This window comes from Rhinopithecus roxellana, chromosome 1, assembly GCF_007565055.1.
Source record: "Rhinopithecus roxellana isolate Shanxi Qingling chromosome 1, ASM756505v1, whole genome shotgun sequence".
NCBI lineage: Eukaryota > Metazoa > Chordata > Mammalia > Primates > Cercopithecidae > Rhinopithecus > Rhinopithecus roxellana.
Window position 1 is genome coordinate 187,620,631 of NC_044549.1, and position 144,179 is coordinate 187,764,809.

Below are 144,179 nucleotides of genomic sequence, written 5' to 3' on the forward strand. Positions count from 1 at the left end.
ATCTCTGTTTATCAAGTGTAAAATGGTCAGTCTTCCCAAAGGCAATTGAGCAACAGAGACCAAACACCCTAAAAATGTTCCTATACTTTACTCAGTAATGCCACTTCTAGGACTGTATCCCAAAGAAATATTTTGAAATGCAAGCAAAGTTTTTCATATCATTACTTTTGCAATGCCACAAAACAGACAAATAAACAAAGCCTACACTAGAGGAATGCTTAGATTAACCCTGGCTCAGCCCAGTGAAGGAAGACTATGCAGCCTTTAAAAATGGGGTTTACAAACAGAATTTAATGAAATGAGAAAAAGCTTACTGAAAATGTCAAGCCATAGGTGGGATGGGAGGAGTTGAACATAGAACCACAAAACGATAAATACTTTAGGATCTCAATTATGTAAAGAAAGTGAACCAGGTTGGGGAGGGGCAGGGGGAGACTGAAATAAAAAATATCATCATTTTAATTGTCTCTCTCTGCAATTTTTGATGTTTGTAAAATTGTCTACAGATTTAGCTCTACTTGTGTAGTTGGAGAAGACAACCAACCAACCAGTCATAACAATAAATAGAAGGGAAATGTTCCTGGTTGGTGTCTCTCCAGACTGTGAGGGCAGGGGCGGCTCTCACAGGGCACCAGGGTGGGGAGGGCCCGGGGAATGTCAGGGGCACCCATGCACTGAACTGACCTAGAAAACTCCCTGCCTCAGAGTGATGGCATGGGGGCAGCTTTCCAGCTTGCCCTTACTCCGGGGAGCTGTTTGCACATGGAGTTGCTGTGGACAACTTTTCTGGCTGGGGTGCTTCTCCACACAGCCAGCTGAGCTACTTTGCCTGTTGGTCCGGGAGAGCCTAGCCTCTCAAAGCCTCATTGTTGACCCTTGGAGGAAGAAGCAACTTCACCGATAGGGTGACCCAGCTGGCCAAAAATTGATACTTACCCCAGCTTCCCTTCATTCCCAGTGTAAAGCAGAACAGACTTGTTGCCTTGGGAAGGTACTCATGTTTTGAGTACAGAAGAAAAAGCAGAGCCTCCAGGCCAGAAGAGATCTGAGTTCGGGTCCAGGTTTGAGGTCCAGAGGGGTGACTGGAGGGTCAGGAGAAACCTTGACATCCAGGATACTCTGCAGTGTCCAGACTGCTGGGCTTTAGTGGGCCCACCAAGTCCAGGCCACACCTCTCTTGGACACCCATCCACGTGGAGCTGAGCATCCAAATGGCTTGCATCCCAGGCAGGCCTTACCTGGCTTCTGGCATGCCTGGGATGCAAGTGGACGGAGCCTGCACTCAGGATGTTGTGGCCCCAGCTGCATCAGCACTAACAGTACCTCCTACTTATTAGTGCTTGTCCTGCGTGGTGGGCCCTGCCACAGAGCTACTCAGATCCACACAGAAGTCAGTAGTGTGAACAGTTAGAACAGCTTGGGACCTGCCCCAACCCTAGGCCTGCTGCCTTGGGGAATCGACAGTGAATGCATTGTGGGTCAGTGTCAGGGAAAGAGGAGTTGGCCTCCATGAATAGCCATAGAATGTTGAGGAAGATTCCTGCTTAAGCAAGCAAAGCAACTACTTCCACGTGGCGTGGTTGACAATGAGGCTCCACCATGTGGAAGCCTGAGCTCACCATAGCCTCCCTCTGTTCCTTTGATTGCCTGTGCTTTGGTTCACTCCTGAAGCCCCTCAGACTCAGGGGCCGAGTTGTGTCTCCAGCCCCGGAGCTGTGCACGTTGCATGCATACGGCCACCACCCTGGATGCCAATTCTTGACCGTAGCTGGTGACACACAGCACTTCTGCTCATTCTGGCAGTCCTTGTCTCTACTCTGGAGTCTGACTCACCCCGCAGGAGCATTCTCGGGCTCACTTTGCTGGATATCATCAGGGCATCACACCCTCTCTCTCTGGTGGCTGGACTGGCTCAGCTAAACTATGCTTGGCATCTGTGTTGTGGTCATGGGGAACAGTTATGAGGTTACTGTTGCTGGTTGTTTTGGTTTTGTGTTTTGTTTGTTACTGTTTCTTAATAATGCTTAGATCAGATAGAGATGTGGTTATGCAAAAGAAGAAGAAGAAGAGGAAGAGGAAGAAGAAGAAGAAGGAGGAGGAGGAGGAAGAGGAGGAGGAGGAGGAGAAGAAATAATAATAATAATTTTGGCTGTGAACGGCAAGAAATGTCACAGTGGTCTTTCAGTCTTTCCACTGTTTTGAGCTACTGTTTGCTGAGTGCTTGCTGTGTATTCTGCTCCTTTCTCATTACATTTCCATGAATCCTCAAAATAACCCTATGAATTAGGTACCGTTTGATCATTCATGCATTTCAAAGCTCTTTACTGAGTTGTTTCTAAATGCCAGGCATTAGCATCACCCCCGTTCTAAGTTGCAGTGACTGAGGCTCAGGGAGCTTAGGTAACTTGCCAGGGATTCAAGGCAAGAGGTGGTGAGAGGTGAGGTTGGCCTGGTGGAGGTAGGTCCAGATCTGGGGAGGGGATCAGTGTATCAGGCCAAGGAGTTTGGGGATTTCGGCTGAGAATGAGACCCTCCGGAACATGACCTAGAACAAGTGGGGTGTGTGCATGTGTGTGTTGGGATTTGTTGGGAAAGGATCTGAGGCAGACAGAGGGCTCAGGTCTTCTGGAGATGAGCCTGGTTTGTTTTAAGGCTCCCCATACTTTCACTCAACAGAACAAACACAAAAGGAAGAGCTGAGAGCATAGGCGCCATTGAGGCTCTGAATTTGGAATCATCAGATTTGTTTTATTGGATTTGACTTTCTGAAGAAAACTACCTACAAAACTCAGTGTCTTAGTCATTTGGGCTGCTATAGCAAAGTTCCAAGGACTGGGTGGCTTACAAAAAATAGGAATTTCTCACAGCTCTGGAGGCTGAAAGCTCAAGATCAGGGTGCCAGCATAGTTAGTTTCTGGCGAGGGCCCTCTTCCAGGTTGCAGAATGCTGAGCTCTCATTGTGTCCACACATGGGGGAAAGAGAGTGAGCCAGCTCTCTGGCCTCTTATTATAAAGGCACTAATCCCATTCATGAGGGCTCTACCCTCATGGCTTAATTATCTCCCAAGGCCCTACCTCCAAATACTATCACAGTGGGATTAGACTTCAGTATAGGAATTTGGGGGAGACAAATATTCAGTCTATAATACTCAGATTACTTTTTCTTCCCCCTAGAGCGGTCCAGAATGTTCTAAGTGGACACTTACCGTGTGCTTGGGCCTTAGCTAGCTGCTCCAGGGAGGAGAGAAGGGGGCAGAGGGGAGAGAGAGAGAGAGAGAGAGAGAGAGAGAGAGAGAGAGAGAGAGAGAGAGAGAGAGAGAGAAGGAACAGGAACAGTTGTCTTCTCTGCATACAGGTAGTTATAGTTCACATGAGGTGATGAGAGCCACACCCATTTCCATGCTCTGTGGCTGGGGTGCTCACAGGTAACTCCATGGAGGAGGTGGCATCTTAAAAGAAGGGCAAGAACTGGATTGGTGGTGAGATGGAGGAAAGGACGCCACAGATAGAAGGCCCAACATGGCTAATGGAGGAGAGAGCAGTAAGTATGATTGTCGGGGGCTAGGCCTAGCTCCAATGAAGCAGAGGAGGGAATGTGTTCTTGAAAGCTTTAACAAATCTGAGATGTTCCTGCTCAGGGGGAGAAGCAGAGCACCAGGCCTCATCTGGAGAGTGAAAACCACCTGTCTTGGATTTCTTTCCCTCCCCACTCCCACCTGGGGAATAATTCCTGACATCCTTTTCTAGTAAAATGCCCATGCTCCTCTCTCCCAGTTATCTACGGAGTTTAAGACAAGAGGTGACATAGTGGGTAGGAGATTCGTCTCCAGATCAGAGACATCTGGGCTTTAGTCCTGGACTAGCCACTTGTCAGCACTGTGGTCTTGTGCACATTTTTAGACTCTCTAAATCTCATTTTTCTCAGCTGTTTAAAGGAAATAATGGGAGTTTCTCTTTCATCACACTGTTGTAAAAATCAGGTGAGATGTAACCCTTATCGCTTCCAGTGTCTCAGTGGCTCAGACTTTGTATAAAGTCTCATTCAAAGAAGCTCAGTCCAAGCACCAAAAATAACTTAAAAAGTACCTCTTCAATCTTTGTTACTTCTCTTGCATAACCACCACAATGATTCTGAAAGATGCTGTCCTCCTCACCTCAGTTCTCCCATACCCTGTACCCACTCCAAAAAACCCTCACTCACTGAAGGGTTTTTCTGTTCTCTCCCCACTGATGAGCTGATTTGCATTAGAATATGGCAAGTGGAGGAAGCCTCTGAATGCTCATACATTAGTAGTTTTTGACCCGTTACAGAAATAGCATCTCTAAAACACTTAGCACAGAGTCTGGCTCTTTGTAAAGTCTCAATTCTGTTATTAATTTAAAAAACTGTGAAAGCAAATAATGGTTACTCAAAAATTAGAGCTCGGGGCCGGGTGCGGTGGCTCATGCCTGTGATCCTAGCACTTTGGGATGCCGAGATGGGTGGATCACGAGGTCAGGAGATCGAGACCATCCTGGCTAACATGGTGAAACCCCGTCTCTACTAAAAATACAAAAAATTAGCCGGGCATGGTGGCGGGCACCTGTGGTCCCAGCTACTCGGGAGGCTGAGGCAGGAGAATGGCGTGAACCTGGGAGGCAGAGCTTGAAGTGAGCCGAGATGGCGCCACTGCACTCCAGCCTGGGTGACAGAGTGAGACTCTGTGTAAAAAAAGATATACATATATAATTAGGGCTTGAAAAATATTATCATATTATCAGATAGTACAAGTAGTTCTTTTTCTCCTAAAAATATTAAATAGCTGAAGACAGTTATTTAAATCTTGAAAACCTTTAAAAGAAGCTTTCCCCTAGTATTTAATTTCTTAGATCTTCCTAGAACTGTGTCTGTGGATCAGCAAGGAAACTGCCTCCCGGTTCTGCTGTGGTGGCCTCTCTAATTCTCGACATTATTGCCCTGTTTCTGAAAACCACAGTGAACACCCTGAAACTCTGGGGACAGTTCTGACAACTCTGAAACTAGGAGGGAGTTCATGGCCCCTTGGCTTCCAAAACAGAAAGAGGGGCTGTGACCTGGCGCTTGCGGTTATCAGAGTTCGTTGGATTCTGAACTGAGAAGAACTGGCTGAGGACAGAGGGGAGATGGATAGTGCAGAAAAAGGATCATTCATTCATTCATTCATTCACTCAACAGCCTTTGTTGAGCATCTATTGGTAACAGATTGTGACAGATTATGTTTTCCAAAGATAGCCATGCCCTATATTTATCTCACCCCATTTGCCTTTCTTGCAGTGTGACAGACACTCCTTCCACCTAGGGAGACCTGCATTTACTCCCCTTGAATCTGAATGGGTGTGTATGACTGCTTTGGCTTTGGCCAATAGAATATGGTAGAAGTGTTGTTATGTGACTTCTGATTTTAGGTCATAAAAAGGATACAGATTCCAGTTGTTTCCCTCTCTCTCCCTTTCTCCCCACAACCCCACACTCTCTTTTGGGATGCTTGCTCTTGGAACCCAGACGCCATGTTGGGAGGAAGCTCAGGCCACATGGAGAGGCCCAGGTAGTCCTGCAGTCAATAGGCAGGATCAGCCACCACACATTGTGAATGATCCTTCAGATGGTTCCGGACCCTAGCTCAGGCCCAGACATTGTGGACAAAGTGTCCCAGCTGTGCTAAATTCCTGACCTCTGGAAACCTTGGAGGTAAAATATAACTATTGTTGATTTGAGTCACTAGGTTCTGGGATAATTTGCCAGGCAGCAATAAATAGCTGGCGCATAGGCTGTGTTGGGAGGCTGGGCCACAGGAAGAGCTGTCAGGATCTCTGGGGAGATCACTAAGTAAACAGACAGTGACTGTGTTGCTTGATAAGGGCCGTAGAGGGAAGCACAGAGAAAGTGTGTCTGATTTCCCTGGGGTAATGGGGATGGGGGCTTAGAAGGTCTTCTGGGAGAGGTGACACGTCAGCTTGGTCTGGAAGGGCCAGAGTTAGCCAGCTGAAAGGAAGGATGAAAAATGGGGAAGAGTGAAGGGAGGGGGCACTCCAGGGAGAAAACCTGGGCCAGGGGCCACGTCCCCGGGAAATGGCTGCTCAGAGAGTTACCTGGCTTTTCTAGGCGACAAATCTAAGAACTGACCATTTTATAGGGTCTCACAACTGGCCAAGCCCCTGCGTCTACCCAGGACAAATGAAATCAAGATTGTGGCCTCAGAAATCCTGTTCCAGGCCAGGGCCTGGGTACTGGCAGGGTGTGAGGCGGTGGCCCACAGACAGCAGTGAGGAGTTAGCCCAGAGCACATCTGTCTCTCGGGCGGTAGCAGCCTCTGAAAGAAATGGAAACCAGCAGGGGAGGGGGCCGGGGTGAGATGGGGGTCAGTAGCATGGCCAGTGCATTTGGCCAGCATGGGAAAATCCTGAAACAGCTTCCTATTCCAGGGGAAAGGTGTTTTTAATACAAATTACAACAGTGTTGTTACCTGTAAGTTGGTGCTGACTTGCTAGGGCAGCAAGGCTGGCATTTGACTCCTTTAGATGTTCCCTGTGGCTGAGTCCCACTCTATGAACTTCCCTTCTCTAAGCATAGCTTCTCCCTGGTGGCCTTGGGTTTTTGCCTGAGCCCCTTCTCACACCTGGAGTGCCCATCCTGCTATTTTTATCTAGTCCCTCACCTCCTCCAGGAAGCCCTCCAAGAACCCTCAGGCTCCTCAGGACTCCACAGCCTCCTCTGTAACAGCCCTGGCATATGGTGGTCACATGGCCTGTTTACCTGTGTGCCTCCCCAGCTGAATGGGGGCTTCTAGAAGGTGCAGGCAGTATCTTCCAGGGCCCAGCCTAAAGGAGGCCTTCTTTAAAACCTTGCTTTTGGGTGATGACCAGGATGGATGTTCCTTTGTCTCTGTCATGAGATCTGTGAGCACAGGAGGGACTCGTGTGCCCTCCACTCCCTCTTCAGGGCCTTCCACCCTGGAGCATTTGCTAAGCACTGGCTGAATGAATTAATGTGTCTCTGTGATCTTCAGTCCTAGGCCATGAATATTTCTGGGTCTGCTCACTGAGTACTTGCATGCAGATAGCACTCCAAAAGTGGTTGTTGGATTGAGTTGAATCAGATTCCAGGCTAAGGACAGTGGGATATTGGGGTGGGTGAGCTTGGTGTATCTGGGGGTATGTGTGTGTCTTACAGTACCTCTGTGTGTGGGTTGTAGCTAGATGTGTGTGTTTGTGTGCGTCTGTGACTGAGTGTCCATGTGCATCTCATCTTGGATGAGTCCATATGTGTCTTTTGTGATTGTGCATGACTGTGTGTGTTGCATGTCTGTGTGGGGATGCTCCCTCTGAGCTAAGAGCAGGGGATGGAGACAGCCACCACCCAGTCAGGAGCCAGCCAGCTGTGTCTCCATGGAGTCTCTTGCCTGCCAGGTCCCAGGACAGCCAGCCTAGCCCAGCAAGACTCTGAGGCCTTTTTTGCAAGTTCCAAGCAGTGGCACAGACACAGTCCACAGTGCTGCCTGCCCACCAGCCCCCCTGCCTGGGTGGTGTGCATGTAGATGGGGCCAGCATCTCCCTGGCCTCCTTGCTGCTCAGTAAGGAATGGATTATAATTCCCAGGCAGGCTGCATCTGCAACCAACTTGAGGGAAATAATTGTTGAGCAAGTTGAAAGAAAAAAATTGTGGCAAGGAACTTCAATCCCGCCAGTCAACCGTGTCATTAAATTAGGTTAATCTAAATCCTCAGAGTCTAATTTAGCAGCCTCTAAAGCAAACCCTACATGGCTCTTTGGAGTTCCCATTGCAAAGTTCCCAATAGGGGTGCTATTCAAGGGACACAGTAGGCAGTAGCCTTGCCACCTGAGGACACACAGAGCTTGTGACAGATACCAGCTGCTCCTCAGGGACCTGGCTCTGCAGGAAAAGACATGAACTGAGAGGCAGGCCCCATCCTTGTGCTGCCCCTTCCTCTGTGTAAGTCCCCCAACCACTCCAGGCCTCATCTGCTCTTGCCCAGCTCGCAGGGCCTATTACAAATGCCAGGTGGGCCAAAAAGAAAGGAAGAAAGTTCCCTTGGATGGAGAAGCTGGAATGGAGGTGAAGCCTGAATTCCTTCAAAGTTGCCTTAGTGTTGCTCCTCCAAGCTGGGTGTGTTTAACACCAACCAATGGCTGAATTGAAGAAAGAATGAGAGATGAGTCTGTGCAAAAAGTCCCACTTTTGTAAGGACTGCTGTAAATCATTAATTTATGATTGCATTCCGACATTTACTGACTCATTAATTCAATCATTTCCCCCCTCCTTTATTCATTCTTTTATAGATCCCTCAGTCCCTCATTCTCTCTTTGGTTTAGTCATCCAATGGCCTGCCTCCCTCCCTCCTTCCCTCCTTCCCTCCCTCCCTCCCTCCTTCCTTCCTTCCCATGCTTCGGGGGAATTGCCTGGTATGTGTTCATCCCAGTGGCTGTGCTGAATGAAAAGCACTTCAAGTACCCTGCCCCGAGGACCCGTGCCCATGCTGTGGCCCCCCAGCTTGCTCCCCTCCCTCTCTCCTTGAGTCTTGCTCCCCACTGTCCCCTTACTGGAACACCATTTCCTCTCTGCTCCTCTCCCACAGGGAGCACAGGAGCTGATGGTCGGCTGGTGAGGAGGCCTTTGTCAGGGCACTTGGGAGGAAAGGTGCTGAACCGACCTGATAAATGAACCAGTAGAGATGTGTGGCCCGGCTCCCCCTCCCCCTTTGATCAAAAGCCTCTGAACCCCTGATGACATCCCATGGCATATTCCTCTATTAATCAAAAAAGCCTTGACAGATGTAAGCAATTTGTCTTTGGAGAGGACCGGAGCGGGGCAGCGGGGGGCGGAGAGGGGGTGAAGCGAGGAAGCCCAGCTCAGCCCATCAGGGTGGGGAAGATACTGAGGGTAAGTCTTGAAATGGGGCTGAATACATGCATACTAAGAAGGCAGGGAGCACGGTGGAGCCAGTCAGATCAGAAAGGGAAGTGCTTTCATTTCAAAGCATATTTCCTCCTTGATTGAGTAACCCCTCCCAATACCACCACCAAACCACGATGCAGGAATGAGGCTGGGATCCAGGGGTTAATCCCACTCAGACTCCTTCAGGGCTCAGATGCTTAAAGCAACAGGGGCCTGGTGGGTATGGTTCAGGTGTGGCTCTCATAACGCCACATGGCTGCTTCAGCTCTTGCCTGCCGATGACGGGGATACTCAGCTTAAAAACAACACCAAACACCTAATGAACCTGCCATACAGCAGATTGGGAGCTGGGCACGGAAGATGCAGGAGAGAAGAAATGTCAGTTCTCCAAAACCCCTAGTCTAGACTATCTGGCAGATAAATTAACCAGGAAATGGGTTCTGATGTGAGGATGGTCATGGGAGGGAGCATCAATATACAGTGTGGAGTGGCCAGCCCAGCAAGAGGAGTCCTTTCCCAGAGGAGAAGACACAAGCTGCATCTTGAAGAATGAGTAGATGTGCTCACATGAGAAAGGCCCCTCTTTATTTGTCCATTTGGAGAACTGCTACTCATCTGTCAAGCTTCAGCTTGGGTCTTCTCCTGTTAGCCTGTCTTCCTCACTAATTCTGGAGGTCTGGGACTGTGACTCATCTCTCTGTCTCAGCCCAGGGCCTAACACAGAGTAGACACAAATGTTTCCTAAAGAGAGTGAAATGGACTTGCAGGCAGTGGGAGTAGCATGGGCAAAGGCATGGAGGCATAATCGGCACGGGGCTTTGCAGACAACTACAGTCTGTGTGTGTCTGTGGGGCTGTGTCTAAATGATGTTTTGTATCAACAGGAAAACTGAAAACTGAATTAAATTTCTTCATTGTCATGGAAATATCTGGCCCCATACGAAGGCAGCCCACAGATCTGACTGCCTCTGATTGCCCAGCTCCATGTGCATCTCATGGAGACTCAGGGAGGAGTATTATACAATCTTATTCTCATTATGCTTTTTTTTTTTTTTTAAAAGAGTGCTCCATGAATCTGATTAGATGCTTCCAACATAAATTTTAAAACTTGCTCTTGCAAGTTTCAGAGACTAAAGCCACGGCCAACGTTTTGATCGTATGCCTCCTTCCCTTTCCAATAAACACCTAACACACTTTGCCAGGCTTTCTGTGGTCAGGATTTACAGATCTGTGACTCACCCAAGTGAGCCAGGGAACATGAAAAGATGTCACTGGGGAGAAATATGCAAGGAAGGATGGGAGAGGTCAGCGCCTCCACCACGCAGGACAGACTCCCACAGCTTTTCCTAATAAACAAGTTTCCAGGGCCCTTTGAATTCTTCCGGAGAGAAGAGGAACGTTAGCAGTCACATTGAGGGGAGGAACATCACGGACAGTGACCACGTGGGCCCAGATCCTCAGAAAGGGGAGTTAAAAGCTCAGGCAGGAAACAGAACTGGGAGGCGGGCTGGCACCGGTGTTAGGGTTGCTGACAACTATCATCATTGAGTACCTGCTGTTTGCCAGACACTGTGCTAGGCCCATCCCATAAGGCAGGCTCATAGAAGTGAATTGCTTTGTCTGAGGTCACATGGCCAGTATTGGGAAGCAGGGTTCAAAGCTGGGTTTGTCGGTTCCAAGCTCCTGTTCTAGATTCCACTGTGATTTGGGGCCATACTGGGTCCTTCATCAGGGCTCTGACCTGGGGTCTGGGCCTGAGCTTCCTTCTGGATTGATGCTTATTGTAACATACCTAAGATGCTCATAGATGCTGAGGACCTCCAGCCAGGTCCAAGTGAGTTTGGGGTAGGAGGATTTTTAATAGGATTGCTAGACTTAGCATTTTGCTCCAAATGCCTTCCTCCTGCAGGATAAAACCTCTGCATGGGTCACTGCAGCCTTGACCTCCCAGGTTCAAGCGATCCTCCCACCTCAGCCTCCCGAGTAGCTGAGACTACAGATGTGTGCCACCATGCCTGGCTAATTTATGTATTTTTTATAGAGACAGGGTTTTGCCACATTGCCCAGGCTGGTCTTGAACTCCTGAGCTCAAGTCATCAACCCACCTCGGCCTCCCAAAATGCTGAGATTACAAGCATGAGCCACTGTGCCTGACCAAACATCACAGTCTTATACATCTGTAGTCAAATCAGGCTCATGTATCTCTTTTTTGGAAGGGAAATTTCTCCCAGAAGCTTAATGATGGCTGGTTCTTGTGCCCACTTTGCAGACCACCCTCTGGGCCCACCTTCTCTGAAATGAAGACATCTGTAATCATATTAGCAGGTTTCTATTAGCAGGGAGAAAGGTTGGGATGACATTGATCTGGAAACCAACAATGCCAATGGTTCAAGTGAGACCAAGCAATGAAAGGGAGTCAGGGCAGGAAGCTTCATGTGACAAAAGCTGAGGAGACAACAAGGAATGTTCAGAATGGGTCATTGCTGCGCTGCAGTGTAGAGGATGGTGGTGGTGGTAGTGGTGGTGATAAGGGTGATGATGCTCGTGTGATGATGGTAGTGGGGATGAAGCCACACATTCTGAAGCACTTACTGTGTCTCACCCTTTATCATCACCAGGGATCCTACACTTAATCCTCCCAACAATTCTATTATTTTACTTACAAGGGAACTAAGGCTTGGTTCCCTACTCTGGCAGGTGCTGGGGCTGCAGTCTTTATTGCAACCCTGGCTGTTGGTGTGGGCTGCCAGGAACATTTCAAAGCAGCTGCTGTGCATAGAGTCTTCCTTTTATTTTTTATCACATATTTAACAAATATTTCATGAGACTACTCTGTGAAGCTATTCTATATCCTAGCATTCTGGGATACCATGGAGGACAAGATAGACAAGGTCCCTGCTCCCATGGAGCTACATTCTAATGGGAAGCATGAGGGATAATCAAGTAAGCAATTAATCAATGAATCAATACACAGGAAAAATATCAGCTCATGGTAAGGGTGAAGAAGGACACTGTGACAAGTTGGTGCCATCAGGAGTACTTGAGGAAACAGCTTCATTTTTACTGAACGGTCCAGGAAGGGCTGTCTGAAAAGGTGTCATTTGAGCTGCAACTTCTACAGTGAGATGGAGCAGCCATGTGAAGACCTGGGGGAAGGGAACTCCAGGCCCACAAACAGCAAGGAAGCAACCTCTGGGTGGTGGACAGCATTTGAAGAACAACAAAACAAAAAACCCCACCCTGACTGGAGCCCAGTTGGGCAGGGACTGAAGTACACTGGAGAGGAGTCTGGAATTTTTTCTCAAGTGATATAAGACGCAGTGGAGCATCTTCAGCAAGGAATGCATAATCTGAATTGTGCTTTTTAGAAGTGTATCCTGGTGCAGGGAACTGTCCCTTTCCATGGGGTTCACTGGCACACCTTGTTCCATGGGCATCGGTCCTGCCTCCCCAGAACTGCAAGTTCTTGGAGATGAGAACTGAACTGAGCTTGCCTCCCCTCGCATGTAAAGGGTGAAGGCCTGAAGCCATTGGCAGTGAGCCTGTAATGGAGATGACGAGTGTCATAAGTAAATATTGAAAGTTCCTGCTTCACCTGAGGGTCTTGAAAACAACCATCCCAGGTAGAAGGTGGTACATGAAGGCATCTGCTTCTCAGAAGTTCCTGGAGTCCACCATTTCACACAGCAAAGCAGACTCAGAAGAAGACATATTTTTTCCCTTGGAGATGTTTCTCCAGGTTTGTGGGGGGTTCCTCTCCATCCAGCCTCTCACACAAGCTTGGGAGCAGCCCTGGGTCTCATTAGGAGGAGGCTGTCAGATGAGCTCAGCCTCTGGCAGGTCATTCCTCCAATGAGATCTGATAGGTAGCAGACGGGTGTGCTGGGGGTGACCTGGTGAGCAGTCACCCTTCTGCCCCCGTCTGCCAGCCAGGGGGCTTCCCTGCCTTTGCAAGGTGCTCCGCAGAACTTGGCGCTGAATATATGAAACACGAGGCCATTCCCCATAATCAGAGCTGACTTATGGGAAAATTAAACACAGAAGGACTTGCCGGCTTCAAGGAAGCTTCCTTCTCTGACTTCCTGGAGGCGTAGTCTGGCTGTGAGCACCTTCAGGGAGAACGGCTGACCCTGCTGTCAACCAGAGAGCTGTGACCCCAGGGTGGGAGTTGCATCTCGATGGTATGTTTGTATCAATCGGAACAGGGGGACTAATAACAAAAGAAGAAAAAAAAAGGTGGAATCTTTTTGTTTGGAATGTTCCATCTACTCTGTAAGTCCTTGTGTCTGGATATCATTTATTTTTCAGAAGTACTGAGTTGAAATCTCATTAAGTTTTTCCAGGTGAGTCAGTTATAAATTATCTAACTCCTTCTGAAGCCATTAGAAAGAATGCAAGGTCTGCTTAAGGCAGTTTACAATAAAGAGCCAAGGTGGACCAGTTCAGAGGAGATATCAGAGTCAGAGCACAAGGAAACCTGGGAAAAGGTCTCCTTTCAACTAGGAGGTTGAACCTGGTGAAGGTGAGGCTGAGTCAGGCCGTGACTCAACTCCGCTGTCACCCATTTGGATTGAAGAACAAGCCAGAGGTCCTCTCTTGCACTGCATTTGCACACTAGGCTGCAGGATGGTACAGAGCCAGAGTTCTTCATACTCCCTAGTTTGTCCAGAGAGCCCTTTGAAGGCTGCTGTGGGCTCTCTTTACTTAAAAAGACCCTTTCTCATTAGGATTTAAAGCATATGCTTGGCCAAGGCTGTCAAAATGCATCACAGAGATGGTCCCAAACTAACGGCTGAGCACCCCCCTGCCCTGATCAAAGTGGAGAAGGCAGGCATCCTGCCACCCACGGATGCTGGAGCACAATGTGAGGAGAGCCAGCTGGGACTACAGGCCAACAGGCCCACAAGCCACAGGCCAGGGGGCCTGTCCACGAGCTGCTGAGCAGTGAGGCCCCTGGATGAACCCAGTGCCCAAGATGTCCATGATAGGATCAGCGACTGCTCTTGTCCAAAGCCAGATCATAACAGCTTGAGCCCTGCCAGGGAATGGGAGGCCGAGGCCGTAGCTGCAGGGCTAGATGGGGAGGGGCCATAGAGGAGGGGATGCAATTCCCTGCAGGGCTAGTGTGGGAAATTAAAAAGCACAGGCGATGTTTATGCCCTAGAGGTGAGTGGAGGACCAAAGGAGACCCTAGAAGCCCCAGATCTGAAGCTGACTCTAATTGAAGCAGCTCTGTTGCTTGAGTACCAGCCATACACCTGGCACCGTGCCAGGGCTGTCATGCCTGGACTCATCCAAGCCTCCTAACAAAGTGCCCGGGGTGGGCGTACTAATGTTAGCCTATAGGTTTGACAAATAATAAAATGAAACACAGAAAGAGTGAGTACTTTGCCCAGTGTCCCACAGCTAGCTCACAGCAAAGTTAGGGTCTGAACCTACAGCTGTTTGGATACAAAGACATTGCCCCTAATCCCTGGGTGTACCACCGCTCAGAGATCAGACCAGGTGCAGCCCCATCATAGGAGAGATAGTCACTATGGGACCTGAAAGCTTGGGGTACAGGGCTCCCCAGTGGAAGGCTGGCTCAGAGGAGTTCCACGTGTGGATGTGGACCTGGGAATGCCGTTCAGCAGCTGCATATCCAGGGAAAGACTGAAAGGGGAGGAACAAGGCACACAGGTGGGAGTCTCCTGCTGCTGACCACCCAGGCTGGACCTGCCTGGGGAAGGCTGGAGGGTTTGGCAGGGGCCAGGGAAAAGCAACTCACACTTCAATGCAAGAGCTCCTCCCAACACCTTTTGAGACTGGGGTGTGGTCTCATTCTCTAGGAATCTGCGACTCAAGGAGGGACTGACTTTCCACTCAATGGACTCACATTCCATTGAGGTGGAATGGTGGCCGGCTCGTGGTCACCACAGTAGAGAAGCTAGTTGCAGAAGAAAACTGCAAATAAATCTTGGAATGTTCCATCTGGGACCTCAATGACTTTGTCCTGGGAAGGCTTTGGCGAAAAAAGAGGATGCTGTGTCTGAGATGAGGAGAGAAGTGTGAATGTCCAGCTCCTTGGGCTCTGCTCTTCTTGTCCCCTGGCTGGAGCTCCTGACTCAGGCAGGCAGGGACATCACAAGACCCATGGATGCAGAGCCCAGAGCCAGAATCTCAGTTCACTCTGGTTGTCTTCCTGCCTTATCTGGGCTGAGGGGGACCCAGCTCGGCAGTATGTACAGTGTCCCCCACATACCCCAGTGTCATAACTGCTCCAGCTCGACTTCCTCAGCAGCCCTGGCTCCGTGCTTAGGATCCGTAGTGGATCCCTGGTATTCACTGTGATGCTGTCTGCCCAGCCCTCTGCCCCTACTCCAGTGCCCAACACACCAAACTTGTCAGCCTTCCCTCTGGGACTGGCACCTGTCTAGTGTTTCCTTCTGACCCCCAGCTGGGCACTGGCCTGAGAGCCATATGCTCCTGGGTTAAAAACTCTGCCACTTACTAGCTATACTCCTTGGGCAAATGACTTTATCTGTGGTGCTGGTTATTAAGCCATTGTCTCTCAGCTCCAAACCAGCGTCCCTCTGTGATGTTCTGGGATCCCATGAATCACCGGTATGCCTTGCCAGAACTCCTCGTTAGGCTCTGCCAAGAGGGGGCAGCAGAGGGAGCTTGCAACACCGGCTGATGGAGAAGGAGTCTGCCCCTTCGCGTCTGTTTCCTGTTCTGTTGGCAACACCCCAGCAGTGGCCCTGTACCCCAGCAGCAGCCGCTGGTTCCAGCTGTCAGTTTCCTCCCCATTCCCAGAGCCTGTCCCATGGGGTCCTCTCAGAGACACCTCCTCAGAAATCTGGGCCTCAACCTTGCAGGCCCCTCCCAAGTGTCCACGTCTTTATAAGCCCATACTCTCACTCTTGTTCCCTCAGCCCTAGGGGTTATTACTGACCCTGAGGATCTTTTCATGTGCTTATTTGCCATCCCTAGATTTTCTTTGAGGTGTCTGCTCGAATCACTTGCCTATTTTAAACAATTAGATTGCGTCCTTATTATCAACTTGTAAGCGGGCTTCATATATTCCTGCTGTTACTACCTCTGCGATGTCAGCATTCCCCTTTGCCTTTCTGCTCTGCAAGCCCTGGTTAACAGTGCCGTATGTGAAATTCACTTTGTCGAAAAGACATTTTCTGTCTCCTGACAGACATACTAGTCTGTGCTTCATCCATCAAATGGGAACAGTGACTCCACCTCACAGGTGGCAGTAAGGACTCAGCCAGGAGATGCCTGTGAAGGGCATCATGGCCCAAGGCCTGGCACCGAGGTAGGACCTGGTCTGAGTGGCTGAAGACTCAGCAGCTTACAGGGTCCCTATCGTGAGCCCCCAGAGCTGCACCTTCGTGTTTGCTTTAGGCCGGGGGAAGAAGCAGAGCGCCTCTGTGGGCTCCTCTCAGCTGACACAGAGGCGGTTTTTCCAGCCAGCGTCTCTCCTTTGAGAACTCGTGCAATAAAAGAGAACGTGGGCAACCCTGGAGCGAGGCAGGGTGAGGAGAACTGGCCCTTCACACACGGCCTAGTAGTCACATTTAAGAAGGGCCCTAATGAGAGTTTTTTTAAAAAAGTCTGGTTTTCAAGTTTCACTGTTAAGAAACAAAAGGGCAGGCCACAAACTGGAAGGAATTAACTCCATACTAAGTATACAGACAGCTTAAAAAGGCAGAAGATTTGAACAAACACTTCACAAAAGAAGATATCTGAATGGGCAGCAGGCATATGAAAAGATGCCGAATGTCATTTGTCACAGAGAAATTCAAAGTGAACTACAAGGAGATATCACCACCTCCTCTCCCACTAGAATGGCTAACATTAAAAAGATAGAAGATTCTGTGTTGATGAGGATGTGGAGCAATCAGAACATACTTTGCTGGTAGGTTTCAAAAAATAAGACCATTTTAGAAAACAGATTGGCAGTTTCTTATCTAGTTAAACAGACACTTATCATATGACCCAGCAATCTCCTTTCTGGATATTTACCTGAGAGAAATGAAAACATTTGTCTATATAAAGTCTCCTGTGCAAATATTCATAGAAGCTTTATTCATAACAGCAAAAACCTAAAAATAGCCCAAATGTCCATCAGTAGGTGAAGGAATAAATAAATGGTGGCATATTGGCACAATGGAATATTAACTCAGTGGTGAAATCAATAAACAACCTGTATACACAATAAATCTCAAAATCATGCAGAGTGAAAGAAATCAGACACAAGAGAGTACGTGCTGGTTTATTCCATGTATACAAATCTCCAGAAAAGACAAATCGGATCTGTAATGACAAATCGGATCTGTAATGAAGTAGCTCTGTGGCTGCTCAGAGGTAAGGCTGGGGTAGAGCACTGATGGGGAAGGGGATCAGGGTATCCAGAGTGCTGGGAGTGTTCTGTACATTGACTGTAGTGAGGGCTGTATGGCTGTATACATTCCCCAAGGCTTATCAAAGTGTACATCTAACATGGATGTGTTTTACTGTGTGTCAGTTGCACCTCAATAAAGTTGATTTTTAAAATGTCACTCAGACATAAAACAGTCATGTTCATAAGACTGACATACAAGGAAGGCACCCATCACCACAGAGAGCCTCCAAATGGAGCCTCCTTTGAAGGAAACCCCTTTCAAACACGCCTGTGCTGAGCATTTTCTGTTTACACCCACTCTCCTGCCATCCTGTTCTATGTCCAGGAGTTTGACCAGAATGGACTGCATAAAGACCCTCTTGTCCACTGTGTTCCTGTTAGATTAGATCAATGCAAGGTACCAGCAGGAGATCTAAGGGCAGGGGAAAAATGACTGGGAGTATTTATTCCTCTAGCAGATCCTGCAGGGTTGTGGCAGGCTGCTCATGTCCCTGGACTGAAGGTCACAGCTCCCTCCAGGCACCCCTGCCTGGACCACGCTCCCCTTCCAGGTTCTGGTAACCCTTTCACCCTCCCACCCTTTCAGAATCTGTACGGTCCCTGAGGTGTCCCTAGATCTCACTCACGAGGTCCGAGGTCATGCTATTTGAATAGTTGATTAAATTCCCTTCAAATTGATCCTAAATCAAATATGCCATCTCTTGCCTGCTTGGCACCTGACTGATATGGGCACATGGTCTTTTTTTTTGTGAAACAAAACAGAGCTGAGACCCTGGCGAGAGTATCAGGGTGCCTGTGGAGGTGGTGGAAGCAGAGCCGAGGGGCCCTGCCTTTCCTGTCGATGTGCAGGCTCTCACGCCAGTGCCTGGTCCCAGGAAGCACGCTCCTCTTTCAAAGCCTTGGCCCAGGCCTGGACCCAAATTCCTTCCCTCGTTTCCCCAAAGGAGCTAATAATTTTTAAATCAGTTGGTACCAAGGGCTATTAGCAGGGATACAGGTAGAGGACACAAGAGGTCTGAACCATCACGAGTGACACTGAGCGAGGTGGAGAGCCCATGGTAGCGGCTGCCAACCACACTCCTCAGCATCCCACAGTGGCTGTGCTGCCTGTGACGGTGGCCAGTCATGGCTGCCACTTAGTAGCCACTACTGTGCCCTGGATGCTTGTCTGGCCATTATACCAACATCATTTTATCTCTTCCTCATGCCAACGCTATGCCATAGACACCAGTTTTTACACACGACGAAGCTGAGGTTCAGCAAAATCAAGTAACTTGTCCAACATCACGCTGCTTCTAAGTGGCAAGCCAAGATTCAAACACAAGTTTGAGTTTGAATTCCAGTATATGTTGCTGCTGTCTTCCTTACTAATCTTGGAGTGAAAAAGCTCAGAGTTTGTTTGGGTGGTTCCCCCATAAGTGGATGTGAAAGGATGTAGTTCTTGGTACCACCAAAAATGCCTCACCGAAGCCCTGGACCCCCAGACCCTCCTGAGAGTGGTGGAAGGAGCGGCCAGCCAAGCCTTCTCTCTACCTGGCCCCCTGTGGCCTCTGCAGCACCCCACAGTAGAGCAGAACCCAGAGGACTCACCTCACTGGGCAGGGCACTCGTCCTTAGCCTTGGGAGCCCCTCTGTCTGCCAGTTTCTTGGGTGATTGTTGTGGGCCAGTGTCAGGCTGCTCAGGCATCTGAAGTGCTTTGTGAGGGTGTCCCAGCAATAGCCCTGGTCCTGGGCTCCCCCATGCGGCCAGATGCTAAGACCCAGAAATCCCATTCCTAGGTATGTGCCCTAGGGAAACATCCACATGTGCACTGGGAGATCCGTACTTCATCTCATGGGGCTCCCTGCTGATCTTCCCAAACACCCAACTGCATTCTCTGTAATTATTCTAGGGTGCATGAAATCTTTATGTAGAACTTGAAGGATGCATTTTAAATGACCCCCCCTCCCCATGTACATTGCCAGGATCTTAGAAACCCCATGTGAGCATCTTCGTTTTTCTCCTAGACCAGGATGTCTCAAGGTCAGCACTATGGCATGGTGGGAAGAATAATTCCTTAGCGTTGGGGGTGTGGGGTGGGGAGGGATGTCCTGTGCATTGTAGGATATTTAGCAGCATCCCTGGCCAATAGCATCCAGTACATGCCAGTAGCATGTTTACCCTGCTTCCCATCCCTCCTCAGGGTTGTCACAATCAAATACACCCCTCCAGACATTGACAGATATCCTACAGACATTGACAAATCATCCCCAGTTGAGAACCTCTGTCCTAGAGAAACCATGAGATGGAAGTAAACCACCTTTCTGACTTGGTGCTAGTCCTAGTTTTCATTTCAAGATTTGTCACCTCCATGTGCACATCCCAAAGCAATATAGTTTTGCATGTTCTAAAACTTCATTAAAATGGAACCATGCAATATGTACCTTTTTGCATCTGGCCTCTTTTGCCAAAATTGTGCATGTGAGATTCATGCTTATTATTGCATGCAGCCACCTTGTGTTCATTTTCATTGCTGTATAGCATTCTATTGTGTGAATGTGCCACTGTTTAATCATTCACATTCTATCCCTGCTGGCCCTTGGGGAGCTGTTTCCAGTTGGGGCTTCTGTGAGCGTTGCTGCTGGGAGTGTTCCAGTACAGATCTCCTGGTGCACATGTGGATGTTTCTTTAGGGCACATACCTGGGGTGGGATTTCTGGGTCTTACGGAATGGATGTCTCCAGTGTTTTTTGGAGAAGTTGAACTAAATGGGCTTCCCACTGGCAGAATGTGATGTTCCTACTGTACCACATCTGTACTACATTGTTGCCAACATTTGAGATGGCTGACTTTTACATTTTTGTCAATGATGCACGTTGCATCATTGTTTCCTTTTGTCTGCTCATGTTGGGAGCCGGTCCCCCATCCCATCCTGTGTGTCCCAAGCCTGCCTCTGTCCAGGCTCTTTCCACTGCACTGTGGTGGCATCATCTCCATCCCTCCCTCCAGCCGGGAGCCCCCACAATGGCAAGGATGTGTCCTTCCCCTGTGTGTGTCCCCTGTGTCCTCCTCCAATCCTGGAAGAAGGCTGTGTGTTGGATGAATGAATGAATTATTTTGAGAGGTGGCCTGTGCATGGGTTGGTCTCTCTTTCTGACAAAAGGAAAACTGCAGGCCAGCAAGGCTAAGGGATGGACCCAGGGCTTTGGGGGAGGCAGGGCAGGGTCTCCTGCTTCTTAACCCCTGTCCTTCCCATTGGGTCACTCGGCCCTGACTGCTCCTTGGGCTCAGAGAACGAAAGCAAAAGACCCCAGAGTCCTCATCCATCTCTTGATTCTCCACCAGCCTCCATCCCCAGATATACTTTGTCTTGAAAGCCACTTGGGGCCTCCAAATTGGGGCAGCAGAGAGCCAGCCCCATCTTGGACACTAGCTATGCTTCCATGAGGGGGCTGGATTTCTAGAAGGCCTCAGTTGGGTTGGGGAGGGAATGGGCTGATGGTGTGAGCTTGTCTATTTCTCTGCTACATTTTGGGACCAATTACATTGATAAATTCTGGTCATCAGAGAGCATATCCAGCAAGGTTTGAGGAGAGGAAGGTAGACGGGCACTGTATTACTCCATTTTCACCCTGCTGATAAAGACATACCCAAGACTGGGTAATTTATAAGGAAAAAGAGGTTTGATGGAGACTCACACTTCCACGTGGTTGGGGAGGCCTCACAATTATGGCGGAAGGCAAAAGGCACATCTTGCCATGGTGGCAGACAAGACAGAAAATGAGAGCCACGCTAAAGGGGAAGCCCCTTATAAAACCATCAGATTTTGGGAGACTTATTCTCTACCATGAGAACAGTATGGGGGAAACCGCCCCTATGATTCAATGATCTCCTACAATATGTGGGAATTATGGGAGCTACAATTCAAAATGATATTTGGGTGGGGACAGAGCCAAACCATGTCAGGCACTGAGGAGGCAGCAGCTGGCCAGACCAGCAGCCTGGAATGGTGAGACAAGTGGAAACAGGTGCAAGGAGGCCACGGTGAGGGAGAGGTTTTCCCTCCCAGGGAACATGGGTGCCTGCCAGCAGGCTGCCTGGCATGGTGGGGGTGGGTGAGCAGGTCGCGTGGTAGCTAGCAGGTGCACTCGGGGCCACTGTGTGCATGGCCATATTAGGTGCTTTACCAGCATCATTTCATTTTCCTCTCAAGAAACCCTTTTGAGACAGGGCCAACATCATTCCATTGCACAGAGGAGGCCTCTGAGCTCAGGGATGAGAAGCAGAGCACCCAGTCTGCCATGGAAGCTGGGAACCTCAGGAAGACTGTTAAATGGGCCCCTGGGCCTCCCACTGCACCACACTGCCCCTTGACAGCCACAGTCACAAGTCTAAGCCACATTGACAACAGTGGGGGGGGGTGCTCTGGACTGAATTGTGTCCCCCCGAAACTTGTATGTTGAAGCCCTTACACCCAATGTAGCTGTTTCTGGAGATAGAGTCTTTAAGAGGTAATTAAGGTTAAGTGAGGTCATAAGGGATGGCTCTAACCTTATAGGACTGTGGCCTTGTAAGAACAGGAGGCGAGGGAGATCTCTGTTCCCTCCATGGGCACACACGGAGGAAAGGCCATGTGAGGACATAGCAAGAAGGCAGCCCCTACAGGGAGGAAGAGGGCCCGCGCCGGGACCTGACCATGCTGGCACCCTGATCTCAGAATTCCAGCCTCCGGAACTAGAAGAAAATTAATTACTTTTGTTTAAGCCAAGCAGTCTATGGTATTTTGTTAGCGTAGCCTAAGCTAAGACCAGAGAGAAGGCAGAGCAGAGAATGACCAGCATCCTCCAAGAACCCAGGTGGGTCTGTTGAGGACCCTGGGGATGGACAGTGGGACGGGGGAATGAGAGCCAGTGAGGATCAGAGGTTGGAAGAGCTGGGGAGGCCTTTAGAAATGAAGAGATTCCACTGAAGTGGAGGAAGAGATGGAAGGGCAGGAGGTGTCAGAGGGCTCAAAGTGAAAGGCCATTTTGTTTGCTGTGGTTACTGTTCACAATCTTTACGTAATGCATCCCAACCTGTACCTTGAAAATGTTTACATTCTTGAAGCCCCTTCACCCAGTGGACTCCTTGTAGAGTCTCATGAAGGAGTAGGGTTGCCAGATAAAATACAGGATGCCCAGTTCAATTTGAATTTTAGATAAATATTGAATAATAGTTTTAATATAAGTATGTTCCAAATATTGCATGGGATATACTGGTACTAAACGATTATTTGTTGATTATATGAAGTTCAAATATATCTGGGTGTCCTGTATTTTTATTTGGTAAATCTAGCAACCCGAAGGAGTTCCTAGATCTATTTGATGGGGGAAGTTCCCCAATCTATTTGATTGGGGAAGTTGAGCAGCTCCCCCAAGTGTTCTGAGCTCGTGTAGGGCCTGGCTGGCACTGGGACACAGGCACCCTGGTTCCAAGCCCTGGCCCTTTCCACACAGCTGCCACCTCTGAGAGCTAATTGCTGAACAGAGTTGCAACCTGACATCGGGGGCATGTGTCAAACCACAACAGAGCCTGTCTTCTCTTTCATCAGGCAGGGCCGGGGGAGCTGCTGGAGCCATCAGAGGGAGGGAAAACCCTCAACTCAGTCCTCACTGAGAATTCCAGCTCCTGCCCTCTAGGTTTGCTCTTGGCTTTGTTTCTCAGACTCACTTGGCTTTGGGGACTGAGGTTGTACTTGTATGTAGTATGAATATACTGTTTATTTTTTCCACTGGGGGGAAAATACCACCTCCATTAAATGGTGCATTGCCCTTTTCTAAATCGTTTACATCTATCATTAATCCTCATGGCAACTCTGTGAGATGCCTGTGTGTACTGTTATCCCCATATTGCATATGGAAAAACTGAAGCACAAAGCACTCCTGACACACATGGGAGTTGGCTTCTCAGCCTCTTTTCTGGCTCAAGGGTCTTGCCAGGCTAAAACGGGGAGGGGGGAAAAATCACATAACATGAAATTGCTCTCAGATCTCAGAACATACATCTTGCCAAGCCAGAATCCAACAAACCGAGCCTCCCATTGCCCCAGATTCTGCCTTCTTCCTCTGCCTTCTCCCTGTAGGAATAAGGATCGTAATGCACAGAAATAAACTTTCCTCCAGAGAGGTAGTCCCCATGAGTATCTTTAGGCCAACTCAACTTCTCCAATTCTTGCCTTTCTCCTCCTACTGCAGGCTTTCTGTTGCTGGGGTTCAGAGTTGATGTTCAAGGGATGTTTCAACCAAAGCTATCAAAAATGATGGGCACTGTGAAGTCTGGCTTTTAGGAAAGATTGTCAGCCACAGGCAGAGAATGGAAAGTGATTTCAGGTGCTTCCTTTACTTCCCAACAGAAGAGCCCACTGGCCAAGACCTCTGACCCACAACTAAGGCCTCCTGGCCAACAGTTCCAAGGACTGGTGATGAGGCTGCCGTGGAGGGAAAGCCAGCCCTGCCACTCTGTACAGGAGGAGCCCAGGCTGGCTGCAGCACATCTTCCTTCTTGTGTGTGTCTGGCGTGAGCACACCACATGGTCCTGTGGTTTTGCGTGGCTTTCCCTGGCCACCATGCATTTCATTTCGTGTGTGTGTGTGTGTGTGTGTGTGTGTGTGTGCTGGGGGTGGGGAGCCGCTGTGGTTCCATAACCCAGCTTCTTTCTGAGACAGCTCAGACAGGCCTGGGGCTGGGCTTCCTGCCTCGTGGGGAGGTGGGAGGCGAAGCTTGGAGACACTCTTCCTGTGTCAGGGCAGGTGGAGCATATGTGTGAACAGCACTGGATCAGCTGTCAAGGCAGTCTGCTGCGGCCAGCTGGGCCTGTTCTCCAGAGACAGAAAGAACTAGCGGACCTCAACCCTCAAGCCCATTTCAACCATCAGGAGAAGTTGGAGGAGGAGCAGTGTTTTGAATCAAGTGTTTCACAATTAAGAGCAGGGTGAAGTGCACAGTGATTACAAGAGCCTCCTGGCTGGCTGCCCCTCTCCCATTCCCACTGCTGCTGGAGGGACCTGTCCAGGGGCTGCCCTTCTTTGATGGAGATTGAGAATCCATAAATATTCCCTGATGGCTGCAGAACTGGGTTCAGATTCAGTGTCCAGGCACTGAAGGCCCCCTTAGTGTGGCCCTGTCTTCACCTTCCGGCCACTTGGGCCAGATCCCACTCACTGACACTTTGCAGTCACTATGCTTGTGTGAGTCCCACTTGCTCTCACACACTTAACCCTGACTACCTGGCTCAAGGCCCGTGTCTCCCTCCCACCCTGCTGTCATTTTCCTGGCACTTTCTGCCCACAACAGCCACTTTGTACATGTCCCAAGGCTGTGCAAAGGTGTTATCTTTTTGTGATAACCACATCTCACAGGTGCCTAGAGATTTCCAACAGACAAAGCACATCCACAAGACACATCATTTATTTCTCACTGCAACCCTATGAAGTAGGGATTATTGTCCCTACTCTGCAGATGAGCCTCAGAGAAGTTACCGCAGTGACTCTGACTTTAAATTACTAGTTTGTGGAGGCTGAACTTGCCTTACAGATTTGATGGGCTCCTGATGCAGGCTCTCTCCTCTACCACACCCTGAAAGATTCATGGCAAAGGTCTGTGGGCACAGGTGGGGCTACCAAGTGCCAGACTAGATGGGAGGGAAATGTGGCTCCCGCCCCGTTAGAAAAGTAAGTCTCCCCAAAGACATGGTTGTGGAGATTTATCACTAAATTTACAGCATTAGAAAGAGGGGTTTGCATGCCCAGATGTAGCCTTTGGCATTTAGAAACTAGACAGGGTCCTTGCAGCAAAGTCACCCTCTCTCCTAGAACGGGTGCTGTGGGCTCCCACATCCTCCTGTCCTGAGAGATCCCATGCCTCTGTGGCAGGAAGGAGAGAGGGTGGAGGGTCTGTCTGCAGTGTCAGTGGAGAAGGTAGCATGAGGCTGCATGAGAAGGAGAATGCATTCTGTCTCTGTGTGAGTCCGAGAGATGCCCAACACGGTGCGGGGCTGCCGCAGCTCCACTGAGGGCCTGGCCTGGAAAGGCACCCTAAGGTTTAACCGCCTGGGTGGACGCCCTGCTCCAGCGTCTGGCTCCCCACGACGGTCCCACAGCGCCACCTAGCGTCCCCCGCCAGGAGAACACGCGTCCCTCACTACGCGGAGGAGGGCGCTGTCCAGGAAGCCGCAGCACCTCCGAACTGGCCAGGTGTTTGCATGCCACCTCCAGTGCCTGCCGCTTGGCCCACACATGCCTTGTCCACGCTGTCCCTGCTCCTCACCTGCACCCAGGTGACCATCCCTGCCCTTCCTCTCTCAAGTGATTTTGGGGAACAAATGAAAAGGCCATAATGTAAAATGGTAAAGTGCTCTGCAAAGGCAGGACTGGGTACCACTCACTGAGAACCTTCTCTGCACCCCACGCTGCCAGACATTTCGTGAGGATTATCACTAAACCCCACGGCAACACCGAAAGGTGGGGATTATCAAGCCCATTTTACAGAAGAGAAACTGAGTTTCAGAGAAGTGGAGTAAAACATACAAATTCCCCCCGCTAGTACAAGACAGAGCCGGGATTCACATTACTTCCAAAGCCTGTGGGTTCCTGGCTCCCTTGGGAAGAACCATTGCTATTATCGTCATTGTATTCTTAGAACTGCTGCTGGTGCTGCTGCAGTGGAAGAACACAGGCTCTTCCAACACACCGATATGGGTTCAAACCACTTGCCGCTCAGCAGCTGTTTGGGCTTGGACAGGCCACCTACCACCCCACAGCCCCACCTCGCTCCTCCTTCCCAGAAGTGTCCTCCCCTCTTGCCATACCTCAATTATCTCTTCCTCTAGGGAGGCCTCCCCCACTGAGCACCCAGCTCTCAGGGTGAGGGGGCTCGTTGTCCCCTGGTCTCCTGCCACCCTGCTAGGAGCTCCAGACTATCTGATGCCAGGCTGTCATGTTGTCCCCATCATCACCCACTCCTATGTCAGCATCACCTCCCCTCAGCTGTGCTGGGGCCTCCTCACAGTACACAGGCCCAACATGCGGCAGCACTCCACAGGCACTCTGCAGGGCGGTCTAGAAACATGCCCACACGTTCTTTCACACTTGTTCCTTCAAAAAGTGGAGTCTAATTCATCTCTCCTTGAATACTGGTCAGCCTTAGCAACTTGCTTCTACAGGATAAAGTGAGATGGGAGTGATGGTGTGTGATTTCCAAGATCAGGTAAGAACAGGTGAGAACAGCTTTGGACTGGCTCTCTATCTCCTAAGATGCTGACTCCTGGAATCCAGCCACCAGGATGTGAAGAAGTGCAGACCACACAGAGAAGCCATGTGTGGGTATTCTGCCTGACAGCCCCCACTCAGCTGATGAGATCTCAGCTGACAGCCAGCATCAACTGGCAGACATATGACAAATGAGCCTCTGGATAATCACAGGCACAGCCTTTGAGCTACTCCAGTTGGTACACGAGAGGGCAGAGATGAGCTGTCCCCACCAAGCCCTACCCAAATTTCAGATTCATGAGCAAACTAAATGCTGCCAAGTTTTGGAGAGTTGGTTACAGTGCAGTGGACAACCAGAACATTCTTCTAACTTGCACGATTGTGAGCAGCCACTAAGTACTGAGCACACACGAGGGTGAACTGTGGGCTCTGTCCGCCCCCCAGGTCCTTATCATTGCTGCTCTCCAATTCTTAGAAGGGCTGGTTCTTCTCATCCTTGCCTGGAGGCCTGGGCCCTGCTCTCCTAATTCTACTCATCATTATTAATTTATTTGTTCATTTATTCAGTGGGAATTTTTTTTTTTTTTTTTTTTTTTTTTTTTTGAGACGGAGTCTTGCTGTGTCACCCAGGCTGGAGTGCAGTGGCATGATCTTGGCTCACTGCAACCTCTGCCTCCCAATTTCAAGCAATCCTCCTGCCTCAGCCTCTCGAGTAGCTGGGATTACAGGCGCGTGCCACCTTGCCCAGCTAATTTTTGTAGTTTTAGTAGAAACAGGGTTTCACCATGTTGGCCAGGCTGGTCTCACACTCTTGACCTCAGGTGATCTGTCTGCCTTGACCTCCCAAAGTGCTGGGATGACAGGCATGAGCCACTGCACCTGGCCCATTTATTCAGTGGCTGTTTATTGAGCTTCTACTATGTGTCAAACACACCGATGTCTGCTGAAGGTATAGTGCTAAAGGCTCTGCCCTCATGGAGCCTTTAGTCAGGAAGGTAAAATAGATAATAACCAAGTAAACTAACAATTACTTAACTAAACCCTTCATAAGCACTCTAAATGCAGGGCTAGGATACTATGACAGCATGTAACAGGGGAACCTGCCTTAGTCTTGCTACTCACCTCTCTGCAGCCTGCCTCATCCTTTAGCTCACCCCAACCATTCATTAGGAAATTCTCTACCATGGAGACCCTCCATCCTAGATATTCAGTGGCAGTTCCAACTTCTTGGAATTTCATGCTTTTTATAATTGCTTCATGATTTGTATTACTTTGTGAGTCCTCATCAACTATAATTTTTAAACCAGAAGAAAAATATCCTTTGAAAATTCTAGGTCTAGAAAATGCATGGCCTGCAATCTTAAATTACTCCCTAATGGTATCATTGAGGTGTTTTTGTCCTGCCAACTTCATTCAGAAGGACTTCCACTTCCAACCAAGATAGAGGAACAGGGACCAGACTTACCTGAAATAAGGAAACAAAATAGCAAAATATATAAAACTGGTTTTTAAGATACTGGACAGTGGCTTGAAATGAAGGTCAGTGATTCCTGAGAGGATACAAAGAAGAGGATCCCTACTATTTTCACAACTTACTGCCCTGAGGGACTTTCCAGGCGACGGCACAGAGAGGGGAATCTAGCCAGAGCCTAGAAAACTCCCTGCATTCAGGAGATAATGCTGATTGCTCAGGGAGACCAGGGTGGCTAGGGTTTGCTAATCAGAGTACCAAACAGACAGAGAGCTACACACAGAGAGAACTCAGGATCTGTAAAGGGTCCTCATCAATTACTCAGCAGAGTACTGATCAGAGCATGTGTATAAAGAAACTACCTGAGAGCTGTGGGTCAGGGAAGGCATCGAGGAGGATTAGGAACAGTGGACAGTACACACACACAGAGTGCTGAAAATAGTGCCTGATTCCACCAACAAGAATGGAATGACTCCTATAGTATGGGGATTGGGTAGAATCTTTGTAAAGGTCTTGCCTCAGTAAAGGGAAATAAATAGCTCTAGACAGAGCACTACTCCAGACCCACTCAACAAATTGTAAAGGAATATCCAAAAAAACCCAAATGTTTCCAATTTGCTCAACTACACTCTGGACAGGAATATCTATAAGAATATCAAAAAACGCAGCACCCAACAAAGTAAAATTCGTAATGTGTGACATCCAAACAAAGATTAACAGGCACATAAAAGCAGAAAAAACATAATGCATCATGAGAATTAGTTAATGTAAACTAACCCAGAACTGACACACACATAGAATTAGCAGAGAAGGACATGAAAAGTGATTATAACTGTATTCCATCTCTTTTAAAAGTTAAACATAAACATAGAACTTACAAAAAAATGCCTAAATCAAAACTTGTAGAGATGGACACTACAATCTCTGAGATAAAAACACACTGAGTGGGATTAATATCAGATGAGACATAGAAGGAAAGATTAATGAATTTGAAACCACAGCAATAGAAACCATTTAGAATGAAACACGCATAGACACAGAAGAAGAAAAGATTAATGAATTTGAAACCACACAAATAGAAATGGTTCAGAATGAAACATGCATAGAGAAAATAATTTTTATTTTATTTTATTTTATTTTTTTTGAGACGGAGTCTTGCTCTGCCACCCAGGCTGGAGTGCAGTGGCCGGATCTCAGCTCACTGCAAGCTCCGCCTCCCGGGTTTACGCCATTCTCCTGCCTCAGCCTCCCGAGTAGCTGGGACTACAGGCGCCCGCCTCGTCGCCCGGCTAGTTTTTTGTATTTTTAAGTAGAGACAGGGTTTCACCGTATTAGCCAGGATGGTCTCGAACTCCTGACCTCGTGATCCACCCGTCTTGGCCTCCCAAAGTGCTGGGATTACAGGCTTGAGCCACCGCGCCCGGCCAACTTTTTTAACAAAATGGAAAGAGCATCAGTAAGCTGTGGGACAACTTCAGGTAGCCTAATATGTATGTAATTGAGTCCCCGAAGGACATCAGGAGATGGGAAAGTGAACACAAAATATTTGAAGAAATAGTGGACAAAAATTTTACAAATTTGATGAAAACAATACATCTACTGATTCAAGAAGTTCAATAAATCTCAAGCACAAGAAACATGAAGAAAACTGCAGAAAGGCACATCATAATCAAATTATTCAAAGCCAATTATAATAAGAAAAATCTTAAAATCTGACAGAGGGAAAATAATAGACACATCACGTATAGAGAAACAAAAGGATGACGACAGATTTCTCATCAGAAATCATGCAAGAAAGAAGACGTTGGAGCCACATATGATTCAGCAACTGCACTCCTAAGTATTTACCTGAATAAGTTGAAAATGTATGTCTGCACAGAAACCTGCATATGAATGTTTATAGCAGATTTATTCATAATTGCTAAAAATCAAAAGCAACCAAGATTTTTTTTAGTAGGTGAATGAACAAACTGTGATACATCTAGATAATGGAATACGATTCAGCAATTTATAAAATGAGCTATCTAGTCACAAAAAATATGGAGAAACCTTAAATGCATATTTACTAAGTGAAAAAGGGCAGTCTGAAAAGGCTACTACTATATGATTTCATCTATAGGACATTCTGGAAAAAGCAAAACTTTAGAGACAGTGATAAGATCAGTGGTTGTGAGAGGTTGAAGGGGAGGAAAAACAGGATGAAGAGGTGAAGCATGGGGGATTTTTGGCCAGTAGAGCTATTCTGAGTGATACTTCAGTAGTGGATATTTAACATCATGCATTTATCAAAGCTCTAGAACTGTACAACACAAAGAGTGAACACTAATGCAAACTATGGACATTGGCTTAAAATACTGTACTAATATTGGTTTATCGATGCTAATAAATGCACCACACTAATGCAAGATGTTAATAATAGGGGAAACTGTGTGTGTCTGTTGGGGGAAGAGGTTGTATGTGGGAACTCTCTGTACTTTTTCTCAATTTTTCTGTAAATCTAAGTCTTCTCTAAAAGAATATACTAAAATAAAAAATTGGCTTTTTAAACACGATATAATAAAAAGATAATTGTTTAAACAAGAATAGTAACTGCATTACAGGCTTTATAATATATATAAAAGTAAAATATATGATAAATAGAATGAAGGCTAGGAGGGAAAAAAACAGAAGTATACTGTTGTAAGTTCTTACCTGTGAAATGTTATACTATCACATGAAAGCAGACTGTGTTAGAAATACTTATTATAAATCCTAAAACAATGTCGAGAATGAAAATATGATAACACAATAAAGGATATAAAATAGAATTTTAAAAATTCAACTAATTTGGAAGAAAACAGAAAAAGAGGAAAAATAAAGCAATAAGAGTTTGGGCAAATAAAAACCAAATAATAAGATGATAGTGAAAAGCCTTTGCACAAAGTAAACTTTAGACTTAAATGGCTTCACTGGTGAATTCTACCAAATATTTAAGAAAGAAATAATATTAATTCTACACAACTGTTCCCCCAAATTAAAGAGGATGAAAGACTTTCTGATGTAGCCTGTGGCTAATATTACTCCAATATCAAAGCCAGACAAAAATACTGAAGAAAAGATAACTGCCGACTAATATCTTTTATGAATATAGAGTAAAAATTCTAAAAATATTTTATCAAATTAATCCAATAATATATAAAGAAGTATTATATGTCCTTCTCAAGTGGGGTTCATCCCAGGAATATAGTTGTATTAACCTACAGAAACCCCACAAAGGATAAAAGTAACACCCCATGCGTATCTTAAAAGATGCTGAAAAGGCATTTGATAAAACCCAACATCATTCCTGATTAAAAAAAAAAAAAACTCTCAACAAACTAGAAGTAAAAGGGAATTTCTGCAACCTGACAAAGGACAAAAACCTACAGATGAAAAACCCACAGATGACATACTTAACCTAAAAACCAAATGTTCTTACTCTAAGATCAGGAACAAGACAAGGATGTCTGCTCTCATCACTGCTATTTAACATTCTCCCAGAGGTTCTAGTCAGTGTAACCAGGTCCTGCACCAGCCCTCCCAAGAAAAGAAAAAGAAAAAGAGGAAAACCTTTCCAGATTGAAAAGAAGAATTAAAGTTGTCTTTATTCACAGACAACATGTAAAACATCTGATATAATCTACTCACAATGAACCATAGATTTAAATGTAAAATATGAAACTATGAACTATGAAGATTCTACAGGCCTCTAGAAAAAAAACATAGGAACCACTCTTTGTGACTTTAGGTTAAGCAAAGGATGATCCATAAAAGAGCATGTTGATAAATTGGACTTCATCAAAATAAAAGACTTACCTTTAAAAGATATCGTTAAGAAAATACAAAGGTAAGCCACCAAATGGGAGAAAAATGTTTGAAAACATATTTTAATATTGGACTTGTATCCAGAATATACATATGTATATTCTGATATTTAAGAATTCATGAAATTAAAAAATAGAAAATCAAACAACTAGATTTCTAAAGTAGGCAAAAGATTTGAATAGATGAATCGATAAATGAATGGAAAATTAGCACATGAAAAGATGCTCCACATCAATAGTCATTAGACCAATGAAATTAAAAACCACGGTGAGATACCACAACACATTTATTAGAAGGCTAACATTAAGAAGAATGACTATTTTAAGTGTTGATGAAGATGCTGAGGAAACAATACTCTCATATAATATGTTGATGGAGATGTAAAATGGTACAACTACTTTAGAAAAATGTGGGAGTTTCTTAAAAAGTTAAACACAGTCAACTATTCATTCCCAGATATTTACCCAAGAGAAATGAAAACATATGTGCAAAGACGTGTACACAAGTGTTTATAGGAGTTTTATTTGTCATAACCAAAGACTGGGAAAAACCCAAAAGCCCCTCAACAGATGAAAGGATCACAAGTTGTGGTCCATAAACCACAATAGATATTACTCAGCAGTAGAAAGGAACAAACTACTGATACACATGACACCATGAGTGAATCTTAAAATAATTACGTTAGCTGGAAAAAGTCAGACAAAAGAGAATACAAACTTGTGGTGCCTTTATATGAAACTCTAGAAAATGCAAACTATCCATAGTGAAAGAAAGCAGTGGCCTCCAGGGGAGAGAGTTATTTGGGAAGAGCAGGAGGAAGGGATTACCTACCAAGTAGTACGAGGAAACTTTTGGGGTGATGGATATTCTCATTATCTTGACTGGGGTTACGGTTATATGGCAGACACATATGTCAAAACTTATCAAATCATATGCTTTCAGTGTGTGAAGTTTGTTGTAGGCCAATTATACCTGAATAAACCTATTTATTTATGTATTTATTTATATAAAAAAACAAAACTCCACTGGGAAATTGTTGAGGTTAGGGCTATGTGTGTTCTCTTTCCGTATTTTCCACAGGGTGTGTCTCAGGTCTGAGTGTGCGGAAGGTGGCCAGCAAATGTTTGATGACTTTCATCCCTACAGGAATTACCAGCATAGAAGGAAACTCACTGAGCAAGGATGTTTACTGGTACAATTCAGCTGATGGGGAAATTGTGATTTGCTGAAGTAGCAAAAGTCACAAGGGGTGAGGGGACTTTGTTTGATCGTTCATGTCTCTGGACTGCTAGATCAAGTCAGTTCATTTCAACCTGGAACATTTGCATCCCTGGACAGTTTCTAAAGGAGAGTGAATGCCACCCAGCATTCCTAAGGAATAAGATGAGATGGAACAAGAATGATCATGGGGAGGATGAGGATGAGAATGATGAAGATGATGATGATAGTAATAGTGATAATACTGTTTACCACTTGATGGCCACTGACTGTGTGCCAGAGCACCATCTGCTTCCTGTCTGTTCACCCTCACCCCAGGCCTATGTGGAAGTTGTTATCATCCCATCTTAAAGAGGAGGAACTAGTAGGTGGTGAGTAAAATGGGCTCATATAGCTAATAAGTTGCAGAGCTAGTATTTGAACCTATATCTGTCTGATTCCAAAGCCTGTGCTCCTCTACCATTAAGTGTATCCCATTCCCAAGCCAATATACACATGTGAACACATGTATTTCCACCTAAACACCCATGTAAGGCCACACACACACAGACACACACATGCTCAACCACACGTATACAAATGTACCTGCACACACATGGGTACACATACACATATGCACATATTTGAACACACACATTTGCATGCATACAAAAGTGGCCACACACATACACAAATGCATACACATGTGTCCCTTGAACACACACACCTATGCACATACACACTTGCATGACACATACAGCTGAGCACCCACATATGTGGTTGCTCATGTACACAGGCACACAATTAGGGCATCCTAAGAACATACATTTTCCCTTTCTGGCTCTGACTTTCTGCAAACAGCCACTACTGCATCCCTCTGCCAGCCTCTCCCAGCCCAGGCCCCAGGAATCGTCAACACACTGAAGTCCTAAGTCTCAAGTGAAATTATGCCCGGGCCCCTGATCTGGGGGCTGCATGCAAGTCAGGGCAATCAGATACATCACATTTTCCCATGAAAGGAATTTCTGATGGGTTTATTAACCTTTGAAAACACCAATTCTTAGTCTGAGGGACTTCCCGAGTCCAGATAAAATTGAAAAATAACCTAGTGACAGACCACCCGGTTCTGAGCTGATGGGAATTACTTTCAACCCAGGCCAGCATGTCCTTTAGACGAAATGTTCCACATACGCAGCCTGACAGCAGCCAGCTCTTGGGAGCAGGGGAGCCAAGTGCCATCTATTACAGAACATATCCACGATCACTGTGTCATGGGGCCATTGCTCTGGGCCCAAGTCCTTGTGGGGGCAGCTGGGGTGGCAGGAAGCAGCCAGCGTCAGTGCCTTTGACATTTAGATCCCTGTGCTATAGGACAGAGGGTCTGCCTGTCATCACAGAGTGATGTAGCCTTGGCCCCGGCAATCATTTCCTGTTTCAAGTGTTCAGTTTGGTGTAGGATTGTAGCTCAATGGATGCTATCAGAAGAAAAAGGACAGAGTGTCACGTGGAAAATCGTTGATAAACTGATAACTCCAGGGTTAGAGGAACTGACTCATCCGCCCCCACTGTCTCGTGGTGGAGGACAGTCTCCCTCCTTCTCTCTTTTGGGCCACATTCTGGCTCAGAAGTCAGTCTATGTAATTTCTGGAAGTGTCGGTGTTTTTCTTCACCCCACAGAACACATGTGGAACAGAGCTTTTCCATCATAAGAGCTGCCAGGTACCTCAGAGTTCAGCCTTGTCACTGTGTGGAATAAATTGGGTGGTCATGCACAGGACCCTTAACTTCGGAGCCTCCGTTTATGCATATAAAAGATGGGAATATCAGTGCCTACCCTGTCTGTCTTACCCATTTGCCATGAAGACCAACAGGGCTGATGAGAAGACAGTGCACTCTGAGTAAGAGGGAAGGGGCTTGGGCCATCATATCTTCAACCATTCCCACCATCGTTCAAGGATTTTTTGCTCAGACACACCCTCACACAGGCTTCCAGGAATGTCTTCAAATGTTTCCCCTCTTTCTCTGGAATTATCTCCTCTTCTGCACTGCCACTGACTGTCCCACTGCTCAGTGGGCTGCATCCCAGCCATATGCCCAGCCCCGGCAGATACTTCAAACTGCTCATTCTTGTGGTTCCCAACACAACTGTACCTCTTCTCAACGAATGATTTTGCTTTCCAATGCTCAGAAAAAGAGGGACAGAGAGGCAGGAAGTCTCTCTGATTCTCTCCCCCAAACATATCCACTCTAACCATCCTTAACTCCTGGCCTCCTGGTGCAAAGGCTCCTTGCATCTACTACCAATGCCTCCACTTAGAATCTTCCTCCCCTGAAGCTTCCTCAGGGATCCACAACATCACTCGTCCCTTCTCAGCACACAAAGGGGAATTTCGGCCATGGAATTTGTGTCTCTGTGGGAACATGTAAGAGGTTTGGACTTGGAATAGGGGGCAGAAGAATAAAAACTCTGGGTGAAGACAAAAGTGGGGTGGATGTGGACCTTTCAGGAGGCCTCAAGGATAGAGAATTGAAGACTATATAGAAGTCACATGAGTGTGGTTGCCGGAGACTGCAGGGGTTCTTGCATTGTCCAGACTGTCACCTTTCTTCCTTGGGCTCTGTTCTTCCTCTCTCCATTCCTCTCCCTGACTTTTATGCCCAAATCCCATCTTGAATTCTAAAAGCTCGGGATAAAATCAATGTCTTTTAAAAAACACAAGTCCAGACCCTGTTAAATCACTGAGAGTGGGATAAGGCACTCCCCACTGAGGCATCACTATGCTTTTGTTTTACAAATAATAGAAAACCATCCTTGCTCCACAGAGCTGTTGAAGATATGACCTAATGAATCCTAACAGTAGCTGCAGCCAGATAGCCTTGGGACTGTCAATCAGATGGTCAACGCTCCCCAACCCCCAGTGGTGAACAGGATCCCACCCAGGCCAATCAGCCTCTCTCACCAGGAACTTAGATTAGATGGAAGGCAGGGAGTTGGAACCAAGCCATTAGGACAGCAACCTCCTGGAGAGATCTCTTGAGTTCCTGCCTCTGGGGTTCTTGGAGCTGCCATCTTTGAAGTCCTTCTTGAGGCTTGGCTGTTGAGCTTTTTCTTAAATTCTGTGAGATATTCAGTATCCTTCCAATTATTTCCATTTCAGTTTTACTCAGGAAAGATTTGTTCCTTGCAACCAAAGTACCTCTGAATACCATCCTCAGAAAGTAACTAACTTGGGCACTGTGGCTCATGCCTGTAATTCCAGCACTTTGGCAGGTTGAGGTGGGCAGATTGCTTGAGCCCAGGAGTTCAAGACCAGCCTGGACAACACAAAAATTAGCTGGGCATGGTGGTGTGCACCTGTAGTCTTAGCTACTTGGGAGGCTAAGGAGGGAGGATTGCTTGAGTCCTGGAGGCAGAGGTTGCAGTTAGCTGAGATCATGCTAATGCACTCCAGCCATGGTGACAAAGTAAGAAAGACTCTGTCTCAAAAGAAAAAAAAAAAAAAAAAGAAAAGAAAAAAACAAAGTAACTGACTTGCCACCACACAACCTTCTCACACTATCTTTATGAAACACGGGACATCAGATCCTGAAAGTACTTTATTCTCAAAGTCTGCAAGATAAGTATTGTCATTATGCCCATTTTGCAGGTGAGGTACTGAGGCTCTGAAAAATGTGGGCATCTGTCCAAGGTTATAGCTTAAACCAGGAATCTTGGTTCCTCCATGTCAGTAAAACTCACTGTACCCCAAGTAAAAGACGTCATTGAAAGGAAAGTGGGAGGCTCTCTGGCCAAGACAGCACCTTTCTCCATCTCTCTCCACACATATTCTCCCATCTCTGCTTCTGAGGATCTGCTCCATTTTCCTGCCTTTCTCTGAAGAGTGGCTTTTCCCTGCTCATTCATCAGTAGGCACATTGCTGAAAAAGGCTGCTTCAGCCCAAACCCTAAATACTTAGTTACTCACTTCAAGCTTCCACCATCAACTAGTCTATGTCTCGTAGCTTGAATTACTGAGAAAAAAACTGCTTGGTGCCTGGTCATCTGGGGTAGGCTGAAGAATGTCCTCCTACTTCCTCCCAAGTATAACTGCACTCTAATCCATGGACTTGTGGATGTTACCTTATATGGAAACATGGTCTTTGCAGATGTGATTAAGTTAAAGATTTTAAAATGGGGATTATCTTGGATTATCAGGGTGGGCCTTAAATGCAATCACATACAGCCTTATAAGAAGAAAACAAAGGATGATTTGGCACGAATAGAAGAAGAGAAGCTGATGTGAAGATGGAGGCAGAGATTGAAATGATGATGGAGGCAGAGATTGAAATGATGCAGCCACAGGCAAAGGAATGCTTACAGTCATCAGAAATTGGAAGAGACAAGGGGCAGATTCTTCCCCAGAGATAGACTCTAAAGGGAGCAGAGCTCCCTTGATCTCAGCCCAGTAATACTGATTTCAGATTTCTCATGCAGAATTGTGAGAGAATACATTTCTGTTATTTTAAACCATAATATTTATGGTAGTTTGTTACAGCAGTCACAGGAAACTAATGCTAATACAGCAGCCAATGGATTCATTCATACTGCACTAAGTGTCCAATCAGCTGTGTCCAAGAGGATGTTTACAGGAAAAAACATAGCCACTGAGGCCTGCTTTCTCAGCTATGGGAAGAAAGTAGAGGGTTGATTTTCAGAGGAAAGGTATGGGCTGGGAGACACCTGCATTCATCCTACCACTAGTCTCTGACACCTGCTATCATGTAGGTGTAAGCATTGGGATGTGCAGGGCAGCAGACTTGCCTAAATAGGCACCAAGCCTAGTGCTCTCCCTTCCCCTCCCAAATAGGGAATGAGTTCATAAACAGCATGGTTAATGTTAATGCTGACTTGCGGGAAAATAGGTGAGGCTGGAAGGTGAGTCCATGCATTCAGCTAATTCAAACAAGAGTTTACTAATACCCTGTTTTGCCAGGCCTTGGGATAAGTGCTTAGCACAGGCACCAATCTATAGTCTAGAGAAAGATAAGACCTGCACATCCTGGATAGTTGGAAAAAATATGAAGAATCATTTAATCATTCATTTATTCAACAAAAGTTTGCTGTGCACGTAGATGTACTAGGCTAGGTGATATTGCAATAAAATATGTAGAGTCACTGTCTTCATGGGGTGAGAAAAAGAAATAAGCAGATAAATAACAAAATAACAGATTGTAAAACGGGCTATAAAGGAAAGGAGTAAGTAATGAGACAGAGAATCAGGTGTTATGAATTGGCAGTGGCAAGTGGTGGTGGTGGTAATCGGGGCTTGGAATCAGAAGTTAGATTTAGGGTGCGTGTGAGCAGTGTGGATGGAGAAATTTAAAAAGTAGTTGGATTTAAACCTGAGGATGGGGGAGAAGTTTTGGGCAGGAAGTGGAATACATAAATTATTTATTTATTTGAGACACAGCCTCACTCTGTCACCCAGGCTAGAGTGTTTGTTTGTTTGTTTATTTGAGATAGAGTCTTTCTTTGTCACCTGGGCTGGAGTGCACTGGCATGATCTTGGCTCACTGCAACCTTTGTCTCCTGGGTTCAAGCGATTCTCCTGCCTCAGACTCCCGCGTAGCTGGGATTATAGGCACCCACCAGCATGCCTGGCTAATTTTTGTATTTTTAATAAAGACGCGGTTTCACCACGTTGGCCAGGCTGATCTCGAACTCCTGACCTCAGGTGATCTGCCCGCCTTGGCCTCCCAAACTGCTGGGATTACAGGCATGAGCCACTGTGCCTGGCCGGAAATTTGTTATTTAGAACGGTGGAAACGGGTAGGAAAAAGAGCATATAGGGAAAAAGGTGTAAGTTTTAACTTTATGCATAGGGAAGGACATAAACACCGTCTACTTGTGAATAAGTGGTTTAGAAGAAACAATCTACAAGGCCCCGGAAGACTTCCAGCCCTTTCCGCCTTTAACTAGACTACATTTCCCAGAATGCTGCAAGAACCGGGCGTGACTCGGAAATCCCTCCCAGCCACTTCCGGCGCAAGTGGCCTCTGATAATCATGGCGCCCCTCAGAACCACTGTGTCGCTGTGGAACCTCCTGAGGGGTTCTCCAGGCGTGGAAAGGGTCTGTTTCCGGGCTGGAATGCAGCCCTGGCTTTGTGGCCTGCTCCAACCGCTACCTTGCTGTTTCGAGGTGGGGCTGCCACGCTGCCGGTTCAGCTCCGAGGCCGGTAAGTGACCTTCCGGACTTTCGCTGGGGCGTTCTTCTGGGAGACGTAGATCCTGTTTCTGGCAGGCTAAAACCACGCGTTAGCCCCTGCGACACGTATCGTAGCGCTTCCTCAGATTCAGCTGTCTTCCTTCTGTACCTGTGGAGTTTGTCATTACCTGCATATCTGTTCATTCGTTCACTCACTCAGCTACAGTGCCTCAGTTCTCCTTGCAGAGTACTGTGCTAAGCCCTGTGGGATATGGCAAACTAAGACTGACACAGACCTTTCCCTATGGGAACTCATGTCCATGGGGAATTGGCAGTGCAGTGTGACCCAAGCTGTGATAGGGGACGCACACAGGAGAGGCACTCAAACTAGGTTGGAAAGTCAGGGAAGGGTTCCTGGCAAATATGACCAAAGCGAGTGCTGGTTAGCCATGCTAAGGAGAAAGCAAGAAGCTTCTCAAGCATAAGAGACAATAGCAGATGTCCAGAAATGAGACTGAGCACAGATATTTGGGAACCCATTTTGGAGGTAGGATTGATAAGGCTTGATTAAGGCTTTGGATATGAGTTTAAAGGGACAAATTAAGATTGTTTCTTAAGTTTTTGACTGGAATAGAGGTTTGTCCCATTTACACCAAGATGGAGAAGATTAATTGTTGGAACCGTTATTTTGGGGCGGGGGGTAGTGCAGGAGTAGATGAGATCAGGAGATGAGAAAGGAGGCAGAATTAAACCTATTTGGGACACATTAAATTTGAGGTGACTTTGAGAGTCAACTGTTCAGTATGGAGTTAGATAATAAAGTGAGGAACATAGGAGTAAAAATGGTAACTAAAGCTGAGCGAATCGGTGAGACTGAGGAGAGAGTAGTGTTGAGCACCTGCTGTGTGCTGGATACCCTAAGGAACCCTGGGTGCCAGAGATGAGTATTACACAAGGTTCTGGTCTTCATAGAGCACATCACTTAGTGAGAGACATAGTGTAAGTAAGCAGACCACCTTAACATTTTTTCTAAATGATGTTGGAAGCCATTCGTGAATTTTAAGCTTGGGAGTAATCTTGATTACATTTCAAAGAGATTACTCTGGTTGCTCTGTGGAGAATGATCTGTAGTGGGGCCAGAATGGAGAAAGGGAGGCTGATGCAAGAGATGAGGATGGCCTTGACTAGAGTAGTGGCAGTGGGAAATGGAGGATTAAAATGAGATTTATGAAGGCAAACAATCAGTATATTCTCTGCCGGTGTTTTTGTTTTGTTTTGTTTTTTGTAAAATGGGGATAATCATAGTGTTTACCTCATGGGTTGTTGTATTAAATGGGCTGAATGTGTAAAGTACTTAGTTCAGTCAGTATTGGCATGTAGTAAATAGCTAATAAATGGTAGCTCTTATAATTACTGTTATTATTACTACAGCTATTTGATTACTATTGTTATTACTATTGCTATTGGCTAGATCTGGAGGATCAGGGAGAATTTAGGAATGACTAAGATTTCTGGCCTGTGTGATCTACTGGATGATGCTGAAATAGGGAACAGTAGAAAATGCAGGTTTGAGACAAGGGAAAGTTGATGGGTTCTGACTTGGCAGTATTCAAGTACATGAGAGAGCTTGGGTAATTGGATGGAAGGTGATCTTCACTAGAGATTCAGATTTTAGAGTTTCTGGCATATAAAGGTAATTGAAGTCACAGGAGGAGATTCAGATTTTAGAGTTTCTGGCATATAAAGGTAATTGAAGTCATGGGAGGATAGGAGAAATCATCGAGTAGGAATCTGAGAAGGGAGAAAAGGACATCGTTCAGCATCTGTAGGGATACCAACATTTGTAGGACTGGGAGAGGAAGAGGTGACTAGGAACAAATGACTTTTTCTTTCTTTTTTGCTAATGGAAATGGAAGTAGAAGTTAGGCAAAGCAGTAGGCAAACTGCATGAGGAAGAGCTAAGATTTGATTCTCTGCTTATGTCAAAGGCTCTTCCATGATACCACATGGCCTCTTCAGTATCATGTCCAGTGAACCAAGTCTCTCTTTCCTAGCTGCAATCTCTTAGCCTAGACTTTCCCTCCCTTTTTTCTCTGCCATGATTAGGCTCTTTGGACGCTTTCTTTGACCCTGTCATGCCCATCCCTAGTTCAGGCTATGCTGAGTTTCTTCCTCTGCAATCACCCAAGCCCCATACCTCTCCTGTATACCATACCTCTCACATTATGTCTCCCCACACCTCCCACTTATACCGAGGAGCACTATGATAAATTGGAAACTATCTAGGATCCAGAACCAGACAAACCTTGGTTTAAATTTTGACTCTATCACTTAATAGATAGTTGTCTTTCAGTAGGCTTCAGCATCCTCATTTATGAAATTGGGTTTATCAGTACCTATTTTGTGAGTGGTTATAAGCATTCCTGAAAATGTGTGTTATATCTGCCATATAGGAGACAACTCTGTAAGTGGCAGCAACCATTACAGTTATTACATTAATTACTTTATTCCTGTTACTTCCTCTAATAGCCTGTCGTTTTGGCAGAGACTGAGTCTATCTCCTCATCATAATGAAAGATCAGTAAATCTTAAATGAAGAAATGAATGAATGCATCTCATAGGTATTAGCATTTTGCAGTGCCAAGATAGACATTGTGCTAATGCTTTTTATTGTTAACTTACTTTTCTATTTAGAGGTCTTGTTAGCTTGTCGTTTTTGTCAGCTTCTTATTTACTAAAGTCCATTTTAGCAGAATCTGGTAGCCCAGAGACCAAGAAACCTACATTTATGGATGAGGAAGTTCAAAGCATACTCACGAAAATGACAGGCTTGAACTTGCAGAAGACTTTTAAACCAGCTGTACAAGAACTGAAGCCACCAACCTATAAGCTAATGACTCAGGCACAGTTGGAAGAGGTACGTGAATGCAGGAATATTGTTAGAATACCTTTCTTTAAGGGGTTAAACAACATTAGTTCTAGAGGCCCCTCCAGATGCTTATAGCTATTCTTCCATAGGCACTAGTGAAAGGTAGTACCAGGCATAGGACTGAGAAAAGAAATGTGAGTCGTCAGCCAGAGAGGGGCAGGGAGCATGGCTGGAATTGAGCAGACTAGGGCGTATGGATCAGGTCTGGGTATTCAGAGAGTATCCTCTCTCCTCTCAAGCCAGCCTGAGCACCCTTCCTTTGTCCTGCTTGCTCCAGCTTCCCTCCTGGAGAAACATCTACTGTGATCTGCCTTGGAGCTGAAGCTTTGGGGATATTGTGAGATCCTGCATGGAAACAGGATGTTTTCCAGGCACCAGTGTCCTCCTCAGTACCATGGGTACTGAGTGCTTTGTGGAAAACACTTTGTTGTGTGAATACGTAAAGCATTAATACTCATCTTTCTGATTCAAAAGTAATTTATAGTCAGCAAAATATATATCTCTCTCTCCAGTAGTAGATTACATGAAGAGTAAAAGTCCCCCTTTTCACCTCCTAGAGGTAACCGCTGTTAACAGTATGGCATGAAGCAGTGTAGTCAGTGGTTAAGAGAATAGGCTTTGAAGTTGGGTTGTCTAGGTTCAAATACCTGTACTGCAATTTCCCAGCAATTTACTTAACATCTGTGTGCCTCTGGTTTTTCTTATGTAAAATGTAGATGATAACAATTGCACCTAACTCATAAGGTAATTGAGGCCATTAAATGAGCCAAATACATTGAGACTATTTGAACAATATCTGGCACATAGTAAGTACCCAAAAACTGCATTCCTTTTTTCTGTTTCGAGCAGCTCTTGTAGCCTGGCTTTGCTCAAAGCATTCCTTTGTGGTTTTGATAATGGTTGAGCCTATAGCTGGTGGTCTCAGCCACATCGCAGAGGCAAAGGCCAGGGCTCACAAGTCCAGGTTTGGTGTTTTACTCACTGATTTGTGGCTACAGCTTCTTTTCTTTGAAGTTTTTTGCATTTTTTATTAGTATCTGCTTTTGTCAGATGATCCTTCTGTTATGTAACCTTGTGGCTTTCCTTAATATTTTCTTTCATTAGGCTATAAGACAGGCAGTTGAGGCAGCTAAAGTACGATTAAAAATGCCACCGGTTCTGGAAGAGCGAGTACCAATAAATGATGTGTTAGCTGAAGATACGATTTTGGAAGGAACAGAAACAACCAAATATGTGTTTACTGATATATCATATAGCATACTACACCGGGTGAGTATATGTCTACTTGCAAAATGATCTTTGTTTGAAATACCATGTGGAGAAGGGCTTGAGAGATGATGTGACCTGGCTGTCTCTGATGCGTCCAAACCAGATTTCCTCTGACTGGGTGAGACCCTTCTGGAAGATACACTATAAGAGGAATGAGAAATGCAGACTAGCCCCATGTCATGATGCTACCATTTCTCAGCAGATAATAGGCACAATATTTTCCAGATTCCAGATGTGCTGAGGCAGAACAAGGGGTACAAAGATACAGACAGAAACCCATCCCAAACCACAAATGGATAAAAATCTATAAGGCAATGGAATCTGGAGACTCTTTTTGCCTAAGTTAGACGGATTTCTTTAGCTGAAGCTTTTTGAGAAGATAGAATGTTTCTGTCCTATAAATTCCTTGATGATGCCAAGAAACTCAGACATCCTAAAGGATTTTCACTTTCCAGAATTTTCAGTAAGAATGACAGATGTTTCTCAGATAATTTTCAGGCATCACCACTTCTTCTGTTGTGATTGTTATTCTCTGGCTCCTCTTTCCTTGATTGCAAATTTAAAAGAACACTCTGGCATTTTAGAAATATATCAGTTTTGTATTTGAGCCTTTGCAAGTAAAGAATAAAAAGAGAGTAGTTTACAGTTCAGCCCACAGAATACATTAGAACACTATAGAAGGCTGAGTTTGGGACAAGGTCCACTCCATATTAATCTTTTATTATACGTGATTATGGTTAGAAAATGATTTGAGCTATGTTCAACACCAGCCATCTGTATACTTGACATAATGAACATGAGTCACAGCGTTTCAATTTTAATTACAGTTTTTGTTTTGTGATGCTTTAATATATGTTTGCAGTGCTATGAAGGCTGGTTGGGAAGCATTTTGTAACTTGAAAGGGAGAAAGGAACTTGGAATTCAGGTTTCTCAAATTACCAAAATCCTTCTGAGGAAAAATTGTATTACGTTGGCATGTGCTTTTTTTTTCCGATTGACTTGATGAAAGTTTTAATTATGTTATCTTGAGAACATATTTAGAGACTCCTACACCTCTGAAAAGTTGAGAGTCAGTACCGTTTGGTTAATTTATACATTAATCAGGTGTGTATCAATTATCAGCAGTGTGCGAAGCTCCATATATGCCACTCTGGGTATTGCAAAAAATTATAATACACATTTCCTGCCCCTTTCCAGTTATACAGTAATATCTAAGGGGTGCCAAAAATCTTGCCCAGCATAAATTTCCAGTTGAATGGTATAAAAAGTAGGTAGAATTTAGAGGAGGAAGTGATCCCATGGCCTGGGACTTGGCAGTTGGAAGAGCGAAGTGACCAGACAGGTGGACCAGACAGCCTCTCAGACATGTTTATGTCTCATGCCAATATGAGAAATCATAGAAGTGTAGAAGTAAGACTCCCCATTCTTGGGTTTTTTCCTTTTATCCCAAGGACTTTAAACATAGATCATAAAGTAGTAAAATCTGTTTAGATGAGACTTTGGGGTAGAGAAATGAAAGTTTGGAAAGGTCATAGCACTTCTTTCCTCTAAAATGCATATAGATGAATCTCAGCTTAGCTTTTTTTGTATCGAACTCACGTTAGCACCATAGTTGGTACTTACTGAATACTTTCATTTTAGATTTCTGATTGTCAGATGCACAGCAGTGATTAGTGAAGGAAGTATCAAACCTTGCCAAGTCTTTGAGGTTTAAAATTATCATTGAACTCATATGCATGATTGCATTTTATATTGTTGATTGCAAATTATTCTTATAATGGCCTTAGTGGGACACAGGAAATAAAAATAAGTCCTCACAAACGCATCCTTGATTATGTTTTTCTATTTTAGGAGCGTTTTATTGTCGTTAGAGAACCAAGTGGCACACTACGCAAAGCCTCTTGGGAAGAACGGGACCGGATGATACAAATTTATTTCCCAAAAGAAGGTCGTAAAGTTTTGACACCAATAATTTTCAAGGAAGAAAATCTTAGGGTAAGGTGACTTAGGTTTTATATTTTAGAGCCAGTGGCGGCGATTTATTTGTAGAACCAGTTGGCTTTGTGCTTTGATCCAGATAAACATTTCTAATGGTAACTTTACTTCTTTCTTTTTTTTTTTTTTGAGACGGAGTTTCGCTCCTTTCGCCCAGGCTGGAGTGCAGTGGCGGGATCTCAGCTCACTGCAACCTCTGCCTTCCAGTCTCAAGCGATTCCCCTGCCTCAGCCTCCCGTGTAGCTGGGATTGCAGGTGCCCGCCACCACATCTGGCTAATTTTTCTATTTTTAGTAGAGACGGGGTTTCACCATGTTGGCCAGGCTGGTCTTGAGCTCCTGACCTCATGATTCACCCCCTTCCGCCTCCCAAAGTGCTGGGATTACAGGTGTGGGCCACCACACCCAGCTGACTTCTTTCTTAATAGAATCCTCCTTCCCACCTAAGATGGGTTGTACCAGGGTTCTCTCCTAATTGGCTTAGCTGGAATTTGAATCTAGGTGTGACAATTACAAAGCCTGTGTTATTTCTTTATGCTTCTTCATGAGCACAGAGTGGCCAGTATGTGGGTGGGCAGGTCTGTCATGGCATTAGGACAGGTGCTGAACTTCAGTGTTCTCATGTGATGCTAACTCTGCTGTGTGGTTTTTAGACTATGTATAGTCAGGACAGGCATGTTGATGTCCTCAATCTCTGCTTTGCCCAGTTTGAGCCAGATTCCGCTGAGTATATCAAGGTGAGTGTATTTTAGTTTCTAAAATGTAGGCTTATGTATGGTTATGAGTCTGATTTTTAATCTAGCTCAACACATTTGGTTCTAAGTTTTGATACAGGGGAAAGGGAAGAGAAATACCTGAAAATCTGTTGAGTACAGATGTGTGCCAGATATATATTTTATCATCACAACCACCTTTGATTAAAGATGAGGGAATTTAAGCTTGTAGAGTTAAGTAGCTTGCTGAAAGTTGCATAGCTACTAAGTGGTAGGGTAGTTTGATAACCCAAGTTTGATGACAAAGTCTATTCTCTTTGAAAAAGTTTACCATATAGGAATCAAATTATTTACTAAACTTTTCCCAAAGTACAGTGTGTTTGTCTTACAGCTCAGTAAGTATTCATTAGTACCTTCTATATGTAAGGTATTGTTTTGGGTGTATAGGTGATGCCACGAACTAGGATAGGGTATGCTGTGCCAAAGCCAGCAGTCCAGATATGGCTGTGGGGAAAGGTGCTAGTACGTATACAGATAATTATCTCTTCAGGCCTAAAATGCTAGATATTAAGAGAAGATTACAAATTCTTTGAAGAAAGCCTTCATAGGGGTGTTAAGGAGGGCTCTAGAAGTGCAGGAAATGTTGTGGCAGGTGGAGTTGGGTGAGGTGTTTCAGGTAGAGAGAACAGTATAAGCAACAGGCAGGAAAAAAGGAGGCTTGAGAAACAGCTAGTGATCTGGTTTGCTTGTATATGCCATGTATATGTAGGGGAGTGATTCAAGATTAAGCTAGGAAGGTGGATGCAGCCACATCATAGGTGACCTCAGATGCTAGGCTGAGGAATCTGGAATTCAGTCAGCAGACCTTTGAAAGCCTTTTGAACAGAGGAATGCCCCCATCAGAACCTTCACTTAAGAAGATCAATCTGGAAGGAGGACTGAAGGACTTTTAGTAAGATGGAATGGGCTAGCTGGTACAATAGGGTAGTTGATGGGAGGGATAGGGGAAAGGGAGAGTAGCAAAAAGATATTCTTGATTTATTTTCTCCAATAGTGACCAAGAAGTGGGCCCTACATTATTTCCAGTGGTCTCTATATGCATAATTGGTGCTTAATAAATTATAGTTGGCCTGCCAAAAAGTAATTAATACGGCTATAAATGTTTGGTATCTGGCTCCAGGCTGCCACATACTTCTACAGTAGAGAAGGCACAGACTTGCTGTCATTTAGACAAATTCTTCTCTTTTTTATTTTTTTAAAGACAGGGTCTTATTCCGTGGCCTACCATGCCCAACTAATTTTTTAAAAAATTTTCCTCGAGATGAGGACTGCTCAAGCAGTCCTCCCACCTCAGCCTCCCAAAGTGTTGGGATTACAGGCATGAGACACCATGCCTGGCCAAAATTCTTTCTCAGTAGAATCCTCCTTCCCCTCTAAGGTGGGTTGTACTAGGAATGGTTTAAATTATACCTATTGGTTAATGATATGGAGGCAACTGTAAGTAGACGTGGTTTTACTTGCTTGGGCAGCACTCATGTTAATCAGTGTACATTGAATAATGCTGCATACTTCTTTTTATGTTCATGTTTCTTAAAAGTTGCATTTTATGTGGATAGGTTCATCACAAGACCTATGAAGATATAGATAAACACAGAAAATATGACCTTTTACGTTCAACAAGATACTTTGGTGGAATGGTGTGGTATTTTGTAAATAATAAAAAGATTGATGGTTTGCTGATTGACCAGATTCAGAGAGATTTGTAAGTATGATCTTAGTAAGTGAAAGAATCATTCCTATTGCTCTAACAGTTCATCTGTATTTAAGCTATGGTATTTTTCCAATGATAACAGTGTACTGTCTAGTGCTTGCTTACCTCAGCTTATGGATTTTTTCTTTTAGTATAACCTAGCTCTCCTAGTTTTTGCTTTCATAAAAACAGTGCTAGACTCTTGAAAGAGTAAGTGGCTTTGGATCTGTACTGTAAACCCTCAATAATAACTTATCCTGAGGTCACCAATGCTCCTAGGTTGGTGAACTTTCCGGATTCTGAAAGGAGGATTAAATAGGAAATGTAAAGAAGTAGAAATAAGCTCTGTGGTTATTTTCTGGTAGAACTATTTCTAGGGCTTTTCAGTAAACACCATCCTTTAACTTATGAAAATACTTTTGATACCCTTGCTTTTACAAGATTTTTAAGGCATCAAAAAAGCTGCTTTTCCGAGTAGTGTGAAACAAAAAAATATCTGTTGTATTTTAGCATGAAGCTGTTGTGCTCCCAGGCTTCTAGCTGGAAATAATAATACAACTTGTAATAAAACTGAAGAGAAAATAGTTTTTGAGCATCTTTCTATCAGTTGAATTAGGAAGGCCAAAATGACAAGGAAGTAGCATGGCTGTAGTAAGAAAATCAACTTTCTACCAAAAGCCCTTGCTGGACTCAAAAGTCTGAACTACAAGACAGTTTTGAGATTATTGCCACCTTCAGACTGTTAGTTTTTGACTCCCAGAGTATCCTAACATGTAATACAAACCATATACACAAAGGTAAGGCATGTAGAACTGAAAGTTCCACAGAACTTATCTTCAGAATAAAATACAGCCCATACTTGGAAAAAGGGCATCATGTCTCATAGAAACAAATTCCTATTGCCCATTTCACCAGCATATGTAGTACAATAAAATCAGAGGGCAGAAATACACCTTCATACCCCATAATTGAGGCTGTGGTGATGGGGATGCTCAAGTGACTTGCCTTCATGTGCATTATCTCCTGTGAATGAATTTTCCACTTATAAAGAAAAGTTTAATCATTCTGAAGTTGTTTTATTATTAAAACAGTATGTTCTTATAAAAAAATTAGAGCAATACAGAAATGTTTGAAAATTAAAGTTCTTATTGGGGTGTATTAATAAGTGATATTATAGTGATATAACTCATCACATGTAAGCTTTACATCTGAAGCAATTCATGCTTACTGGGAGGGAAGTTTGGGTACTTAGCTTTTCCTGCTGTTCCTAGGTAAAGGCCCTCTTGTGGTCATTCTGAACAGATCAGTGAGCTTACTGCAAATCCCAGGCTGGACAGTAGAGGGTGCATATCCTCACTGAATGAAGCTCAGGCAAGAATTAGGATTCTGCACACATTTCTTCAGACTCAAGTCCCACTGTTAGATTTTATATTGAGATTCTTTTAAAATCTTTTTGAAATATAATTTATTTGCTCTTGAAGTATGGGTGGGGTGTTAAGCTAAATTTAAATTGTTCTGTGAGGCACAGGCATTATACTTCAGCATGAACCTAATGAAGCCCTGAACATACCAACAGGTAGCAATCCAGTTAAGCTGTTTATAAGGCCACATGCCTAAGCTCCAAAGGGAATTTTAATTTTTTATTGGGGAGACATTTCATTGCTACATTTAGTAGACTTTGTTAGATTATAACAAGCACAATAGATTTGTAATGAACATTTTTTTTTCCCCCCTGAAAAGCTTTACCAACAGCTCTGTTTTCCCAAGAGATGGCCTTTAGGGTACATGAGCCTCAGGATAAGCCCAGAGCATTTCTCTAAGGCTTCCAAGGCTTGAAGAATTCTATACTTACTCCCACTGTCACCCTGCCCTTCATCCCCCAGCTCAGGTAAGGGGAACACAGGGAAGGCAGCAGAGTGCTAGCTGCGGAAGCACTGAATTAGGGTGTCCTCAGCCCTCCATTCCCAACTGGAAGCCAGTAGTTCACTTAGTGTATATAGCAGAGCCTCAAGAGCACAAGCATTTTGCATGTTATTTTTATATGCCCTCCAGTGATGAGATGGCAAATGGTGGGAAAGTGTCAGCTGTGTGAGAAGTGATTGTTTGGTTTTGCTAGGAAAGTTTTAATGTTGATAAAAATTGTTTACACATTTCTGAGAAGTATAAACCAGAATAACTGAATTCTTGTTCTGGCTTTTTCATAGGTAGTTGTGTCACTGCTGAAGTTAGACAGATTACTGATGTAGAACCCAATTTTCCTTTTTGTCTGATGTGTGTGTATGATTTCAAATTTGCTTCACTAGGATGCTAGTTATTTTACTAATCCGTTCCTGTGAATAGTCGGGTGGCCTGAAAGTCTTTCCTTGGAACCTTAGGGGGGGCTCTTGTAGAGGCATTTGTCTCTGTTAGCAGATGTCACTTAGAGGCAAGTGACTGAGCTCCCTGTGACCATCACCCTCCTGCTTATGTGGGATGAAGCTGTATTTCTGTCCTCTGAGTTGGGTTAGACTATTACATGCTGGTGAAGTGAGCTGGCGTGGAAATAATCTACCATTACGAATGTTGTTTCTGTGAGAAATGATGCTGTTTTTCCAAAAAGAATATAGCCACATTTGGAATATATTCACTTTCATAAATTGGACACTTCCTGCAGTGACTCCTGCCCTACCTGCCTCACGGAGTTGGTGTGAGGCCTAAATTAGTCAATTTCCCTGAAAATGCTTTTGAAACTGTAAAAGTGAAGGTCCTTCCCCAATACCCCCAGCCTGAGGAAAGTCTGAAATGTAGTTTGAAGTTGGCACACACTTTTACAGGACTGTGAATCAAATGAAGAAAACCCCTAGATAACATTAAACCCTTTCGTTCTCAGAATCGATGATGCAACCAGCTTGGTCCAGCTGTATCACATACTCCATCCAGACGGCCAGTCGGCTCAAGAGGCCAAGGATCAGGCTGCTGAGGGAATAAATTTAATCAAGGTAAAGTTTTTTTTATTCCATATTGGTTGTTTTGTGGTAGTAATGGAGTTGGGAAAAATTCAGAATTGGGTCATAATTAATGGTAACTAAACAGATTTGTGAATATGGGACATCTGTGGTCTTTGAAAACATCAGTATGATTTGTCCCCCTATTTCTTCAGCCTGGACAACAGAAACAGGGGAGGGGGTTGGTTAGAGTGCAGTAAAGTAGGTTGAGTGATGTGGTGCTAGCAGCTGGAGTCCAGAGAAGTTCCGACAGTGCAGGGAGCAGCCCCCTTGTTCTTTGGAGCACTGGAAGGACTGAGCTGCATCTGAGGTGTTCAAGTCACCAGCAGGACAAGGTAGAGGACTAAGTAGCACATGTCCCCCAGAGCAGCTTCCTGTCTTTGTGTGGTCACATCACATCGGGGGAAATGGGCACGTGTCAAGAAGTGGAGAGTGTGATGCTTGTATATCACCAAGCCTTAGTTGTACTGTCCGTCATTTTGGAGCTGCACACCTCTCAAAACCATGGGCTTATATACATTTATCTGTAAATGCTGAGTTGAGATGATTTTTTCAGGAAGGGAAGGGGAGGAGATTGTATAATTTCATCTCTTCTAATACTCACAATATACGTGGTTTTGTGGAACTGGCTTCTATCCTGGTAATACTGTTTGCATGCTGCAAAACAGTTGTAAGTTTTACTAAGGAAACAATGACCTGTGATGACATCCTAGGAAGAGTAGAGAGAAACCACAGTACTGATTTTCTTTATGAACCTGATAAAGTACAATGTTTTTGGAGAAAATATTCTTTAAAGTGAAAAATCAGTTTGGTAACTCTTAGCCTCCAGATTTCTCTCTAACCTAATGGTTTTTGTTTTGATCTAGCAGGAAGTATTAATATTAATACAATGTCAGGGTCTTAATTGGATCCTTCTGGTGTTTAGAATTAGTATTGCTTGAAATGTGTTGGATATTGTTTTTCTGTCCATGTGTGTTTATTAGTGTATGATCAGGGGAAAAATTGTGAAATTTGAAAGACCTTTTTAAGTAGGACTCTTTGCTACTACAGAAATGCTAATGATGTCTTAAAACTGAAAAATTTTATAAATAGCATATGTCCTATTGTTTTAAAACTTTACTTTTTAATTTAAACAGGTCTTTGCAAAAACAGAAGCACATAACGGAGCCTATATAGAACTAACACTGCAAACTTATCAAGAAGCACTCAGTCGCCATTCTGCAGCTTCCTAAAAATATTTTAAAAATACATTTATTTTACTAAATACTGACTACATTTCTCTGTTAATATTGAGCTAAACGTTAAAAAATGGCCAGATTAAAAGGTATCAATTTGTAGTTCTCCCTAGAAAGCAAAAATTGTTACCCTACTCACTTTTCTAGGCTACAAGGATATTTGAGTGCCTGGTTATGAATTTTTTGAATCATGTTAGATGAGTACACAGTTAAAAAGTATGGTTTTTTTTTTTGTGTGTTACCAAATAGGGTAGACGGTAATTTAGACAGACCCCAGCTTAATGAGGTCAGAGGAACAGAGGTTTCACATCCTGACTCCAGAAATGGGTAGCTGCTAGATAAAATTGGGGCAAGACCTGTGGAATGATGCAATGAGGTCAAGAAAAAGGGTTTAGAGAATTACAGCATGGATATTCAGCTCTAAGAAAAATGTGATTGACAGCATTTGAAAATGCAGATTTAGTTATGCAAAGAAAAGAGAGTGGGGCTGATCCCTAGGCAAGTTGTAGTTTCAGCTCAGCCTTCTAAAACTAGAAGTCTATTTTCATTACTGAGAAAGGAAACAAAAGTATCTTCCATTAATTCAAAAGGTTTTATGAGATACGGTCTCATAGTATGAAAAAAAATCAAAGCCCATGTCTGTTTTAGTTAACAAGGAAAACACAGTGATTTAAATGCTGCACATAAACTCTTCTTAAGATGATGTGGGCATTATGCTCCCAGTGGTCCACAGTATTTACATATAAAAATGTAAGAAATGTCTCATAGTCCGAAGCACTGTGGTCAGGGTAGCAATCAATACCTATATATAATAATAATCTTTTTAGTCAGGTAAATGGAAAGCATTACAGTCAATCATCCAAAATATCTTCATCCAGATTGATATCTGTTGTGTCAATATCTTCTAATTCCAAATTATCCAAATCTACTTCTAGTTCGAGTAAACTCTGCAAACAAAAGAGGGTAATTAAGTTTTACAGTACTGTTAAAGGGAAGTTATCCGTGGGTTCATGATCCAAAGTGGGAACTAAAATTTTCTTAATAGTCAAGAAAAGCATCTTCCCATTTCAAAGCCCCTGCTCTGAAACTTGATTCTGTCACTTAAACCACAGAGGGCTATGTATTCTCCAAATATTGATGGGGAGGAGGATGGGGTAGAGGGAGGTTTGAGTATGATGTCTGACCTACCTTTTCTTCTTTGTTGGCTGTGTGGGAGGCCACAATAACTGGAGTAGGAGAAGGAGGTTTCCCATCAAGTTCCTGAAACCCCAAGTGAAGATATATGTGAAGACAAGGGAATTTACTCAGGAATTTAAAGTTTTCCCCCAAGAGAAGGATGATCAGAATTAGGAAGTGGGAGATGATGTTTAAAAGTGAACCATCTCACCAAATTTATCACATGAAGTACTCTGCTGACCTGTTGAGCTGTAGATCTTGAGGGCTGAAAGCCTTTTGCCTCTTCCATGACATTTCTCTCTTCATTTGGCTATCGGAGAATAAAGCAATGATAAAATGAGATATTTTTAAATCATAATTTACCTATGAACTTGGCCTAAATCCCAGATATCAGCTCTTAATTTTAAAAAAAGTATTTACTGCAGTTCAAAATCTGAAGTCATGAATGTACTTCCACCCTGTAGTTACAATAAATGAAGCTTGACATCCTGGCCACTCACCGTGACAAGTGGGTACTGTTTGGCTGGCCACAGATCAGCATGTGTTTCCTTCACCCATTCTTCCACAATAAAGGCTTCTTTTAATCCAGGGAATAGGTTTTCATACTCTGTTGGATCAGCAAGGGATTCTGCTGCTTTCTGATTGACTTTTGAGAGATTCTCTCTCCAGAGTTTCACTACCCTATTATAGACATCAAGGAACCGAACAGAGACTAAGTAAGTCTGCTCTCTTTTTATTGGAAACATTTCTTCCTAAAATTAAAAGTCTGTACCTTGAAACCTGACTGGGTAAGTAAGTTCGGGCCAGGAACGCAGCTTCTGGCAGCCGTCCAGTTCTAATCAAGAGCTCTAGGCAGGCATCAACCCTAAACATTAAAAAGGAAAGTTACTGTTACCAAGAATAAACACTATAATAATGGTACTTAACATAAAGGAAATTTAGTGTTGCAAAGCCAAAAATCTCCCCAATTTTCACGCATACATCTCATTTCTGTCACTTGTCTTTTAATGGTTGTTACATAACACACTCCAAGGGTATGAGGGATAAGACAGGTTTCCTGACTACTTTGAATCTACTTAATTTTAATAATTCCTAAGAACCTAAGGGGCCTTTCAAGAGGAGTTAAGGCAGGTTAGATTAGCAAATATTAAAGCCGTAAGGATATATGTCAGCAGAAATTCAGTTCCACAAGACAAATATGTAGGGCAGTGTCTCCAACATGGGAAGGGCCAGACAAGCCAGTTGTGCCCAGCAGAATACCAAAGTTATTTTTTCTTCTATTTTAATTTCATTTTTTTTCTATGCAAGTTCTATGAAGTGGACAATGTGTTTCAGAATTCAGAACTTCTTGGATTTTCGAAAGGTGATACCATATGTATACTATGTATTACCTCACATCCTCAGCATGAAAAAGCCACAAACAGTACTTACGCAGGAATGTTAAATGCAATAAAAATGTACCAAGTTGGTATAAAAGCAACTAAAAATAGGAAAACAGAGTTCAGCTCAGGTCTTGCAATCAAAACAGTTATAAAATGTTTTCAGAATATTTTTGGATTTTTGAATTATGGATAAGGAATAGTGGGGTCTATTCTTACAGGCATATAAATTCATAAATACATTCACATACATACAATGGGGTGCACATTCAAAGTTCCATGGCGAAGTATGGGATTGTAAACAAACAATCAGTATGTAGGGGAAGGTTAAAGAATACTTTCAGGCCAGGTGCGGTGGCTCACACCTATAATCCCAGCACTTTGGGAGGACTAGGCAGGCAGATCACTTGAGGTCAGGAGTTTGAGACCAGCCTGGTCAACATGGTGAGACCCCGTCTCTATTAAAAATCCAAGCCGGGTGTGGTGGCACATGCTTGTAATCCCAGCTACTTGGGAGGCTGAAGCAGGAGAAGGGCTTGAACCAGGGAGACAAAGGCTGCAATTAGCCGAGATCATGCCACTGGACTCCAGCCTGGGCAACAGAGTGAGACTCCATCTCAAACAAAAAAAAAATACTTGTGTTTTTTATTTCATAATACTGCCAACTAATGTCCAAATAATTTGGTTTATGCTAACTCAGACTTAAAAATACAAGACATCTTTATGCTTTATAGTGTGCTCAAATCTAAAAGTAGCTGGCATACTTATCCCCTTTTGTTCTTGCCATAAATGGATCAAAATTATCCAATTTGGGTAAAATCACCTGCCCTTCAGGTACCTACTACAGCAGCTCAATAGCCTGCTGCAATCATAAAATAAAATGCTTCCACCATTAACTGGCAGGACTGTTGAGAAAGGTGTTTAACGTTTCTCCCACTTGAGCCTCCCTGAACAGCTCATTTAGCTCAAACATTTAGATCAGATGTGCTAAAGGCATCTCTTGCTGAAGGTGAGTGCCACCAAGGCAGCACTGTCCTGCTCTGACTGCCTGGTCTATTCAACACCATTTAGCCATTCATCAGTTCTCTCTAGGGCTCATTCTTCACATCCCTCTCCAAAAACCATCCTCAGTGTAGAATTAATCAATCTTTTAAATTAATACTCACTTGCCCTGTAAAAAGTAGCTCATGAATGCCACATTATTTTTGCCATCTCTCTCCGCACCCTCTGCTAGCTTGTTCACCATATTAGCATTTCCAGAGGCAGTGGCCAAAAGCAGCAGGCCCCCATAATCCTGTGCATGGTGCAGGCACTCCTGGGCTAGGCCAAACTGACATTTACTAATGGCAAGTTCAGCAAGTTGTTTCCACTTCTGTTCTGACTGTAAGAAAAGAGTTTCCAAGTTAAAATATCTTTAGAAATAAGCATTTACATTTCCAACATTATTCTGTTAACTGTGCGGACAATGGAAGATACTTATATATAGAGAGAGCTGTGCTTAAGTTGGCTCTATCAAAATAAGAATGGCTAAAATGTACAATCAGGAAACGGAAATTATTCACATATACAAAATGAATTTAAACAAATCAATTTTAATGATGTGTGAATAATTATAATCAACCCATTATATTTTACCTTATAATTACACAGGAAAAGTAAAACCATCTCACTGGAGTTTTAAGGTAATTAGACTGCAATTATTTTAACAAGTGATTTAATACCGCTTTTTTGAAAGCATACAGAACTGTTTATGTCTTTAAATATTTCATAATAATATTATGTCTCACTTGTAGCTTTTCAAAACTCAAAATGCTGCATGTTTAGATGATCTTAACATAACTAAAATTTATTTTGCACATCCGAAATTAATTTACCAATAAATGCTAGTTTTAAACCACAATTGGGAGCCTCAATATACAAAGATCTATAAAAATATCATTACAAAAATGGTATTAACATTTCTCCCACTTGAGTCTCCCTGAACAGCTCATTTAGCTCAAACATTTAGACCAGATGTGCTAAGAGCATCTGTTGCTCAAGGTGAGTGCCACCAAGGTAGCACTGTCCTCCTCTGACTGCCTGCTCTATTCAATACCAAAAGACAAAGGGGTTGGGCTGTCTTTCAAAACCCCTTTTCAAAACCAATGTATTTTTAGCTAGTTTCAGACTCTGGCAAATGACTGCTATGTCTGTACTCTTAGGCTTTCCAGACTAGTTTACATACTGTTTTACATCTTATCTTGCAAAATATATCTCACTTAAGATATGAAAATAATTTTTCTTAGAGTGCTAAGAATATCTCCAATGTAATCAATTTATGCAAAGTTTAACATAATACATCTTTTAAAAATACCAGAGACAATAACTTCACCAAAATGAGCCACTAATTTGCATTTGGGAAAACTTTAATAATAAAACATTATACCAAACACATAGAAGTACCTACTGACTTTTCCATCAGTTATGATAAATCATGAATTAGTACATACCTCTGCTTCTACTGCTAACTGGTATGCAATTTGTAACTCTCCAAGTTGAAGAGCAAGCTCAAAACGATGCTCAGGATCTGTGGATACTGTAAGAGCTTGCTGCTTGAAGCCCTAAACAGATTTTTAAAAATTACATACGTCATTTATGCATAAAAAATGTATGTATGTTTTATACACACACACACACACACACACACACACACACACACACACAGAGTGTACACACATTCACAGAGAAAATCATTTCTCTCTCAAACTAGAAACCCCACTATTTAATGAGAAGATGGAATTATTAAGGAGCCATTAAAGTAACTGGTAAGAACAAACCTGGCAGATAAAATATTCAGTGACAGAATTCTTCCTGTTTATTAGGATAATGGAAGCTTGCTAATGCTAAACTCAAGTAACTAGTAAAACTGAAAATGTAAATATAAACAGATATGTCAAAAAGAAAGGAATTTTGCAAAGTTGGGACTGAACAAGAATCATTTCAAAAGAAGAAAACTAGGCACAGCAGTGTAAACTTAGCTGTTGGTAATCTACTCAACTAGGCTGGGAAGTAGAGATCATCTAGTCCAATCCCTCATTTTGCACATAAGACTATTAGCAGTAAATGGGCAAAGAAAAGGGAGTCAAATTAAAACCTTCCAACTTTCTATCATCTGTAGGTCATAGCAAACATCGTGTATTCAGGTCCAGTCACCAATCAGTTGTCATTACCTATTCCTTTATTGTTGGTCTCAAGTCCAGCTTATCAGCAAGTATCCAAAGACAGGAAGTCTAAAATTTCCTCCCCATGCTCCATTAAGGCATTAAGAACAAGCTTTTAAACCAGGGGTCTCCCAACCAACCGGTCTGTGGCCTGTTAGGAATCGGACCGCACAGCAGGGGGTAAGCAGTGGGTGGGTGAGTGAGCAAGCATTACCACCTAAACTCTGCCTCCTGTCAGATCTGTGATGGTATTAGATTCTCACAGGAGCGTAAACCCTGTTGTGAACTGTGCATGTGGTAGGTCTAGGTTCCGTGCTCCTTATGAGACTCTAATGCCTGGTGATCTGAGATGGAACAGTTTGATCCTGAAATGCAGCCCCTCCCGTCTATGGAAAATTTGTCTGTCTGCCACGAAACCGGTCCCTGGTGCCAAAAAAGTTGGGGACCACTGTTGTAAATCAACTATTGTAATTATTAAATTAGCCTCTCCATGACAAACAGTACTGATGGGGTCATTTTTCGCTCTAGGGACGTCATGTGTTAGACTGAAAGCTCAGGGATAGTTTGCCTCTTCACCAGACTGAGAGGGAATGCTCAGTTACGGGATAGTCAAGATTGAGAAGCTGGACAGCTTTAGGGTTCTGTCTGGCTGTATCTTCAGGGTGGCTTTATCATCAAGTTTGAAATGTTTTAACTTAGCTTATACAGGCTGCCACCCCGCCCCCATCCATCCATGAATACGATGTAAATAAGGCATTCTAAATAACCGGAGTTACTTTTCTTCACTAGCATTGATATAGATAACATAAAACCCAAAAGTGGAGGATGGAAGATCTCTGGAACTAGTCAGATACAGCCAAGGGCAAAACAGATGAAATAAGGCAGACTAAATATATATGCTTTTGTTTTCTGCTAATTCCCTACTACTAATAAAATCACACTAAAAGGATTTTTTTTTTTAAAGACACGAACTCCCAACACACAGAAAGGGAGAGGAAACTAACAAAAGTTTGGAAGCTGGAAAGCTGGTGGAGGAATATAAACATTCTGTTAAAACAGCAGAGAAAACAAATCCTAAATCAGGAGTGAGAACAGCATAGAAACAATGTGATTTACACCCAGTGTGTCTCATGAGTGGTAGTGCTGAAAACAAATTGCCCTAAAAGCATTTAGAAACTCTAGATCTGCTCCCCTCTCCCATCTCTTGACAAAGAAGACGGGTTTATTCTTTGGAGAGGGCAAAGTAAAGAGTCTCCAGACTAGGAGATTCCAAGCGTACTTGGAGGAAGAAGTACGGAGTATCAAAGGAAAACAGGAGATTATGAAAATGGATACAGAGACTCAATGAAATATTAAATACTGAGACTTCAAGGTATCTTCTATTGAGACCCCAGAATGATGGTGATTGGGGAGCTTTTCACTAAAATCTACTGAGCCCATGGGAAAAGACTTCAAAATACTAAAATGTCAACTCCATGAAGGCTACATGTCAGCAGAAACAGTGCCTAGTACATTGTTAAATTCATTACATAAATGGAAAGTCATAAAAAATTCATTAGCTAAAGATACTGACATTGAGACTCCCTAATCAAATGGGCCAACCACACCAGATACTGTGAAGTCCAAACCCAATATGCCCCATCCACAAATTCAGACCTTCTGATCTGTTTCTTGTACCTTCACTCTTAAGTGAGGGCCCAAGGACATCAGATACTTGAGGAAAATCACTAACAGGAAAGATGGAGATCAAAATGAAGCAATAAAAGGAACTTGAAGGAAGCATACCATATAGGGGGAAGAGAAAACTTCAAAATCTAAAAACAAAAATATATCATTCATATCTGTAGAAGGATAAGAGAAACTTTTATCTATAAACAATAAGATTTTAAAAGAGAATAGGAAAATCAGTGCAGGACATACAACATTAACCATTCCAGAAAGACAGAATACAGAAAACAAAGGAAAGAAATCACCATAGAACGATTCATGAAAATCTTTCAGAAATGTAGGACGTAAGTTTCCCATTAAAAAAACTCATCTAATAACTGGCAGGATTAATGAAAATTGATTCCTACCAAGGCCTACCATGATTATAACATTTCAGTACAACAGAGACGACATTCAGAAAGTTTCCACAGAGAAAAACCAGGTCATGTACTAAGAATGAGGAATAAAAACGGCTTTAGACTTAAACAATAACTACAAGGCAATGGAACAATGAGAGAAAATTACTTCCAACAATTCTATACCAGTTAAATGGTCGAATAGAATATGTTTTAGGGTAGAACAATGGCACTTTCAGATATTCAAAGTCACAAAACAATTTATCTCCCATTCACAACCCTTTTCTCAGGAAACTGCTGAAGGGCGCGCTCTCCCAAAATGAGGGAGCAAAGCAGGAAAGGAGATGGGGTATAAGAAACAATGGATCCAACAGGACAGAAGCAGAGGAAGCCCCAACATGATAGTGAGGGGAAATCCATGATGAGAACAGGAAAACCAGTGCAGTCTGAAGGAGACTAAGCAAACTGAAAGGAGATCTTTGGGAACTCTGGAGAACCAGCAAAGTCCAGGGAGAACTAATCACAGGTACACAGAAAATTAAGCAAAGGGGGAAAAAAGACAATTATAGACTCCAGGGAAAACAAAAATTGCAGGAAAGGAAAGCTAGATAATATGCTACATGGTTCACCTGTGAGCAGTGATTGCACAGCCATAATAATGTAAACATTTGAGTAGTGATCAATCAAAATTAGAACTATTCTGGGAGATGAAGGATAGGAAAGTGGCGTGTATGTGGTAGACGCAGGGGAATGAAAGAAGGCGAAATCCTCATCTTCTACAGGGGGAAGTCACAAGAAATGCCTAAGGCTAAGAAATGAAGAAACTGCTATACTGCATGAAGTTACAGAAATAAATACCAAAAGAATTAGATAAAATAAAGTAATTACCTCTAGGGAGCAGGAAGCAAAAAGGAGGGAGGGCTGCTTTTTTCTTAAACTTTGCAAAACTTATTTTATGCTTTGCACATATGTAACTTTGCTTAAAAAACACTACATAAGAAAAAGTCATGTCATGGTACATTTTATGTTATATGTATTTTAATCACAATTTTTTTAAAAAGCAGATGGGATAACGAGAAAAATGTAGTGTAGAATTGAAAATATCAGGAAACTGGAAAAGAAGCACAGAAGAGGAAGACTGATAAATCACTTCTAACATTTAAAGGGGGCACTGAGAAAGCAGAAGGAAGAGTGTAAGAAGGGTGCATCATATGCTGTAACAAGTGCCTTAAACTCACAGGAGAAATTCTATTGCCACAGAAATCAGTTGGCAATTAAGAAATAAAGTTTTTCAACTCCATACTAATTTGCTTTCAAATTGCTAGTTTTAAAAAACAAAAAGAAAACACAAAACAAAACCGCTTACCTGTTTTTCCAAAAAGTGTGCAACTCTGGTCCTCTGTTCTTTTGGAATGGTAGGAAGGACCTTATCAGCCATGCTAAAGTCCCTCCGCATGACAGCTGTCTGGTATTCCAGGACTGAAACCAGCAGGGAATAGCTAACGATGTTCAATTCTTTATCCCCCAGATAAAGCCTGTTGTCTTTAGGAATGTAGCCTAGGAGATACATCGTCCTATAAAAGACACAGAAACCAAGTTAGAAATTCAAATCTGCAATTACACAAACACACACTCTGCCAACCTGCCTCTTGCTCAAAACCTTCCCATCTGATTGATACATTTTTGGTTAACAATAGACAACCTACTAAAACTATACCATTGAAAAATCAGCCTATCATTGCTACAAGCCAGCAACAGATTTTGCTAAAATATAGGACAAATGCAAAATGATACTCAGGTACCTGTCCAAGTGGGCAATGGTGACTATTTCTCCTCCAACATAATAATTTAATCTGTTCACAGAACTTGTGTAAATGAAGCAATCGCCTACCCAAAGCCCCGTTTTCACAATTTCCTGAATCTCACCAAGAACCTGCAGAAAGAAAATAAAGACTATTACTTTATCCAACATCAGAAATTTCTCAATAAAAAGCTGAATATATTTGAGGGTGATATGGTAGAATAAGGAATGCAAAGTAAAATCCTTCCTATTTCCAGAAAGAAAAATTTTCCTTGGAATTTTTTTTGAGATGGAGTCTCTGTTGCCCAGGCTAGAGTACAGTGGTGTAACCTCTGCTCACTGCCAACCTCCACCTCCCGGATTCAAGTGATTCTCCTGCCTCAGCCTCCCAAGTAGCTGGGATTACAGGTGCCTGCCACCATGCCTGGCTAATTTTTATGTTTTTCACAGAGACGGGGTTTCACCATGCCAAGTTAAGGTCAGGTCTTAAACTCCTGACCTCAAGTGATCTACCCACTTTGGCCTCCCAAAGTGCTGCGATTATAGGTGTGAGCCACTGCAAGTGGCTGGAATTTCTTTCTTCATTTAAGAACAGATTCCTACTCAATATAACCCTTAGGCTCAAAACAGAAAAAAACAAAACAAAACAGATTCCTAGATTAGTATTTGTAATGTGAAATCTCATTGTTGGGCCAAAACCATGATATAAAAGAACACTGATCTAAACTTAGACCCTTCATAACTTGAAAATGAAATATTAAGTATTTCACAAAATCTAGGGTATCTGCATAATGAATGATTTACCATTTGGGAGCTCATTTAAGTTACTGACTAAATAGTCTTAGGACCAAAACAACTACAATTTCTTTACTGAAAGATATCAAAGTAAGTCTAAAGAATTCCTAAAATCAAAGCACAAATTTCTTTTAAACGTATTTTCAAAGTTTGAACTATGAGTCAAGATTTTAATTTTCACATTTCACCAGAAATCCTTAAATGCTGTCTCCTCAAACCTAATTTATAACGAAATGTTAAAATCAGTGAAGTTTGTTGTAAGAATATAAATCATTTAAATACAAAGCTAAAAGCGAAAGTTGTGCTGATGCAATTACCTCAAAGGCATCTTCAATGCCATCTTCAGTAACTCCCTCATGTGTTTCCTGTGCAGCCAAGACTTTTTCTGACAGATACTTAAGGATAAAAAATGATTCCTCAGTAGCAATACAGACTAGCTCTCCAGAGTCAGACCAGAAAATCTGCAACACAACAAAATCATAGACAACTGATTTGGATTTCTGAGTGGATATGACAAACTGCACATACTTGGTTTCTTACAACATTTATATTCTTATATCAAGATAATAAGTATTCACTTAACAATTTTATGTGGCATTATTTGGGAGGGTGGCCAGGGCAGGGCTATGCTATTTAGCCTAGCAATAGAAAGTCCAAAGTGAGACAGGAAAGGAGAGCTGTCAGTAAACACTGATTGTGCTACATAGAGGACCAGTAGCCTGTTCCCTATTGCTCTAAAACAGTGTTTATCACTTTTTCTTTTTTTTTCATTTTCACCCACCCTCCCTAGAAGTCTTTCTGGACATTTTTCTAATCACCTCCCCCAATGAAATGTTAATACCACAGATATACATACATAATGCATACACATATGTATAGCTATGCTTTATTCATAAAGAGTAAGCCCCCCAAGCCAATTTTTACACCCATTGAGAATGCACACTCTAGAACCAGACCCCAGAAAAGCTGGTTTGTTTCCACAGATAATCTCCTGACAGTGAAAACTGTCAAAGCAGCAGGCAGTTCTAAAGGTAAACACTTTGTCACTGGAGATGGTCACCTCAAGTTCAAGCAGCTATCATCAAAACATATGAAAAGGTTTTCTGAACTACGTGGAAGAAGGCATTTCCAAGTCAAGAATTCTCTGACTTCTTGTTGTCAAAGCATACTTTTTTCCTCTGTCAAAATGGCACTGCCACTTACCTCCAATTGCTCAAAAAATCAGGATTGTCGTACCCTACTGAGGCCGTAGACAATGTGTATTTCAAAAGTATAAAAAGTTATTTAAATTCTAAGTGCTGTTTTATATTTTAAATGGCTTTTGATAATGGAAGAGGGACAGCAGGGTACAAGGCACTTCTTGGCCTTAGGGACCCAGAACTCATCACAAAAATAAATATTCCAAAAACAACAACAGAGGGGGAAACTCACATGTTTGGGCTGAATTTCAATTCTTCGTATGAGTTCTGTATTGTCCCAGTCATAGAAAGCTAAGCCATTTACAGATCTGACTCCCAATAAGAAGCCGCCGTAGATACCTAAAGGGAACATAAAAAGAGTTTTGCTTAGGCATTTTGGAGCCATTACAAAGAATTTAAAAATGTAATATGTAGACCACACTCACTTTCTGCTCCAAAATCTGGTTTAAACGATTTTTTTTCCTTAAAGTTCTTAAATATCTTTACAACACTGTTGCTCTCTCTTATTGCATACCTGGGAGAAAAAAGGGAAGGCAAACATAACATGTTACATACTACATCATAATTCCACCAAATGTTGGAAATATCTTCAAATATTTTTCAGTAATTATGCAAAAATATAAAATAAATATTTGAAGATTCTCTGATGTACTGTTTTCCTAAGAGATCAGAGAACTCCTTACAGTTGGACAAATGAAGAAAGAGTTTTTTACTGTATATGACATGAATTACTAGGGCTTACAAACCACTTTAGTAAATAAAAATGACCCAAATGTCCGTAATAGGTGAATGCTTAAACAAATTTTAGTATATTCATATAATGGAATAATACTCTGCAAATAAACCAATTACTGATCCAGGCAAGAATATGGATGAATCTCAAAAAACATTATACTGAACAAAAGATGCTAGACACAAGAGTACATACCATATGATTCCATTTATATGAAACTCTAAAGACAACTCTAATCCATATAGAGACAAGAGGCTCTCATCAGTATTCTCCTGGGCCTGGGGAATGGGTGGGTAGGGGGTGTGGACAGACTGTTAATGGAGACAAGGGGATTTTGGGGGGATGATAGAAATGTTCTATAATTTGATTGTGTTACTGGTTACGGATTACATACGTTTGCCCAAATATACTGACATGAACAGTAGTCCTCCCTTATCCACGGGGGATACGTTCTAAGCCCCAGTGGATGCCTGAAACCTCAGACAGTACTGAACCCTATATACACTATGTTTTTTCCTAAATGTAAGGTGGATAGCATATACAATGTGGATAGATATGCCAGGCAAAGGGATGATTCACGTCCCAGGTGGGATGGCTCAAGATTTCATCATGCAACTCAGAACACTGGGCAATTTAAAACTTGTGAGTTGTTTATTTCTGGACTTTACCACTTAATATTTTTGGAACACAGTTGACTGTGGGTAACTAAAACTGCAGGAAGGGAAACCACAGATGGGGGGACCGCTGTACAATTAAATGATACATTCTGTCTTCTGTAAATCATACCTCAATAAAGGTGATTTAAATAATAAAAACTGTGACAAATGGCTCATTAGTCAGCAATGATCAGCAACAACATTATATTCAGGCTCTGCCTTGAAAAAAGTGGCTGTGGTTATCACTGGATATTTGAGATTGTGTGAGGAAGTGGTGTGATGAGGGCTTTGCTCAGGACAGGAAAGATGCTGAGCAAGGCCTTGGCTGGATAAAGCTGAAAAAAAGGAACTGTCAAAATAGAGGAAGAGGTATGCTCAGAGAGGGCAATTCATCAACTATAATTTTGCTTAAGATAATACAGTACATTTCAATACACAGAACTATATGTATATAAGTGTATTTAGGAAATTTATGAAAAGATCAGAACAATTCCATACCTCTCAATAAATCTTACTGTTGTTAACATTTAAAAAAATGTATCTTATTACGCAGTGCTGAGCTTAAGTTACCCCACTGTTGGGGGCAAGATGCAACATAAAATGTGAGGCAAACAAAACTAAAAAAAAACTGTGAAGATGTAATTCACTTGTGTGGTCTGAAAACACTAAACCCCTAATGTTTATTACATGCATTAAACAGGAATGAAAAAGGAACCAGAGCCAATGACTAGTAAAAAAGTCAGAGTTAAATGATCTTTCCTGCTTTTAATGAGAACATTTTATGAACATTCTGAATTCAGACAGAAATTTGTTAAGAATGGGCAGCGGGTCCTATCACAGAAAATAAGTTTTAAAAAAGATTTCATAAATTTCTCATCAAAATGATCAAATCACAATATCATCCCCAAGTAGCTCACAAAGGGCAGTAGAACCAGGACACTACATCATAGGGAGGGCATGCCAAGGCCTGCCAAAGCAGACATGAGGGTTTACTGTGCCCTAAGCCCATAAAGCACCCGGTCCTGCCATGGGCTCCACCAAAGAAATGGGTGCTGGGTCCTCAGTTAAATGGGATTATTTTATCAGTTTGAGTGAGCCAGCTCAACACAGAACAAAGAAAGGACAAAGACAGCTCACGCTATACAGTTGCCTCTGACTTTAATCTTCTTACGGACAGCTCTGATGAGAACTGTTTTTTAACACGGAGAAGCGCAGCCCACATCAAGCCTTGAGAGTCCTCAAGCAGCACACAACACATCTGCAATCACGGCAAGCTGACTATCACGCAGCCAAAACTTACTCTGAAGAATCGTGGGCCCATGCAAACTCCTGAGCAGATCCAAAGCTCTTGTTTCTCAATGCCATTGCTGTGTAGATGATATACTCCCCATCACCACACACCACCACAAACCTAGAAATCACAGAAGCCAGGGAGGAAAGTACAAAGGACCAAAGACATATAGAAGTTAAGAAACAATAATTCTTGTTATGGTAAAAGAATTCTAATAACAAATGTTATTTTAGTTCATTATTACAATTTAACATCTTTTAAAAGTTATACTTCTTTGAATACAAAGCTACAAAAAAAATTCTAGCCAACAAATTAAAAAGGAAATTATGAATACAGCATTACTGCTGAAATGTTATTGGAATGGCCTTCTCATAAATAAAGGCAACTGGAGACAGGAAGGTGAGAATGGCTGGAGATGCAAAGGAGGAGGATTCCAATTATTCAACCAGTATTTGTTGAGCACCAAGATGCATAGCACTTTGCTCATAACATTTATACCACAGGAAGGCACTATATTATTACAAAGACTATCTTCATTTTAAAGCTGATCACTCAAATGAATAAAAATATCTCACTCCAGTTTTTAAAGATTGTTAAATTAATCAAAATACAGAGGATATTTTAACATTTAAATACTGAGAAAAAGACAATGGCCGGGCGCGGTGGCTCAAGCCTGTAATCCCAGCACTTTGGGAGGCCGAGACGGGCGGATCACGAGGTCAGGAGATCGAGACCATCCTGGCTAACATGGTGAAACCCCGTCTCTACTAAAAAAAAAAATACAAAAAACTAGCCGGGCGAGGTGGCGGGCGCCTGTAGTCCCAGCTACTCCGGAGGCTGAGGCAGGAGAATGGCGTAAACCCGGGAGGCGGAGCTTGCAGTGAGCTGAGATCCAGCCACTGCACTCCAGCCTGGGCGACAGAGCAAGACTCCGTCTCAAAAAAAAAAAGAAAAAAGAAAAAAGAAAAAAAGACAATGCTGCATAGTCAACTAAAATTTTCCCAATGGACATAAAACAAGTATCTTTAAAGTTATTTATAACACCGTAAAGGCTGGTATCAAAAGACTGGCAAAGGCAAAACTTACAGCCAAGAATGTTTTATGATTTTTTTTTTTTTTGAGACGGAGTCTTGCTCTGTCGCCCAGGCTGGAGTGCGGTGGCCGAATCTCAGCTCACTGCAAGCTCCGCCTCCCGGGTTTATGCCATTCTCCTGCCTCAGCCTCCGGAGTAGCTGGGACTACAGGCGCCCGCCACCTCGCCCGGCTATTTTTTTGTATTTTTAGTAGAGACGAGGTTTCACTGTGTTAGCCAGGATGGTCTCGATCTCCTGACCTCGTGATCCGCCCATCTCGGCCTCCCAAAGTGCTGGGATTACAGGCTTGAGCCACCGCGCCCGGCCATGTTTTATGATATTAAGGGAAATGCGCATAATGCATTCTTAACCTTCATAAGACAATTACGTTACAAATAATTATGGATACCATTTACTGAACTAGGCAGCATACTTGGTTTATATCTTTTGTCTTTTTCAATATTCAGCATAACACTATAAGATGCCCAGACCTGCTGTAAAATAATTTTAAGGCTCCACAGATTTAGACTTCACTGTGCTAGAAACTCCTCTCTCACAAGATGTTTGGTGACTTATAAATCTTAAGGGAGAAATTAAACTGACAGTTCAAATCACAAATAAGAAACAGAATTATTACCAATCCCAAAACTTTTTCAAAAGACACCTATTTCAGAGTCAGGTTTTCTTCTTAAGAGCAGTGAGTCAGCAAGCATTTAGAGAGGGCACCTCCTAAGTCTCAGCATAAGACATACTCCTTGCCCTCAAAGGAGCACATAAGAACACAAACTCAATGCATGTGAAATAACAGTAAACAGTACTATTTAACTATTCAAAATTGTGTGGTATAGAACAAGGCCAGAGGGGAAACATGCTCCATCTTTTGTGCCAACTTTATCAAATGGCATGGCTGCCTGCAGCTGTACTGAGGACTATGAGGCCAGGGCAAAAGCACATTGAGGAATGATTAGAGATGCCAACCACAGGGCAAGAGTAGACTGTGGATCTGCAAACCTGTTCTAACATACACAGAAGCTGAGAGACAAATTTTGGTGATGGCTTACCGCCCATTAGGATTGTGCTGAATAGTCTGAGGGTATATTTCACAACTGCCCATATCCTTTACTGCCAGTGGCAATCTTTCTCCATCTTTAATTTCAGCATCTCCCATTGCTTTTAGGTTGGCCTGCTGGACTTCTGAATGCTTGGCCCAAATTATCTTTCCATTGGCATCCATGGACATGGCAGGTTCCTCCCGACCAAGCTGAAAGAAAGACAAATAACTTTCAACAATGAAAAGGAAAATGAATAAAACCACAACAAAACAGATTATTTTTTCACCTAACAGAGAGCTCCGTTTCCTTTCTTCTACTTTAAATCTTCATTGCTTAATGTCTAGTGCTTAATGAAAGAAGTGCCAGTTTTACAAAACTGGTGACTTGGAAGATGATGGTACTAAAATACAAAGAAAATGGTTTTGCCTATGTCCACCTACTGAGAGGGATAGTATAATTACCTTAACAATGATGCTCCCTTCATCATAGCCCAAAGCGACATTGTTTGACCCTCTTAGACTGGCCACGCACCATACCCTCTCCATTCCATAATTCAGTGTGCTCTCAAGCCGGTAGGTGCTTGAATGCCAAATACGTACTGTTCCTAAAAAGAACAATGTAAATATTCCCTTTTGACACAAACATCCGATGATAAACTGTCAGGTGAAAGAGAGCCATAGAAGTCTTTCTATTCAAATAGATAACACTTGTGGCAGCTTAATGACCAATTTTTTGATCTACTGTCTTTAAATGATTTTTAAAAGCAACATAAACATAACAGATAACGTGTAAGAAACAAAAACTAAGAATTATGATTTTAAACATGAAATAATAACAGGATTTCCTGGGTAGAGTGTTTCCTATGTGCCAGATGCTTTCTACGCATGATTTCTTCTCACTATAATCCTATGAAGCAGATATATATGTTTCCATTTCATAATCTGCCCAAACCACATATTCATAACATAACAGAGACTGATTTTGAATCCAGGTTTGTTTGACTCCAAAGCACATGCTTTTTCAGTTTTTCTTCAGGACATCTGAGGGTCCTCTTAAGTGACAGAATCAAAATACATGAGGATGATGATGATGATGATGATGAATATAATGCCCCTTTACTCTTTTATAGCTTAAGTCTGGTACTTTACTAAAAATACCAAAATCCTTGGAAACCTCCAGTTATAATGCAGAGACATTACTTGCTTTAAATGCCCACTAAGTAGTAGTTACCAGCACAGGAATAAACATACCCTTCTAACTTACCATCTTCTGAACCTGTGATAATGATTGGCAACTCAGGATGAAAGCTGGCACAGGACACATTTTGGGCATGTCCTTCCAGTGTCTGCACACATGTTTTATTCTGTAATTAAGACATAGAAAACATTTTTTATTAGTGAAAAACATGTAACCAGCCCACCCTTAATCTTCTCAATGTACAGATACATTATAAATGATAGTAGTCATGACAATCTAAATAATATCCAATACAGAAGTTTTTGACATAGGATGATCTTGTTGTATATATGAATATTTTATCTAATTACTTTGTAAAATAAATGTAAATGTAACTATCATATTTAAAGAAGCGGAAAAAACCCAAGAAGGCTTTCGTCTGAATATTATTTCCCCAAATTCTCAGGGTAATAGATTTTCCCCTTAAAACCCACACTTACTATCACTGGCTAAGTAGACAGTACTGCTTTAGCCTTTAATATTTTTATTCTGGATTTAAGTACAAATGTGAAAATGTTTCAAGGTGAAACAGACTCTCTAGGCCTCATTTTATTAATTGCTTATGGGAACTTTTTTTTTTAATTTTTTTTATTATTATACTTTAAGTTCTAGGGTACATGTGCATAACATGTAGGTTTGTTACATATGTATACTTGTGCCATGTTGGTGTGCTGCACCCATCAACTCGTTAGCACCCATCAATTCATCATTTATATCAGGTATAACTCCCAATGCAATCCCTCCCCCCTCCCCCCTCCCCATGATAGGCCCCGGTGTGTGATGTTCCCCTTCCCGAGTCCAAGTGATCTCATTGTTCAGTTCCCACCTATGAGTGAGAACATGCGGTGTTTGGTTTTCTCTTCTTGTGATAGTTTGCTAAGAACGATGGTTTCCAGCTGCATCCATGTCCCTACAAAGGACACAAACTCATCCTTTTTTATGGCTGCGTGGTATTCCATGGTGTATATGTGCCACATTTTCTTAATCCAGTCTGTCACAGATGGACATTTGGGTTGATTCCAAGTCTTTGCTATTGTGAATAGTGCCGCAATAAACATACGTGTGCATGTGTCTTTATAGCAGCATGATTTATAATCCTTTGGGTATATACCCAGTAGTGGGATGGCTGGGTCATATGGTACATCTAGTTCTAGATCCTTGAGGAATTGCCATACTGTTTTCCATAATGGTTGAACTAGTTTACAATCCCACCAACAGTGTAAAAGTGTTCCTATTTCTCCACATCCTCTCCAACACCTGTTGTTTCCTGACTTTTTAATGATTGCCATTCTAACTGGTGTGAGATACGCAGATTAATTCAAGATGGATTAGAGACTTAAATGTTAGACCTAATACCATAAAAACCCTAGAAGAAAACCTAGGTAGTACCATTCAGGACATAGGCATGGGCAAGGACTTCATGTCTAAAACACCAAAAGCAACAGCAGCAAAAGCCAAAATTGACAAATGGGATCTCATTAAACTAAAGAGCTTCTGCACAGCAAAAGAAACTACCATCAGAGTGAACAGGCAACCTACAGAATGGGAGAAAATTTTTGCAATCTACTCATCTGACAAAGGGCTAATATCCAGAATCTACAAAGAACTCAAACAAATTTACAAGAGAAAAACAACCCCATCAAAAAGTGGGCAAAGGATATAAACAGACATTTCTCAAAAGAAGACATTCATACAGCCAACAGACACATGAAAAAATGCTCATCATCACTCGCCATCAGAGAAATGCAAATCAAAACCACAATGAGATACCAGCTTACGGGAACTTTTGATGTGGAAAACAAAAATATCTAAATATAAGAAAATCTTAGAGATAGGAAGCACGTTAACAAGAGCTCATAACTAGGTTTACAAGAGTACTATTTGGCAAAATGGTTGGTATTTGTTGATCTGCTAGCTTACAAAAATGAATAGAAGTCTATCAATGAAGATTATGGAGGATAATTCAACGTTAAAATGTTAAAATTTCTAAGGGCAATTACAAAATGAAATATGAACATGTTGGTATTTTATTTTTAAAATCTTGATATGTATGCATTGTTTTCATTTTTATGGAGACTTCTAGGAACACAGTTTAGGTGTAAATACTGATACCTTAAGTTATTATGCTGTGAACAGATTTCAACAACCCAAGTCTTAACTGTCCTATAAGAAATAGTAAGAAACATATCTAACATATGGAAGTAAGGTTATGAAAAACTGTACCTGATAATCCCATATTTTAACAAGACGGTCATCTGCACCTGAAATGAGGTATGGTTTGTCCCCACCACTGTAGTAATCAATACAATTCACGCCCTTCTCATGTCCTTCCAAAGTGAAGTTTGGTGACGAAGAGCCCAACTGCCACACCTGTGGAGAGAAACAGCATCTGCCAGTCAATATGGGGCCTTGCTTTTCAAAAGGCAAATCTACCACATTTCTGACACATTATGTAAAATGCCAAAGCCCAGGAGAGAAGAGCTATGAAATTTTATTTTTTATACTGTTTGGTTTTTGTTATTTCTCATTTTACTTGAATTCTCAGGGGGCAAAATCATTATGGCATTCTTTAAAAGAAGTGCCAATTTTCAGGCTTTATCTCTAGAGATTATAATTCAGTCAATCCACAGTGAAGCCCAGGAATCTAGATGTTTAAGACTTTGAAAAACACCACTTTAAGGGTACGAAATTACTTTATTATAGATTTAATATACAGCTCATGAAAATGGATTTAGTAAGATATATTAAAAGTGGCTAGGTGTGGTGGCTCACACCTGTAATCCCAGCACTTTAGGAGGCTGAGGTGGAAGGATCACTTGAGCCCAAGAGCTCAAGACCAATCTGGGCAACATGGCAAGACCTTGCCTCTACAAAAAAGGAAAAAGTAAAAAATTAGCTGGGCGTGAAGGCACATGCATATAGTCCTAACAACTCAGGAGGCTGAGGCAGGAGGATCGCTTTAGCCCAGAAGTTTGAGGTTACAGTGAGCTGTGATCATGACACTGTACTCCAGCCTAGGCAACACAGACCATAACTCAAAAATATATAAATAAATAAAAATGAAGATATATTTAAAGGAGAAAATTACTGCCTAATTAAAAATTTAAAGTGTAGAAAATTGTTAAAAATTACCACAGCACAGAATTAATTTACAAATATTTACTGAGTGCCTACCACATGGGAGGCCCTGTGGGGAGTATAAATATGTGTAACAAATGTTTACCAATTACTGTATAAAATAAACTTTTCTGGAACTGAAGATAAGACAATTCTTGCTCTCAAGATAAACTTAATTTAGTAAAACAAAAGTTTACAACTAATTTCAAAGTTAATCTATGTCAAAAGCAAGGAAAATCCAATCAAAGGCAAAATAACTAAGGTCAAAACCCTAAGATATTCAGACACATAACATTTTACATAAAGAAAAACTAGTAACAGTGTTTTTTTTTTTTTTTTTGAGACGGAGTCTCACTCTTGCCCGGGCTGGAGTGCAGTGGCCGGATCTCAGCTCACTGGAAGCTCCGCCTCCCAGGTTCACACCATTCTCCTGCCTCAGCCTCCCGAGTAGCTGGGACTACGGGCGCCCGCCACCTCGCCCAGCTAGTTTTTTGTATTTTTTAGTAGAGACGGGGTTTCACCACGTTAGCCAGGATGGTCTCGATCTCCTGACCTCGTGATCCACCCGTCTCGGCCTCCCAAAGTGCTGGGATTACAGGCTTGAGCCACCGCGCCCGGCCAGTAACAGTGTTTTATACAGGTGAAAGCAAACGTGTAAGCAAAAGTTAATTTATTTTAATTCAATGCATATGGAAATATTTTATTTTATTTATTTAATTATTTATTTATTTATTTATTTATTTATTTATTTATTTATTTTAGATGGAGTCTCGCTCTGTCGCCCAGGCTGGAGTGCAGTGGCTTGATCTCGGCTCACTGCAAGCTCCGCCTCCCAGGTTCAAGGCATTCTCCTGCCGCAGCCTGCCGACTACAGGCTGTAGTCTGCAGCCTGTAGCTGGGACTACAGGCGCCCGCCACCACGCCCAGCTAATTTTTTGAATTTACTTAGTAGAGACAGGGTTTCACCATGTTAGCCAGGATGGTCTTGATCTCCTGACCTCATGATCAGCCCGTCTTGGCCTCCCAAAGTGCTGAGATTACAGGCGTGAGCCACTGCGCCCAGCATGGAAGTATTTTAAATATTATGATTTAAAAAAGGAGCATGATTGCCCTCACTGCAACATGTATTAAGCACCTAGATCAGGTAAGGCACTTTGCTGTTTGCTACTGAATGTTTGGGAGAAAGGGAGTGACACATAGTTTCTACCCCCCAAATTCAGTATTTCAGGGGATAAAGATTTCCAAAAACATGTAATTATAATTCATTCTGAGAAAGGCTGAAACAGAGGCAAAAAGCAATGGAAGAAATGGGATAAGCATAACTGGCTCTACCTAGAAATGAAGTGGATGTCTGACAAGAGCTTCTCAAGAGTAAATATTTCTGCTAAGCCTTAAAAGCTGAGTAGTTCTCCGGAGGAAAAAATATATCAAAACAGGAAAATAAAGGGAAGTGCAGGCAGATGGAAAAGTTCAATGAAGTAAGGTTTTATGAACATTCATGGCCTCTAGAGGATGGTGAGTAGACCAGGGTTTTAGGAGATGTCGCATAGTATTAGCCCAGGCTAGTCTTGGAAATCCTTGTATTCCACACTAAGGCATTTGGACTTTATCCTTAGATTAGGAACTGACAAGATGCAATCTATGTTTCAGGAAGATAACAGACAGCAGTGTGGTGAAATGGAGTAAGAAAGACAGAATAGAGGCATATGGAATTTAAATGTAAAATAGATGAACGATGAGCAGAAGTCAACAATGAATACTAAAAGGAGAGGAAAGTAGTATTCTAGAAGGGATACTAGCATTTTTCTTATTCTGGGTTTCCAAAGGCTAAAAAATTTTTATAACATGCTGCTTCCACACAGAAAAACGCTCCTCATTAAGAGCACTGAGTTGCCACAATATTTTTCTAAACAGAACATGTCCTTTGGATTAAAATGAGAAATTCTATTTTTACTTCAAAATAGATTTTTGAGAAAAACTTTTAAGATGGATAAATTTCTGGCCAGTCAATAGTAAAACACCTAAGGCAAGTATAGTTCACTAATAATGATAACTGACACAAAATGTGGACACCCTACCTTGATAGTTCTGTCCAAAGAGGCACTGGCAAACTGATTGTTATCTTTGGGGTTGATCACAATCTGCATAACATAATGGGTGTGTCCTTCAAACACTTGTGAGCAAGACCATTTTTTATCCCAGTCCCAGAGCTTAATAAGCATGTCATCTAGGCCAAAAGAAAGTCTCAAGTTAGTTGTAATTTCTATTTTTTCACTTCATAAGTAAGACACAGTCTTTAGAGGAAGTAAACCTAACATAAACCACATAATCCATGACTTACAGAAATAGAATCAAAACCAAATAGAGTTTTCAAAATGCTTATTTATCTTAAAAATAAATTTAACTCTCTACAGAAAAGTGGAGATAAAATAAATAAAATAGATTAGAAATAGCAAATATAAAAATTTTGTGAAAAAACTTAAAAATTCAGTGGGCATTAAAGAATGACCAAAGAGTCATACAAGTTTGATTAGAATCTAAGCGTGACTGAATACTGATAGCAATGACTATGTAGAGAACAAGCACTTGCCCTCATAAGATTGGTTTTTAAAAAGCTTTAAATTACTTCTCAATTTTTAATTTAAACACATTTCAAAGAGCTATTACCAATTCAGTGCTACCTCTTTTGCCAGTCCTCCAAGAGGTCTACTAATTTATAGACAATACCAAGGAGCAAACTAGTTTGATTATGAAGATTGAACTGACTAGGTTCTATGGCAATCTGCCAAAAACTCACTCATCAACATGTAAATGACCTTTCTGTTCAGCAGACATTTAAACATCTAGACTTGTAGGTCTTCTCTGACAGGAATTGGAGCAATCATTACCCAGATCCTAAGTACAGTTGATACTTCATTAAAGTACAAACACAAGCAGCATCAATAGCACAGTAATGGATCTAAACAGTTTAAAGGCTGCTTGGAATTAGAATTCTATTTGTAACAGCAGTTAAAGAATAGCATGTCTCAGTGAAAGAAAATGAATTACCCAAAGAGACGCACATGACCAAAAAAGGTCATCTCTTACCACTGCTAGTTAGAATGAAAGGCTGGGTTGGATGAACAGCAATACAGCGAATGTAGTCTGAGTGTGCTTCAAACATATGAACTCTCTCCAGAGTATTGTAATTGAACACTCTAATCTGCATGTCATCCTAGAAACAGAAATTTTAAAACCATCATCCCTATTATCAAGTAAATTACACAAAAAAACTGCATCACAGGCTCAAGGAATGAAGTCTACGCTTCAAAACATTGCTGTAATTAACATAACAAATTGGGAATCAAAATCCTGCAACTAACTTACATAATCATTCACCAATTCAGAAAATGGGAATAGAGATTCATATTAATTACTTACCGCTCCTGTCACAACCCAATTCTTCCTTGCAACAAACTTTGCAGCTCGAACAGGAAGATCACATACTTCAAATGTCTTCACCAGTGTCTTTAAAATGTAAAAAGAATACACAAATTGAGCTGTAAGAAAATAACCACAAAATCTACTCTGTTATATTTCAAACATCCAATTTTTAAGATCACTTCTCATTTTAATATATTCTCAGGCTAAAATATAAAAGGTCAACATTAAAATTTTTTAAAAAGACGAATTATCTTTTAATAGATTCAAAATTACAACACTTTTTAAAAGACAAGAGAAAGCAAATGTCCACAAGATGTATTCCAGATCCTCTGTGCTCCAGCCCTTCCCTCCCTTTTCTAGCCTCACCTTTGGCTACTCCCAGCCTTACCTCTGCTCTTGTTCTCTCTGCCTTGAAAATCCACCCATGGAAACTTGTACTTCCCTTTCATAATGTAGCACCTCATAATTACGTTTAGTGCCAATCTTTCCTGCTAAGCTCTCCAAAGGCAGGAATATTTTTCACACTGTATAGGCAGAAGCTAGAACAGTGGCTGGCACACTAAATTAGTGTGTAATAAGTATTTGTTGAATGAATTAGCTCTTAGTTTCTTTTTCTTTTTCTTTTTTTTGAGACAGTCTCACTCTGTCACCCAGGCTGAAGTGCAATACAGTGGCACAATCTTGGCTCACTGCAACCATCGCCTCCCAGGTTCAAGTGATTCTTTTTTTTTTTTTTTTTTTTTTTTTTTTTTTTTTTTTTTTTTTATTATACTTTAAGTTCTAGGGTACATGTGCATAACGTGCAGGTATGTTACATATGTATACTTATGCCATGTTGGTGTGCTGCACCCATCAACTCGTCAGCACCCATCAATTCATCATTTATATCATGTATAACTCCCCAATGTAATCCCTCCCTCCTCCCCCCTCCCCATGATAGGCCCCAGTGCGTGATGTTCCCCTTCCTGAGTCCAAGTGATCTCATTGTTCAGTTCCCACCTATGAGTGAGAACATGCGGTGTTTGGTTTTCTCTTCTTGTGACAGTTTGCTAAGAATGATGGTTTCCAGCTACATCCATGTCCCTACAAAGGACGCAAACTCATCCTTTTTTATGGCTGCATAGTATTCCATGGTGTATATGTGCCACATTTTCTTAATCCAGTCTGTCACAGATGGACATTTGGGTTGATTCCAAGTCTTTGCTATTGTGAATAGTGCCGCAATAAACATACGTGTACATGTGTCTTTGTAGTAGAATAATTTATAATCCTTTGGGTATATACCCAGTAGTGGGATGGCTGGGTCATATGGTACATCTAGTTCTAGATCCTTGAGGAATTGCCATACTGTTTTCCATAATGGTTGAACTAGTTTACAATCCCACCAACAGTGTAAAAGTGTTCCTATTTCTCCACATCCTCTCCAACACCTGTTGTTTCCTGACTTCTTAATGATTGCCATTCTAACTGGTGTGAGATGGTATCTCATTGTGGTTTTGATTTGCATTTCTCTGATGGCGAGTGATGATGAGCATTTTTTCATGTGTCTGTTGGCTGTATGAATATCTTCTTTTGAGAAATGTCTGTTCATATCCTTTCCCCACTTTTTGATGGGGTTGTTTGTTTTTTTCTCGTATATTTGTTTGAGTTCTTTGTAGATTCTGGATATTAGCCCTTTATCAGATGAGTAGGTTGCAAAAATTTTCTCCCATTCTGTAGGTTGCCTGTTCACTCTGATGGTAGTTTCTTTTGCTGTACAAAAGCTCTTTAGTTTAATTAGATCCCATTTGTCAATTTTTGCTTTTGCTGCCGTTGCTTTTGGTGTTTTAGACATGAAGTCCTTGCCCATGCCTATGTCCTTAATGGTACTACCTAGATTTTCTTCTAGGGTTTTTATGGTATTAGGTCTAACATTTAAGTCTCTAATCCATCTTGAATTAATCTTTGTATAAGGGGTAAGGAAAGGATCCAGTTTCAGCTTTCTACTTATGGCTAGCCAATTTTCCCAGCACCATTTATTAAATAGGGAATCCTTTCCCCATTTCTTGTTTCTCTCAGGTTTGTCAAAGATCAGATGGCTGTAGATGTGCGGTATTATTTCTGAGGACTCTGTTCTGTTCCATTGGTCTATATCTCTGTTTTGGTACCAGTACCATGCTGTTTTGGTTACTGTAGCCTTGTAGTATAGTTTGAAGTCAGGTAGCGTGACGCCTCCAGCTTTGTCCTTTTGACTTAGGATTGTCTTGGCAATGCGGGCTCTTTTTTGGTTCCATATGAACTTTAAAGCAGTTTTTTCCAATTCTGTGAAGAAACTCATTGGTAGCTTGATGTGGATGGCATTGAATCTATAAATAACCTTGGGCAGTATGGCCATTTTCACAATATTGATTCTTCCTATCCATGAGCATGGTATGTTCTTCCATTTGTTTGTGTCCTCTTTTATTTCACTGAGCAGTGGTTTGTAGTTCTCCTTGAAGAGGTCCTTTACATCCCTTGTAAGCTGGATTCCTAGGTATTTTATTCTCTTTGAAGCAATTGTGAATGGAAGTTCATTCCTGATTTGGCTCTCTGCTTGTCTGTTACTGGTGTATAAGAATGCTTGTGATTTTTGCACATTAATTTTGTATCCTGAGACTTTGCTGAAGTTGCTTATCAGCTTAAGGAGATTTTGGGCTGAGACGATGGTGTTTTCTAAATATACAATCATGTCATCTGCAAACAGGGACAATTTGACTTCTTCTTTTCCTAACTGGATACCCTTGATTTCTTTCTCTTGCCTGATTGCCCTAGCCAGAACTTCCAACACTATGTTGAATAGGAGTGGTGAGAGAGGGCATCCCTGTCTTGTGCCAGTTTTCAAAGGGAATTTTTCCAGTTTTTGCCCATTCAGTATGATATTAGCTGTGGGTTTGTCATAAATAGCTCTTATTATTTTGAGGTACGTTCCACCAATACCGAATTTATTGAGCGTTTTTAGCATGAAGGGCTGTTGAATTTTGTCAAAAGCCTTTTCTGCATCTATTGAGACAATCATGTGGTTCTTGTCTTTGGTTCTATTTATATGCTGGATTACGTTTATTGATTTGCGAATGTTGAACCTCAAGTGATTCTTATGCTTCAGTTACCCAAGTAGCTGGGATTACAGGTGTGCGCCACCATGCCAAGCAAATTTTTGTATTTTTTCATACAGACAGGGTTCACCATGTTGGCCAGGGTGGTTTCGACCTCCTGGCCTCAAGTGATCCACCCGTCTCAGCCTCCCAAGTGCTGGGGTTACAGGCGTGAGTCACCACACCTAGTCAGTCTTTTTGAAATTGAAACCCGTAAAAGTGACTCATGAATAAGGTACAATTCTTTTGCACGGTTTAGCAATATGATTCCATACAAATGTTATTATTTATTTTTTTTTTAAAATGAAAACACAGTGACCTGTATTTTCCTCCGAGCTACTCAGAATGGAATTATACACATAGGATAAAGGTAGAAAACTAGAAGACCCTCCAAGAAAAAGCAGAGACAATGGTATACCTCTATATTCTCCTTCTTTGATGCCTGTTCTTAAAAGTCTGAAAGCCAAACTATCATTTTCCAATCCTTTTTTGTATCAGAGAGCAAAAAAGAAATAACTAAGAAACCAATATAATCTTACTGCTTGATTAACTATGTGCACTAAAAAAGTAATAGGGACCAGTTCATAAGAACTGTCCCACTCTGACTTTTCAAGCCAGAGTTCAAAGATTCTTTAGACAAAGGCTGAATGAGTAGGCACTTCAACTCCAACCTGTAGAATCACTACCAGCTGACTATGATACAGACACCGAGAGTAGACAGAACATGCAATCTGTAATACAGCAGAAAAATCCACACAAGCTCAGGAGGAGCCAACAAACTCAGGGATCTAAGCAGTAAAAATAAAGCAGCCGCAGAGCAAATAGCCAAGGCTCAACGCCATGTTAGGGGCTATGACTGATGCAAATGAAGAGTAAGAAAAGCTACACATGCAATACATACAAATACTCAGTGTAGATTAGGAAAGTATAACTAATGACTAATACTTATATGGTACTTAGGTTTCATATACAATTTTATCTAATTTTATCTTTTTGACAATCCTGTGACATAGGGAAGGCAATAATATCATCTTTACTTTAGATAAACAAAGAGGCTCAGCATAGTTAAAAAGGCTAACCTATATAATTTAATCAGCAAGTTGGCTTCAAATCCTAAAATACTGTGTTTTTTAAACCACTGCATGTACCACCTCAAAAAATATATAGTATCTCCTTATTTGAAATTCAAGTACATTTAAAACCCTTTTTACTTCCAAAAACCTTTTTGGCTCTCTCAAGAATTTGCCCTCAATACAGGAGTGGTAAATACTGTTGGTGATATGAACACAGGGAAAAAACAGGGAGAACCAAAGACAGATCAATCATTCAACAAAGACTTACTATCTACTAGGAGCCTGACAGTGTATCAGGTAGTGCCTCATGCACTGGACCAACAGTGGGAAATAAGATGAGGGTAATCCTTGTCCTCACAGAACCTCCATTCTTGGAGGAAAGAAGGAAATTAAACATGAAATTACCAATGAGATAAATTATGAAAGGGGAAGCAGATGGTCCTGTCATAGGGCAGAAAAAGATATAGAAGAAAAAAAGGAGGCAAAGCGGAAATGCAGATAAAACAAAGATATATTACAATAAAGCCTAGAGAAAGATAAGTACACCTGGTCTTTAGAACATAAGATGATCAAGTGACAGAGCCGAGAGACAGGTAAATGTAGTTGATAAGAGGGAATCCCTAGGAATAGCCAGAGAGAGAGGACACCAACATATCTGTTAAACATAAAATCAGAAATACTTTAAACATCTCAAGAACAAAAAGGAAAAAAAAAAAGCAGTTATTTGCATCAAAGCAAAAAGAATTCACAAGATAAAGATCTGAAGTTGTAGAGAACACAAATACTGAACTAGTGATAAGTGAAATGCATATTATTCATTCATTGAACAAATAATTATTGAGCACTTACTATGTGCCAGGTAATGTTATAGGCACTGAGATACAGCAGAAAACAAAATGTTAATTTGTATAAAATGTCACTGATGGACTATGATATGGTTTGGATTTGTATCCCCACCCAAATCTCATGTTGAATTGGAGGAAGGCCCTGGTGGGAGGTGACTGGATTGTGGGGGTGGATTGGAGGTGATTGAAGGTGGGGATGGATTTCCCCCTTGCTGTTCTCGTGATAGTGATTTCTCATGAGATCTGATGGTTTAAAAGTGTGTGGCACTTTCCACTTCGCTCTCTCTCTCCTGCCATCATGTGAAGAAGGTGCTTGCTTCTCCTTCACCTGCTGCCAAGATTTTAAGTTTCCTGAGGCCTCCCAGTCATGCTTCCTGTTAAGCCTGTGGAACTGTGAGTCAATTAAACCTCTTTCCTTCATAAATTACCCAGTCTCAGGTAGTTCTTTACAGCAGTGTGAGAACAGACTAATACAGGGTATAAGTTTAGTGTACAGTCATTTCTGTTTCATTACAGTGAGTATAAAAGTGAAAAGGTGTTCTTAGGTTTACTTCTGGCTTTGGTTCCTTGATCCTATTCTGCCATTTTAAATTCCTCAAATATGAATCTCACCTGGATTTCAAGAACTTAACTTTGGACATTAAGGATAATTACTACATAAGTAGACACAACTGTATGGTATAGTGCTAACTATATGCTTTGTACTCTTAAATACAGTCTAGGAAGACTAGAAAATATGAGATAAACTAATTTGAAGGATATGTTATTTACTCAGGTGAAAGAGAATGAGTCAAGCATTTAGGCAGAGAATCTGTAAGATGCATGTATAATCAAAAGCTGAGTATAAATATTTCCCTGATATAATCTATATAGCTGAATGAAAGATTTATCTGCATATCATTACATTGGGCATTTGGAAGAAAAATAAATAAATTTAAAAATATCATTCTTAAGATAGAATATTCACTGAATGGAAAATTAACAATTAAATCCTTTAGCGAGTGATCCTATAATGCCATCAGTTTTCTCAATTTCAAAAAAGAGCTAATACTACCTAAGTCAGAGTTGTCATATTTAAATATTATATCTAACATACCCAGGACAGTTTCTCCTACAAACAATCCCCTCATTAAATGTTAGTTCCTTCATATTTAAAATACTTCGTACCAACTGGAGAAAGCGGTTTACATATAGCTTCTGGATTCTGTTACAGTATTTGTTCTCTTTCATTATAAACACAGTCTAACATAATATTTTATTTCTAATAAAGTCCTGAAAAATTCCTACCTGTGTTTCATGATTCCAAACACACACACTGCCATTGTAAAGACTTGCCAACATCCATGGCTCTGTAGGATGCAAATCCACACTCTTAACTCGATCAGATCTAGCAGTTAGCTTTCTTTTGATATCAAGTCGCAGAGGCTAAAAAGAAACATTAAAAAAATTAAATTGCTAAGCCAAATAAAATATGTTTGAGATCTTAACTAAATACAGTGCATGAATAGGCCTACAAAACAATTCAGTTACTACTTCGCTAAGCTTTTGACACAGTTTCAAGTCTAAGCACCTATTTCTTCACTCACACATGCAAAAAAATCAGAATATTTAACATTATAAGATTTACAGCAGTGGTCTTCAAACTTTTTGCTCTAAGGATTCTCCTTAAAAACTTTGAGGACCCCAAAGAGCTTTTCTTTATGTGAGTTTTATCTATTGGCATGTTACCATGTTAAAAATTAAACCTGAGACAACTCTAAGATATTTATATATTACTTCATTTTCAAATAACAAAAATAAATCCAGTGCATGTTAACTAAAATAACGTTTTTATGAAAAATAACTATGTTTTCAAAAAAATTTGGTGAGAAGAGTGGCAATATTTTACATTTTTGCAAAACTCTTTACAATCTGACTTAACAGAAGACAGATGGTTTCTCACTATCTGCTTCTGCCTTCAATATGCTGTGATATGTTCTTTTGGTTAATGTATACAAAATAACGCCTGGTCTCACAGACACATAGCTGGAAAGTGAGGAGTATTTCTTAATAGTTTTTTCAAGTAATATGATGTTATTCTTCGAAATTCGAGAAGTGGTAATTTCTTAAAGGTTACTTGAAAGGTAAAATCTGAAACCGTATCAATCAGCTGTTTATACTTTGTTACATTAAAATCCACTGGCTTAGTCCATACTTTGAATGGATCTTTCTCTCATGCATGTTTTTCTAACATTAAGCATTGGTCATTTGGAAAATGCTGGTTCACTGAATTATGCACATCTTCTAGATGCTAACAACATCATTATACTATAAAAAAAAGTACATTCACTAATTTCACCACCTACTTCAACTGATAAGCCTTTAAGCATTGGAAATCCATCAAGTTCAGTGAGTTCTTCAAAATTCAAACTTTCACTTGAAAGCTCTAATTTTATCATTGGCAACAAATACTGTCAGGGACCAGCCAATCTCTTTCAGGTTTTTAAAAAATGTCTACCAAATATTCAAGTCTGAATAAGCAGAGTTTCTCATTGTTTCAAGTAAAGCTCACAACTTAAAAACGGTGCAAGTGTTTCCCCTTGAGACAACCACCATACTTCAGTATGCAGTAGAACTGCTTTATGCATACTCCCCATTTCACCACACAGAATTTAAAAGATGCATACTCAAGTGTGGAGAGGTAATAAAATTTTTACTGTTTCATCAATGACATTCTTAAGTGAAACTGGCTTTTTAAAAAACTGTGTAACAATGAAGACTATACTAACAGTACAATTTGGTGTCACTTCACTAGCAGTTTTACCTTCCATTAGTTTTACACCATCAGTGCAAATATCAACATTGTGAAAGGTGCCAATAGTGTCTCACTGTTAAGAAAATACTTTTAATTTGTGGACCTCCTAAAAGAGTATTAGGGACTCTTAAGGAATCGAAGACCACATTTTGAGAACCTCTAGTTCATAGATTTATCTAGTAAAAAAAAAAAATTTTTTTTCTTTTGAGTCTCGCTCTGTCGCCCATGCTGGAGTGCAGTGGTGCCGATCTCAGCTCACCGAAACCTCTGCCTCCTGGGTTCAAGCGACTCTTCTGCCTCAGCCTCCCGAATAGCTGGGACTACAGGTGCATAATTTTTTGTATTTTTAGTAGAGATGGGGTTTCACTGTGTTAGCCAGGATGGTCTCAATCTCCTGACCACATGATCCGCCTGCCTCGCCCTCCCAAAGTGCTGGGATTACAGGCATAAGCCACCGCGCCCGGTCAATAAATTTTAAATATTCACAAATCAAAATTTTGTGCCCAGGTCAATAGTGTCACATCAGGAAATATTCTGAAGAAGTGTTATTCATAAGTTCCTAGTAACCATAAAGCATAATATCGAGTTCTTTGGAGAAAAGTGGTAGATTTATCTTGGCAAAAATGTTAGTAAATGGTAGGTAATGTAATGTATGATCAATAAGGGTTATATCCCTGTGCATGATGGCCTTTGGTGTCAAATGGGAATGTTTGAAATATTTCAATGGATTTAAATTACAGAAACTTACTGAAAATTGGAACAATTTAAAACAAAAATTAAAACATTCTCTCAAGTCAGAAATATGAATAGTTTATAATAGCATTTTCAAGCCAAATTCTTCCTTTGAATTACAGAACAGACAATTATTTGAACAACTATTTTCTCCATTCTCCAAAAAAATGTCATTCTAGGAGAAAAGTTAATTCATTATATACAATGATATTTTAGGGCAGTGGGCTTAATTGTCTCTAGGAGGCATGCTGAGAAAAGATGATTTAAAATACATTTCCCCTTTAACAGGTCTTAAACACAACCTAAAAGCTCATTTGGCAAGTTGAGTTACTGTCAAATCTTTATTGCTGTGATCTTCTATGATGATCATGAATGGGACAGAAATTTAAGGTTACCTTTGAATATAAAAAGAAGATCTAGCAGAGACAATTTCCTGAGACAACACCTCACAACACTTTTACTCATCTTTTTGGGGTTATCAAATTTGGGTCACTGACTACTTCAAGTCTTGTTCTATCCACACCTCCTTCACTTTCAGCAACAACCTTTACCACTTACTTTAAAATATCAGAGTTCTCTGGCTCTTCTCTTCAATTTCCTCAAAAATGTTTTCACTGTCATCAGTCCCCTCCTCTCTTCAATTTTCTACTTTCTTTCTTTCTTTTTTTTTTTTTTTTTTTTGTGAGACAGAGTCTTGCTCTGTCGCCCAGGCTGGAGGGCACTGGCACAATCTTGGCTCACTGCAACCTCTGACTCCTAGGTTCAAGCAATTCTCCTGCCTCAGCCTCCAGAGTAGCTGAGAATACAGGTGTCTGCCACCACATCCAGCTAATTTTTGTATTTTTAGAGACGGGGTTTCACCATATTGGCCAGGCTGGTCTCGAACTCCTCTCCTGACCTCGTGATCCACCCACCTCGATCTCTCAGCCCCAATTTTCTACTTTCAAATAATCATCATCTTCACATTCCCTGCTAGTTCAGAAAAGCAAGGCTTTTTACTTCATCCATTTCTGAGTTCTGCCCCATAAATTACTATTATAAATTTTAACTTCCCTTTAAATCTCTATGGAGTCAATAGGCATAAAGTGTCTATTGTGTACCAGGCAGGAACCATGGTGAGGGTTTTCATATAAGCCAGCATATCTCACAATTTTCCTCCAGTAATGAGCAAACTGGACACTTACAAATTGGGAACATTTTACTTTAAAATATTTTAAGTTATTGATTATTGAGTAAAAGTGATGCTCCATCAGTTGGGCCAGGGAACTCTGAGCAACCCCAGTAAACCTCTACATACTCCCAAAGCACAAATATCAGTTTAAAAAAGAACAGGCAGCCAGGCGTGGTGGCTCATGTCTGTAATCCCAGCACTTTGGGAGGCCGAGGCAGGCAGATCACCTGAGGTCAGGAGTTTGAGACCAGCCTGGCCAACATGGTGAAACCCCGTCTCTACTAAAAATACAAAAAAAAAAAAAGGAAAAAGAAAAAAAATTAGCCAGACGCGGTGGCAGGCCTGCATTCCCAGCTAATCGGGAGGCTGAGGCTGGAGAATCGCTTGAACCTGGGAGGTGGAGGTTGCAGTGAGCCAAGACTGCACCACTGCACTCCAGCCTGGGCGACAGAGTGAGATCGTCTCAAAAAAAAAAAAAAAAAAAAAAAAAAAAGGAACAGGCAAGGGTTCTTGTGATAGTATTTCTCCCAATAGTTAAGTAACTATCTTGAATAAGACAATGTACTAGGTACTTTGGGACAAAGATGATTAGGATGCTCACACTGTATCCTCAACTCTAAATGTTTCCCTCCATCTTCCAAAAGCTGGATGCATTCAGGACTCAGCTTAAATGCCACTGCCACCAGTAAGACCTTTCTAGTTACCCTAGCCTGAAGCATTCTTTCCTAGGGAATCCTACAGGATTTCATTTTAACTGTTCATGGTACACTTGTGTACACACCTTTTCTTGCTTTCTAGAGTAGATCTTCCTTAAAGCCAGGGTCATTGCTTATACATGTCTTTATCTCCAGACCACCTTATATATTTGAGTATGGGGGTTTAAAGACAATACCATAACATAAAACTAGAGTGTCACGATGGATTTAAATTTCAGTTCCACCACTTATTTCAGATGTGCAATAGTGGGCAAATTTACTTAAGCTCTTTCAAGTTTGACTTATGCAAAACAGAAATATTATTATTATCTACCTCTTAGTGCTGTAAGAATTAAATTCAGAGTTAACCAGTTAGAGCAGTGCCTGACCTACAGTAACCACTTCACAAACATATAACTCTATCTCCCAGCTGCTGTGAGAATTAGGCAACCATGTTTAGCAAAGTGCATGGCACATAGCAAATACTCTATGGTAAATGTACAAATGAATAAATTCACATTTTATATTTTCCACAAAGGATTTAAAATATATTAAAGAATGAAGGCAATATTTCATTATATAATTACACTGGTAAATGTAAAGATGGCAAAAGAAAATGAAATTAGGCAGATCCAAGAGCCTTTTTCAAAAACATCCATTACTGCAACCACAGCAGACCCAAACTAGAGCAGGTAGTTAGTAATATGAAGTGCTGTAATTAAGAGGCTTGAGGTTTGTTCAGTTCAGGGACTGTAACCCGGGTGCCTAAGAGAGTCCACGGATGGTGCTAGCTTCAGCAGCATATACACTAACATTGGAAGGATACAGAGAGAAGATGAGCGTGGCCCCTGCACAATGATGAGACGCAAATCCATGAAGGGTTCCATATTTTTTATAAAACGAAATTAAAAAAAAAAAAAAGTCCATGGAATGAGAGGGGCGGGGTCTGTGAATGAGTGCACTAAATTTTATGCAAAAATATTTGTTTCTCTGTGCATTTTCTCTGGGAGTATTCCTAAATTTTTCTTCTGTTTCTAGTTCCAACTTTGCCACAATTAACCTTGTAGAAACATAATTTAAAAAAAAATTTTAAACTGAAGATGAGGGACTTAATCCCTAGCGTCTTCAAGCTCCAAAATGTTTGATTCTGTGCTTCATAACAAGTTTTTCTTAAAGGCAGAAAAACATTTAAATGTAAAATATTTTCTTTTCTTTTTTTTTTTTTGAGACGGAGTCTCGCTCTGTCCCAGGCTAGAGTGCAGTGGTGCGATCTCGGCTCACTGCAACCTCCGCCTCCCAGGTTCAAGCGAATCTCCTGCCTCAGCCTCCCGAGTAGCTGGGACTACAGGCGCGTGCCACCAAGCCCGGATAATTTTTTTTTTTTTTTTTTTGTATTTTCAATAGAGACGGAAGATATTCTTACACTATTGCTTTCCTTCCTTATTATTATAACACTCTTGTGCAAACTATTCCAGGGCATTTTTTAGGGTTATGGTGATAATAACAGAGTGCTCTAACAATTACTATTCTTACCAGTCACTGTATTTTCAAATGCATGAAAGCACACCAGCCAGCGTTATAAACAGCACCCCCTTCCTCCCAACCCTTCTCCCCTTAGAAACCTAAGAGCTGAGATACCAAAGCATTTGAAATTCCATTTTTGACTCCATATACATTTGTTTTTGGCTTCTCTGCTTGTTTACAGCTTGTAGCCAGCACACACTATTCCCGGAATAAGCCCAACAGGAGTGCAGATTAACTACCACCGTTTTAAAAGGAAACTTTAGTTTTACCAAAAGCCTCCTACGGAGTTCAACATATTCGGCCTCTGTATTTCCCTACACCACCGACCCCGCTGCAGACTGCAGGAGCTCTGGCAAGCGCCACAAGCGCCAGAGGAGACAGAACCCCTCACTAGCAGGCGTTGCCTCCCCAAACCACCCCAGTCCCCTGGGCCCCACCGCCTTCTCCCTTCCTGGAATCAAACTGGACCAAGACCCTGCAAGGCCGGAGGCGGCTGCCGCAGCGGGAGCCCAGACCACTGCTTACCGCGGCCCTCAGTCCAGAAGCTCCAGGAATCGGCCGTAACCTATGGGACCCCGCTCCCTTCTACGGGGTCTGGACCTACCATGGCTGTGTCGGTTCGATCCCTGGCACCTCGTTTGTTACTGGCTACGCAGGCCCTGAGAGAAACCCACCGAGCCTCTGACCGTCAGACTGACTGACGTGGAACTTCCGGGAGCCGATTCTCGCGATAGTCAGAGGCCAGGGCCGAAGCGCCTGCGCAAACGGCGCGCAGACACATCCTTTCCCAAGACCCGCCCCAGTTTCCTAGGCAACGTGGCCTTCCAGACCGCTGGTAATGGACCTGAGGCCGCCGGGAAGCGAGGGGTGTGGCGTAGACCACCAAGGGCCGTGTCCTGGTGATGCTAAGCTTGGACTCCGACCAGAAGATTAGAGATTGAAACGATGAGGAAAACGAAGGGCCTAATCCCCGCTGGACGCTAACTGCAGGGCAAGCTCCCCGGTGCTGGAGTTGTGTTTCAGGGGCCGAGAACCGCTATCGGGCTTCCTCGGACTCTGGCCCTGAGGGCGGGGAACGGCGACGGAGAAGGCGTAACGAGACTCTTAAGTCCAGTGTGTTCTGGGGGCTTGTTGTGAGGCCCAGAGAGTTAGTTCTCTGCAGGCCCTGCCCCGGTCACTGATTAAAGCTGAGAAGAGACGCGCTGGGCTGCGGGCTGAGCTCCAGGCTTCTGAAGTCAGAGGGAGGGCTGAGAGCTTCCACTTCTGGAGCTCCCTGGGAGACGGCAACTACCTAACCGTGTGTGTGTGTGTGTTTGTGTATGTCTTGTGTTGAGCATCGGCTGGCTGTGTTATTCATTCAACAAATATTTATCGATCTTCAGCAGTGTGCCAGACATACTTTCCTCTCAAATCTTCACATCAAACCTGAATTATCTCGGTTTAATGATGAGGAAACTCAGGCTCAAAGAAGTGTTTTAGCCAAGACTGCACAGTAAGTGGTAGATAAAACCTCAGAGTTGAGCTGGGCGCGGTGACTTACGCCTGGAAAACCAGCACTTTGGGAGGCCGAAACGGGTGTATCACCTGAGGTCAGGAGTTCGAGACCAGCCTGCCAACATAGTGAAACCTCGTCTCTACTAAAAATACAAAATTAGCCAGGCGTGGTGGCAGGCGCCTGTAATCCAAGCTATTCCAGAGGCTGAGACAGGAGAATTGCTTAGAACCTAGGAGGTGGAGGCTGCAGTGAGCTGAGGTCGCGCCACTGCACTCCAGCCTGGGCAACAGAGCAAGACTCTGTCTCAAAACAAAAAACCTCAAAGTTTGTGCTCTTTCTACTACATAAAAATATCTGTTCATTAATGTGGCTAAATTCTAAGGGCCTGTGCCATAGGGGTTACACTACACAATAAAGTTCGAGAACATTTGCCTATCACGCACACTTCACACTCCCTCTATTTCCTTTTTTTTTTTTTTTTTTTTAAGAAAACGTGGACCGTATAAAACGTGCCCTCTGGTTGCACGTACAAACGTGTATCTTTAAGAGAAATCGTAAAGTCTTTTCAGACCTGCAGATTTTTAGAAAGGCAAAAAGAAAAATTATATATATGTGTGGGTGTGTAGATAATGATAATCAGAGGGAGATGATTTTGCACGAAATTATTTGGCTTTAATAGGAGCCTTGAGCTAATGTGACTGTCTTCATGGGCCTCAGTTTTCATCATCTTAAAAAAACATCCAGCTGCATGGTTTCTAAAGATCTTTCCATTTTTTTCTTTTTTTATGTTTCTATGGCATTCAGTAGTGGAAAAAAGAGTCTGGAACTGGAGTTTAGTGCCAGCAGTGTGATCTTATGTAAATCGAGACTAATAATTCTAATAATTGCATACTTTGCTTACTCTGTGGAGTGACTGAGGATCCTGAGTTGAAAAAATTATGAGAACTATACCTAATTTGCTTGGATAATGGAGCTTTCAATATTTCTAATTCCTGGATACTCTTGCACTCGAGAGAGTATTTTTGGATTTGGCACAGTACTAAGTAATACAAAATAAAATGATGTATCTCTATTGTCAAGGGGCTCAGCTGGGAATACTTAAATCTTTGTATATCACTGGGCACCTAAGGGTCTACCTAGCTAGTGTTGTGGGCCTGAACCCCCCAGTGTCATTCTTACTTGGACTATATCTTTTCTCATTTTTTCCACTGCAATTAGCCAAAATTAAGTCCTGCAATTGTAGACTGTAAATTCACTCTTTTAACCATTACATACTGAATGTGTACTATATACAAAGCACTATACGAGATGCTGCCTTACGATGTTACCCATAGAATTTGGTGTTGGATTTTGGTTGAAATACATTTTAAAGAAATAAAATTCTCGAATAGGAACTAATACATAGCATTAAGTATGCGCGTGTATTTCACTGTATGTTCGACTGTGGGTTTAAATTAAAATTTTTTTTTACTCAGTTTGGAGGAGACTGGAAGGTTAGGAAAAATAACTGTTGGGAAGAAAAGAAATATAGACAAGCTTAGCAGATTGGTAAAGGGTTTCCCAAGAGGTTGACTGCAATTGATTAACAGATCTTAAAGTCTTACCTGGTCAATTTCTATTATGGCTGTTTCAGCCCTGCCTTTTTGTGGCGGCTGGGAGAATTCCAAGTGGGAATTCAGGTTGCAGTGCCTCTGTAAGTACCCTATATACAGCCTTCCCTTCCCACCCTACTCCTACCTCTTCATAAGAAGTTGAGGAAATGAAAATAATTCCTTGAGAAAGAGTCAGGGTTTTTTGTTTATTATTTTAGCTTATTTGTATTTATTTATTTATCTTGAGATGGAGTCTCACACTTTCACCCAGGCTGGAGTGCAGTGGCGCCATCTCGGCTAACTGCAACCTCCACCTCCCGGGTTCAAGCGATTCCCCTGCCTCAGTCTCCCCAGTAGCTGAGACTGCAGGTGCATGCCACCACGCCCGGCTTATTTTTGTAGTTTTAGAAGAGATGGGATTTCGCCATGTTGGCTAGGCTGGTCTCGAACTCCTTACCCCAGGTGATCTGCCTGCCTAGGCCTCCCAAAGTGCTGGGATTACAGGCGTGAGCCATGACATCCAGCCTTGTTTATTATTTTTAAATATACACGTGTCATCACTTAGCTAAGTGGTAAGTACTAGCATGAATACGAACCTAGTTTCTCCCTTCAAAGGGACTACAATCTATAAGCAGGAAAGGTTATTTATGCACAAATTACTGAATACCAGGCAGAATATGAGTACCCTCTGAGAGAAGTGCCAGTAAAATACTCTGAAGATCAAATATCCAGCTGGGGAGAGAAATTTCATAAAGCAGATAGAATCTGAGGTGGACTTTGAGGTGAAGAGTATACAGCATGTTTAAGAACCAAAAAAGGTCCAATTTATTTGGAGAATGGTATTCACTTAGAAGAACAGTGAGGCAGAAGGTTGAAGAGGAAGATTGGAGCTAGAACCTGAAGCTTTTTAAATCAGGAGGAATTGAGCTTTGAATCAAGCAGTTGAGACTTATTGGGCCAGAAAGGAAACCTGTTTATATCTGTACTCTAGATGATTTGTCTTTTGTTGATGTGTATGACACATTAAAAGAAGTTAAACTATACAAGTTTGGTGGAAGTGAGTATGGAAATAACAGTAATAATGAAAAACTTTTATTAAATGCCCACTATGTACCTACCTGCCGTTGGAATATGTACTTTGCGTATTGCAATTCATAAAGTAATACTAAAAGATAGGCATTATTTTCTCCAATTTATAGATGAAAAACTGAGGCCTAAATTGGTTAAGTAGTATACCTCATGCCACATTGCTCATGAATGACAGACCTGAGAAAGGAACCTAAGTCATATTTAATGATACTAACACCTTTTTTACTGGATTGTAATTTCTCCTTTTTTCCCTGAGAAGCTAGAATCAACTGGATACACAAATGGGTTTGTTGAATTGAGGGAGTAGGAGGCATCCTATTGCTGACGTTTTTAATCTAATGAACCCAGAAGAATATCTTTAACCAGAGGAAGACGTGGAGCCAGTGAATGATAGTGGAGCCGATGAAGGAACAATCAGAGAAAGAGAAAGAAAGAAAGAGAAAGAGAAAGAAAAAGAAGTAGAGTCAGTGCAGGAACAATCAGAATAAGAGACCCAGAATAACTGCATGTCACAGAAGGAAAAGAAAGGGAAAATGTAACTGAGTGACTAGCATCTTGATAGCTTTAGAGAATTTAAGGAGGCTTAGTATTTGCAAAAACTATTGCCAATGAAATAAATGATTATGAGGACACTAGTAGCCTTCAAAAAAGTTGAGTAATGCTAGGGGAGGCAAGTTTACAAACAGTTTAGAAATTATTGGATGATTAAAAAAAAAAAAAGTGGAAGCCATGAGTATAAACTATTTTACCAAGAGATTAGTGAAGAAAGCCAAATGTTGATGTGAGATGTGTCTCACTGTAAGTGAATTGACTGTTCCTGCATTTAGGGTGTGCTTGATTTCATTATGATGGGGCTCCAAATGGATGCAGACCACTAAATGGACCTTTGCGGTGTGAGTAAGAACCAGCCAGGCAAATGGCAAGAGAGTATATCTAGAGCATTTGACTTTTCCAGAGAGCTAAGAATAGTTTAGCATGCCTGGGCTGGACAGTAAGAAGGGGGAGGATTGATAAATGGTACTAGAAAGATAAATGAGATTCAGATTCTGAAGATTCATGATAGCCAGTTAAAGGAGTCTGGACTTTATCCTGTAGGCTCTGGGGAACCATTTAAGAATGTAAAGTAGGGTCATCTTCATGCTCCATTACTGATATATCATCACATGTCAGTTACTTTTCCTATTAGAGGAAATGTTAAGATTATCAGCTGGATTTCCATATGAGGTGAATGAAAGCGAAAGTTTTGACTACATAGTCAAATAGCAGCCAGCAGCAGACTAAATTGAGTTGGAGAACCACTGAACTGTCTTCCAAGAAAAATGGAGTTTGTGGTTGCCCAACACTTAGAGGCAAATGTTGGACTGATTGCAAAAGCATTGGCCAATCACAACGTGCTGTACGCTTCATGTGACTACCTTCTAAACATTTTAAATTTGTTAAATTTACTCCATGGGAGTTTGATGTAGGATTCCAGATGCAGAGGATGTTAACTTTTCTTTACCTAAAAGTGTAAAAATCCAGATTATTAGTAATGTGTTTGACTTATGTGTAATTTTACCTTAAAAAATTACATTAACCTTATGTTTTTATAATGAACATTTTTAGAGGAGTCAAAGTTTAAAGTGAGCTTTGCATGAAACAAAGGAGGTGATTTCATAGATGGGAATTGCTAGACATTGCAAATATGGCAGTAGACTTTGGGGAGTTTGTCAGTTAGTGACCCTCAAAGTGCTCCACCTGTGGATTCGTTCTGTACCCCACTCTTCACTCAGGGGTACAGACCCCATGGTAAGTCATGACCGGTAGGCTCTGGGTACTTCTTTGCCCCAGGGTTGTCAAGTGAAGTGAATCTCTGGGTCTTAGTTTTATTACCTACAAAATAATGGACAGCGTTAATTCCAAAGTCTCTTCCTGTTGTAAGCTTTTTTATGCTTTTGAGTCTGTGATTCTACGTTCTTGTCAAATGAAGTGGATGAGGGGAGTGGCTGCAGGATGTTTTAATGGGCATTTGTCTTTACTTAATTCATGTGCCAGTGTGGTAGTGTTTCCCACATGTTTCATAGCATGCGTTGTTCTTTTTCTCTGGAAGCCACCTTCCATCAGCAAATTTTTGTTGAGATTTCGTTATGCTTGGAACAATGCTCTACAAACCTGAGGCTCCTGGGGCTCAGGACAGGGAGCCTGGTAGGCATGAGGGGACAAGGAATAGAGGCCCAAGTGTGCCTGGTATGTACAGGTCCCAGGTGAACATTCTCTCAACCAATGTTTAACTTTCTTTCTAGGAAAAAGGTTTCACAAAGTTTTATATAAGCAAGTAGATAGGTTTAGAGTAATTACGTTTCCTTAAGAATTATGTCCTTGGAAATGACAGTGCTGAATATAAATAAATGAATAATAATGATGAATAGCCTGAATATATGGCATATAGCAGTTATCTTTAATTGAAAAAAATTTAATGTAAAAGTGAAATATCTGGAGTGACAAGGGACTGCACAGTGCAATTTTCATCAAATTGCTTTATTCCTCTTTCTTCTAAAGAATTTGTCAGTTCAAGTTGATCTCAGGGCATTACTGAATTTAAAGTCAAATGTACTCCAAGTCCCAAGGTTTAAAAATGAATTCACTGGGCTTTGAACTCATGATATGCTTTTGTATCTGAAGATGATAATCCAAAACATATTGAGTGGCACTACGACAGGACTTTTCGTTTGATGTCAAAGCAACTTCACATTGATAGTGTTTGATATATTCACTAAAATCCAAATAAAGCTATTGTTTCTAGGAAGAAGAAATTGTTTCTTTAACTAAATATGGCCATACTTTGGTACATCTGATACTGACAATGAATGTAGATATAACTTTATCCTAAAAGGGTTTATATATAAAGTGTAACATTGACTTTATATACATACATATAGATGAACAGACATAAATAAAGTAAATATCTGAAAGAAGTAGATTACAAGTGATTTTATTTGTATTTTCTATTTTTCTATTATAAATATATACTGTGTAATAAACAAAGTCATTTATTTATTTATTTATTTATTTATTTATTTATTTATGTTTTGAGATGGAGTCTCGCTCTGTCACCCAGGCTGGAGTGCAGTGGCACGATCTTGGCTCACTGCAACCTCTGCCTCCCAGGTTCAAGCAATTCTCCTGCCTCAGCCTCCCAAGTAGCTGGGACTACAGGCGTGTGCCACTATGCCCGGCTAATTTTTTTTATATTTTTAGTAGAGATGGGGTTTCACCATATTGGCCAGGCTGCTCTCGAACTCCTGACCTTGTGATCCGCCCACCTCAGCCTCCCAAAGTGCTGAGATTACAGGCGTGAGCCACCATGCCCAGCCAGAGACAGAGTTATTTTAAGCAAACATAAAATGTACCAAAGGAACTTGCCATTTTGAAGAAAGTTTATTTTAAATCTGACGACAGCAAAGAAATACCTCTTATTTTCTGCATAAATCTAGATTCTCATTTTATAAAGCCTACTAGGGTGAAACGAAATGATACAGTCATATTCAGGAATGAACAGTCCACCAAAAGAGAATATGCAATTTCTGTCTCAGAGTTTCAAGGGAACTGAGAACTAGGTTCTGAGAAAAAAATGGATTTTATGGTAAGGGATATTCCTGGTAGAAGTAGACAAGAAAGCAGCATTATTGAAAGGTTTAAAGTTGAAAGGGGAATCATAAGGCAGATGATGCGGGAGCAGAAGGTTGAGAGCTGTTAAGGATCCTGGTGGAAGGGCTGTAAACAGGGCTCATTATTCAGTATGTACTAGTATTACCAATATGTGTATTAAAATAAGGAAATACTTGTTGCTAAATAGCCTCTGACTTGAATATCTGCATTATCCTAGCTGATCAGGTTCCTCCCACGGGGCTTTTCCACAATCCAGCCACTAAAGTGTTTAACAATTTATACCGCAGGGGGCTCCCAGGAACTTGATCCTGTGCAGCAGTCAGGATCTGGACTTACATTAGGTGTCTTTTCTGATTGATGTGTACTGGTACTTAGCATTATTAAATATTTTGAATGTCAACCCTGCCGGTAAGGGATAAGGAATAAGAAACTGGTCCTTGATGTACCAAATGATGAGGAGTGAAGAGGAGAAAGCAGGTATTTTCCACCAACAAGCTATATTCACAGCAGGGAAGATTTTAAGGTAGGGCTGGGTGGTCTCTGTCAGCCACCTCCCACCTCTCAGGTACCCTCTCACCCCTTTTCACTAACTCTGTGTGCCATAGCAGGGCCTTGTTCTACAACTTTCTCAAACATGGTTCTGATTAACTTATGACCTTATCCATTACTGTTAAAATGTAAGCAGCGTTGATTTTTCAAGCCTCTCCAGAGTGTCTGGAACTTTATAGGGGATCACAGACTAAGAACAGGACCAAATTTGTTCTTGAATGATACTCTTTGTTGTTGTTGTAAATTCTAGGTTAGCACTAATTTTCTTTGACCACATTAAACCTGTATCAGTCTACCCTTTTCTGACACGCTGTTAAGCAGCCTATTGTTAGTTGCTCCTTTGAAGAGAATTTTCTCTTTGACTGTTTTAAGATTTTCTCTTTATCTTAGGTTTCTGCACTTTCATAACCAGTTGTCTAAGCATGAGTTTCTTTTCTGCATGGAATTGACTGAGTCTTAAATCTGTGAATTGGTGTCTTATCAGTTACAAACATTTCTCAAGCTCTACCCTATTCGCTTATCCACTGCTTCCTGGCATGCCAATGTTAGAACTTTGTATTATGTTCTCCTATCTTCTCCACATCTTCTGTATGTGGTTATTTTTTTCCTCTCAGTACTGCATTCTATACATGATCTTCTGACCCCACCTCCTCAACCGACCCTCCAGTTCATTATTTCTCTGTTATACAGGTATTGGCAATATGTTGCAAATATGATTGTTGAATTTTTATTTCAGTTACTATGTTTTTGTTTCTAATTTCATTTCTTTTCAGACATGATATGTGACTTTTTATAGTCTACTATGGTTAAATTCAAGGTTGCCATTCATTTCTATAAACATCGTAAGCATAATTGTTTTTTAACGTAGGTCTAATAGCTGAAGCCTGTGTGGATCTATTCCTTCTCTCCGTCATTTTGCTGGTTTGTATTCCCGTGGTTGTTGGTTATCTTTGACTAGGTAACTGGCAATTGTCCTCAATTTATTTGGGGGGATACTCTGAAACCTAGTTTGGGTGTATCCTCCTCTAGAAAGGCTTTATTTTGTTTTTGCCAGGCACGTGGGGACAACAGTTGAGATCTTCTCACAGCACATGCATGGCTTAAAGTCTGGCTCACCCAGGCTAAGTGTACCCATGGTACAAAGTCATAAGAATTTGGTCTATGGCCACAGCTTCTCAAGGACATTTTGTTCCTTTTTTTTCTTCTTCTTCTTTGCTTAGTACCAAGGCAGGTTTTCCTGCAATCCTCTCAGGTTGAGGGGTAAGAGAGGCAAATTTAGGTCTGTGATTTAATTTGCATGTGTATTAATTTCGGAAGAGTACCCAATAAGACCCTCAAGTTTCTGTGGGCCCCAGGTCGTGATTAGTATCCGTTTGGCCAGTAGTGACTACAGCAGTATTGACAGATGCTTCTGAGGGTTTTTTTTTTTTTTTTAATTATACTTTAAGTTCTAGGGTACATGTGCATAACGTGCAGGTTTGTTACATATGTATATTTGTGCCATGTTGGTGTGCTGCACCCATCAACTCGTCAGCACCCATCAATTCATCATTTATATCATGTATAACTCCCCAATGCAATCCCTCCCCCCCTCCCCCCTCCCCATGATAGGCCCCAGTGTGTGATGTTCCCCTTCCTGAGTCCAAGTGATCTCATTGTTCAGTTCCCACCTATGAGTGAGAACATGCGGTGTTTGGTTTTCTCTTCTTGTGACAGTTTGCTAAGAATGATGGTTTCCAGCTGCATCCATGTCCCTACAAAGGACGCAAACTCATCCTTTTTTATGGCTGCATAGTATTCCATGGTGTATATGTGCCACATTTTCTTAATCCAGTCTGTCACAGATGGACATTTGGGTTGATTCCAAGTCTTTGCTATTGTGAATAGTGCTGCAATAAACATATGTGTGCATGTGTCTTTGTAGTAGAATAATTTATAATCCTTTGGGTATATACCCAGTAGTGGGATGGCTGGGTCATATGGTACATCTAGTTCTAGATCCTTGAGGAATTGCCATACTGTTTTCCATAATGGTTGAACTAGTTTACAATCCCACCAACAGTGTAAAAGTGTTCCTGTTTCTCCACATCCTCTCCAACAACTGTTGTTTCCTGATTTTTTAATGATTGCCATTCTAACTGGTGTGAGATGGTATCTCATTGTGGTTTTGATTTGCATTTCTCTGATGGCGAGTGATGATGAGCATTTTTTCATGTGTCTGTTGGCTGTATGAACGTCTTCTTTTGAGAAATGTCTGTTCATATCCTTTGCCCACTTTTTGATGGGGTTGTTTGTTTTTTTCTTGTATATTTGTTTGAGTTCTTTGTAGATTCTGGATATTAGCCCTTTGTCAGATGAGTAGATTGCAAAAATTTTCTCCCATTCTGTAGGTGGCCTGTTCACTCTGATGGTAGTTTCTTTTGCTGTGCAGAAGCTCTTTAGTTTAATTAGATCCCATTTGTCAATTTTGGCTTTTGCTGCCATTGCTCTTGGTGTTTTAGACATGAAGTCCTTGCCCATGCCTATGTCCTGAATGGTACTACCTAGATTTTCTTCTAGGGTTTTTATGGTATTAGGTCTAACAGTTAAGTCTCTAATCCATCTTGAATTAATCTTCGTATAAGGGGTAAGGAAAGGATCCAGTTTCAGCTTTCTACTTATGGCTAGCCAATTTTCCCAGCACCATTTATTAAATAGGGAATCCTTTCCCCATTTCTTGTTTCTCTCAGGTTTGTCAAAGATCAGATGGCTGTAGATGTGTGGTATTATTTCTGAGGACTCTGTTCTGTTCCATTGGTCTATATCTCTGTTTTGGTACCAGTACCATGCTGTTTTGGTTACTGTAGACTTGTAGTATAGTTTGAAGTCAGGTAGCGTGACGCCTCCAGCTTTGTCCTTTTGACTTAGGATTGTCTTGACAATGCGGGCTTTTTTTTTGGTTCCATATGAACTTTAAAGCAGTTTTTTCCAATTCTGTGAAGAAACTCATTGGTAGCTTGATGGGGATGGCATTGAATCTATAAATAACCTTGGGCAGTATGGCCATTTTCACAATATTGATTCTTCCTATCCATGAGCATGGTATGTTCTTCCATTTGTTTGTGTCCTCTTTTATTTCACTGAGCAGTGGTTTGTAGTTCTCCTTGAAGTGGTCCTTTACATCCCTTGTAAGTTGGATTCCTAGGTATTTTATTCTCTTTGAAGCAACTGTGAATGGAAGTTCATTCCTGATTTGGCTCTCTGCTTGTCTGTTACTGGTGTATAAGAATGCTTGTGATTTTTGCACATTAATTTTGTATCCTGAGACTTTGCTGAAGTTGCTTATCAGCTTGAGGAGATTTTGGGCTGAGACGATGGGGTTTTCTAAATATACAATCATGTCATCTGCAAACAGGGACAATTTGACTTCATCTTTTCCTAACTGAATACCCTTGATTTCTTTCTCTTGCCTGATTGCCCTAGCCAGAACTTCCAACACTGTGTTGAATAGGAGTGGTGAGAGAGGGCATCCCTGTCTTGTACCAGTTTTCAAAGGGAATTTTTCCAGTTTTTGCCCATTCAGTATGATATTGGCTGTGGGTTTGTCATAAATAGCTCTTATTATTTTGAGGTACGTTCCATCAATACCGAATTTATTGAGCGTTTTTAGCATGAAGGGCTGTTGAATTTTGTCAAAAGCCTTTTCTGCATCTATTGAGATAATCATGTGGTTCTTGACTTTGGTTCTGTTTATATGCTGGATTATGTTTATTGATTTGCGAATGTTGAACCAGCCTTGCATCCCAGGGATGAAGCCCACTTGATCATGGTGGATAAGCTTTTTGATGTGCTGCTGAATCCGGTTTGCCAGTATTTTATTGAGGATTTTTGCATCGATGTTCATCAGGGATATTGGTCTAAAATTCTCTTTTTTTGTTGTGTCTCTGCCAGGCTTTGGTATCAGGATGATGTTGGCCTCATAAAATGAGTTCGGGAGGATTCCCTCTTTTTCTATTGATTGGAATAGTTTCAGAAGGAATGGTACCAGCTCCTCCTTGTACCTCTGGTAGAATTTAGCTGTGAATCCATCTGGTCCTGGACTTTTTTTGGTGGGTAGGCTATTAATTGTTGCCTCAATTTCAGAGCCTGCTATTGGTCTATTCAGGGATTCAACTTCGTCCTGGTTTAGTCTTGGGAGAGTGTAAGTGTCCAGGAAATTATCCATTTCTTCTAGATTTTCTAGTTGATTTGCGTAGAGGTGTTTATAGTATTCTCTGATGGTAGTTTGTGTTTCTGTGGGGTCGGTGGTGATATCCCCTTTATCATTTTTTATTGCATCTATTTGATTCCTCTCTCTTTTCTTCTTTATTAGTCTTGCTAGCGGTCTGTCAATTTTGTTGATCTTTTCAAAAAACCAACTCCTGGATTCATTGATTTTTTGGAGGGTTTTTTGTGTCTCTATCTCCTTCAGTTCTGCTCTGATCTTAGTTATTTCTTGCCTTCTGCTAGCTTTTGAATGTGTTTGCTCTTGCCTCTCTAGTTCTTTTAATTGTGATGTTAGAGTGTCAATTTTAGATCTTTCCTGCTTTCTCTTGTGGGCATTTAGTGCTATAAATTTCCCTCTACACACTGCTTTAAATGTGTCCCAGAGATTCTGGTATGTTGTATCTTTGTTCTCATTGGTTTCAAAGAACATCTTTATTTCTGCCTTCATTTCGTTATGTACCCAGTAGTCATTCAGGAGCAGGTTGTTCAGTTTCCATGTAGTTGAGCGGTTTTGATTGTGTTTCTTAGTCCTGAGTTCTAGTTTGATTGCACTGTGGTCTGAGAGACAGTTTGTTATAATTTCTGTTCTTTTACATTTGCTGAGGAGTGCTTTACTTCCAACTATGTGGTCAATTTTGGAATAAGTGCGATGTGGTGCTGAGAAGAATGTATATTCTGTTGATTTGGGGTGGAGAGTTCTATAGATGTCTATTAGACCCGTTTGGTGCAGAGATGAGTTCAATTCCTAGATATCCTTGTTAACTTTCTGTCTCATTGATCTGTCTAATGTTGACAGTGGAGTGTTGAAGTCTCCCATTATTATTGTATGGGAGTCTAAGTCTCTTTGTAAGTCTCTAAGGACTTGCTTTATGAATCTGGGTGCTCCTGTATTGGGTGCATATATATTTAGGAGAGTTAGCTCTTCCTGTTGAATTGATCCCTTTACCATTATGTAATGGCCTTCTTTGTCTCTTTTGATCTTTGATGGTTTAAAGTCTGTTTTATCAGAGACTAGGATTGCAACCCCTGCTTTTTTGTGTTCTCCATTTGCTTGGTAGATCTTCCTCCATCCCTTTATTTTGAGCCTATGTATGTCTCTGCATGTGAGATGGGTCTCCTGAATACAGCAGACTGATGGGTCTTGACTCTTTATCCAGTTTGCCAGTCTGTGTCTTTTAATTGGAGCATTTAGTCCATTTACATTTAAGGTTAATATTGTTATGTGTGAACTTGATCCTGCCATTATGATATTAACTGGTTATTTTGCTCGTTAGTTGATGCAGTTTCTTCCTAGCCTCGATGGTCTTTACATTTTGGCATGTTTTTGCAATGACTGGTACCGGTTGTTCCTTTCCATGTTTAGGGCTTCCTTCAGGGTCTCTTGTAAGGCAGGCCTGGTGGTGACAAAATCTCTAAGCATTTGCTTATCTGTAAAGGATTTTATTTCTCCTTCACTGATGAAACTTAGTTTGGCTGGATATGAAATTCTGGGTTTAAAATTCTTTTCTTTAAGAACGTTGAATATTGGCCCCCACTCTCTTCTGGCTTGTAGAGTTTCTGCCAAGAGATCTGCTGTTAGTCTGATGGGCTTCCCTTTGTGGGTAACCCGACCTTTCTCTCTGGCTGCCCTTAAGATTTTTTCCTTCATTTCAACTTTGGTGAATCTGGCAATTATGTGTCTTGGAGTTGCTCTTCTGGAGGAGTATCTTTGTGGCGTTCTCTGTATTTCCTGAATTTGAATGTTGGCCTGCCCTACTAGGTTGGGGAAGTTCTCCTGGATGATATCCTGAAGAGTGTTTTCCAACTTGGTTCCATTTTCCCCCTCACTTTCAGGCACCCCAATCAGATGTAGATTTGGTCTTTTTACATAATCCCATACTTCTTGTAGGCTTTGTTCATTTCTTTTTCTTCTTTTTTCTTTTGGTTTCTCTTCTCGCTTCATTTCATTCATTTGATCCTCAATCGCTGATACTCTTTCTTCCAGTTGATCGAGTCGGTTACTGAAGCTTGTGCATTTGTCACGTATTTCTCGTGTCATGGTTTTCATCTCTGTCATTTCGTTTATGACCTTCTCTGCATTAATTAGTCTAGCTGTCAATTCTTCCACTCTTTTTTCAAGATTTTTAGTTTCTTTGCGCTGGGTACGTAATTCCTCCTTTAGCTCTGAGAAGTTTGATGGACTGAAAACTTCTTCTCTCATCTCATCAAAGTCATTCTCTGACCAGCTTCGATCCGTTGCTGGCGATGGGCTGCGCTCCTTTGCAGGGGGAGATGCGCTCTTATTTTTTGCATTTCCAGCTTTTCTGCCCTGCTTTTTCCCCATCTTTGTGGTTTTATCTGTCTCTGGTCTTTGATGATGGTGACGTACTGATGGGGTTTTGGTATAGGTGTCCTTCCTGTTTGATAGTTTTCCTTCTGACAGTCAGGACCCTCAGCTATAGGTCTGTTGGAGATTGCTTGAGGTCCACTCCAGACCCTGTTTGCCTGGGTATCAGCAGCAGAGGTTGCAGAAGATAGAGTATTGCTGAACAGCAAGTGTACCTGTCTGATTCTTACTTTGGGAGCTTCCTCTCAGGGGTGTACTCCACCCTGTGAGGTGTGGGGTGTCAGACTGCCCCTAGTGGGGGATGTCTCCCAGTTAGGCTACTCAGGGGTCAGTGACCCACTTGAGCAGGCAGTCTGTCCGTTCTCAGATCTCAGCCTCCGTGTTGGGAGATCCACTGCTCTCTTCAAAGCTGTCAGACAGTGTCGTTCGCGTCTGCTCAGGCCTCTCCTGCTTCCCCTGTTGGTTTTTTAGCTGAGCCCTGCCCCCAGAGGTGGAGTGTATAGACACAGGCAGGTTTCCCTGAGCTGCTGTGAGCTCCACCCAGTTCGAGCTTCCCAGCGGCTTTGTTTACCTACTTAAGCCTCAGCAATGGCGGGCGCCCCTCCCCCAGCCTCGCTGCTGCCTCGCGGTTAGATCGCTGAAGACTGCTGTGTTAACAATGAGGGAGGCTCCGTGGGCGTGGGACCCTCCCGGCCAGGTGAGGGATATATTCTTCTGGTGTGCCCCTTTGCTTAGAGCGCGGTATTGGGGTGGGAGTTACCCGATTTTCCAGGTGTTGTGTGTCTCAGTTCCCCTGGCTAGGAAAAGGGATTCCCTTCCCCCTTGTGCTTTCCAGGTGAGGCAATGCCTCGCCCTGCTTCAGCTCTCGCTGGTCAGGCTGCAGCAGCTGACCAGCACCGATTGTCCGGCACTCCCTAGTGAGATGACCCCAGTACCTCAGTTGAAAATGCAGAAATCAGTGGTCTTCTGTGTAGCTTGCGCTGGGAGTTGGAGACTGGAGCTGTTCCTATTCGGCCATCTTGCTCCGCCCCCCGCCTCTGAGTGTTTTGATCATTCAGTAGTCTTCTTACTATTTTGGTAGCAGGGTTTTATTCAAATGTTTACCTGGAAGTTCTTAATTGTGTTTTCAAATATTTGATTATTTTAAGGTAGTGGTGTTTGTTTAACTATATGTTATCAGTATTGTTGTTTTCAGCAAGAGTATTGATTTGAATAACCTAGCCTGCTATTACCAGAAACCAGAAGCCTCTGAGGGAGTTTATAATTGAGTCTTAATAAAATCATTTTAAAGATGAAGGACAATAACAGCGATAAGTTATTCTGATTTAGAGTAGATGAAAGAGGTCAAGGCTTAGTTGGCAAGGGCTGCATAATGGAATAGTAGCTACATTTTAAAAGGAAGTGAGACAGAGGCCTTCCCAGTGCCCTGAAAATGGAACTCATCTTTGGATGATGTGGCTGGATAAAATTCTGACATATTTGGCAAGAACTTTTTTCATGTTTCTTCATATTCTTATTTTCTCCCAGCATCTCGTGGCCTTGGCTCTCTAACAGCTTCTGTTCAATCACCTGTCCCAAGTTCTGCCTTCATTCTCTCTCTCACTGCTCCCTCTCTCACCTGGATAAGAAAATGAGTAAATGGTTCATAGCAGTCACCGATATTCCCTGGTTAGAGCAGAATCTTCTTCCAACGGGAGAAGTGTGCATATGCATGTTTTTTTCCATACGCTTTCTGGGGATACTTGCCGCCGCGGGAGATTGAGGAAAATTTCATGGAGAAGGAGACACTTAAGAATAGGCCAGAATCAAACGAGATATCTCATTTGAGAGAAATTAGACATATCTTGATAGAAGACATACACATGGCTAACAGGTATACGAAAAAATGCAAAGATTCAGAGAATATTTGAAAATGCAAAAAAAAAAAAAGACAACAAATGCAAAAATACAGAGAACGGGAAACTCTTATATATTGTTAGTGGGAATGTACATTATGAAAAACAGTATGGAGGTTGCCAAAAAAAAAAAAAAAAAACCTAAAAATAGAGCTACCACGTGATCCAGCAATCCCACTACTGGGTATATATTCAAAGGAAAGGAGATCAGTATGTCAAGGAGACAGCTTCACTCCATGTTTATTGCAGCGTTATTTATAATGGCCAAGATGTGGAATCAACCTAACTGTTCATCAACAGATGAATAGATAAAGAAAATGTGATAATATACACAATGAAATACTAATCAGCCATAAGAAAGAAGAAAATTCTATCATTCGTGGCAACATGGGTGAATTTGGAGGACATTATGTAAAGTGAAATACGCCAGGCAGAGAAAGACAAATACTACATGTTCTCACTCATATGTAGAATCTGAAAATGTTTATCTAAAAAATGTAGAGAGGAGAATGGAAGTTACTAGAGACTAGGAAAGATGAGGTAGCGGGAGATAGCCAGAGGTTGGTTAATGGATACAAAATTACAGCTAGATAGGAGGAATAAATTATAGTGTTCTATAGCACTGTAAGGTGATCATAATTAACATTTACTGTAAATTTTCAAATAGCTAGAAGAGCAGATTTTGAATTCTCCCAATACAAAGAAATGATAGATGTTTGAGGTGATGGATATGCTAATTACTGTGATTTGATAATTACACATTGTATACATGTATTGAAATATCACACTATACCTCATAAATATGGACACTTATTAAATATTAATTAAAAATAATAAAAGTAAAAAAAAAGGCCAGATTTCAGAAGGCAGAGATAATAATAGCAGATGGCCATATTTCACAGAGTTTGGTGCTTTTCATTCAGCAACCCTGAAAGTATTCCCATTTTATTTTTTTTCTTTTCAATTTTTGTGGGTTCATTGTGGGTGTATATATTTATGAGATACATGAGATGTTTTGATATAGGCATGCAATATATAATAATCACATTATGAGCCAGGCGCGGTAGCTCATGCCTGCTCCCAGCACTCTGGGAGGCCGAGGCGGGCAGATCACGAGGTCAGGAGATTGAGACCAGCCTGGCCAACAGGGTGAAACCCCATCTCTACTAAAAATACAAAAAAAAAAAAAAAAAAAAAAAGTAGCCAGGCATAGTGCACACGCCTGTAGTCCCAGCTACTCAGGAGGCTGAGTCAGGAGAATCGCTTGCACCCGGGAGGCAGAGGTTGCAGTGAGCTGAGATTGTGCAACTGCACTCCAGCCTGGGCGACAGAGTGAGGCTCCGTCTCAAAAAAAAAAAAAAAAAAAAAAAAAATCCCATAATGAAGAACGAGTGTGCATCCCCTCAAGCATTTATCCTTGTGTTACAAACAATCCGATTATACTCTTTAGTTATTTTCAAATGTACAATTAAAAATTTTAAACTTTTATCTTAGGTTCAGAGGCATATGTGAAGGGTTATATAGGTAAACTCATGTAATGGGGGTTTGTTGTATAGATTATTTCATCATTCAGATATTAATCTTAGTTCCCAGGTTATTTTTTCTGCTCCTCTCCCTCCTCCCACTCTTCACCCTCAAGTAGACCTCAGTGTCTTTTGTTACCTTCTTTGCATTCATGGGTTCTCATCATTTAGCTCTCACTTATAAGTGAGACCACGTGGTATTTGGTTTTCCTTCCTGCATGAGTTTGCTAAGGATAATAGCCTCCAGCTATATCCATGTTCCCACAAAAGACACAATTTTGTTCTTTTTTTATGGCTGCATAGTATTCCATCATGTATATGTAAATAGTACATAGTATTCCATAGTGTGTGTACCATATTTTTTTTTTAATGCAATCTGTCATTGATGGGCATTTAGGTTGTTTCCATGTCTTTGCTATTGTTAATAGTGCTGCAGTAAACATTCATGTGCATGTGTGTTTATGGTAGAATGATTTATATTCCTCTGGGTATATACCCAGTAATGGGATTGCTGGGTTGAATGATTGTTCTGTTTTTAGCTCTTTGAGGAACCACCATACTGCTTTCCACAATGGTTGAACTAACTTACACTCCCACCAACAGTTTATGAGTATTCCCTTTATTCCACAACCTCTCCATCATCTGTTATTTTTTGACTTTTTAATAATGGCCATTCTGACTGGTGTGAGATGGTGTCTCATTGTGGTTTTGATTTGCATTTCTCTAATGATCAGTGATGTTGAGCTTTTTTTCATATGTTTCTTGGTCACATGAATGTCTTCTTTTGAGAAGTGTCTGTGTCCTTTGCCCACTTTTTCATGGTTTTTTTTTCTTGTAAATTTGTTTAAGTTCCTAGTAGATTCTGGATATTAGACCTTTGTCAGATGGAAAAATAGCAAAAATTTTCTCCCACTCTGTAGGTTGCCTGTTTGCTCTACCAGTACCATGCTGTTTTGGTTACTGTAGCACTGTAGTGTACTTTGAAGTCAAGTAACAGGATGCCTCCAGGTTTGTTTTTTTTTTGCTTAGTATTGCCTTGGCTATTGCGCTCTTATTTTGTTCCATATAAATTTTAAAATAATTTTTTCTAGTCCTGTGAGGAATGTTGTTGGTAGTTTGATAGGATTAACATTGAATCTGTAAATAGCTTTGGGCAGTATGGCCATTTTAATGATATTGATTCTTTCTATCCATGAGCATGGGATTATTTTCCCCATTTGTTTGTGTCTTCTCTGATTTCTTTGAGCAGTGTTTTCTAATTTTAATTGTAAAGATCTTTTACCTCCCTGGTTAGCTATATTCCTAGGTATGTTTTCTTTTTGTGGCAATTGTGAATGGGATTGCCTTTCTGATTTGATTCTTGGCTTGGCTGTTGTTGGTGTATAGGCAACTAGTTATTTTTGTTTTTGTTTTTGTTTTTTTTCTATTTTAAATTATTTAACAGGTGGTTTATTTTATTACATGGATAAGTTCTTTAATGGTAATTTCTGAGATTTTTGGTGTACCTGTCACATGAGCAGTGTACACTGTACTGAATGTGTAGTCTTTTATCCCTTACCCTGCTCCCCACCTTCCCTCCAAGTCCCCAAAGTCCATTATATTATTATTGTTCTTTTGGATCCTCATAGCTTAGCTCCCACTTATAAGTGAGAACATATGATGTTTGGTTTTCCATTCCTGAGTTACTTCACTTAGAATAATGGTATCCAACTCCAACCAGGTTGCTGCAAATCCATTATTTTATTCCTTTTATGACTGAGTAGTATTCCATGGTGCATGTACATCTTTATCTACTCATTGGTCGATGGGCATTTAGGCTGGTTCTATATTTTTGCCATTGTGAATTGTGCTGCTGTAAACACATGTGCACAAGTGTCTTTTTCATATAATAACTTCTTTTCCTCTGGGTAGATACCCAGGAGTAGTGGGATTGCTGGATCAAATGGTAGTTCTACTATTAATTCTTTAAGGAATCTCAATACTGATTTTCATAGTGGTTGTACTAGTCTACATTCCCACCAGCAGTGTAAAAGTATTCCCTTTTCACCACATCTACACCAACATCTATTATTTTTTTATTTTTTGATTATGACCATTCTTGCAGGAGTAAAGTGGTATCTCACTGTGGTTTTAATTTGCATTTCTCTGATAATTAGTGATACTGAGCATTTTTTCATATGTTTGTTGACCATTTGTATATCTTCTTTTGAGAATTGTCTATTCATGTCGTTTGGCCACTTTTTGATGAAATTATTTGCTTTTTGTCTTGCTGATTTATTAGCGTTCCTTGTAGATTCTGGATATTACTTCTTTGTCAGATACATAGTTTGCAAAGATTTTCTCCCATTCTGTTGGTTGTCTGTTTACTCTGAGGATTATTTATTTTGTGGCACAGAAGCTTTTTAATTTAATTATGTCCCATCTATTTATTTTTGTTTTTGTTGCATTTGCTTTTGGATTCTGGGTCATGAGCTTTTTGCCTAAGCCAACCTCTATAAGAAATTTACCAGTGTTATCTTCTGGAATTTTTATGGTTTCTGGTCTCAGATTTAAGTCTTTGATCCATCTGGAGTTGATTTTTGTATAAGGTGAGAGATGAAGATCCCGTTTCATTCTTCTACATGTGGCTTGCCAATTATCCCAGCACCACTTGTTGAATAGGGTGTCCTTTATCCACTTTATGTTTTTGTTGACTTTGTCAAAGATAAGTTGGCTGTAAGTATTTGGCTTTATTTCTGGGTTCTCTTTTCTGTTTCATTAGTCTACATGCCTATTTTTATAGCAGTTCCATGCTGTTTTGGTAATGATAGCCTAGTAGTATAGTTTGAAGTTGGGTAATGTGATGCCTTCAGATTTGTTCATTTTGCTTATTCTTGCTTTGGCTATGTGGGCTCTTTTTTGGTTCCATATGAATTTTAGGATTGCTTTTGTTAGTTGTGTGAAGAATGATGTTGGTACTTTGATGGGAATTGCACTGAACCTGTAGATTGCTTTTGGCAGCATGGTCATTTTCACAATATTGATTCTAGCCATCCATGAGCATGGGATGTGTTTACATTTGTTTGTGTCATTGATGATTTCTTTCAGCAGTGTTTTGTAATCTTCCTTGTAGAGATTTTTTACCTCCTTGGTTAGGTATATTCCTAAGTATTTTATTTTATTTTTTGCAGCTTTTGTGAAAAGGATAGAGATCCTGATTTGTTTCTCAGCTTGGTCATTGTTGGTGTATAGCAGTGCTACTGATTTGTGTACATTTGATTTTCTATCCTGAAACTACTGAATTCATTTATCAGACCTAGGAGCTTTTTAGATGAGTCTTTAGGGTTTTCCAGCTATACAATCATATCAGCAGCAAAAAGTGGCAGTTTGACTTCGTCTTTACCAATTTGGATGCCCTGTATTTCTTCTTCTTGTCTGATTGCTCTGGCTAGGATTTCCAGTACTATGTTGAATAGAAGTGGTGAAAGTCGGGGGCATTCCAAGATGGCCAAATAGGAACAGCTCTGATCTGCAGCTCCCAGCGTGATCAATGCAGAAGAGGGGTGTTTTCTGCATTTCCAGCTGAGGTACCTGGTTTATCTCATTGGGACTGGTTGGACAGTGGGTGTAGCACATGGAGGATGAGCCAAAGCAGGGCAGGGCATCACCTCACCCGGGAAGCGCAAGGGGTCAGGGGATTCTCCTTTCCTAGCCAAGGGAAGTGTGACAGACTACCTGGAAAAACGGGCCACTCCCGCCCAAAACATTGTGCTTTTCCCAAGTTCTTAACAAACAGCAGGCAAGGTGATTCTCTCCCATGCCTGGCTCATTGACTCCCACACCCACGGAGCTTTGCTCACTGCTAGCGCAGCAGTCTGAAATTGATCTGCAAGATGGCAGCCTGGCTGGGGGAGGGGCATCCACTATTGCTGAGGCTTGAATAAGTAAACAAAGCAGCTGGGAAGCTCGAGCTGGGAGGAGCCCACCACAGCTCAACAAGGCCTACTGCCTCTAGACTCCACCTCTGTGGGCAGGGCATAGCTGAACAAAAGGCAGCAGAAACTTCTGCAGACTTAAACTTCCCAGTCTGACGGCTCTGAAGAGAGCAGTGGTTCTCCCAGCATGCATTTGAGCTCTGAGAATGGATAGACTGCCTCCTCAAGTGGGTCCCTGACCCCCGTGTAGCCTAACTGGGAGACATCCCTCAGTAGGGGCTGACAGACACCTCATATAAGTGGTTGCCCCTCTGGGATGAGGCTTCCAGAGGAAGGATCAGGCAGCATTATTTGCTATTCTGCAATATTTGCTGTTCTGCAGCCTCCACTGGTGATACCCAGGCAAACAGGGTCTGGAGTGGAACTCCAGCAAACTGCAACAGATCTGCAGCTGAGGGACTTGACTATTAGAAGGAAAACTAACAAACAGAAAGGAATAACGTCAACATCAACAAAAAGGTCATTTACACCAAAACCCCATCTGTAGGTCACCAACATCAAAGACCAAAGGTAGATAAAACCACAAAGATGGGGAGAAACCAGAGCAGAAAAGCTGAAAATTCTAAAAATCAGAGCACCTCTTCTCCTCCAAAGGATAGCAGCTCCTCGCCAGCAACGGGACAAAGCTGGACGCAGAATAACTTTGATGAGTTGACAGAAGTAGGCTTCAGAAGGACGGTAATAACAAACTTCTCAAAGCTAAAGGAGGATGTTCAAAATCGCAAGGAAACCAAAAACCTTGAAAAAAGATTAGACGAATGGCTAGCTAGAATAAACAGTGTAGAGAAGACCTTGAATGACCTGATGGAGCTGAAAATCATGGCACGAGAACTTTGTGATGCATGCACAAGCTTCAATAGCCAATTTGATCAAGTGGAAGAAAGACTATTAGTAATTGAAGATCAAATTAATAAAATAAAGTGAGAAGGGAAGTTTAGAGAAAAAAGTAAAAAGAAATCAACAAAGCCTCCAAGAAATATGGAACTATGTGAAAAGACCAAATCTACATTTGATTGGTGTACCTGAAAGTGATGGGGAGAATGGAACCAAGTTGAAAAACACTCTTCAGGATATTATCCAGGAGAACTTCCCTAACATAGCAAGGCAGGTCAACATTCAACTACAGGAAATACAGAGAACACCACAAAGATACTCCTTGAGAATAGCAACCCTGAGACACATAATTGTCAGATTCACCAAAGTTGAAATGAAGGAAAAAGTGTCAAGGGCAGCCAGAGAGAAAGGTCAAGTTATCCACAAAGGGAAGCCCATCAGACTAACAGCAGATCGCTCATCAGAAACCCTACAAGCCAGAAGAGAGTGGGAGCCAATATTCAACATTCTTAAAGAATTTTCAACCCAGAATTTCATATCCAGCCAAACTAAGCTTCATAAGTGAAGGAGAAATAAAATCCTTTACAGACAAGCAACTGCTAAGAGATTTTGTCACCACCACGCCTGCCTTACGAGAGCTCCTGAAGGAAGCACTAAACATGGAAAGAAACAATTGGTACCAGCCACTGCAAAAACAGGCCAAATTGTAAAGACCATCGATGCTATGAAGAAACTGCATCAATTAATGGGCAAAATAACCAGCGAACATCATAATGACAGGATCAAATTCACACATAACAATATTAACTTTAAATGTAAATGGGCTAAATGCTCCAATTAAAAGACACAGACCGGCAAATTGGATAAAGAGTCAAGACCCATCAGTGTACTGTATTCAGGAGACCCATGTCACGTGCAAAGACGCACATAGGCTCAAAATAAAGGAATGGAGGAAGATCTACCATGCAAATGGAAAGGAAAAAAAAAAAAAAAAAAAACAGGAGTTGCAATGCTAGTCTCTGGTAAAACAGACTTTAAACCAACAAAGATCAAAAGAGACAAAGAAGGCCATTACCTAATGGTAAAGGGATCAATTCAACAAGAAGAGCTAACTATCTTAAATATATATGCACCCAATACAGGAGCACCCAGATTCATAAAGCAAGTCCTTAGAGACCTACAAAGAGACTTAGACTTCCACATAATAATAATGGGAGACTTTAACACCCCACTGTCAATATTAGACAGATCAGTGAGACAGAAGGTTAACAAGGATATCCAGGACCTGAACTCAGCTGTGCAACAAGCAGACCTAATAGACATCTACAGAACTCTCCACCCCAAATCAACAGAATATACATTCTTCTCAGTACCACATTGCACTTAATCTAAAATTGACCACATAATTGGAAGTAAAGCACTCCTTAGCAAATGTAAAAGAACACAAATCACAACAAACTATCTCTCAGACCACAGTGCAATCAAATTAGAACTCAGGATTAAGAAACTCACTCAAAACCGCACAACTACATGGAAACTGAACAACCTGCTCCTGAATGACTACTGGGTAAATAACAAAATGAAGGCAGAAATAAAGATGTTCTTTGAAACCATTGAGAACAAAGACCCCATGTACCAGAGTCTCTGGAACACATTTAAAGCAGTGTGTAGAGGGAAATTTATAGCACTAAATGCCCACAAGAGAAAGCAGGGAAGATCTAAAATTGACACCCTAACATCACAATTAAAAGAACTAGAGAAGCAAGAGCAAACAAATTCAAAAGCTAGCAGAAGGCAAGAAATAACTAAGATCAGAGCAGAACTGAAAGAGAAAGAGACGCAAAAAAAAAAAAAAAAAAAAAAAAAAAAAAAAAAAAAAACCCTCAAAAAATCAATGAATCTAGGAGCTGGTTTTTTTGAAAAGATCAACAAAATTGATAGATGGCTAGCCAGACTAATAAAGAATAAAAGAAGAATCAAATAGACGCAATAAAAATGATAAAGGGGATATCACCACCAACCCCACAGAAATACAAACTACCATCAGAGAATACTATAAACACTTCTATACAAATAAACTAGAAAATCCAGAAGAGATGGATAAATTCCTGGACACATACACCCTCCCAAAACTAAACCAGGAAGAAGTTGAATCCCTGAATAGACCAGTAACAGGGTCTAAAATTGAGGCAATAATTAATAGCCTATCAACCAAAAAAGTTCAGGACCAGATGGATTCACAGCCAAATTCTAGTCTGGTACAAAGGTACAAAGAGGTACAAAGAGGACCTGGTACCATTCCTTCTGAAACTATTCAAATTAGTAGAAAAAGAGGGAATCCTCCCTAACTCATTTTATGAGGCCAACATCATCCTGATACAAAAGCCTGGCAGAGGCACAACAAAAAAAGAGAATTTTAGACCAATATCCCTGATGAGCATCGATGTGAAAATCCTCAATAAAATACTGGCAAACTGAATCCAGCATCACATCAAAAAGCTTATCCACCATGATCAAGTCAGCTTCATCCCTGGGATGCAAGGCTGGTTCCACATATGCAAATCAAAAAACATAATCCATCACATAAACAGAACCAATGACAAAAACCACACAATTATCTCAATAGATGCAGAAATGTCCTTCAACAGCCATTCATGCTAAAAACTCTTAATAAACTAGGTATTGATTGAACATATCTCAAAATAATAAGAGCTGTTTATGACAAACCCAAAGCCAGTATCATACTGAATGGGCAAAAACTGGAAGCATTCCCTTTGAAAACCGACACAAGACAGGGATGCCATCTCTTACCACTCCTATTCAACATAGTGTTGGAAGTTCTAGCTATGGCAATCAGGCAAGAGAAAGAAATAAAGGGTGTTCAATTAGGAAATGAGGAAGTCAAATTGTTCCTGTTTGCAGATGACCTGATTGCATATTTAGAAAACTCCATTGTCGGCCGGGCGCGGTGGCTCAAGCCTGTAATCCCAGCACTTTGGGAGGCTGAGACGGGCGGATCACAAGGTCAGGAGATCGAGACCATCCTGGCGAACACAGTGAAACCCCGTCTCTACTAAAAATACAAAAAACTAGCTGGGCGAGGTGGCGGGCGCCTGTAGTCCCAGCTACTTGGGAGGCTGAGGCAGGAGAATGGCGGGAACCCGGGAGGCGGAGCTTGCAGTGAGCTGAGATCCGGCCACTGCGCTCCAGCCTGGGCGACAGAGCAAGACTCCGCCTCAAAAAAAAAAAAAAAAAAAAAAAAAAAAAAAAGAAAACTCCATTGTCTCAGCCCAAAATCTCCTTAAGCTGATAAGCAACTTCAGCAAAGTCTCAGGATACAAAATCAATGTGCAGAAACAACAAGAATTCCTATACACCAATAACAGACAAACAGAGAGCCAAATCATGAGTGAATTTCCATTCACAATTGCTACAAAGAGAATAAAATACCTAGGCATCCACTTTAAAAGGGATGTGAAGGACCTCTTCAAGGAGAACTACAAACCACTGCTCAAGGAAATAAAAGAGGACACAAACAAATGGAAGAATATTCCATGCTCATGGATAGGAAGAATCAATATTGTGAAAATGGCCATATTGCCCAAAGCAATTTATATATTCAATGCCATCCCCATCAAGCTACCAATGACTTTCTTCACAGAATTGGAAAAAACTACTTTAAAGTTCATATGGAACCAAAAAAGAGCCCGCATTACCAAGACAATCCTAAGCCAAAAGAACAAAGCTGGAGGCATCATGCTACCTGACTTCAAACTATACTTTAAGGCTACAGTGACCAAAATAGCATGGTACTGGTACTAAAACAGAGATACAGACCAATGGAACAGAACAGAGGCCTCAGAAATAACACCACACATCTACAACCATCTGATTTTTGACAAACCTGACAAAAACAAGAAATGGGGAAAGGATTCACTATTTAATAACTGGGAAAACTGGCTAGCCGTATGTAGAAAGCTGAAGCTGGATCCTTTCCTTACACCTTATATAAAAATTAATTCAAGATGGATTAAAGACTTAGATGTTAGACCTAAAACCATAAAAACCCTAGAAGAAAACCTAGGCAATACCATTCAGAACATAGGCATGGGCAAGGACTTCATGACTCAAACATCAAAGGCAATGGCAACAAAAGTCAAAATAGGCAAATGGGATCTGATTAAACTAAACAGCTTCTGCATGGCAAAGGAAACTACCATCAGAGTGAACAGGCAACCTACAGAATGGGAGAAAAATTTTGCAATCTACCCATCTGACAAAGGGCTAATATCCAGAATCTACAAAGAACTCAAACAGATTTACAAGAAAAAAACAACCCCATCAAAAAGTGGGCAAAAGATATGAACAGACGCTTCTCAAAAGAAGACATCTGTGCATCCAACAGACACATGAAAAAATGCTCATCATCACTGGTCATCAGAGTAATGCAAATCAAAACCACAATGAGATACCATCTCACACCTGTTAGAATGGCGATCATTAAAAAGTCAGGAAACAACGGATGCTGGAGAGGATATAGATAAATAGGAATGCCTTTACACTGTTGGTAGGAATGTAAATTAATTCAACCATTGTGGAAGACAGTGTGGTGATTTCTCAAGGATCTAGAACTAGAATTACCATTTGACCCAGCCATGCCATTACTGGGTATATACCCAAAGGATTATAAATCATGCTACTATAAAGACACATGCATACGTGTGTTTATTGCAGCACTATTCACAATAGCACAGGCTTGGAACCAACCCAAATGTCCATCAATGATAGACTGGATTAAGAAAATGTGGCACATATACACCGTGGAATACTATGCAGCCATAAAAAAGGATGAGTTCATGTCCTTTGCAGGGACATGGATGAAGCTGGAAACCATCATTCTCTGCAAACTATCACAAGGACAAAAAACCAAACACTGCATGTTCTCACTCATAGGTGGGAATTGAACAATGAGAACACTTGGACATGGGGTGGGGAACATCACACATTGGGGCCTGTCATGGGGTAGGGGACTGGGGGAGGGATAGCATTAAGAGAAATACCTAAGGTAAATGATGAGTTGATGGGTGCAGCAAACCAACATGGCACATGTATACCCATGGCACATGTATACCCATGTGTTAAGCCTGCACGTTGTGCACATGTACCCTAGAACTTAAAGTATAACAAAACAAAAAAAAAAAAAAAAAAAAAGAGAGAGAGAAGAAGAAGAAGTGGTGAAAGTGGGCATCTTTATCTTGTTCCCGTTCTCAGGGGGAAGATTTCAACTTTTCCCTATTCAGCATAATGTTGGCTATGGGTTTGTCATAGATGGCTTTTATTACCTTCAGATGTATCCCTTCTATGCCAGTTTTGCTGAGGGTTTTAATCATAAGGATGCTGGATTTTGTCAAATGCTTTTTCTGCATCTATTGAGATGATCATATGATTTTTATTTTTAATTTTGTTTATGTGATGTATCACATTTATTGACTTGTGTATGTTAAGCCATCCCTGATTCCCTGATATGAAACCCACTTGATCATGGTATATTATTTTTTTGTTATGCTGTTGGATTTGGTTGACTAGTATCTTCTTGAGGATTTTTGCATCTATGTTTATCCAGGATATTAGTCTGTAGTTTACCTGTTATGTCATTTCCTGGTTTTAGAATTAGCATGATACTGGCTTCACAGAATGATTTAGGGAGAATTTCCTCTTTCTTTATCTTTTGGAATAGTTTCAGTAAGATTGGTATCAATTCTTTGAATGTCTGATAAAATTCAGCTGTGAATCCATCTGGTCCTGGACTTTTTCTGTTGGCAACTTTTTTTTTTTCTTTATTACCATTCCAATTTGTTTACTTGTTATTGGTCTGTTCAGAGTTTCTATTTCTTCCTGATTTAATCTAGGATGACTATGTATTTCCAGGAATTTATTTATCGCCTCTAGATTTTCTAGTTTGCGTGAGTAAAGGTGTTCATAGCAGACTTGAATAATCTCTTGTATTTCTGTGTAATCAGTTGTAATATCTACCATTTCATTTTTAATTGAGCTTGTTTGGATCTTCTCCCTTCTTTTCTTCATTAGTCTCACTAATGGTCTATCAATTTTGTTTATCTTTTCAAAAAACCAGCTTTTTGTTTCGTTTATCTTTTGTATTTTTTTTTTTTTTTTTTGGTCAATTTCATTTAGTCCTGCTCTGGTCTTGGTTATTTCTTGTCTTCTGCTGGGTTTGGGTTTGGGTTGTTCTTGTTTCTCTAGTTCCTTGAGGTGTGACCTTGGAGTGTCTATTTGTGCTCTTTCAGACATTTTGACGTAGGCATTTGATGCTGTGAACTTTCCTGTTAGCACTGCTTTTACTGTATTCCAGAGGTTTTGATAATTTATGTCACTATCATTCAGCTCAAATAACTTATTAATTTCCATCTTGATTTCATTGTTGAACCAAAGATTATTCAAGAGCAGATTATTTAAATTCCATGTATTTGTATAGTTTTGAGGGTTGCTTTTGAAGTTTTCCAATTTTATTCCACTGTGGTCTAAGAGAATACTTGATATAATTTCGATTTTCTTAAATTTATTGAGATTTGTTTTGTGACCTATCTATCACATGGCTTATCTTGGAGAATGTTCTATGTGCTGAGGAAAAGAGTGTATATTCTGCACTTATTAGGTAAAATGTTCTGTAAATATCTTTTAAGTCCGTTTGTTCTAGGGTATAATTAAGTCCATTGTTTCTTTGTTGACTTTCTGTCTTGATGACCTGTCTAGTGCTGTCAGTGGATTATTGAAGTCCTCTGCTGTTACTGTGTTGCCATCTATCTAATTTCTTAGGTCTAGTAGTAATTGTTTTATGAATTAGGGAGCTCCAGTGTTAGGTGCTAATATATTTGGGATTGTGATATTTTTCTGTTGGACTAGTCCTTTTATCATTATAAATGTCCTTGTTTGTCTCTTTTATAACCATTGTTGCTTTAAAGTCTCTTTTGTCTGATATAGGAATAGTTACTCCTGCTTGCTTTTGGTTTCCATTTTGGTTTCCATTTGTGGAATATCTTTTCCCACCCCTTTACCTTAAGTTTATGTGAGTCCTTATGAGTTAGGTGAGTCACTTGAAGGCAGTGGATACTTAGTGAATTTTTATCCATTCTGCCATTCTGCATCTTTTAAGTGAAGCATTTAGGCCACTTACATTCAATATTGGTATTGAGATGTGAGGTACTGTTCTATTCATCATGTTAGTTGTTGCCTTAATACCCTGGTTTTTTATTATTGTTTTATAGGCCCTGTGAGAGTTATACTTTAAGGAGGTTCTATTTTGGTGTATTTCAAGGTTTTGTTTCAAGATTTTGAACTCCTTTTAGCACTTTAGTAGTGGTGAATTCTCTCAGCCTTTGTTTGTCTGAAAAAGACTTTATCTCTCCTTCATTTATGAAGCTTAGTTTTGCTGGATTCAAAACTCTTGGCTGACAATTATTTTGTTTCAGGAGGCTAAAAATGGGACTTCAATCCCTTCTGGCTTCTAAGGTTTCTGCTAAGAAGTCTGCTGTTAATCTTATTGGTTTTTCTCTATAGGTTATCTGATGCTTTTGTCTCACAACTCTTAAGAGTCTTTCCTTCATCTTGACTTTAGATAGCCTGATGACTATGTGCCTAGGTGATGATCTTTTTGTGATGAATTTCCCAGATGTTCTTTCAGCTTATTGTATTTGGATTTCTATATCTCTAGCAAGGTCAGGGAATTTTTCTTCAATTGTTCCTTCCAATAAGTTTTCCAAACTTTTAGATTTCTCTTTTTCCTCAGGAATGCTGATCATTCTTAGGTTTGCCTCTTTAATGTAATCCCAAACTTCTTGGAAACTTTGTTCTTTTTTTTTTTTTTTTTTTGAGATGGAGTCTCGCTCTGCCGCCCAGGCTGGAATGCTGTGGCCGGATCTCAGCTCACTGCAAGCTCCGCCTCCCGGGTTCACGCCATTCTCCTGCCTCAGCCTCCCGAGTAGCTGGGACTACAGGCGCCCACCACCTCGCCCGGCTAATTTTTTTGTATTTTTTAGTAGAGACGGGGTTTCACCGTGTTAGCCAGGATGGTCTCGATCTCCTGACCTCGTGATCCTCCCGTCTCAGCCTCCCAAAGTGCTGGGATTACAGGCTTGAGCCACCGCGCCCGGCCGAAAACTTTGTTTATTTTTAAAAAATTCTTCTTTCTGTGTCTGTCTGATTGAGTTAATTCAAAATCCTGGTCTTTGAGCTCTAAAGTCCTTTCTTCTACTTGTTCTAGTCTACTGTTGACACTTTCCAGTGCAGTCTTTCATTTCCAGAAGTTGTGAATGTTTTTTCTTTATGATATCCATTTATCTGGAGAAGTTTTCATCCATATCCTGTATTTGTTAAAAATCTCTTTAAGTTGGCTTTCACTTTTCTGTGCTATCTCCTTGAGTAGCTTAATAATCAGTCTTCTGAATTCTTTATCTGGCAATTCAGAGATTACTTCTTGGTTTGGATCCATTGCAGGGGAGCTAGTGTGACCTTTTGGGAAAGTCATAGAACCCTGTTTTGTCATATTACCAAATTACTTTTCTGGTTCCTTCTCATTTGGGTAGACTATTTCAGTGGAGAGGTCTGAAACTCAAGGCCTGCTGTTCAGATTCTCTTGTCCCACAGAGTGATCCCTTGATGTGGTGCTTTTCCTTAAGACCCAAGGGATCTTCAGTCAGCTTGTGGTGAATGCTGTCTTACCTGGGACCTACCCTTCCCAGCAATGGGCTCCCTTCTGGCCCAGGGTGGGTCCAGAAATGTCATCCAAGAGTTAAGTCTTTGAATCGGGGACCCTAAGAGCCCACTTGGTGCTCTACTCCCCTGTGGTCAAGCTGGTACCAGAAGCCAGCAAGTTTCAGAGGCTCACCCAAGGCCCTCAACATAGTACCTGGGCATCACTGCTGGTTATTCAAGACCCAAAGGCTCTTCAGTTAGCATGTGATCAATGCTGTCAGGACTGGGTTCTTCCCTTCAAGGCAGCAGATTCTTTTCTGCCCCAGGGTGTTTCTGAAAATGTCATTTAGGAACTAGGGCTTGGAACAGGGGCCTCATGACTCTGATCAGTGCCTTATTCTGCTGTGGTATCAAAGATACACAGTCCCCTCCACTCTTGCCTCTCCTCAAGTCAAAGGAAGGGCTCTCTTTTGGAGCCATGAGTTGTGCAGCCCGAGGTTAGGGGAGGGGTGATGCCAGCACTTTCTTAGCTACCCCTGCTGGTGTCTCAGTAGTCACATGCCCCCCAGTCCACCGTCTCTGGGCCCAGTTCAGCACTACCACTCACCTAAGAGTTCAGTCCTTACAGCCTAGACAGCCTTTCAAATTTACTTAGAGACCCAGAGCCCTTTAGCCCATGGTGGCAATTGACCTCTGGGGATTAGTGATTCCCCTCTGGCTAGGGCTGGTCCAAATGCTTCCTCTGTGGGTGGGTGTAAGCTGAGTTTGGTCTGGTTTTTCTTTCTGGTCTAACAGACAGCACTGAGTTCATCAATGCCTCACACTTGCTGTGCTCTCACTCTCCCCACCACCTAGAAATACTCTCCAGACCATGCTGCACTGCTGCGGATGAGGGAAGTGTGGTGTCGGGGCTTTAAGATGGTTTTTTCTAGCTCTTCAGTGCCTCTTTCAGTGATATGAAGTTAAAGCCAGGTACTATGAGTGCTCACCTGATTTGTGGTTCTTATGGAGGTGCTTTGCTTGCATATATAGTTGTTAACTTGGTTTCCTTGCAGGTGGGACAATAGGTGGAGCCTTGTATTCTGCCATCTTGCTCCCCATTTTATGATGAGAAATATGGTGGTCACAAAGGTTAAATAACTTGCCCAAGGCCACAATACCTGGTAGAACCGGGCTTTAAACCCAGATGGGTATTGTAAAGCTATAGCTCTACCTCCTATAAGGATAGTGTTAAACTAAGTAGGCTCCTAAAATACTCATTAAATAAACATTCTGCAAAAGTTAGTTCTCTTCCCTTCTTTCTATGTTGTGTCTCCTGTAACACCTTGGTCAGAAGTAAATGTCTGAAAAAAAGGGTCAAAAAAAGGTGGACTAGAAGATGGGGTGGAGGTGTAGAGGGCAGGGAACTGGTACAAATCACTGGAACCCAGAAGTCTGGAAAAGGACCCAGTGCAACTCCCATGCAAAGATTTTTAGCCTGTCTTCTACTGCTGAGGACTTGAAAATAAGGTCTTCACGGGACCCAAACCTACTCATGGTAACCCTGTCTATAAATATTGATTGATTTCCAGAAAACACTAATTTTTTTTAGGATGTATGTATGTATGTATGTATGTGTATATATATGTATATGGAATATAATAAATAGTATGTATAGTATTATATATTTAGAAATTTTGACATCATATAGGAGTGGCCTTTTATTTTTTTAAACTCATTTGCAATGGATTTGTTGTTCTGGCTGCCCAGTATACCCTTCCTGTATGGAGAATTCCCCATACCCTGGCACCTTGTGCTTAAGTGTGGTCATGTGGTCTCAGTACAACCTAATAGGTTGTTGTAGTAGCACCTTACAGGTGTTCCTGCCAGAACTGAATCTTGAGAGGCTGGTCAGCTGGTGATAATTTGCAGCAGAGTGGTAGCATAGAGAGCATGTCCAGGGCAGTGAAATGCAACAGCAGCAGTGGAGGTGGTTTAGAGGCAGGGATACCTATAGTGCTTGTAGTGCCTATGATGCTGTGCTAAGCAAACATATCCTGTGGTAGGATCATGGCTCTGCCTTGTTCCCCAGCTAATATACTTTTCATACATACCTTTTAGGCTTAAGTTTCCCAGAGTTGGTGTCTGTTGTTTTTAATGCCCCAAATATCACATTGATTTTAGCAATTGTCAAAGCAAGGTTGGGATATCAAATAGCCATTCCAGATTGGACTTGGGTTTGGATATCATTTATGGAAATAATGCTCTTTGCTCTCTAAATATGTGGGCAGGAAGAAAACAGTCAGAATCAATCATCAAACCAGTTCTGACTGCTGGCTCTGTATGGCTATTGGTTTCTTGGTTTATTTCTTATTTTATCTAAAGCCAGGTCACGCTATCCAGGTGGAATGTTCATAAAAACCAAAGACTTTAGTGTGAACATTTTCTTTAAGGTCAATGTAATTTACAGTCTGTCCAGAGAAGCTTTTAGAGATGTAGAATGTGACTGTAATCCATAATGCACTCTCATTACCCTTCCCTCCTATTAGAAATTGATTTTGGCACAGTTCCTTCAGGTAGAAAGTGACTCTGTCAGCAATTGCTGTTTCTCTTTTCACACATTGGGGTTCCCCCCACAAAAGTATTAAAGTCTCTTTAGTGTTCCTTTAGGAGAGGTTAAATACAGTTATCACCAACATTTGCAGTTTCATATCTGCTTGCTATTACTACTGTGCTTTGCTTCGTAGGCAATTAGCAATCATGTGGAGTGGAAGATCTTTTCCTAAAATTACCTGAGCTTGGCTACTTCGTGTGCTGGGTAACCCTGAAGGAAATGCTGCCAGCAAGGCACTTAGCCCTGGCTGTGGCTGACAGCATGTGCCTTCCTCTCTCCCTACCACTGTGGATCTCCTTGTCCCTTTAAGAACAGCTAACATTAACAGGGCCACCAAACTATTTATGACACCTTGCAGCTTGACACTCAATAGGTCCAGAGAACACGGCCTTCTTCCGTAGATAAGTTGCAGCTGACAAAGATGGTGGTCAGCTTATCTTTGTATGTGGCCACTGGAGTTCCTGTAACCTTAGGGTATTGGGTAGTGCCTCTTAATAGTGCCCATGGTGCTCACTTTTTTTTTTTTTTGAAACAGTTTTTCTCTTCTTGCCCAGGCTGGAGTGCAGTGGTACAATCTCGGCTCACTGCAACCTCCGCCTCCCAGGTTCAAGTGATTCTCTCACCTCAGCCTCCCAAGTAGCTGGGATTACAGGCGCCTGCCACCACACCCAGCTAATTTTTGCATTTTTAGTAGAGATGAGGTCTCACCATGTTGGTCAGGTTGGTCTCGAACTCCTGATCTCAGGTGATCTGCCCGCCGCAGCCTCCCCAAAGTGCTGGCATTATAGGTGTGAGCCACCACGCCCGGCCAGTGCTCACTTCTTAATACAATGCTTTTTAACTTGTTTAAATTCATGCCCCTTTGTTTAAATGTAAAAATTCTGCCCCATATATTAAACACTACATCTTTCACATAATTGCAGACATCAAGTAGATATTAAGTTTAATTTTCTTTATACATATTATTCATTTTTAAAGTTTCCAAATATGAAAGCATATTGACTATGTCCTTGAAAAATGCAGTAGGCTCCCCAGAGATTTGGGTCAACCTGACTAGGAAGGAGGCTCCTTATTAATAGTTACAGATTATGGCAAAACTGAAGAGGGGTGGATCCAACAGCCATTCTGAACCTTCTCCTCATTGCCATCCGCTTGAAATATTCACTAGCTCTTCCATATTTGCTTGCAGTGAGGGATGGCCATGTGACATCATTGTTGTAGTAGTGAGATCCAAGTAGAAGTCTGCTGGTGAGGGGTTCTGGGAAACCTTTGCTTACATAATAAAAAGGATAGACTTAGCTGGTTTCATCTCTTCATGCCTTCTTGACATACAGAAGTTTGTCACCTTCAGCAACCTCAGTCTTTCAGTGTAAGATGTTAATAACACCTAACTCATATATTGCTGCAAAGGATATGAAGATAATATATTTAAGATGAGGGTATCTTTTAAAAATATTAACCTAATTTTTTGGCACCTGGTATTTCCACATACCGTTTGTGCTCTCATTCTCCTCCCCCTCTCCTTTTATTTATGGTGCTATTCTATAATTGTTATCCCAGGGACAAGATGTATTGGTGAAAACAGATACACAAGGAGTCCCTTCTAGTCTAGTGGGGGTAGGGAAAGAAAGGACACAGCTGGGCGCAGTGGCTCACGCCTGTAATCCCAGCACTTTGGGAGGCTGAGGCAGGTGGATCACGAGGTCAGGGTATCGAGACCATCCTGGCTAACACAGTGAAACCCCGTCCCTACTAAAAATACAAAAAAATTAGCCAGGCGTGGTGGTGGGCACCTGTAGTCCCAGCTACTCGGGAGGCTGAGGCAGGAGAATGGCATGAACCGGGAGGCAGAGCTTGCAGTGAGCTGAGATTGTGCCACTGCACTCCAGCCCACAGAGCGAGACTCCATCTCAAAAGAAGAAGAAAAAAAAGAGGACTCAGGACATAGACTCGAGAACTCCTAATGATTCAAGATGTTTTCAAATTTGTAAAATCAGTTTTTTACTTTCAGTTTTTTACTTTTCCAGGAACATGGAGTAGACATATTTCCCCCTATTTCTCTCCCTAAGTGTAAAAGACCATAAAAGACCATCAAGGGACTTAAGAACCCAAATAATGACACAATGGTGAGTTCCCTCAGTTTTCTTTTCTGCACTATATTTCCCAGACTTGGAGCTGAAGGAGTCAGCAACATAGAAACACCAATGGGCACAAACAAAAGTAGCCCAAATGAAAGCCTCTTCTCATTAACCAGTGGACCAGGAAAAGGCAGCCTAGCAAGGCAGAAAACTTTTAGATGATAACTGTAATAACTTCTGTACTCCAGCCAAGCACCATAGGAAAAAAATGCTGCTCCAGCCCACTTATGCCAACAAAGACCAAGTTATGAGGTTTAATGTCCACCCTCACCCAGCTGTGATGAACTGTCCCAACCCTCCTACTGGGATGGTGCCAGAGAAGGCCAAGTAGAGAGCTGGGACCTTAATCCCCACTGGGTGATAAGGAGACCCACCCCTCCACAGTGTCAGTGGAGACCATGTGGGAAGCCTGGACTTTTTCCCTTAACTATCAGTAATGAGGTGTTCCTCCACCATCCCAGTGGGGTAGTATTAGAGAAGGCCTAGCAGTAAGAAAGCCGCCCTTCCAGCCACCCCCATGGCATCAGCAGAGACCATGTGGGGAATAGTAGTGAGGTACTCCTACTCCTCCCAGCTAGGGAAGTCTCAGTAGAGAGGACTTGTAGGAAGCTGGAACTTCTAATCCCACCTAGCAGTGGCAAAGAATCTCCTATCCTGTCAAGTGTCCATGGAAGATGAGTGGGGAACCTACTCGTGGCAGTAATGAGATGCCCTTCCACCCCTTACCACCTTGCTGGAGCAGTATGTCAGAAGAAGTCAGCTAAAACAGAAGGTTCAGAGAAGATAAAAAGATCGTTTCATCGAAATGATCAGGTTTCTATTGAAAATCACCTGTCACATCAAGAACCAGGAAGATTTAAAACTGAATGAAAAAGACAGTTAATAGATGTCAATACCACGAGGCCAGAAATTTTAGCATTATATGACAAAGATTTTATAACAGCCATCATAAAAGTGTTTCAATGAGCCATTAATGAACATACTTGAAACAAAAGTTAAAAGTCTTAGAAAAGTAAAAAGCAAATATCAGCAAAGAAATAAAAGATATAAAGAAGAACCAAATGGAAATTTTAGAAGTGAAAAATACAATAATGACACAAGATGTGTTTTCCCCCATGATCAGGAACAAGGCAAAGATCTCCAGTCTCATCACTCTTATTCAGCATAGTGATAGGCGTCTTAACCCAAGCAAAAATGCAAGAAAAGGAAATAAAAAGCATACATATTAGAGAGGAGAAATAAAGCTGTCCCTGTTTGCAAATGACATAGTAGTCTATACACCAAATCCCAAGTAATCTACATAAAAACTGTAATAAGTGAGTTTAGCAGACTTGTAGGATACAAGATGAACATACGAAAATCGATTTATTGCTATGTACTAGCAATGAACATGGCTACTGAAAAACTGCAAAATAGTACAAAGTTTTTATATATTCTTCACCTATACAATCCCAATTGTTAACATCTTGTGTAAACATAGAACAAGGATCAGAACTGGGAAATTAACATTGGCACAATACCATTAACCAAGGCTGGAGTGCAGTCATGTGATCTTGGCTCACTGCAACCTCTGCCTCCAGGTTCAAGTGATTCTCCTCTCTCAGCCTCCCGAGTAGCTGGGGCTACGGGCATGTGCCATCACTCCCGGCTAATTTTTGTGTATTTAGTAGAGATGGGGTTTTGCCATGTTGGCCAGGCTGGTCTCAAACTCCTGATCTCAGGTGATCCACCTGCCTTGGTCTCCCAAACTGCTGGGATTACAGGCATGAGCCACCACGCCTGGCCTCCACTAATGTATTTTTTTTTGTTTTTGTTTTTGTTGTTCCAGGATCCCACTCAACATACCACATTGTATTTGGTTGTCACTTCTCCATGTTTTCTGACAGTCTCCAATTGTTCCTCGGTCTTTGTCTTTTGTGTGATCTTGATACCTCCAAAGATCAGTTATTTTATTGTATGTTCCTTATTATTACCCTGCCTAGGGCATTCTCCTGATTGGACTGAACTCTTGCACGAAGAAACCATCTGAAAGCTTCCAACTTCTGAAATTCAGAAAGAATTCCTAAGGAAACAAGGGGTGGGGAAGGAAAGTAAAGCTACTGCTGGTGCTGCAGAGGAGTCTTCTGCTTTCGAATTTTTAGATGTATCCCTGGGGAAAAGACCAGAAAAACACCAAATAGATTTGTGGAGCCCAAGAGCTAAAGGCATATGTGCCCTTTTTCTGCATAAAGGCCCAGGAGGGCTGAAATTACCCAGAGAGGGATGGAGCTGGCTGTGAGGGGTGTTTGAGGGAGTAGAGAAGGCACCATATGTGGCACAGCAGGGCATGGCAGAGTAATTTTTTGTGTGCCAGGGAATGGGCTCAGAAGCCACTAAGAAAGCTTGTGAGCTGGGAACAAGGAGCATCTCCACAATGAGCTCCCTGACAGATAGGTCAGGGGATCTCTCAGCCAGTGTGGACAGAAAACATCATGGACATTACATAAGCTCTCCCTCATTCCACCCCAGAATCTAGATGTGATCAAGAGGAGAGAGAGATGCTCCAAATTTGCTTCCCACCTACCAGAATAGGGACTCTGTTCTGTATTAACCAATAAATAAAGTATGTTGCTCGTGCTCTTGAGCTATCATCTGGGATTCATACCCCCTAATAAATGCCAGTGAATATTATGAATAAAGGTGTATGTGCACAGGAGTGTGTGCATGAGGATGAGTGTGTATGTTTCTTCCAAGCAGAGACAGCAGCATTTTCCAAGGTCTGGAGATAAAGCGAGAATGTGCATGTGGAGAACTAGAAACCATTCATGGGAAGTACACCAATGGCTGTTTTGTCAGATTGGGTTCCCATTGATACTGTGTTTTTTCTATTACACAGTGATATGTGTGGAAGGCACCAAATCATGATGCTAGGAAAAACATCTTGATATGTAATGCCATACCCACCATCTAGGTAATGGTACTACATGTCTTTGGTCCTTCCGCATGTGCCAGAGGCTGTGCTGCCATTAACCATGAAAGGAACCTTTCAGCACGCTTATGAGTGTGGATGAGAGGTATTGCCCCTTTTTCCTCCAGATGGTGAGCAGGTTGAAATGACAGCTCAGCCACTCCACCACCAATAAAACTTCCTGACACTCTGTAGTCCTTTATGGACTATGACTCCGTTCAAATTTCTAGACGTATGGAATGTAGAATTTTAGGCCAAAGAGGTTCTGAGTGGGGCCAATTGCCTAAATGTACAGATGGTGAGATTGAGGTGTAAAGAGGCAAGGATGCCTTGCCTAAATGGTCTCAGCAGGCCTGTGACTGAGTCTCTGGGGCTCCAGGCCCCCAGCCCAGTGTTTTCTGGCTACTTCACCATGTTTCATGGCTCTCTGGAGTAGCCTCCTTTCAGGAAAGCACTACCTGCCCCTTCGGCTCACTCAGCTTTCAAAACCCAGTTCAAATACCCGCTGAATTGACCTTCCCCATGGTAATTCTTATTAATTTGGCAATTAAATAAGTGTTGTTTAATGCCCTACCTTCTAAGGTTATTCTATCACCTTAAATATTGTTTTTTTTTTTTGCTGTCAAGTCTTTTTTTTCCAAAAAAGGCTTAAATTTTAAAGTCTTTATTATCTTATCCAATAAAACTGAATTTTTGAGGATAGGCATCATAATTTGCGTGTGTGTGTGTGTGTGTTCCCTCAAAAGTATCAAGCACAGTGTCTTGGACTAGTAGGTTGCCTCTAGTAGGTAAATAATAAATATTATTTGATTTCATACTGCTAGCACAAGTTCACAGCCATGTAAAATGAGATGCAAAGGCAGTATAAGGTTACTAACATGGACTCAGGAATCAGCAGGCCTGGTTTTGACAAGTTGTGTGACTTTGGAAAAGTTGCTTAAGTTCTGAGCCTCAGTTTTCTCATCAGTAATGTGGGTTAATGACACTAATCTCTTACAGCATTGACAAGAGGATCACATGGGATTTATATATACATTTATATGTATATATAGTTATTATAATAGTAATATAGTAATAATTACTGTATTATATATTATAATAACTATGACTATGTATAGTAATATATAGATATAGCATATGAAACACACACATATATATGGCCACAGCTATAATCCTTCAGTTGATGCAGCTATTACTACTACTAACGTCATGAGTTGGAAATCAGGCCAATTAACTCCATTCATTGAGTTCTATGGGCTCAAACTAAATCTTCAACAAATATAGTCATCTCAACACCTCACAGAAGGGTTAGAGAATCCAGGCAAAATCATGTGGGTAGGCACTCATGCAAATTCTCACCCACTGTTATCCCACCATACTCCCACACTCATAAAACAGTAGCATATATGTAACACAGGGGCCATGTACCACGGTGATGTGTATTTGATACACAAAAATTATGTGAATTATGCATGTGTGTACATATGTGTATGTGCACACATTTGCAGGATAGTACTCTCCAAAAACAAAAACAAAACAAAGCCCTCCCACCTCGGCCAACTCAAACAAGTAGTCCTCTTGCCCAATAGTTGTTAGCCATATTCTCTCCTTGCATAAATAAAACCACTAGGAGGCGCCTTAATCCTTCTCTTTAGCAGCCTTTCTGCTCGTTAACACCAGGAAGTCAGATCTAAAAGTCTTTAAGTGAATCTTTCTTTCTCAACCCACTGCAGAGTGTGCAAATCATTTCCTCAGCTGATTCAGATGTATTATGATGTGCTGGGAAACCTGAGCATTCTCTCACCCTGTGGAGATTAATTACCTTGAAATATTCATTGGATTAAATTTATTTAAACAAGTACTGTTTAAAGCTCAGTGCTGCAAAATGTCATCCTCAAGATATATATTACGGGCATTAAATAATTAACTTCAGTGTGTGAGAGGAGAGAGAGAGAGAGAGAGAGAGAGAGAGAGAGAGAGAGAGAGAGAGAGAGAGAGAGAGAGAGAGAGAGAGAGAGAGAGAGAGAGAGAGAGAGAGAGAGAGAGAGAGAAACAGAGAAACACATGCTTATTTAGTGCTAGGCCAGTGGTGAGACTGAGAGCAACCAAATCTAAAGCGTTCCAGAAATCAGCTAAATCCTGGCTTCACCTGTTACTAGAACTATGTGACCTTGGGCAAAATACTTCACCTCTCTAAGCCTCCTCTGTAAAATGAGAATGACGGTATCTCAGAAGCATGAATTTTAGATACTAATACAGGGAAAGCACTGGGTATCCTGTCTAAGACATAGCAGCACTCATACAAAGCAAGACTCGGCTCCCCCTCCCCTCCCCTCCCCCCTCCCTTTCTTCTTCTTCCTCTTCCTCTTCTTCTTCTTCTTTCTTTTTTGCTCCTTTAGACCTAGATATGAGGGCTTGATCTTGGCTCTGCCATTTTCCTTCCTTCTCTGTGCCAAAGTGGTGTCGCTCAGCTCTGGGAACAGCAGCAGAGCATGTGTGTGAGGTGCACTGTCTCTAGAGACAAACTGCCCAGGCCCATGGCGAGACTCCAGCATGCACCAGCTGTATGACCCTCAGTGCCTCAGCTTCTTTATCTGCAAAAGGGGATAATAACAGTACCTTGCCTCACAGGGCTGCTGCAAGGGTCTAAGGAGTCACCACACACATAAATTCGTGAGAACAGTACCTGCCACATAACCAGTGCTTTCCAGGGGTTGGCTATTGTTATTGTTTTGGGTTCAATTCAGATTTCATGTGTATTCAACTCCTCAAGCTGTATTTTTCCCAGTGCCCCATCCTACTTGTCTCAATGTCACACTTACTTCTTGAATGTTTCAGCAGCCCCTGTGCAGGCCTGCCTTCTCCAAACAGCATCTGCTGTATGCTCTATCCCTCTTTCATTTAGCCAAATTTACCTCTTCTTAGGATCCTGGTTTATGGCCTCTGTAGGAATTGAAGCAAAGCAACTCATCTTAACATCATACTAAGAGACTACAGCTGAATATAAGCTCTAGGGGGGCAGAGGTGCTGTCTGTCTTATCCACTACCTATTCCTAGTACCTAGCAGGTCCCTGAACATAGAAAGTGCTCAATAACTACATTACGTGACTTTTTGGACTTTCAGAAACACAAAATATTTGTTGAAACTGATGGATTACCTGAGGTCAGGAGTTTGAGACCAGCCTAGCCAACATAATGAAACCCTGTCTCTCTTAAAAATACAAAAATTAGCTGGGTGTGGTGGCAGATGCTTGTAATCCTAGCTACTCGGGAGGCCTGAGGCAGGAGAATTGCTTGAACCTGGGAGGCGGAGGTTGCAGTGAGCCGAGATTGCGCCATTGCACTCCAGCCTGGGAGGCAGTGCGAGACTCTGTCTCCAAAAAAAAAAAGAAGAAAAGAAAAGAAAGAAAGAAAGAAAAAGAAAGTAATGTGCCTTGAATGGTGGGATTTCAGGCATCTTGACAGGCTGCTGAGGAAAATGTTGAAGGTAGGGGACTGTCATCTGTGTCTTTGAGACCACAGTGGCTAGGAGACTTTCAACTTTACTTACACATGCAGCTATTTTTTTTTTTTTAACTTTTTCTTTTGAAACAAATTTTGACTTACAGAAAAGTTGCAAAAAATGTACAGTGAGTACTCATATATGCATTGCCTGGCTTCCCTAAATGTTAAAGGAACATCTTAAATAACCATAGTATGGTGATCAAAATCATGAAATTAACATGGGTGCTATTAGTGATGTTATTATGAGTGTTATTAATTACTATTAATCAAGCAACAGGCCTAATGTGATTTTCACCAGTTCTTTCACTGATTGGATCTCATATCGCATTCAGTTGCTATGTCTCCTTGGTCTCCTCCAATCTGTGACATTTCCTCAGTCTTTCCAGTCTTTGCTTGTCTTTTGTGACCTTGCCACTTTTAAAGAAGGCAAGTTAGTTATATTGCAGAATAACTGTCAGTGGGGGTTTGCTTGATATTTTCTCACTATTGAGTTGACGTTATGCATTTTTGGCAGGCATACAACAGTGATATGACCTTCTCAGCCTATGGATCAGGGAGTACCTGATGTCAATAAGTCTTATTATTGGTGATAATTAACCTTGATCATTTGGTGAAGGCAGTATCTGCTGGCTTTCTTCACTGTAAAATTACCATTTTTCTTTTCATATTTAGTGAATATCTTGAAGGACATATTTGAGACTATGCAACTATTTTGTTTCTCCTCAAAGTTTCTCATACTAATTTGAGCATCCATTGGTAGATTTTGCCTGTAATAATTATTACTGTGGTGTTTACCTAATGGTGACACCACATTATTTTAAAATATTTTAAAAATATTTTCCCATTTCATCTACATTTATTAATTGGAATTCTTCTATAAGTAAGAACTATCCCTTCTTCCCAATTTATTTTTGGAATTTTTATTTTTATATCAGTAAGGAATCATGGATATTTATTTTATGAATTATAACGCAATACTTTGCTTGTTTACTTATTTCTCAATTCGTTCTGGTTTTGGCCAATGGGGTTGCCTTCAAGTTGACTGCTGTGTTCTTTCCTGTGCTCCTATCCTTTTTTGAGCCCTTCCCTAAGGCTGTATTTGCTAACCATGTACATCACCTGGACATGTCCCCCATTACGCATGGTGGGTTGGTGGGGAAGTCCAAGGAGGCAGACAACTGGTAGGCAGTGGTTGGGTCTCCTGAATGCTTGTCCTGCTCTCTGCCAAGGCATCATTCTGCCTCTCCACACATCACAACTTTTATTTACCATGAAATTCACATAATTCCTCCCCACTCTGCTTCCCTGGGCTCAGCCAGTCACTGAAAGGCTAGGAGGCTAGGAAACAACGAGACACATCCACAATGTGGACTGTTTACAAGAAAATTGCCCTGTACTGTTTAAAAAGTCAATGTCATAAAAACATAAAACAAAAGTGGTGAGGATGTTGTCAATTAAAAGAGGCTAAAGAGACACAATATCAATCTCTTGCAGTTGCTATGGGCTGAATTGTGTCCCTCCACAAAATTCATGTGTAAGTCCTAATCCCCAGTAGCTCAGAGCGTGAGCTTCTTTGGAAACGGAGTCGTTGCAAATGTTACTAGTTAAGATGAGGTCGCAATGAGGTAGGGCGGACCCCTAATCTGCTATGACTGGTGTCCTTATACAGACTGACAAAGTGTCAATCTCTGATGGGATCCTGCTTTTTTTCAAAAAATCATTTTAGAGACAATCGAGGATATTTGAATTTAAACTGGATATTATACACTGGAAATTATTAATTTTCTTAAGTATTACTTTACTATTATTATTAGTGGTATTTAATAACAAGTAGTATTATTAAAGTATTTAGTATTGCTAAAGTATTTAAGTATTACTCTTTCTTAGGTACTACCATTCTGTAGGAGAATATCCTTGTTTTTAGGAGGTACATGTTTAATTGTTTAGTGGTGAAGTGTACTGATGTCTGCAACTTATTCTCAAATAAATCTGAAAAATGTGTAGTCTACTAAGTACAGTAAATGTGGCAAAATGTTAACAGTTATTAAATCTAGATGTATGATATAAGTGTTCCTCTTTCAGCATTCTGTATCTTTGAAATTTTTTAAAATGAAAAGCCTGAGGAAAAATTACTCCTATAATCTTATTTTATATCCTCCATTTATTGAGGAAAACCTCCCTTCTTTTATTTCCATAAAAATGACAAAGGCCAGTTCCATCCAACTGAAATGGTCACACAACCAGGAGTTCAGGAACTCACAGGAACAGTATAATGGGTATTAAGCCTGGATCTGTGGAAGATGGTCAGGTATGGACAGTAGAGCTCCAGCCCCTGCATAGCTGGGCTCAAGTCCCAGCTTCTTTGCTTTTTCCTCATTTAGTGGTCTTGGGCAAGGCACTTAAAATTTCTGGGCCTAGTTTCCTCAACTGTAAAATAAGGATAGTAATATGTTATTTGTTGTGAGAATCATATGTTACATTTGTACGTGTTATATAATATTTATGTGTGTAACACCAACATGTAAAGCAGTAAGCCGACCACAAGCAGTAGTTGTTGTGTTAAGTACCAAGGGCCATTTTGGGAGCCCCTGCAGGTGATTCAGCCCTACTGGAGAATGCAGACCTCAAGGAAGCAGAGTTGGGGATCTTGCAGGGTAGGTGGGGGTGGGCTCTGTCTCCAAAAATGGTAAGATAATTTTAGCAAATGAGATTGTACATACAATCAGCGTACCTTCATAATTTTGGGTTAAGAGAATTAATGTATTAACTGTGACCATTTAAAGTATGTCACAATATTTAAAAATTCTGTTTTGGCATAACTTACTTTGTTTTTAAAGAGTATGAGGAGCCTCAAAAAATAGAAGGGTTGGTAATTGGAGATCTTTATGCAAAAGTATAAAACTTGATCTTTTTGTCACACAACATATAAAAATCAAATAGATCATAGACCTAAATGTAAGACCCAACTGTAAAGCTTACAGAAGAAAAGACAGAAAAAAGTCTTAGTGATCTTGGGTTAGACAAAGATTTCTTCAATAGGATACAAAAAGGATGAATTATAAAATAAAATATTTATTAAATTGGACTTCATCAAAAGACAGTGCCTTCAAAAGTCATCATTAAGAAAATAAGAAGGCAAGCTCTAGACTGGTAGAAAATGTTTGCAAAACATACGTCCAACAAATAACTTATATCTAGAATATATGAAAGAATTCTTACAACTCTGTAATAAGAAGGCAACCCAAATTAAAAAATGGGTAAAAGGTTTGAACAGACACTTCATTAAAGAACATATTCAGATGGGAAATACATACATAAAAAATTGCTCAACATCATTAGTTAGAACCACAATGAAGGCCGGGTGCAGTGATTCACGCCTGTAATCCCAGCACTTTGGGAGGCCAAGGTGGGCAGATCACCTGAGGTCAGGAGTTTGAGAACAACCTGGCAAACATGGTGAAACCCTGTCTACTAAAAACACAAAAATTAGCCAGGTGTGGTGTTGCACACCTGTAGTCCCAGCTACTCGGTAGGCTGAGGCAGGAGAATTGCTTCAACCTGGGAGGCAGAGGTTGCAGTGAGCTGAGATCACGCCACTGCACTCCAGCCTGGGCAACAGAGAGAGACTCCATCTCAAAACAAAACAAAACAAAACAAAAAACAAAACAACAACAACAACAACAAAAAACCCACAATGAGACATCACCACATATTTATTAGATGACTAAAATTTAAAAGACAAGACCAAGTGTTGGCAAAGATGTGGAGCAGCTGGAACTTTCATACACTGTTGGCAGGAATGCAAAATAGTAAGGCCACTTTGGTAAACAGTTTGGCCGTTTCTTATAAAGTTAAGCATATACTTAATGTAATTTTTAGCAATTCCACTTCTAAGTACTTACTCAAGAGAAGTGAAAATATATGTCCACAGAGACTTGGATGGGAATGTTTATAGAAGCTTTATTCATAATAACCAAAAACTTTGAGGCAACACAAATGGCCATCAGCTGGTGAATGGATGAACAAACTGTACTATGTCTGTACAATGCAATGCTACTCAGTTAAAAAAAAAAAAGGAGTGGGCCGGGCACGGTGGCTCAAGCCTGTAATCCCAGCACTTTGGGAGGCCGAGACGGGCGGATCACGAGGTCAGGAGATCGAGACCCTCCTGGCGAACACAGTGAAACCCCGTCTCTACTAAAAAAATACAAAAAACTAGCCGGGCGAGGTGGCGGGCGCCTGTAGTCCCAGCTACTTGGGAGGCTGAGGCAGGAGAATGGTGTAAACCCGGGAGGTGGAGCTTGCAGTGAGCTGAGATCCGACCACTGCACTCCAGCCTAGGCGACAGAGGGAGACTCCGTCTCAACAACAACAACAAAAAAAGGAGTGAACAAAATCATGGAGGACTATCAACAACATTATGGTAAGTGAAAGAAGGCAAACACGAAAGTCTACATATTACATACTTCTACCTATACAACATTCTGACTACTTTAAATAAGGGGGTTCTGAGAAAAACAATCTAGTGGTGATATAGAGGTGGCTTGACTTGCAGAGATTTCCAAGGTGGGGTACCTGGTAGGAGGTTGGTTTGGTTATCCTGGCTTGAGCTTGTTGGGGGTGGGGTTGGGATTTGATTAGAGAAGGAGGTGTGAACGTAAGAGAATTGTACAGAGACCTGGCTTTTCATTCTGGCTCTGTTGGGTATAAACTATGTATTATTGGGCAAATTACTTAACCTCTATGGGCTTCAATTTTCTCATTAGTAAAATAGGGTTAAAAATCTGGTCCTGAGGAGAGTGAGAGGTAAGCTGAGCTTACAGTACTGACAAGTGACTAAAGCTGAGCTTTCAGCTCCCAGAACTGAAGTAGAACTCTATGTAGATTAATTTCCTTCTCAGTTGGTTTCTTCACCTTGACCCTCATTGACATGTATCTTGCTCCTCCCCCCACCTCACTTCTTTAGGAAATGTAGGCACAAACCTAAGCTGGGTCAGATGTGTCCCCTAGCTAGCTTCTTCCCAGCACCAGTCCTCAGTGGGATCTTTCTTTGGCATACTTTAGCCGTAACCATTTCATGCTTGGGCAAGTTAACTTCCTTTCCTGGGAGTCTTCTTTAAAGTGAAGAGCTTGGGTCAGAGGATTGCTATGGGTACCAATTTCAGCTCATTCATTCAAGGGCTCCCACCCAGAAATGACAAATCAGCAGAGTTCAACAAGCAGTTGCATATGAAAGTTTGTGGGAGGACGAAGATCCTCTAAGACTCTTGGGCCTGGGTCTGTGGTCCATTCCTCAGTGGAAAGAGGGCCTTAGGGAAGAGTGTATTGGGAGGAGAAAGATGATGACGTCAAGGTGTTTTCTGTTCCCCCTACCTCCCTGCACAACCCCCTACCCAGCAAAGTTTTGTGTGGTGGGTGGGGGCACTGTCCTTTCTTGAAGGAAAATCATTTCTCAGGGTCTAGTCCCCGAATGTTCTTAGCCAGAGGTGCCAATCTCTGCTCTCCCCTGGCACATCAGGTTTATCAATAGCTTCCAATGAATAGTGACCTGTTGCCATATCCCAGCTTCTTCAAGGAATAATGTCTTATGATTTCTGTCAGGCTCAAATGCCAGAGCAATGAAAACAACAACAACAAGAAGAAGTAACTTCTCAGGTGCCTTCTTAGAGGAGTTGCACAATTGGGGTTGTTTTGCTGAGTGAGGAATCCAGCATGGACTTGCCTTCCTTGTCTGTATTCCTTGTGATGATTAAGATATTTCACATGAGAATAAACTGCCCATTCAGGGAGTGGTTCAGATCCTGGGACTCACCAGACACTGACAGGGTCTGTTTCCCTGGATTTCTTCCTGTCTTCCCCCTGGCCTCCAGGAGGCAATGCCTTGTCTCTGCAGTGGAAAATGAGGTGCCAGCCCTGACTTGTATGGCAGCGAGAGGCAAAGCACGATCAGGAGGCCTAGGGCGCGGCTGGCAGCATGGGCCAGCAGCACCCACTGCGTGGGGGAGGAAATGGCAGAGCACCGCTGTCAGCCCTATAGCTTCCTCCTCCAAGGCAGATTCTTCCAGCAGGAGACTGAGTTGCCCCACGGGAAAGAGCCAGTGAAGAGCCGCTCGCCTCCCAGGCTGAGGGTGATTGATTTCAGGCAGAGATGCCCTTTTTCTTCAAGCTGTGGCACACAGTAATTTCCCAGTTGTCCTGCTGCATCAACCCGAGTTCTAGCTAGACCAGTATTTTGTCTCTGATGGGAAAATATTTTGTAAAAAGACCAGTAGTCACACAAGCCTGGGACTGGATCATGGTTCTTTCCCTTAGATGAGCAACTTAGCTCTTGTGCTTCAGTTTCCCCATCTATAGGAGATTGGTAAACCCACCCCAAGGAGTCAGTGTGACAAGTGACTAAAGGAATGCAGAACATTCAGTGCAGTGGTCTGCATGTGGTGGATACTCCATAATGATGATGATTTTTACAGTTGTTTTTAAGACCCTGCACACAGACAAGGATCTCATATCCCAGGCTGTTTTGGCTACACAAAGGTTTATTTTGGTATCGCAGAAGTTCTCAAAGTGTAGTATGCTGACCAGCAGTATCTGGGAACTGGTTAGAAATGGAAATTCTCAGGCTTCACCTTGGATCTCCTAAATCAGAAACTCTATAGGGTGAGGCTCAGTAATCTGTTTCAATAAGCCCCCTAGGTGAGGCTGATGCACACTCGAGTTAGAAAACAACTGTGCTTTTTCTGTTGTTGAAAATTCGAGCTAAGAAAATTTAAAATGGTTTCGCATAATATGTTAATTGGTCTCACTTCACGTACTAAATTCGAAATAATGCCAATCATTATGATTTGTATCATTTTAAAGCTGATGGGCTGAATGAATTTTGAACAATATTTATACTTTACCTACTTAGTAGTGTCTTTTTAGTTGATATCACTTAGAATGCTTTTGGTCACAGATAACAGAAGATTCTGACTCAAATTGGCTTAAGAAATAGGAAAACATATTAGTTAACATGATAGGAATTCCACAGGTGGGAGCATCTGGAAAACATTATCGGGGAACTTGGCTGCTCTGTGATTCTCTCTGTTCTATGTGCATCTCTGTGTTGGTTTATCCCGAGGATAGGGACCTTATGGCTGTAGCAGTTCTAGATATCACACCCAGACTTGACAATGCTTCGAGAAAGAAGCCTATTCATGTGACTCTTTAGGACTCAGGAAGCCTTTCCTATGAGATTCTGGAAGACTTCCACTCAAATCCCGTTGGTTATTCCTAAATTACATGCCCACTTCTAAACCAGTGACTAGCAAGAAGGGAAGAACATAATTGGTTTATGTCAATCTCTTGTGGTTGCTATGGGTTGAATTGTTTTCTTCCACACAATTCATATTGCAAGTCCTAACCCCCAGTACCTCAGAATGTGAGCTTCATCAGAAATAGACTAATTGCAGTTGTTATTAGTTAAGATGAGGTCATAATGAGGTAGGGTGGACCCCTAATCTACTGTGACTCAGGTGTCATTATACAGAGGGCAAATTCAGAGACTCACTCAGGGAGAACAGGGAACATGAAGGCAGAGTTTGGGGTGATGCAGCAGAAGCCAAGGAATGACAAATCCTGGAAAGTAGCATGGAACAGATTTTCCCTCGCAGCCCTTAGAAGGAACCAATCCTGCCAACACCTTGATCTTGGACTTCTGTCTTCTAGAACTGTGAGACCATACAGTGCTATTGTTTAAGCCACCCACTTTGTTATGACAACCCTAGCAAATTAATACTAGAGGGAGGAATTAGATGTTGGGGAATCCATCGCCATGACCACTGCACTTGCCATTAGGTAGTGAATGTTAAATTAATATCTCTACTACAATGTATGTCTAAAATGTGAGAAAAGCAGCATCATGAAATAAAAGGTGCCCAGGCTTTGGAATCCAAAGATCTGGGTTTAAGCTATGCCCCTGACTAGCTATGTGACTTTGAACCCTTTAATTGTGAAGTCCACCACTGAGCTATGAGATGGGATATCAATGATCAATTATTAACATAAAAGATTTCAAAGACATTTCCTTCCCTCAGTCCACCAATGAGAATACCCACCACTTTTCCACCTGCTTCAATTCTATCCCTACCTCAATTCCTCTCTACTCTACTCCACACCAGGCAAGTTTGAAGTTGTTTCTGCAGAACTAATTTAGTAGAGAAGGACAAGAGAGTAGAAAAGAAAGAAGAAAGAGAGGAAGAACTTAGCCTCTAGGGAAGGAAGTCAGTCTGTAGAATAAAGATTTAAGAGAAGGAAGGGAGGAGATGAGGGGAGAAAATATTGATATGGCTGGGAGTAGAGAGAATTTTGAGGGCCTTTAGCTAGTGAAAGGCAGTGAAAGTGGGGTATATGAGATTTAGGAAGAAGAGAAAATAGATTTTCAAGGAGATTTGTTAGGGGTTATGGATTAGATCTCCCTATTACATTTTCAAAAAACTCCAACACATAGTGGAGTTTCTGAGCTTCGGATAGACAATGAAGTTAGATTGCACATTTGCCCTTCAGGAGTACTTAATTAAAGAATTTAAACAATAAAAACAAATTAAACCAGCTCCTGTCCTCTAGCCCCACCCTCACCCCTCACCCCAGCAGCAGCCAGTCAAGGAAAGGGATACAACTTCATGCTATGAAGTTCAAAAAGTGGTGATCGAATAATAAAATGAAGTCTAGCTTGACTTACCATGACCCGTAAAAGTTTCCAATAAGCTATTCTGATGGAAGAAGGTAAGTGAAAAAACTTCTGAGAATTCACATGACTGTGTCCTAATCTGGAGAGAAAGGAACTGAGGTAAGACTGCCAGCTTAGATACAGGATACGTAGTCAAATTTGAATTTCAGATAAACAATGCGTAAGTATTTAGGGGATGCCTTATGCAACATTTGGGACATACCTATACTAAAATATTTTTTGTCTTTCTGAAATTCAAATGTAACTGGGAGTCCTGGGATGAAGATGATAATATTGATGATGATGGCTAAATCTGGCAACAGTAGGTAATGAACAGGCATTCTGTAGAAAATTAAAAAACAAAACAAAACAAAAAGCCTTAAATAAAAGCCCCTAACTATCCTAGAAAGGCCTCAGTGGGTGTAGGTCTCACTGGTCCTTGGGTTCTTTTCCGGAATGGAGGGACCCTTATAAAGCCTCGGGGGAGCTGCCTGTGGACTTTATTAAAATCCCAGTAGAGGGACAGGCAAAGTCCTTCAGGCTTCATGTCACTCACAAATGAGTTCTTCTCCTCCCTACTGTACCCTGAGGCTACAAAAAATTGGATAGACTTGAATTACCCCAGCCTCTAGAACTTGGAGAAGACAAACAGGCTTTAGGAACAGTAGGATGGAGTCCATAAAGAAAGTTTTTTCAGAGCCAGCTACATTATAATGAGCAAAATAAAAAGGTATATATCACAAATATGAAAGCAAGCAATATGTAGAAGGTAAGGAATAGATGAAGAACTCCCCCAAGGAATAGGAGAAAATCTCCTCTGGTCATTTTGAGGCAGCTGGTTTTTGTCCCGATTTTTATAGCAATGAAAGAAAAAGAAAAGAAAGAAAAGGTCTTAGATTTTTGGTTAACTCACTGCTTTTGGGAATTAATGGTTAGGGAGATAATCAAGATATACAAGAAACAGACAAAAACCATCTATTTTTAAGGATGTTTGTTCTACTGTTGTTTGTAATAGTTAGCAAAAATAATGTAAACAGGGATTGGTTGGTAATTTAAAAAGTGGAATACCACACGGTGTTGAAAAAAGAAGGAATTATACCTGCACTTTCTAATTCTGAGTGAGAATAATTAGGTTATGGAACAGCGTGAAAGGGAAGACCCTCCTGAGCTCTTCTGCACACCTATGATCACATGCTTATGTTCAGAAAAGTGCCCAGCTGGGTGTCTGCCAAGATGTTACCAATGTTCTAATTTTTTGCCATTCTCTGCACTTCTCTATATTGCATTGAAGTTTATCTTCTACATCAAATATGTATCACTTTTATTTAAAACAACAAAAATGCTTTGCCCTCTTTAAAAAAAAAAAAGAAAAAAGCTTGTCTATCTGCCTTCCTTGAGCCAAGAGGCTTTTGAGGTACCTGAAGCACTGTGGGATGAGGAAGACCCAGAAGAAAGGAGACTGGGTTATGTTTGCTTGTTAGTGAGTGGCCAAACACTTTGCCTGTCCTTAGGACAGTTCTTCAGCCACGAGTCCTCAGGTTGTCTTAAGAACAGCTGCTTGGCCTGAAGTGACTGACCTATGGCCAGCTGGGAAGGCAGCCGATGGAACACTGGAGTTGTGGCAGTTGAAATGTTTTGAAAACCAGAATGGGGCCCTGAGAGTCAGCACCCAGCAGCTTATTGACCAGGCAGCCTCGGGGAATTGTCTCTCGTCCCTAGCCTTGATTCCCTTGTCCATAAAATGGAGTTAATGGAACATACATTATAGGGCCATGGTAGGGATCGGATAAAATAATGTCCGTTAAAGATAATAAATGTCAGTTCCCTACTCAAAGTTTTTCCATTGTGCTGTTAAAATTGGACTTTTGTTTTATTGATGATTGGACCTTGGGTTGAGGGCAAATGTATTTGGAAATATTTGTGGCAGGATGAATGTCTTCTCTGCCTCCCAGTCTGTACCTACACACCTAGCCTTCAGCACACTTCAGGATTTCACTACTGCTGGGAGGTTTAGGATTTTATTATTTGTTTCCAGAACTTACTTTTCCATGTGCATTATCTTGTTTGATATGTGAGAAATAAGAGTATTTTACTGTAATTTCTATGAACAGAACATGATTAAACAGTTGTCAGAAAATCAGAACAAAAGAGAAGGCTTTGCACTCAAAAGGCTCGCAGTCAGCAATAAAAGGTCAGAATGGTGTCTGTCATCTGAGATGGAGGGGGGTTTCCATTACCCCCTCCCAGTGATAGACTCTTGGTTACCAGCTTTTCATCTCTGGATTTCAGCACAATTAAACAGCAGACTCAGTCTGCTGCCCCAGGCTGAAACACAAGTTGAGCACATGTGGTTACTTCTAGTTTATTCAGAGCAGCAATTTGAATTTAAAATAAGATGAGTTAACTAGTCCTCCATGCTCTTTTTGGAGGGACAGTCTGTCCTGAGGTATGGTGGATACCTTCTCTCTAAAGTCAGTTTAACATAGGAACCCAGCAAAACCGAATTGCTCACCAGATTACAGTTTCAGAAGCAATGTTTACAGCAAAAAATATTTTGTGGCAGCTAGTATACCAAAGCAGTGAATTCAAAACCTGGGTTCCAGTTCAGGCACCAAGCATGGATGCTACAGAATCTAGGATTAAATCAGAACAAATAAACAGGCAGTTTTGTCTCAGATGATAACACGTGTGCTTTTCACAGAGTTAATGTTGAAAAAAAAGATGGCTATACAATAAACCCTAGACATATGCTTAGGCTGGGGCTTCAGAATCCAAAACATAGGCAGAGCCGTGCCATAACTTTCCTAAGTCAGAGTCCCCTGATCAGGCAGATTTCCCCTCTGTTGGAGTGGGTATGTGAGAGTACAGGTTTGACGTCTTGAAAGTCACAAACATCCTCTGTATGAGAGGAGGGGAATGAACAAGGGCCTGTGTCTTGGGTTGAACAAAATTAGGTAGTGATGACGCTGGTGAATCAATAGCCACAAAATTGTCCAGCATTGAGGCCAAACTCTTCATGATTTTGGTCATTGGTAACCATGGCATTAGTAACGTAGCCCATCGTGAGTGTGACTGTGTGTATGTGTGTGTGTGCTTGCGTGTATACACATTCAGTGGAATGAGAACAGAAATAAGACATTTTGAACAATTACCCAATTAGCTGTCCTACAATTACGGGAATGTGACATTCAGTTAAAAATGCAAGGATCATTTTACGTTAAATTGCTCATTTTGAAAGCATCCTCCTGGCTCAGTCGCTATGCCAACTGGTTTGTAAAGTGGTGCCCATTGCTTCTGAGAGGCAGGACACAATAGTATCCCTCATACCATGCCTGAGCCAGCTTTCTTATTTAGCAGAGTTGAAAGCAGGGAGGGAAATGGTTGTGGTTGGGAGCCGGGGGCTCAGCCAGATTCCCCTTTCAGTGATTTCTCAGGCATGAGGATGGCCTGCCTTGGCCACTGCATCTGAGGAAATATTGCAGGGGAGAGGCAGGGCAGGGCTGGGAGACCGCCTGAGCAGGATGCCATTGTGCAGTCCGTTAGAGGTCTCTTTTTACAGCAGAGTGATGGACGGCAAAAAATGAAAGACAAGTGAACAGGAGCAAAACGGCAGGTTCCAGAAAGTCAGCAGCATCACTGATCGGGGTCCAGCTGGATGCTCACCAATAATTCCTCCTGGCATCCAGAAAGCCACAATGGGGGCAGGACCTAAAAACCCTTCGCCCTCTTCTTTGTTTTCAAGTGCCTCTTCTCGTGGTCTGACCTGCTCACCCACCCAGAGCCCATCTCCAGGGCATACAAGAGCCTCAGTTTCCTTTGGCATCATTCCCTCCTGGCCTCATGCCTACCCACTGCCCACCCATAAAGAGAACACAAGCCTGAATACAGAGGAGCCCGCTATTCCCACATGTATCATTTTCACATCCTGAAGCTCAGAAAAAAGGAGCTGAGTAGAATCAGGATTTCAAAGGACACCGGGCCTCTGCTTCTGACTTGGGTAGCAGCTCAGATCTCAGAGCCTGGAGAGGGCTCTGCATCCTGTGAATGCTTAACAAACAAAAGCTTACCTGACATGGAATTCCTGAGAAAGCCTCATTAGTCAATGCTCTTCCCTCCTGCACTGTGAAATGTGGTGCCAGTAACAGTCCTATCA

The 144,179-nt window shown here is 41.7% G+C and overlaps 2 protein-coding genes and 1 non-coding gene across 4 annotated transcripts; 2 read left to right on the top strand and 1 right to left on the bottom strand.

The window, feature by feature from the left end:
• The first annotated feature begins 39,082 nt into the window (after positions 1-39,082).
• MRPS22 (mitochondrial ribosomal protein S22) lies at positions 39,083-52,235 on the top strand. Of its 2 annotated transcripts, none has more exons than XM_010366757.2 (8): positions 39,083-39,279; positions 41,999-42,165; positions 43,282-43,446; positions 45,299-45,442; positions 46,095-46,178; positions 47,771-47,916; positions 50,774-50,882; positions 52,025-52,235. In XM_010366757.2, exons 1-8 carry the CDS (start codon positions 39,108-39,110, stop codon positions 52,118-52,120), a joined length of 1,083 nt encoding a protein of 360 aa, XP_010365059.2. In that variant the 5' UTR covers positions 39,083-39,107; the 3' UTR covers positions 52,121-52,235. The 2 variants fall into 2 exon arrangements, with proteins under 2 accessions (XP_010365059.2, XP_030790505.1); XM_030934645.1 differs by having other exon boundaries at positions 42,002-42,165; positions 52,025-52,225.
• Positions 52,236-52,567: 332 nt separating this feature from the next.
• COPB2 (coatomer protein complex subunit beta 2) lies at positions 52,568-89,049 on the bottom strand. The gene is made up of 22 exons (XM_010366755.2): positions 88,866-89,049; positions 82,633-82,770; positions 76,315-76,401; positions 75,982-76,108; positions 74,973-75,121; positions 72,001-72,147; positions 69,805-69,904; positions 69,003-69,145; positions 68,551-68,750; positions 66,426-66,536; positions 64,162-64,250; positions 63,969-64,075; positions 62,855-62,998; positions 61,744-61,874; positions 61,308-61,515; positions 57,168-57,278; positions 55,845-56,059; positions 54,072-54,164; positions 53,800-53,980; positions 53,541-53,609; positions 53,312-53,383; positions 52,568-53,070 (listed from the first exon to the last, which is right to left on the bottom strand). Exons 1-22 carry the CDS (start codon positions 88,866-88,868, stop codon positions 52,975-52,977), a joined length of 2,721 nt encoding a protein of 906 aa, XP_010365057.1. The 5' UTR covers positions 88,869-89,049; the 3' UTR covers positions 52,568-52,974.
• Positions 87,522-87,630, top strand: LOC115892064. The gene has a single exon (XR_004051961.1). It is a non-coding gene; the product is annotated as a U6 spliceosomal RNA (small nuclear RNA).
• Positions 89,050-144,179: the final 55,130 nt, after the last annotated feature.

Excerpts from the sequence above, each read along its gene's own strand:
- MRPS22 (XM_010366757.2), top strand. The coding sequence starts at position 39,108 with ATGGCGCCCCTCAGAACCACTGTGTCGCTGTGGAACCTCCTGAGGGGT. Across the intron at positions 39,280-41,998 it reads CCGGTTCAGCTCCGAGGCCG|CAGAATCTGGTAGCCCAGAG; the intron begins GTAAGTGACCTT and ends AGTCCATTTTAG. Across the intron at positions 50,883-52,024 it reads AGGGAATAAATTTAATCAAG|GTCTTTGCAAAAACAGAAGC; the intron begins GTAAAGTTTTTT and ends TAATTTAAACAG.
- COPB2 (XM_010366755.2), bottom strand. Across the intron at positions 68,751-69,002 it reads AAGGGAGCATCATTGTTAAG|CTTGGTCGGGAGGAACCTGC; the intron begins GTAATTATACTA and ends TCTTTCTTTCAG. Across the intron at positions 61,516-61,743 it reads ACCATTGCCCACTTGGACAG|GACGATGTATCTCCTAGGCT; the intron begins GTACCTGAGTAT and ends TGTCTTTTATAG.